This window comes from Bos indicus, chromosome 18 (assembly GCF_029378745.1).
Source record: "Bos indicus isolate NIAB-ARS_2022 breed Sahiwal x Tharparkar chromosome 18, NIAB-ARS_B.indTharparkar_mat_pri_1.0, whole genome shotgun sequence".
Lineage (NCBI taxonomy): Eukaryota > Metazoa > Chordata > Mammalia > Artiodactyla > Bovidae > Bos > Bos indicus.
Window position 1 is genome coordinate 51,260,817 of NC_091777.1, and position 121,896 is coordinate 51,382,712.

At 45.4% G+C, this 121,896-nt stretch overlaps 1 protein-coding gene and 4 long non-coding RNA genes across 34 annotated transcripts; 4 read left to right on the forward strand and 1 right to left on the reverse strand.

The window, feature by feature from the left end:
• Nucleotides 1-7,633: 7,633 nt before the first annotated feature.
• Nucleotides 7,634-12,583, forward strand: LOC139177124 (uncharacterized). Its single transcript, XR_011561567.1, has 2 exons — nt 7,634-7,726; nt 9,684-12,583. It is a non-coding gene; the product is annotated as an uncharacterized lncRNA (long non-coding RNA).
• Nucleotides 12,584-39,923: 27,340 nt separating this feature from the next.
• On the reverse strand, nt 39,924-47,421 carry LOC109572850 (uncharacterized). Of its 5 annotated transcripts, none has more exons than XR_011561570.1 (7): nt 45,586-45,979; nt 44,821-44,972; nt 43,836-44,114; nt 43,277-43,319; nt 42,482-42,517; nt 41,113-41,614; nt 39,924-40,356 (listed from the first exon to the last, which is right to left on the reverse strand). It is a non-coding gene; the product is annotated as an uncharacterized lncRNA (long non-coding RNA). The 5 variants fall into 5 exon arrangements; XR_011561569.1 differs by lacking the exon at nt 39,924-40,356 and adding an exon at nt 45,986-47,421 and having other exon boundaries at nt 41,373-41,614; nt 45,586-45,887; XR_011561571.1 differs by lacking the exon at nt 39,924-40,356 and having other exon boundaries at nt 41,373-41,614; nt 43,778-44,114.
• Nucleotides 47,422-52,038: 4,617 nt separating this feature from the next.
• On the forward strand, nt 52,039-59,937 carry LOC109572851 (uncharacterized). Of its 8 annotated transcripts, none has more exons than XR_011561575.1 (6): nt 52,039-53,873; nt 53,970-54,271; nt 54,889-55,040; nt 55,746-56,583; nt 57,337-57,372; nt 58,240-59,937. It is a non-coding gene; the product is annotated as an uncharacterized lncRNA (long non-coding RNA). The 8 variants fall into 8 exon arrangements; XR_011561577.1 differs by lacking the exon at nt 52,039-53,873 and having other exon boundaries at nt 53,880-54,271; nt 58,240-58,746; nt 59,498-59,937; XR_011561574.1 differs by lacking the exon at nt 52,039-53,873 and having other exon boundaries at nt 53,880-54,271; nt 58,240-58,741; nt 59,429-59,937.
• An 815-nt stretch (nt 59,938-60,752) lies between these two features.
• Nucleotides 60,753-94,040, forward strand: LOC139177126 (uncharacterized). 11 transcript variants are annotated; one of them, XR_011561593.1, is made up of 4 exons: nt 60,760-64,805; nt 69,421-69,470; nt 70,578-70,614; nt 71,564-74,754. It is a non-coding gene; the product is annotated as an uncharacterized lncRNA (long non-coding RNA). The 11 variants fall into 11 exon arrangements; XR_011561594.1 differs by having other exon boundaries at nt 72,360-74,754; XR_011561599.1 differs by having other exon boundaries at nt 72,420-74,754.
• A 2,595-nt stretch (nt 94,041-96,635) lies between these two features.
• CEACAM1 (CEA cell adhesion molecule 1) lies at nt 96,636-116,506 on the forward strand. Of its 9 annotated transcripts, none has more exons than XR_011561589.1 (9): nt 96,636-96,822; nt 97,733-98,092; nt 102,680-102,958; nt 104,252-104,530; nt 111,956-112,085; nt 112,800-112,852; nt 113,519-113,550; nt 113,654-113,823; nt 114,652-116,506. XR_011561589.1 is itself a non-coding variant. In XM_070771083.1 (8 exons), the coding sequence occupies exons 1-8, from the start codon at nt 96,759-96,761 to the stop codon at nt 114,772-114,774; spliced, it is 1,320 nt and encodes a 439-aa protein (XP_070627184.1). In that variant the 5' UTR covers nt 96,637-96,758; the 3' UTR covers nt 114,775-116,506. The 9 variants fall into 9 exon arrangements, 7 of the variants coding, with proteins under 7 accessions (XP_070627190.1, XP_070627184.1, XP_070627185.1 ...); XR_011561590.1 differs by having other exon boundaries at nt 111,956-112,064; XM_070771083.1 differs by lacking the exon at nt 113,654-113,823 and having other exon boundaries at nt 96,637-96,822.
• The last annotated feature ends 5,390 nt before the right edge of the window (nt 116,507-121,896 follow it).

Below are 121,896 nucleotides of genomic sequence, written 5' to 3' on the forward strand. Positions count from 1 at the left end.
AAATCCCAGGGCTGATCTCCTTCCCAATGGACTGGTTGAAACTCCTTGCAGTCCAAAGGACTCTCAAGAGTCTTCTCCATCACAGTTCAAAAGCATCAATTCTTTGGCGCTCAGCCTTCTTCACAGTCCAACTCTCACATCCATACATGACCACAGGAAAAACCATAGCCTTGACTAGACGGACCTTTGTTGGCAAAGTAATGTCTCTGCTTTTGAATATGCTATCTAGGTTGGCCATAACCTCAAGGAGTAAGCGCCTTTTAATTTCATGGCTGCAGTCACCATCTGTAGTGATTTTGGAGCCCAGAAAAATAAAGTCTGACACTGTTTCCACTGTTTCCTCATCTATCTCTCATGAAGTGATGGGACCGGATGCCATGATCTTCGTTTTCTGAATGTTGAGTTTTAAGCCAACTTTTTCACTCTCCACTTTCACTTTCATCAAGAGGCTTTTGAGTTCCTCTTCACTTTTTGCCATAAGGGTGGTGTCATCTGCATAGCTGAGGTTATTGATATTTCTCCCGGCAATCTTGATTCCAGCTTGTGTTTCTTCCAGTCCAGCATTTCTCATGATGTGCTCTGCATAGAAGTTAAATAAACAGGGTGAAAATATACAGCCTTGACGAACTCCTTTTCCTATTTGGAACCAGTCTGTTGTTCCATGTCCAGTTCTAACTGTTGCTTCCTGACCTGCATACAGATTTCTCAAGAGGCAGATCAGGTGTTCTGGTATTCCCATCTCTTTCAGAATTTTCCACAGTTTATTGTGATCCACACAGTCAAAGGCTTTGGTGCCGGGGTCCAGTCCCGGTGGATCCAGGGAATTCGAAGCGGGGACGGCGTTGGCAAGGATCAGGAAACAACTGCTTAATTAAACGTTAATTAAGGATATAAAGAGTAATAGAATAAGGATAGCTCAGTGAGGAAATTCAGTGGAGAAAAGAGGCTGAATAATTCAGCCAGAAGGTAAGAGAAAGAACGACATGGTGAGACCAAGTTTCGGTGAACAAGGCCCGCACTTTATTTTCCAAAGTAGTTTTTATACCTTAAGTTATGCATAGAGGATAATGGGGGAAGGGGTAGAGTCATGCAGTAAGCCAGGCTTTCTTCCTGCAAACATATCATATGCAAAAGTTTAGGTGATTTGCATCATCTTCTGGCCCGGAGGCCTTTTCCTCTAAAGGTGATTATTCTAAAGTCAGGCGCCAGCCTCCAAAAAGTATTAGATAAAGTTGCATTCCTACAGAGCAAAGGTGTGATGGGCTATAACAAGAAAAAGAATTAACTCAAGGGTCCCAGGTTACAAACATTAAAGCTACTATTTACACCAATTATATTAATCAATACACTGCCAGGGACACAGCAGGTAAGGGATATGGAGACTTAGCAGCAAATATTGGCCCAACAAGTGAAAATCCCTTCACCAATACAATTTCTAATCAATCTTTTGACTGCTCAAAGGAATCTGTATTTAGACAGTTTAGAACATCTCATGCCTCTCACAGTTTGGAGGCTCTGAGCAATCACATGTGGCCGGAAAAAACCTATTCAGGCAGGCTAGAGGACTTCCAAGGGAGTTTGTAGGTTGAAACACTGTCACACCCAGGAATTATTAACTGGAGCTGTAAGCTAACTCTTTTTTCAGAGAGAGGTAGTGGGGGACAGGTGAAAGCACAAAGCAGAAAGTAGGCAGACTCTGGTTTTGGGGGTAGATTGCTCGAGAATTTCCAGGGAGACTCCTGAGGCTTGATCCCGCCTTTGCGTATGCCAAGCCTCCTTCCTCATGACCTTTGCCAGGGGCGGAGCTCGCTCCCCGCACTTTGGCATAGTCAATAAAGCAGAAATAGATGCTTTTCTGGAACTCTCTAGCTTTTTCCATGATCCAGTGGATGTTGGCAATTTGATCTCTGGTTCCTCGGCCTTTTCTAAAACCAGCTTGAACATCAGGAAGTTCACGGTTCATATATTGCTGAAGCCTGGCTTGGAGAATTTTGAGCATTTCTTTACTAGCATGTGAGATGAGTGCAATTGTGCGGTAGTTTGAGCACTCTTTGGCATTGCCTTTCTTTGGGATTAGAATGAAAACTGACCTCTTCCAGTCCTGTGGCCACTTGAGTTTTCCAAATTTTCTGGCATATTGAGTGCAGCACTTTTACAGCATCATCTTTCAGGATTTGGAATAGCTCAACTGGAATTCCATCACCTCCACTAGCTTTGTTCGTAGTGATGCTTTGTAAGGCCCACTTGACTTCACATTCCAGGATGTCTGGCTCTAGGGCAGTGATCACACCATCGTGATTATCTGGGTCGTGAAGATCTTTTTTGTACAGTTCTTCTGTGTATTCTTGCCACCTCTTCTTAACATCTTCTGCTTCTGTTAGGTCCATACCATTTCTGTCCTTTATTGAGCCCATCTTTGCATGACATGTTCCTTTGGTATCTCTGATTTTCTTGAAGAGATCCCTAGTCTTTCCCATTCTATTGTTTTCCTCTATTTCTTTGCATTGATCGCTGAGGAAGGCTTTCTTATCTCTTCTTGCTATTCTTTGAAACTCTGCATTCAGATATTTATATCTTTCCTTTTCTCCTTTGCTTTTCGCGTCTCTTCTTTTCACAGCTATTTTAAGGCCTCCCCAGACAGCCATTTTGCTTTTTTGCATTTGTTTTCCATGGGGATGATCTTGATCCCTGTCTCCTGTACAATGTCACGAACCTCATTCCATAGCTCATCAGGTACTCTATCTATCAGATCTAGGCCCTTAAATCTATTTCTCACTTCCACTGTATAATCATAAGGGATTTGATTTAGGTCATAACTGAATGGTCTAGTGGTTTTCCCTACTTTCTTCAATTTAAGTCTGAATTTGGCAATAAGGAATTCATAGTCGGAGCCACAGTCAGCTCCTGGTCTTGTTTTTGCTGACTGTATAGAGCTTCTCCATCTTTGGCTGCAAAGAATATAATCAATCTGATTTCGGTGTTGACCGTCTGGTGATGTCCATGTGTAGAGTCTTCTCTTGTGTTGTTGGAAGAGGGTGTTTGTTATGACCAGAGCATTTTCTTGGCAAAACTCTATCAGTTTTTGCCCTGCTTCATTCCGTATTCCAAGGCCAAATTTGCCTGTTACTTCAGGTGTTTCCTGACTTCCTACTTTTGCATTCCAGTCCCCTATAATGAAAAGGACATCTTTTTTGGGTGTTAGTTCTAAAAGGTCTTGTAGGTCTTCATAGAACCGTTCAACTTCAGCTTCTTCTGTGTTACTGGTTGGGGCATAGACTTGGATTACTGTGATATTGAATGGTTTGCCTTGGAAACGAACAGAGATCATTCTGTCTTTTTGAGATTGCATCCAAGTACTGCATTTCAGACTCTTTTGTTGACCATGATGGCCACTCCATTTCTTCTGAGGGATTCCTGCCCACAGTAGTAGATATAATGGTCATCTGAGTTAAATTAACCCGTTCCAGACCATTTGAGTTCACTGATTCCTAGAATGTCGACATTCACTCTTGCCATCTCTTATTTGACCACTTCCAATTTGCCTTGATTCATGGACCTGACATTCCAGGTTCCTATGCAATATTGCTCTTTACAACATCGGACCTTGCTTCTATCACCAGTCACATCCACAGCTGGGTATTCTTTATGCTTTGGCTCCATCTCTTCCTTCTTTTTGGAGTTATTTCTTCACTGATCTCCAGTAACATATTGGGCACCTACTGACCTGAGGAGTTTCTCTTTCAGTATCCTATCATTTTGCCTTTTCGTACTGTTCATGGGGTTCTCAAGGCAAGAATACTGAAGGCCATTCCCTTCTCCAGTGGACCACATTCTGTCAGATCTCTCCACCATGACCTGCCCATCTTGGGTTGCCCCACGGGCATGGCTTAGTTTCATTGAGTTAGCCAAGGCTGTGGTCCTAGTGTGATTAGATTGACTAGTTTTCTGTGAGTATGGTTTCAGTGTGTTTGCCCTCTGATGCCTTCTTGCAACACCTACCGTCTTACTTGGGTTTCTCTTACCTTGGGCATGGGGTATCTCTTCACAGCTGCTCCAGCAAAGCGCAGCCATTGCTCCTTACCTTGGACATGTTTAATAAAAATTAGGGTAATGGTAGAAAAAAATTTGTCTCACTGAATATTAAATCCTAGTTTTGTTAATTAAGGTTAGTGTTTATTAAGATTCACTTCTGAAATAATTATTTGTTGTTATAAAATTTAATTAAGTTAATAAGAGGACATTCTAAGTTTGTTTCTGAAGACTAACTTCATAATCAACCTTTGGATAAAGAGCAGATGCTCCATGATCTACAACCAGAGGATTAACACCAGCTTATGGTCATTCAACAAACTAAGTCAGACGACAAGGTAAATACTGGGCTACCCCTAATAGAAGCTCTTAAATTCTTCCTTGTGACGTTACTATTACTGCTAGCTATATTGCTTTCTATATTGCCTATCTTACAGAATTGTTGTCTTTTCCATTACCAATTGTGTGACTGAGTCTCTAATAAAAGGATGATCTATCTTTTGATATGAGATCAATGATTATAATAATGTAACTCTAAGTATGAGAAGAAGCCAAAAGAAGGAATATTTTCATGCACTATAAGAGACTACTAGTAAGGCAGATATGATCCAGGACTTTTGCTACTTTCGTAGCCTAATCCAGTAACAGCACATTGAGTGGACAATCAAAACATCTTCGCTAGACCTGGGAATGAGCATTCCTAATATACCTTTACTAGACAAACATTCCTAACATCATGGGACAAAATGATCACAATATGGCCCCAAAACCGTGCTCAAATCTATGGCCATGAAGGGAGTCTGAGGCTGGAAGCTGGCACTTGCCATCTGCCTCTACAAAGATGAAATCAGGAGCCACTACAGCTGCTGACCTTCTACACCCACAGAAAGGAATTCAGGGTAGAAATCATGAATGAGGCGTTTTGTGCTCTAAGAAAAACTGGCAGGACAGGTCTTCAGACAGTTAGATGTTTTCAAGTAAAGATTTCATGAACCCCAATTCTTGCATATTCTCTTACCTAGAGAAGCCCCAACATCACAGACCAATGTCTGGCCTTGGTTCTCCTGACTAGCCTCTCTTTTAGGCCCCTCGGCAGGTTTTCTACTTCTATTAATCTTCAGGCCGTGTATCTCTAACCTTCTTGTTAAGTTTATTTCTTCTAGAATACAAATAAAATCTCCAGATGCTGATGCAACAAGGATACCAGCTGGTTGACACGCGGACTACGCTAGAACAAGCAGCTTTCTCATTCCACAGACTCTCATCTCCCTCCAAAAATGCACCCTGACAGTGTGGGCATTGGGACCAGGACCCCACAACCCTCCTGTCCAGCAGGAAGAAGCCAGAGCAGTTTCTGCCCCTTTCCCCAATGACTCGGGTCCCCACGTCGCAAGAGAGGATAGGCAGGTAGAAAGATTTGGCCCATTAATAAGAGGGGGGAACACTGAATCCTGCCCCAGGGCACAGGTGTGAGGTCTTGCACCAAGGCCACAGAAGCAGAGCCCAGAACCAAAGTCACCTCGAAAGCTGACTGTCCCACTTTATAACTGTTGCCAAAAACACCCTGCTGCTGCTGCTGCTAAGTCACTTCAGTCGTGTTTGACTCTGTGCGACCCAATGGACGGCAGCCCACCAGGCTCCCCCGTCCCTGGGATCCTCCGGGCAAGAACACTCGAGTGGGTTGCCATTTCCTTCTCCAATGCATGAAAGTGAAAAGTGAAAGGGAAGTCGCTCAGTCGTGTCCGACTCTTAGTGACCCCATGGGCTGCAGCCCACCAGGCTCCTCTGTCCATGGGATTTTCCAGGCAAGAGTACTGGAGTGCGGTGCCATTGCCTTCTCCGAAAAACCCCCTAATACTAACTAAAAAGCTGCCTGACTCCCAATTAGGCAGATGCCCACTCCATTAAACACCCTATAGCGTCCCAACCACTCACCTAATGCCAACCTTTCAGCACGAATTTTCTTTGTTTTAAGGCTATAAAAGGTGGTTATTAACTCATGCACGCTGTCAACTCTCCCTGGTCTGTCAGCAGTTGTCAGCCAGCTGCGCTCGCGGTGCCCACTCTCTCTCTCTGCTCTTTGTTTTTAATAAACTCACTCCCTTCTGAAATGCCCTGTGTCTGGAAATTCTTTTCCAACCCGCGCTCAGACTGCCTGAACAGTGTCGACTTGGGAGCTTGGGAGGCAGGCTCCCCATATGAGCAGAGGGCCCAGAGGCGCCAGGGCGGCCTTGAGAGGAGGGTTGGGGGCACAGGGCCCGGGAGCCAGTCTTCAAGGGATAGAATAGGGTCAGAACAGAAGGAAGGAGGAGCTCTGCACCACAGAGGAACCCTCCCAGTGGAAGGACCGTCCCCACAAGAGAAGCATGTGGATGGTGTGGACTCCAACAAGCTCTGAGCTTCCCAAGGGAGGCTGGCGGTTCCAAAGGGCAGGATGCGCCTGAGGCCTCTTTTTGCCTGAAAAACAGAAACTACACAAGTAATCTCATCTCTGCAGAGTCATTCCTCACCCCGACTTTCCCCTCCCATCCCCCAGGACAGCAACTTTCTCTTCTTTCCCTGCCCCCTAAACTCGTCCCCCTTCCCCCGCTCTTCTAGATCATTCTGGGCTCTGCACACTCCTAGGCCTGCCCCATCCTCCATTTTCTCCCCTTCCCACTTCTTGTATTCTAGATTCTTCTGCCCACTATACCCTTCGCTCCCTGGGTCCTGGATCCTTTTCAGCCTCCATGTGGCCTCAGTTTCACCTACTCTCAAACTCCATTTCACCTACTCTCAAACTCATTTCACCATCTCTCAAACTCCATGGAAGGACGTTTGGCGCCCCCACGTGGACATTCATTTTCCTGCAGGGCTTCCCCCAGAAGCTGGAGGCCCCAACCAGAGCCCCTCTGAGAGCAACCCTGCCCTTCTCAGCCTGGTTCCAGCTGGAACCTGGAAACCCTGCCCTCTTGTCCTACATTCTAGGCCCTACCCCAAGCCGTTCCCTCACTTCCCCAGGGCTGGAGTCCAGGAACCGTATTCTGGCCCCCATCCCCACTGCTCATGCCCTTCAGTTTTTGAATCGCCTGCACCCTCAGCTCAAGACTTCTGTCTCCTCCAGGGTCCTGACATCCCCCAACTCCTGCGCAAAGTCTGCCTTTCTAGCCCCAAAGGATTCCAATCTTCCTTCTCCACCTGGTTACCTGGACCCTTTCTCCACCCACTCCTCTTCCCTGGGACTCCTTTGTGCCAGGAGATTTGTGCCAGCGTGTCGCTAACTCCCTTCACAAACAGATGCAAAACACATAGAAACATACACACACACACAAATAGATATAAACACACAATACACAGACATACACACACACCCGTGTACACACACGTATGTAGGCACATAGCTACATACATACACACAAATAGACATATATGGATACATATTCACACACACACACACACATACACTCAACCCAGAGATCTCCCGCACCAAGGCCTTGACTGATTGGCATGGAGCTCTTCTCTGAAAACCCCGCCCCCTGGGCTTCCTCTGTGAAGCGGGCACCTCCCACGACGTCTCCCAGAGGACGTAAATTCAGGGTGTGTTCTGAGAGGAACACCCACAACTCGAGCTTGCGCCATGTTGTCACTTCTTTCGGTGATCGCAGACAAGGTCTTGGAAGTCCGAGAGTGGGTGCGGGCTAAATTTCTCACACAGAAGGTAAAAAAATTTTCCGTGATGTCCTGGACTGGATGCTCTTACCCAGCAGGGTCCCCCAGTCTGCTGGGGAAGGGCACCTGGCTGGCCAGGAAGTTGCCCACTCTATCTGGGGATCTGGTCAACAGAGGGTGTCTGCCAGATGAACCTTTAATGGTTTTCTGCCCTGTGGGTGCCAACTTGGGAGTTTGGGGCGGGCTGATCCCGACCTGTTGGGAGGGCGAGGAGCCATGGGGCCTTGAGAGGAGTCAGGGGTGCACTGGGGCCCGGGCAAGGGAGAGAATTGGGTGAGAACAGAGGGAAGGAGAAGCTCCACGCTACCGAGAAGCCCTCAAAGTGTAAGGACCGTTCTGGGAAGGAAAGTGTGGACGGTGTGGACCCCAACAAGCTCTGTGCTTCCCAAGGGGGGCCTGGAGGCTGGCAGTTCCAACAGCGGGAGATGTGACTGAGGCTTCTTTTTGCCTCAAGAACTGAAAGTGCACAAGCAGCCCCGCCCTCACACCCGCTTTCCATTTCCTTCCCCGAGGGCAGAAACCCGCTCTTCTTTCCCTGCCCCCTAAACTCGTCCCCGCTTCCCGGCTTTTCTAGCTCCTTCTGGGCTCTGCCTACCACAGTCTTCCTCATTCTTACTCATCCTGTGCCCTCGTGTTCTAGATTCTTCTGCCGCGCTCCCCTCCCTTCTCTTGGCTCTGGCTCCTCTTCAGCCTCCGCTGTGGTCTCACAGCGGTCTTCACTTGCTCACACATCTCAGCCTCACACAAGCTCAGCGGAAGCACATTTGAAGCCCAGAGATGGACATTCCCTTTTTTGTTACATATAATAGTTTGTGGTATTTTGTTAGATTCCTCATGTAAGTGATATCATATAGTATTTGCCACTGTTTTCTCCCACTTATAGATTATGTTTACTCTTTTATCTAACCAAAAGCATCTAAAGCACACCAACTGAGAAATGAAAAAGGGATACAAATGAACTTATCTACAAAACAAATAAAATTATAGATGTAGAAAGCAATCTGATGGTTACCTGGGGTAAGGAGGGGAGGGATATACTGGAAGACTGAGGTTGACATGTACACACGACTATATATAAAATAGATGAGGAATAACGACCTTCTGTATAGCACAGGGAACTCTACTCAGTACTCTGTAATGACTTATATGGAAAAAGAATCTGGAAAAGAGTGGATATATGTATGACTCACTTTGCTGTATAACTGAAACTAACACAACACTGTAAATCACCTATACCCCTAGAAAAAAAGATTTTTAAGGTAGGAAAAGAACAAAACTCTTAATGGAAAAGAAAATGAAAGTCAAAGCAATGTACATGTACCAGATACATACCAGTGTCTGGTATATATTATAATAATACGTATACTAAAAATATATATACATAATATATATATGGGGCTTCCCAGGTGACACAGTAGTAAAGAATCTGCCTGCCAACACAGGAGATGCAAGAGATGCCGGTTCAATCTCTGGGTCACAAAGATCCCCTGACATAGGAAATGACAACCCACTCCAGTATTCTTGCCTGGAAAATTCCATGGACAGAGGAACCTAACCGGCTATATAGTCTATGGGGTCACAGTTGAACACGACTGAGTGTGCGCACACACACGTATATAACATACATGATATATATCATATTATATAATATATAATGCATAATACAATATATAGTAGATATATATACTATGTTTGTATGCATAATGTATATTTTCTGTGGGTTTCTCATAGATAAATTAATGATATATGGAACAGAACAAGCCCTGAAACCCTTGAACTGTTGGGTTGCCCAGTCCAAGGGATGCTGATATTTGTACTACATAAGATAGCAACTCGTTAAACATGAATCGTTCATAAAACAATATCATATATATCTCTAAACAGATGTTTGGTCGCCAAATAGCAGAAGCCATTACGGTTTAATTTCTTTTTATATATTTTTTCAGAATCTATGCTATCTTTGCAAAATCTTAGAAGACAACGTCGTTTATTATTGTTAAAGAAGCCGCATCGTTGAAGGAAGTTAACAGTAGAGATTTGGATATCCTTATTAATTATAAATACTGACTCCTCTGTCTAAGAGAGAGGACTGATTTAAAACTGGGGAGACATCCCTAACATGATAACAGGTTTCAGGAGACACAGATTACCAGCTTGGCTTCCTGTGGTGGCCACTAAACTGTGATTTCCTCCAACACTGGCAAACATTTAGAAATCGAACTTTTGCTGTTTTAAGCAAGACACCAACTGTGCCTGGCAATGAATAGACTTGACCATGGAGATAAAGGATTACCAAACTGTCATGTCGTCTTCTGCCTGGTTCTGTGCTGACCGAGACTTCAACCAGGCGCAGAGTAGGGGAAGGGCCAGATGGTGACCGGGCCGGACCCTAGGAGGCTTTCCCAGAATAAAGCCCCAGCCGAGTCTTCCGCCTGCCTTCTGTCTGTAGAAAATCTTTCGTCAAAGAATAAACTTGGGGACTTCCTTGGGGGTCCAGTGGGTGAAGACTCTGAACTTCCACTGCAGGGAACGCAGGTTTGATCTTGGTTGGGGAACGAGAATCCTACTTGCTTGCAACGCGGCCAGAAAATAAAAAGTAAAAATTTTTTTAAAAGAATAAATTTAATCACAGAAGTGAAAAAAATGCAGAAAGCAAAGGAAAACAGTCAAACAAGCCAAAATAATAATACTTCAGCCATTAGACAAAGTCAAGGACCTTTATTTAGTTCTTCCTCAAGATCTATAGATATTGTTCTGTGCCTTATATGGGAACTGTTTAGCAGATACTCAAACCCCTACCAAGTGGAGGAAGTTAACTGTATGTTGCCCACAAGCAAGTCAACCCCAGACCACTTGGAAGCAGAAGGTTGATGACGCTGCCTCTTCATTACCTCACCACCGACCATGGGTCGGTAAACAGTGTGAGACTCCTCACTACCACCACCAGGCTGGGACACACAGTCTTAAGGCATTGCCTGCTGTGGCCCTCTTTGCCTGGCCAAACAGTAAAGCTAATTTCTTTCTACTTCACCCAACACTTCCTTAAAGGTTTCATCCTGCACCACTGTACAGAGGCCAGATTTTGGCAACAAATTGGCTGGTCGGTATGGGGTTGACTTAGGGGCAGCCCCACGGGGGTCCCCTTGCTTGCTCAGACTCTCCGAGGTCATTCCTCCACGCCAGGCTCTTTTGAGAAGGCAGAGGGTTGGAAGATTCCTTCAAAGGCCAGGTGGCCTGGGACTCTTGTCAAGAAGGCTGAGCTCCAGTCCTACCAGGTACTGCATCCAGGCAGTGGGGGCTCTGAGTCAGAAGTGGAGGGTGAAGAAGGACCACCCTAGAAGCTGGGGAGGCCACCTTCACCTTAAAGAAGTTTCTCCAGCCTATGTCAGCCTGAATGTTTCTGCTCCAAAGAATTATTTGGAGGAAGGAGAAAGAATCAGGGACATGGAGACACCTTGGCCAGCATCTGGGTAAGGCCCCAGGTGAATATTCTGAGGCTCCTTTGAAACAGGAGGGGAAAGGGCAGGGCACAACCTTTGACATATCCCGAGGGCACAACATAAATGAATTAAAATCAAACGAGTCCAAGATGGCCGACAAGTCAACTTGACTAGACCTTGATCCTTGGTATAACTCATTGTAACACATCAGCAAGCTAAATGGCACACTCAAGGTGCCGTGACAGTTCCGAGGTGGAAATCCCCTCCCCTTCCTCAAAACTTTTGGAATAATCCTCCCACTTAGTAGTCTATGAAATGATCCAGCCCATAGAAACTACCACACCACATTTCCAGGCCGTTGTGCTCACCCTCTGTAATGGCTCACACTCTGTCTGTGGGGAGTGTTTCTCTATGAATAAATCTACTTCTTACCTATCACTTTGTCTATCACTGGATTCTTTCTGTGATGAGACATCAAGAACCTGAGTCACGCCATGGAAAAAAACAGAAGAGGGCACTCAATACACCTGTGAGCCCCTGGGAGATCTCAGATACCTATTCAGGACTACCAATGAGTGCCATTCTAATGAACACCCCCAAAATCTGGTTTCTGGGGATAAGATTTCTCAGGATAGCTCTAAAGAGCCAACACAGCTTGGTAGAGACTGTACTCCAAAACAGACAGGAGATAGATCTTCTGATCCCTAAACAAGGAGGGACTTGAGCCATCCTGGCCATGTGAATTTAAAACTGACTGATGCCCCTACTCGTCCATGTTATGCCATATTGATGATGCTTATGATTGTTCCATGTACTGTCAATTGTCTAACCTGTTTTTTCTCTTCCCAAGTCAACCAGCTACAACATGCAGTGCCAGTTCAACAAAGGTGTAAAACTACAGCCGACCACGGAAAATATCACTCACCCTGAGATGGACACTGCTGTAAGGACTCTGAGGCTTGAGACTAGCAAGAGGGGGAGGCCCAATACCCCTCGCCGTCCCAGTTCAGCAGGAAGTAGCCAGAAAGATCTTGACACCCCTATTCCCAAAGAACTGGGCCTTCCATCTCTTGAGGGGGTAATGTTAGGTAGTTAGAATAGGGAAAAGGAGTCCAGAATGGTGGTGTCTAAAAGATGAGGAACAGAAAAGCCCACGAAAATAGAACAAAAGAAGGTCTGAGGACCGGAGTGAGGACCTCAGGTAAAACAAACACCACTCCTGACTGGCCCAATTGACATAGGACAGGCCCAGGAAAAAAATGTATAAAAAGAAGAGCCAAAGCTAGCTTGCTAGCTCTCTCCTGCATGCTGGGGTCCTCATCTCTTCGTGTCTTTGGATCAACGTGCCTTCACGCCTCAAAGATGGATTTTCCTGCTATCTTCTAAATAAAATGGAGCTGTAATACTGAGCTGTAACACTGATTTGTGTAAGAGCTATAACACGGTCCGTTCGAGACCTGAGGGCTATAACACGGTGTCTCCGAGACCCGAGAGCTGTGACACGCTGAGGGGGCTTTAATGTCCATCACTCCAAATCTTCGTTGTGACGAGACAGAACCGAGGAGCATACACTCGCCTGATAAAACCAACTGAGGCCAAGATGGCAGAGTCGACTTCCACTAGACCCTGAGCCTCAGTATATGCTCATTGTAACATATCAGCAAGCTAAGTGACCATCCACCACAGTTGGCAAAGTGAATAACCATTGTTTCACACTGATCTATGACTCTATCTGATTTAGTGTTTTAACCCCTTTTGATATTTTCAACAAAACTTCCTAAATCAAATTCTAATGAAGTCTTCTTGACCCCTAGCTAACTCTGGGATGCTTCAAAGGGCCCCTGAAACAGGACAAAGAGAGATATTAAGCTAATTAGGTTCATTTCGTAGGTTAAATTACATGGGCAGTATTATCAAATGAGTAATATGTTAAGGTCCTTTAATGAACCAGAACCTGGTGGTCCGGAGTTGATGATAAGAAAGTAAAAGAGAGAAAGAGAAAGAGGCTGATATTCCTTGGTTTATGCAGAAAACCAATAAAGTCCTTTGACACAGGGCTTGTGTCGCTCACGAAGGCACCTGGCGCCCTCTCGAGGCAGGTGAAGGGACAGGGCGCCTTCTTGAGAGGGTCTTAGAAGCCCAGAAAGGAGAGTGAGCACGACGGGTCTCTGCGCTCCACAGAATTAGCCTGAGAGAGAGAGAAAGAAAGACATGGGGACCAAAGCTTTGGTGGAGCAAAGGTGTTTTATTCAACATTGTGTGGGTATTTATACTGTCTTACAAGATAGCTATTTTCAGCAGAGATAAAATCAAAACTTACAAGTTCTCAAGGAAACATGAAGTCATCCATATGAAAGAGAGAGGGTTGTAAATAATCACTCTTACTGTATGGTTCATAAAAAGGAAGAGGGTCGTAATAGTTACTTATCACCGTATGGAAAAACTAACGACGGAAATGCATGCATTCTTAAGCCCCCGGGAGTAGTTTGCTACTCCATTTAATTCCTGAATATTCAGGAATTAATAAGGGGCAGAGAATTCATGACAGACCCAAAACAGCACACAGGAAGCCTCCTTTTAAATGCTTCCTGACAATTCTCCCTATTTTATTATGTTTGTAAAATGAAATTTGATTTGTTCCCAGTTGTAGGCACTATGATTAAAATGAACAGGAGTAACACAAAATTAAAGTAATCTGGAAACAAGTCCAGCCATGGGCCCTTCTTCCCAGGGTTGTTGGAGATTTACTGGTAACCACAAACTACGTCGAGATGGAAGAATCAAAAGGGAATCATGTCTTAAAGAGATAGAGGAGTTAAGACAAGTATATAGTTTGCAATTAATACAAGTTACAGAATATGAAGTCTTATTAAATTGTAAATTTCCTATGGCTATAACAAAAGGAAGTGGGACACAGGCCTGTATAAATATGACTGATTATAGCGAAAGAAATAGTTACTATGACCACGACTGGTCCCTGGGAAATGTCCGGTCCAAGTTCCAAGTTCTTCTGTGCTCGAAGCAAGTTTCCAAATGTGTCATTGTTCAGGCCCACTCTGTTTATCGAGGACTATCCTAGGATGAAGTGGGGCTAATCCACCGTCAAGCCACCCAAGAAGTCCTTTGCCAAGGTAATGGTCCATCGTAGTGTCAGTGACCTTCCATGTCACTTGTGAAACATAGTCACACACCGTGCTATTAACCTCTTCTGAGCAGTTAGAGAACCACATACCATGGGGTCCCCAATCAAGAATTATGTGATTAGCCACAAACATTAATTTTACTGATTTGGCTTGACATTAGTCCCAACGAACAGGAGTATATGTAAAGTTCTTATAAGTAAACCCTTTGCATAACGTTCTTTGTTCTTTACCTAACTCTTTCCCTAACACTTTCCCTAAAGTCTCAGTAGTATAAACGTGGTTCATAGACAAAGAAAGGGCAGTAAATAACCCAAGCAGTGTCCGAAAATTCTTTTTGGGAGGCAGGGCGAAAGCCCAAGTTTGTCGGCTAATGTTTATGCACAATTCTGCTGGGCCCACGCACAAGGGAAGGACTTCAGAGCCTAAAGAGATGTTAATTAGTTTTCCCTACTCCCCAGGGTGTGAGAGCCCTTTCAGGTTCTAGGAAGGGGGCATATGGGTGGAGTCATTGGTTGATAAGATCGGTCTTTTCTCTGTCCATTCTATGACCTGCAATAGAGGGGGGAGGGCCTAGAGGAGCTATCCCACGTTGAAGGTCAGGAAGGGCGGCGGTGAGAGATACCCCTCGTCCAAGGTAAGGAGCAATGGCTGCGCTTTGCTGGATCAGCCGTGAAGAGATACTCCACGCCCAAGGTAAGAGAAACCCAAGTAAGACGGTAGGTGTTGCAAGAGGGCATCAGAGGGCAGACACACTGAACCCATGCTCACAGAAAACTAGTCAATCTAATCACACTAGGACCACAGCCTTGTCTAACTCAGTGAAACTAAGCCATGCCCGTGGGGCAACCCAAGACGGGCAGATCATGGTGGAGAGATGTGACAGAATGTGGTCCACTGGAGAAGGGCATGGCAAACCACTTCAGTATTCTTGCCTTGAGAACCCCATGAACAGTATGAAAAGGCAAAATGATAGGATACTGAAAGAGAAACTCCTCAGGTCAGTAGGTGCCCAACATGCTACTGGAGATCAGTGGAGAAATAACTCCAAAAAGAAGGAAGGGATGGAGCCAAAGCAAAAAGAATACCCAGCTGTGGATGTGACTGGTGATAGAAGCAAGGTCCGATGTTGTAAAGAGCAATATTGCATAAGAACCTGGAATGTCAGGTCCATGAATCAAGGCAAACTGGAAGTGGTCAAATAAGAGATGGCAAGCGTGAATGTCAACATTCTAGGAATCAGTGAACTCAAATGGACTGGAATGGGTGAATTTAACTCAGATGAGCATTATATCTACTACTGTGGGCAGGAATCCCTCAGAAGAAATGGAGGGGCCTTCAGGGTCAACAAAACAGTCCGAAATGCAGTACTCGGATGCAGTCTCAAAAACGACAGAATGATCTCTGTTCGTTTCCAAGGCAAACCATTCAATATCACAGTAATCCCAGTCTATGCCCCAACCAGTAATGCTAAAGAAGCTGAAGTTGAACGGTTCTATGAAGACCTACAATACCTTTTAGAACTAACATCCAAAAAAGATGTCCTTCTCATTATACGGGACTGGAATGCAAAAGTAGGAAGTCAAGAAACACCTGGAGTAACAGGCAAATTTGGCCTTGGAATTCAGAATGAAGCAGGGCAAAGACTAATAGAGTTTTGCCAAGAAAATGCACTGGTCATAACAAACACCCTCTTCCAACAACACAAGAGAAGACTCTATACATGGACATCACCAGATGGTCAACACCGAAATCAGATTGATTATATTCTTTGCAGCCAACGATGGAGAAGGAGCTGGAACGAAGACCAGGAGCTGACTGTGGCTCAGACCATGAATTCCTTATTGCCAAATTCAGACTGAAATTGAAGAAAGTAGGGAAAACCACTAGACCGTTGAGGTATGACCTAAATCAAATCCCTTATGAATATATAGTGGAAGTGAGAAATAGATTTAAGGGCATAGATCTGATAGATAGAGTGCCTGGTGAACTATGGACTGAGGTTCGTGGCATTGTACAGGAGACAGAGATCAAGACCATCCCCATGGAAAAGAAATGCAAAAAAGCAAAATGGCTGTCTGGGGAGGCCTTACAAATAGCTGTGAAAAGAAGAGAAGAGAAAAGCAAAGCAGAAAAGGAAAGACATAAACATATAAATGTAGAGTTCCAAAGAATAGCAAGAAGAGATAAGAAAGCCTTCTTCAGCGATCAATGCAAAGAAATAGAGGAAAACAACACAATGGGAAAGACTAGGGATCTCTTCAAGAAAATCAGAGATACCAAAGGAATATTTCATGCAAAGATGAGCTCGATAAAGGACAGAAATGGTATGGATCTAACAGAAGTAGAAGTTATTAAGAAGAGATGGCAAGAATACACAGAAAAACTGTACAAAAAAGATCTTCACGACCCAGATAATCATGATGGTGTGATCACTGCCCTAGAGCCAGTCATCCTGGAATGTGAAGTCAAGTGGGCCTTAGAAAGCAGCACTACGAACAAAGCTAGTGGAGGTGATGGAATTCCAGTTGAGCTATTCCAAATCCTGAAAGATGATGCTGTGAAAGTGCTGCACTCAATATGCCAGCAAATTTGGAAAACTCAGCAGTGGCCACAGGACTGAAAGAGGTCAGTTTTCATCCAATCCCAAAGAAAGGCAATGCCAAAGAATGGTCAAACTACCACACAATTGCACTCATCTCACACGCTAGTAAAGGAATGCTCAAAATTCTCCAAGCCAGGCTTCAGCAGTATGTAAACCATGAACTTCCTGATGTTCAAGCTGGTTTTAGGAAAGGCCGAGGAACCAGAGATCAAATTGCCAACATCCCCTGGATCATGGAAAAAGCAAGAGAGTTCCAGAAAAACATTGATTTCTGCTTTATTGACTATGCCAAAGCCTTTGACTGTGTGGCTCACAATAAACTGTGGAAAATTCTGAAAGACATGGGAATACCAGACCACCTGATCTGCCTCTTGAGAAATCTGTATGCAGGTCAGGAAGAAACAGTTAGAACTGGACATGGAACAACAGACTGGTTCCAAATAGGAAAAAGAGTTCGTCAAGGCTATATATTGTCACCCTGTTCATTTAACTTCTATGCAGAGTACACCATGAGAAACGCTGAAGTGGAAGAAACACAAGCTGGAATCAAGATTGCCGGGACAAATATCAATAGCCTCAGATATGCAGATGACACCACCCTTATGGCAGGAAGTGAAGAGGAACTCAAAAGCCTCTTGATGAAAGTGAAAGTGGAGAGTGAAAAAATTGGATTAAAGCTCAACATTCACAAAACTAAGATCATGGCATCTGGTCCCACCACTTCATGGGAAATAGATGGGGAAACAGTGGAAACAGTGTCAGATTTTATTTTTCTGGGCTCCAAAATCACTGCAGATGGTGACTGCAGCCGTGAAATTAAAAGAGTCTTACTCCGTGGAAGGAAAGTTATGACCAAGCTAGATAGCATATTCAAAAGCAGAGACATTACTTTGCCAACAAAGGTCCGTCTAGTCAAGGCTATGGTTTTTCCTGTGGTCATGTATGGATGTGAGAGTTGGACTGTGAAGAAGGCTGAGGGCTGAAGAATTGATGCTTTTGAACTGTGGTGTTGGAGAAGACTCTTGAGAGTCCCTTGGCCTGCAAGGAGATCCAACCAGTCCATTCTGAAGGAGATCAGCCCTGGGATTTCTTTGGAAGGAATGATGCTAAACTGAAACTCCAGTACTTTGGCCACCTCATGCGAAGAGTTGACTCATTGGAAAAGACTCTGATGCTGGGAGGGATTGGGGGCAGAAGGAGAAGGGGACAACAGAGGATGAGATGGCTCGATGACATCACTGACTCAATGGACATGAGTCAGAGTGAACTCCAGGAGTTGTTAATGGACAGGGAGGCCTGGCGTGCTGCGATTCATGGAGTCGCAAAGAGTCGGATAGGACTGAGCGACTGATCTGATCTGGGTATGTAAACTTGGTTAGTCAGAGCTCGAGCAAGGGGAGATACAGGCCAAAAGACTGAGCATTGCCAGGACAATCTATTCAGGACTCCAAGGCATTCCCTGTTGAGAGGCCAAATTTTCAGCTCGATTAGTAAGAGTTTTTATTTGTCCCCAAGTGGGGAGATCATAAAGGTGATGCCGCCGAAGACGGTGCTTCCTGGTGATCTTTAGACCCGCCATGGCCCGTATTGGAATTTCTTTCTCCTGGGGTCCTTGTTGTTCCGTCTCCATTTTGAAGGCCGGGGGCCCCCTTGGGTCGAGTCTTCTGAAGAGGAAGCCATGTGAGTTCCTTGGATCCAACTGGGGAAATACAAGCCTACCCTTTTCCCTGTAAGATTAGTTCCCCGATTTCCATTTTTTCGTTAACCCATCTTGGTACCAAATGGGCAGAGGAAGAGAAGTGTCCTTCAATTCCTTGAAATGCTTTTCTGCATATTTCCCTGTGGTAAGTTTAAAAAATTTAAAACAAAGCTGTATTAACAGTAGTTATAGGTTTAGAAAATGTCTTTTGTTGGAATCTAGTAAAGTCTGCTTTAAATAAGGAAGATAGTAGTGTTGCTGTGTATACCCCTTTTTTAACTTTTGTATTTGCAGCTTTAGCGTGTGATGTGCTTGTTCGACTATGCCTTGTGCCTGTGGATTATAAGGAACACCTGTAATATGTTTAATAGAAAAAGATTGTAAAAATTGTTTAAAGTGTCTAGAAATATAGGCAGGACCATTGTCTGTTTTTAGAGAACTAGGAGCTCCCGTTCCAGCAAAACCAGCTAATAAGTGAGTTATATTCACTTTTCACTTTCATGCATTGGAGAAGGAAATGGCAACCCACTCCAGTATTCTTGCCTGGAGAATCCCAGGGATGGCGGAGCCTGGTGGGCTGCCGTCTATAGAGTCGCCCAGATTCGGACACGACTGAAGGGACTTAGCAGCAGCAGCAGCAGGAGTTTCCATTCCAGCAAAACAAGCTAATAAATGAGTTATAACGTGTTGTGTAGCCTCACCGTGAAGAGGTGTGGCCCAAATAAAAGAATTAGTGTCGATACAGACATGCAAGAAAGAACATGGAGAAAGTCCAGGGCAATGAGTTACATCCATTTGCCATAGTTCATTAGGTTGAAAACCACGAGGATTAATACCTTGTGCAATGGGTCGAAGATGTAGAGATCTACAAGTAGAGCAATTACTAACAATTTCTTTAGCCTGGCGGTATGGGATTTTCCATAGCTGGTGTAGGGAGCCAGCATTGTTATGCAACAGAGCATGCTGTTCCTCTGGAGTAGCAAAGGAAACCATTTCCTCAGCTTGCTCATTACCATAAGTCATGGGGCCAGGAAGACAAGAATGTGCTCGAATATGTGTAATATAAATGGGAGAATTGCGGTTTCTAACAACAGATTTAGTTCGAAAAAGAGTTGCTGAATAATAGGTTGATTGGAGTTTATGGTAGAGGTTTCTATATTTTTTAATACAAAAACAATATATAGAGTCAGAGACTATATTAATGGGGTAAGGATGTAGGCAAATAACTTGAATAAGAGCATATAATTCATTTTGTTGAGCAGAATGAAATTCAGTATAAAAGATTTTATATTCTGTAAGAGACCAGAATGAAGCTTTGGCGTTTTTCAGTTCAGTCGCTCAGTCGTGTCCGACTCTTTGCGACCCCATGAGTCGCAGCATGCCAGGCCTCCCTGTCCATCACCAACTCCCGGAGTTCACTCAGACTCACGTCCATCGAGTCAGCGATGCCATCCAGCCATCTCATCCTCTGTCGTCCCCTTCTCCTCCGGCCCCCAATCCCTCCCAGCATCAGAGTCTTTTCCAATGAGTCAACTCTTCACATGAGGTGGCCAAAGTACTGCTTTAGCATCATTCCGTTTTTAGTCCCATCTATAGAGAAAAACCTCGGCCTGTGGTATAGGCTGTGAGCTGATAATGTGAGAAATAATAAACTCCGTATTTTTGAAGAAATTTCACAGCTTACCAGAAGGATAATGAAATGAAATTTCTCCAAAATATTCCAGAAAAGCTATTTGGAAATTGGTAGCAGTTTGTAATGAGTTCTCAAATTGAGATTTATTGATAGGTATTATAATTTTATGAGGATCAGAGCCAATTAGAGTTTTAGTCCTATTTCTTCCATTGATAATGATTAGAGCAATTAAATCAAGGTAGGGTGTAAGTGACTTTATTCCCCTAAAACGGGTGTAGATCCAGTCTACTGGGTGTTCTTGTTGGGCAAGAAGTCCTGTGGGAGAATGAGGAGAGGGGAGTATAAACAATTCTAGAGGTACATCTAGTTTGATGCGAGTAGGAAATTGTTTTTGTAATTTATTTTGCACCAAATAGAGTTCCTCTCGTGCCTCTTGAGAAAGTGAACGAGGGCTATTTAAATCAGGATCTCCTTTTAAAGTATTAAATAGGTTATTCAGTTGATAATTAGCAATGCCTGAAGAAAGTCTAATCCAATTTATATCACCTAAGAGCTTTTGAAAATCATTTACTGTTGATAATTTATCAGTACGGATCTGAGTTAGTTGGGGAGTAATACATTGTCTATTAACAACAAACCCCAAGTAATGGTAAGGTGTAGAGGTTTGAATTTTTTCAGCGGCAATGATTAATCCAGAGTTTCTTAAGCATACTTGAGCTGTATTAAACATGTGTTGAGTTTCTAAGCTAGATGGAGCTGAAAACAATATATCATCCATATAGTGAATAACAAGAAAGTTAGGAAATTGCTTTCTCACAGACTCAAGGGCTTTGGCTACGTAGTACTGACACATGGTGGGAGAATTCATCATTCCTCGTGGCAGTACATTCCATTGGTACCGTTTATGAGGTCCAATATGATTAGGATAAGGGAGAGAGAAAGCGAATCTTTCTCAGTCTAAAGGGTGTAAAGGTATATTAAAAAAGCAATCTTGTAAATCAATAATAATAATATGTCAATTTTGAGGAATAGTGGTAGGTGATGGGATTCCTGGTTGTAATGCACCCATAGGTTTCATAGATGCATTAACTTTTCTAAGGTCTGTTAGGAGATGCCATTTGTTAGATTTCTTTTTTATAGCAAAAATTGGAGAGTTCCAAGGAGAACAAGATTCCTCAATATGCTTTAATTCTACTTGCGTATCTATAAGTCCCTTAGCCGCCTGTAATTTCTCTTTCATGAAGGGCCACTGCTCTGTCCAAATAGGCTCGTCGTTCTTCCAAGTTATTTTAATAATTGTATTGTTTGTTAATGAGCAGTGGCCCCTAGGAAAAATGTGAAATGTATATCTGAGTTTGCCATTGCATAAGTAAGTCCCTTCCTATTAGATTCAGGGGTTGGCCTTCTGGTTCCTCACATGGATAAATTTGAGTACTCTGATAAACCTCTTGTACTTTGGTTTGAGAAATCCTTGCAATCTGGCAAGAAATTTTTTGTACAGGCCAGGATTTGGGGCCATAAATGTTTGGAAATAATAGTAATATCAGATCCAGTGTCGAGAAGAACAGAAAATCTTTTACCATTAATTTTGATATTTATAGTCAGTCGGGCAAATTCAGATACTAATGATGTCCAAGAGGACTGTTTTTGATCTGTACTGCCAAATCCGCCCATCCGTACATCATTAGAGGAGTTAATAGAAATAGAAGTTAATAGAAATGTAAGGTAAAAGGAGTAATTGAGCAATTTTATCCCCCCCTTTTGATTTGCCATAAAATCTGATGGCATCCTAATTTGAATTTCTGCTTTATAATCTGAATCAATTACTCCAGGGTGAACAGTAATTCCTTTAGAAGTCAAACTAGATTGGCCAAGTAAAAGGCTGAAGGTTTGTGTTTTCCAGAAGACTCACCCTTAGAGAATAAAGATACTCTTAGGAGAAAAGTTGATGTTAAGTCTCACCATGTCCCTGAAGTATTAATACAAACACAGGCCACATTGCCTGCGTTTCAGCCTTGGCTTACTTAGGATTGAAACTGAGCAGGGGGAGAGGGGTGGAAGGAGGGAAGAAAAAGAAGCCTTTGACCTCAAGTGTGTACATTTGTTATTCTCTCTCTTTTTCATAAACCGACAAGCTTAAATGCAGTGCCTGATTCATGAAATGTAAAATGATGAAACAGATCTCTGCTCGTGTGTGTGTCTCAGTGAGTGTCTTTATCTTTAGAAAATATTCCTGAGATTAACTTCTAAATGAGCTCTATTCCATTGACTTAAAGAAAAATAAGTGCTTACAAATTTCTAAGACTCACAAAATCTGAGAAATGTTCAATATTAAGTCTCTGTCTGGTACTGATGTCAGTTTTGCTTGTTTAATTGTGTCTGATTACTAGAGGCACGAGACACCAACATTTAGCCTCAGCACCGACTTTCCTTGTACCTGGTTCTACTGCTAGTCAGTAGGTCACAGCTGTTGCAAAATTTGTCAGCACAAAAGTTGACCCATAGGGATATATTGTCATAAATAACTGAGATAAATGGTAGAAAAGCATTTATGTAAGGTCTTTAAAAGAATTATATTTTGTTTTTCTGGATTCTTGGGAATTTAAACCATTTGAGTTTTGTTAAATTAGTTTCCATGATGAGAATTCATTGAAGAGTTAAATCAATTTTAGATAAAATACTGAAACATTGACTGGTGAACAAGTCTATATTTACTTACCTTAGCCTTTTATGAAAAAAACACTAAATATATTTCAGTTTACTAAGTACATATATTGTACCACATAAAGAAAAATTAGCCATAAAATTTGTATGTCTTATAGGTTATAAAATTTAATGTTGTTAAAGAAAATCAATTGCTTGTTACTTGGTTTTAGTTTTAAGGCAATTAAAAATGCATTAAGTTTTAATATATGCTAAAAATCTATAATAATAAATATATATAAATAAAATATTGCACATAAAATGATATAATACATAGCATAATAATATATAGTAAAAGTTTATATAACAGAGTTATAGAGTATATATTATTACATACATTATATTGATATTAATGTATAGTATAATACATCAATATATAATATATAAATTATATGCTTTAGATATAATGTAAAATGTATATTTATAATATATATTATATAGGGTATATATTCTTATTATGTATAATATAACATATACTGCAAAATATTATATATAACACATTATCTATAATTTTTTATACATTACTAAAATATATCATGATATATATGTCATTATATGAAATATTATATTTTATATATAATACATTCTATAGAATAGTATGTTATCCTACCTTACAATATATATAATTTTATATATAATTTATATATTATATAATATAATACTATCTACTATATAATTATATTTTAATATATAACATATAATTAAAACATTATATATAATATATATTTATATAATATATATTATAGTAATAAATATATCTTACTTATTATCATTAATAACATTAATTCAATGATAATAAAAATAAAATTTATATTATATATAAAATTTAAAATTCATGTAAAATTTTAAAATATAAATTATATAAATTTAAATTTATATTACTATTTAATTACTATAGTATCATGATATTACACTAATATATATTATACTATATATATTATACTAATACATATATACTAATATATATTATACTATACTAATATAATGTTAATATAATAGTACAATATTCAGAAAGCCATGACAATATATTAAGAAACGCCAGATCTGGGTCCTTGTGTCCCAGGGACAAAAACGTTCACATCAGGAAGCCTGTGGGAGGTTTCTATGCCCCTTTCATTCCCCCACTTTATCCTCTGGGCTCCATTGGTATACATCGTGATTGGGGTGTGATTTGATTTCAGAGATTGCCTTCTCAAACCATCCAGTGCCACCACAGCCTCTCCAAATATTCGGCTACTGAGACAGGGTTTTCTCAAAACTGGCCTAGTCTCAAGTCCACAATTTGAGTAGGTGGACCTCCACTTGCCTTCCCGTTTCTCTGAACCACATCTGCACCCCAGCCCCCTGGCCTCCACCCCCCACAGAGGGCTCCTGTCGATTCCTACCCCCACCCCTGCACTTTCTCCTGCTGGAGACCCACTCCCACTCTAGGGTCCTCGTGAGAGACCCTGGGCTGGACATCAGGCAAATCACACCAAAGAAACAGACCATCCACTGCACTGCATTTACTTATATCTTTATTTTACTCAGGTATCAGGTTTCGATTTTCTTTTTTTTTTAAGTTGTAGATGGAGGGCACCACGGGTCGGGGGAGTGGGGCGTGGACAGGGTGTTTTGGGATGCGAGGAGAAGGAGTCTCATCGGTTGGATTCAGAAATAAGAATGTGAAGCAGAGAACGTGGCAATGTAACAACCATCTGCAGCCCTCGGGGAGCATTCTCAAGGGACGAGGCTTCCCATTTCAATGAAAACTCAAGATTCAGCAAACTTCCAAGATATTGCTCTGGAGGGAAAAGAAGGCTCAAACCTCAGGCAAATCCCAGTGCAGAGATCAGTACCCTTGTTGCAGGAAGGGGGACCCCTTCCAGGGCCCGAACCTGGGCTCTTGTCTAACACTCGGAAATGAATTGTCGGAGGAGACACATGTGCTGACAAAGCAAGAGATTTTCTTGGGAAAAGGCACCCGGGTAGAGAGCCATAGGGTAATGGAACCCAGGAGAACAGCTCTGTCACATGGCTTGTGGTCTCGGGTTTTATGGTGATGGGATTAGTTTCCGGGTTGTCTGTAGCCAATCATTCTGACTCGGAGTCCTTCCTGGTGGTGCACGCCTTCTTCAGGCCAGATGTTTGCCAGAGAGAAGGATTCTGGGAGGTGGGCGGACATGCGATGTCTCCTTTGGACCTCTCCCAAACTCTTCCGGTTGGTGGAGGCTTAGTAGTTCCGTGTTCCTTGCCAGAAGCTCCTGTCGTAAAACGACTCATGCAGATGGTTACTGTGGTGCCTGGCCAGGGTGGGCGGTTTCAATCAGTGCGCTTGCCCTAACACCCTGATCACCGGAACCATCTCTACTTAGCTGGAGAGGAAAGACTCAGCAAGCAGCTGAGAAAAGCTGACCAATCCTGGTTAGAACAAGGTGAGCAGTCTTTGCCAGAAAACCAGGGTACCCCTGACCTTGCTTTGTCTGAAGGACACTGTAGCACTGAACGGCTTCTGCCAGAAGGGCACTGCAGCACGAGAATATACTCTATGGAACATTCCAAAGCAAAAGAAAACGTCAAACCAAAAGGCACAGGCAGAATATGAGCAAGCTACGCGTGCTGTGAAGAAACAAGAATTTGAGAGGCAAAAACAAGAGAGAGGAGAAGCTCCAAGGCTCTACCAACACAAGAAAATGCAAGTGTTCAAGATGCGGAGCCAAAAGACTCTCAAAATGGCAAGCCAAACACGGATTTACAAATGGAGTGTTTTCTAAGAAAATACTGGAAAAGAATTAAGGGTAAAAACTTAGGGTAAAAATATCTACTTGCCATTGAGTAGGTTTGTATAGGGGCTGTCCCTCCTAACATGTAACAATTTTTCAACATAAATTGCATTCCGAAGGAAAACAGTGGCAACTTATGGCCTGGGTGCAGTCTGGCCATCATGTAATTAACATCTCCACTTGGTGCTTCAGTATCTGTAATGTGGCTCACAGGATAAGGCTCAGAATATTATCTATAGCCCTTCAGAAACAGCTATGCTTAATGACTATGTTATTATTAGTCTCCTTTGACTCTTTTCCTTTGCTTTCCCATCTCTCACTTCTTTGATTGCAGTCATTCTTTGACTAAAGTTCTCCTCAGATAGAAGAAAGGCAGGCACATGGCAGGGCATGGGGCGCAAGGACCATAGGGTTCTGCTCCTGTTTCAATACCTGTGTTCCTGGAGAAAGGGGGATGCAGCTAAAACATTGTCTGCCCAGAGGGTGTGCAATGGAGATGCCGAGCCCTTGGGGTACCTGTGGGAAGCCTGGAAAGAGGGAATTGTGTCCCTTTTGGAGTGCAGGCTATCTTAGATGAGAGACCGTTGACGCAGGCACTGAACAAAACAAAATATGTGCCAGTTGTTGATTGAACAGAATTAGTGGTTTTGACAATATTGGATGTTGGGTCTGGGGGCTCTAATCAATGAAGCCACAGTATTATTAGTAGTCATCCAGTATGGAATGACCTAAAATTTCCCCCAAATCTTAGGCCAGGTAAGGTTCGTGTGTCAAATGGAGAAGTGGGGATAATCACCCACTAGGTGATTATCTCTTTTAATAATTAATATATATTAATATCAATCAATTAATTTAATAATATATTGATAATTTAAAAATTAAAAGAGACACTGTAACATATATTAAAATTAAACCAATTTTCTTGTGATTGTGAATTGGTTTCATAAAACAGCATCCTAGGGACCGCTCCCCGCCCAGTTAAAACAGTTAATATGCTCCAAAGTAAATGAAAACATAGTCTTCAAAGATGAAAATTTTGTAAAACCCTAATTACTAAAGATGCTTACTCCTTGGAAGGAAAGTTATGTCCAACCTGGATAGCATATTCAAAAGCAGAGACATTACTTTGCCAACAAAGGTCCGTCTAGTCAAGTCTATGGTTTTTCCTGTGGTCATGTATGGATGTGAGAGTTGGACTGTGGAGAAGGCTGAGCGCCGAAGAATTGATGCTTTTGAACTGTGGAGTTGGAGAAGACTCTTGAGAGTCTCTTGGACTGCAAGGAGATCCAACCAGTCCATTCTGAAGGAGATCAGCCCTGGGATTTCTTTGGAAGGAATGATGTTAAAGCTGAAACACCAATAGTTTGGCCACCTCATGCGAAGAGTTGACTCACTGGAAAAGATTCTGATGCTGGGAGGGATTGGGGGCCGGAGGAGAAGGGGATGACAGGATGAGATGGCTGGATGGCATCACTGACTCGATGAACATGAGTCTGAGTGAACTCTGGGAGTTGGTGATGGACAGGGAGGCCTGGCATGCTGCGATTCATGGGGTCTCAAAGAGTCGGACACGACTGAGCGACTCAATTGACTGACTGACTGACAGTGTCTCTGCCCATAAGCGATATTTTAAAACAATGGCTAGTATGACTGGAAATTTAGGCCAGGCATCAGTTAAAGTGAAACATTATATTCTTCTATTTTATATGTAGATGGGCTTCCCTGGTGGCTCAGATGGTAAAGATTCTGCCTGCAATGCAGTAGATGGGGTTCCATCCCTGGGTCGGGCAGATCCCTGGAGAAGGGAATGGCCACCCACTCCAGTGTTCTTCCCTGGAGAATTCCATGGACAAAGGAGCCTGGAGGGCTACAGTCTGTGAAGTTGCACAGCGTCGGACACACATGAGCAACTAACACTTTAACTTTTCATATATACTTACCTGCATTGCCAGCCAGATTCTTAACCACTTAGTCCACTAGGGAATCCCCAGATGTCTGGGTAGATTCTCGGGAGAAAGGGCTTGTCTCTGCTGAGGCTGGTGTCCCTTCCCAAGTCCTCAGCATCCCCTTTCTCACCTACAGCTTCCTGGTCTCTGTCTCCAATCCCTGCCCACAGTATGCCCTCCTGGGGTCCATGTTGAAGCTGGGGGTGTCAAGGACCCAGATGCCAGTCTTCAAGGGACTGAATAGTGTCAGAGCAGAGGGGAGGAGCAGCTCTTGTGAAGTCTTAAGAAAATGCACTATTGTGTTAGAGGACTTATCACTGTGGGATGTTTATGACCAAGATTTCAGTTTGCTTATGATTTACACATCCCAACTCTGCCTGCCTAACCAACAAGACTGATTTGAACCTGGAGAGACATCACTAACATGATGGTAACAGTGTTCAGGAGACAAAGATTCCCAGCTTGCCTTCCTGTACTGGTTCCTCCACTGCAGGAACCAGGACAAAATATAGAAATGGAATATTTGCTGTTACCGGCACCACACGAATGTTACCTTCCTGCCTGTGTGCCTCTTCGGTGGTTCTTTGTGACCCTTTGGACTGTGGCCCCCCAGGCTCCAATGTCCATGGCATTTCCCAGGCAAAAATGCTGTAGTGGCGTGCCATTTGCTACTCCAGGGGATCTTACGCATCCAGAGACCAGACTCAAGTCCCCGGCGTGTCCTGCATTGCAGGCATATTCTTTACCCCTCAGCCATCCTGATAACGTGTACACTTCACCCTAAAGAAATAAAGAGCATCTGAACTCTCCTGTGGCCTCCTGCCTGTTTCTGTGCTGACTTCCTTCTCCTGGAGGGCTGAGACACCAGGAGGGGCAGACCAGGGAAGGGCCAGATTGTAACCCAGCAGGACCCACTGAGGCTTTCCCAGAAGAAACCCCCAGTCAAGTCCTCCACCAGCCTTTTGTCTGTAGAAAATCTTTCACCAAATAATCCATTTAGGGGCTTCCCTGGTGGTCTGGTGGCTGAGACTCCACCAGTGAAATTCATGGGCTGAAGGTAGGATCCAGGTCGGGGAACAAAGATCCCTCATGCCTTCTGGCACAGATGGGGGAAAACAAAGAATAAATTTCATCAGAGCAGTGAGAGGATCCTGAAGGGGAAAATGTCAAACAAGACAAAATAACAAACAAGCCATCAAACAAAGTCAAGGACTTTTCTTCCTCAAGGTCTCTTGATAATATTTGTGCCTTATGCGTGAGCTATTTTGCAGTTACCAAAACCCCCACCAGGCTGAACAAGTGAACTGCTGCCCACAGCAGGTAGACCCCAGACTGGCTGGAACAAGAAGGCTGATGCTGCGGCCTCCCCACTGCCTCAACACCAGCCATGGCTCCATAAACACTAAAGACTCCACATATCTGCTCCAGGCTGGCACTCACGGTCTTGGGGGCACTAGGCCAATGTGGGCCAATTTTCCTAGCAAAGCAGTAAAGCTCTTTCTTTCTACCTCACCCAAACTTCTTTCTTACAAACTTCACTTTGCCTTGGTGTGCAGAGGCTGAATTTGGGTAACAAATTTGGAGACCAGTGTGGGGTTGGCTTAGGGGTGACCCCCTGGGTGTCCCCTGGCTCCAGCACACTCTCTAGATTTTTCCTCCACGCAGCCTCTTTCCAGAAGGTTGGAATGCTGGGAAGATTCCTTCAGAGGCCTGAATTCTGAGGACCCGTGTCAAGAAGGCTGAGCCCCAGTCATACTCGGTCCACCAAGCAGGCAGTGGGGACACCAAGGCGGTAGAGGAGGGAAGAGGAAGGGCCGCTCCAGAGGGTGGGAAGGCCACCTTCGCCTCAAGGATGTTCCTGTCTTCCTCCAGCTTGAATTTTGCTGCTCCAAGCAATTATTTTGAGGAAGGAGAAAGACAGCATCTTGGACATTGAGACATCTCAGCCAGCATCTGGGTGAATCCCCCACTGTGTATCCGAGGCTCCTTCAACGTGTCCATCTGAGGAACATTTGTTTCCATCTGGGGAACGTTGAGTGCCTGTCTGTTTAGTTTTCATGTTGGAAATTCCACCTGTGAGGTCTAAGGACTAAGGTCATGGACTTGGCAGGAATTGGAAACAGCCACTCTGAGCTTTATGCTTTCTGGTGTCCTCCGCCTCATATAAGATTTCCATCAGCTAATGAGATCTGGTTTGCATTTTGCTCATGGGTGTCTGATCAAAAATGGGAAATGCTCCTTTGATTTCCTCTGATAACCTCCTAGGACACATTTTGGATGACTGGTGCAAAATGACCTACACGTTTAAACATATCAATAAAGACAAAATAGTTTAACACCATGTAGTCGCAATATTAGACTTTAGAGAAAATGGTTGAGACGAAACTCTTTTGAAATTTTAGAACTGGTTCTTTTTGCATGTGCAGTTGGAGAGAGATGGCTTGATGACACCCTTTAGTTTTCTAGAACACTCACCCTGAGAGAACAAAGATATTCTTAGGAGAAGTTGATGTTAAGCCTCACCATGTCCCTAAGTATTAATACAAACACAGCCCACATTGCCTGCGTTTCAGCCTTGGCTTATTTAGAAGAACTGAAACCGAGCCGGGAGATGGGTGGAAGGAGGAAAGAAAAAGACGCCTTTGGCCTCAAGTGTGAACATTTGACGGTTCTCTCTGTTTTTCATCAGCTGACAAGTTTAATTGCAGGGCCTGATTCATGAAATGTAAAATGATGAAACAGATCTCTGCTCATGTGTTTGTCTCCATGAGTGTCTTTGTCTTTAGAAAACATTCCTGAGGTTAACTTCTAAATGAGCTCTATTCCATTGACTCAAAGTACAATAAGTGCTTACAAATGGAGTATTTCTGAGTCACAAAATCTGGCAAATGTCCAATATTAAGTCTCTGTGTGGTACTGACATCAGTTTAGCTTGTTAACTGTGTCTGATTACTGGAGACACGAGACACCAACATTCTTTTCTGTACTTAGCTCTACTGCTAGTCACTAGGTCATACCTGTGGCAAAAGTTGTCAGCAAGAAAGTTCACTCACACTGATAACTGTCATAAATAACTGAGATAAATGGTATAGAAGCTTTTAGGTAAGCTCTTGAAAAGAATTACACTTTGTATTTTGGACGCTCAGGAATTTAAACCATTATAGTTTTGTTAAATTAAATTCAATGATGAGAATTCATTGAAAATGTAAATCAATTTTAGAGAAAACAGTGAAACATTGAGTGCTGAACAAGTCTATGTTTACTTACCTTTTCCTTTTATGAAAAAACACTAAACATTTTTGAATTTACTAAGTACATATGTCGTACGACAGAAAGAAAAATTGTACCCTAAGATATGCATGTCTTATATGTTATAAAATATACTGTTGATACAAAAATTAAATTGCCTATTTCTTGATCTTCAGTTTTAAGGGATTTTGCTAATGTGATATGATTTAACATCTACTAAAAACAAATTGGAGTTTCAGACTCAGCACCAGTCCTTCCAATGAACACACAAGACTGGTCTCCTTTAGGATGGACTGGTTGGATCTCCTTGCAGTCCAAGGAGCTCTCAAGAGTCTTCTCCAACATCACAGTTCAAAAGCATCAATTCTTCAGCACTCAGCTTTCTTCACAGTCCAACTCTCACATCCATACATGACCACTGGTAAACCATAGCCTTGATTAGATGAACCTTTGTTGGCAAAGTACTGTCTCTGCTTTTTAATATGCTATCTAGGTTCGTCATAACTTTCCTTCCAAGGAGTAAGCATCTTTTGATTTCATGGCTGCAGTCACCATCTGCAGTGATTCTTAGCCCCCCAAAATAAAGTCTCTCACTGCTTCCACTGTTTCCACATCTGTTTCCCATGAAGTGATGGAACCTGATGCCATGATCTTAGTTTTTGAATATTGCACTTTAAGCCAACTTTTTCACTCTCCTCTTTAACTTTCATCAAGAGGCTCTTTAGTTTTTCTTTGCTTTCTGCCATAAGGGTGGTGTCATCTGCATATCTGAGGTTATTGATATTTCTCCCGGCAATCTTGATTCCAGCTTCTGCTTCTTCCAGCCCAGCATTTCTCATGATGTGACTTTAGCAAGAATTGTGTACATTTCAGGATTGATTATGATTAAATATAAGTTAATTAAGTAAATAACTTTTATTATTAATAGTAAGCTGCAACAATTCTGGAATTTGGTTTTCTCTCTCTGTTAACAGAACAAACTTTTTCTGGAATATGAGCTGCCTTGGAGAACAGATGGTAAGTCTCTTTCTTAGCTAACTCCGAGTGTTCCAGAGGAACTGTGAGGCATCTCAGAGGGAAATATTAGATTAACTAGCATCACTGGTATGTTAAACACCATGGGGAGCATTATCAAGTGAATGAGAAGCCTTCTCAGGTTATACTGGGATGGATATTATTAATAGAGATTTGCCACACACACACAAAAAAAATGGAATTCCTACGAACCTGGTAGGTCCCAATGTCATAATTAGGACATACCAGGGCATACCAAGTTCTGCTACCAAGTCATAATTCTGGTTATTGTAACCAAGTTTCTTAACCCATTACATTGTGCTCAGTTGTATCACTATATCTTTCAGTCTTTAAGTCAGTCACACATAGTTATTATATATATATATATTATATATATATAAGTACATAGTTATTGTACTTGGATGGTTTTGCAAAAGGTCTTCATCTCCAAGAAGATTCATAGCAGAGACCATTTTGATGAGCACTGATGTCTGATCAGTTTCACACTATACCAGGCAACTAAGTGGATAAGATATTTTAAAATCCCAATTAAAAAACCCTGCTGGTATTATAAAAGTGTTTAACAAAAGATGAAATACTGAGTCAACTTGTAAATATAGTTTTAAAGTTTATGGGGGTTTTTTTGCTCTGAAATATTATTGATCTGTTGGCTTTCTAGATAAAGCCCAGCCCTTCCCCTCAAGCTACTAATGATTGACAGCAATTGAATAAATGCCCTCTGTGAGTAAAACAGAAATATGTTACTTTTCTCTTGCTTGGTTTCTCAGAAGTTAGAGATGCTTAACTCTGAGCAGCCTTATCAGGTAAATAAAAATGACCGTCTCATGACATTTGCAATAATCTTCATATGTCGGGGCCCTTATGAAGAGAGAAATCGGCAAGCAAAATCAAATGACAGGATTTGGGCCTGGACTTCCTGAGGTTAGAATGGTGTTGGTTCCTTGTCTTCTGGAATTCAGTCTGAGACTCTTTTTTGTACCTATGGTTTTATGATTTACTTATTTAGGCATTCTTGGAGGCTGGTCTTTGATGTAGCACATAGGCTCTTCATTGCTAGTAAGGCTTTCTCTGGTTGCAACACTAATTCTGAGCGAGACAATTCAAGCTCTAGCCTCACAGCAAGGACCACTGGGACATGACATATTTATCAGATGGAAACACTCGAAAACTCATCTTGCTTGTGGCCCTCTATAATAGGAGGACTCTTGAAAAATATCACAAATCATTAATCATTATTCTCATTGTAATATGCTTTCATATTTTGCAAATGTTTGTCCAGGGGCTAGGATAAAGTGATCAAAGAGAGAAATAATATTTCCTTAACACAAACTGTTGATGCTAACAAAGCTTGGAACTTGAGATTATTTCCAGCTCTTGTGTCCTTTCCTCAAATCAGATAGGTTGACTCCCCTTGGAATTGTAGCCCAGAAGGAACTTACGAGGCCTTCGTAGATCCCCACCCACGTGCACCTGCCTTTGATCTATGAAAAACAACTTTAGTCAAGAATGTCTTTAATCATAGCAGTGAGAAAATACAGAAATAAAGGAAACTGTCAAAGAAGTCAAAATAATAATATCGTAGCAATTAAACAAACTCATGGACTGCTAGTTCTTCCTCAAGGGCTATCGATAATATTCGGAGCCAGGACCTTTGACCCCTTTTACAGAATCTGAAACCTCTGCCAGATGGAAGAAGCCCACAAGCAGGAAGACCTGAGACCGCCTGGAACCACAAGGGTGATGCTGCTGCTCCCCGAGACCTCATCACAGACCCAACAGAAGACCATCCTCGAGTTGATCAGGCTCTGCTCCTTGAACAATGTAAGACTCCTCAAACCCCTCCAGGACCAGACACATGGCCTTTCCTTTATTTTAATATTTTATTTATTTATCTATTTATTTGGCTGCCTTGGTTCTGATTTGCAGATGTAGGATAGTCCCTACCTCTGATGGGATCTTGCTTGTAGCGCAAAGACTCACCAGCTGTGGGGCGAGGGCTCAGCTGCTCCTGGACTGTGAGATCTTAGATTCCCCACCAGGGATCGAACCCACGTCCACTGCATTTCAAGGTGGACTCTAAACCACTGGACCACCACGGAAGTCCCAGGACACAGTCTTGAGGGCAATTTGCCTGTTTGGTCCCCCTGGTGTGGCAAAGCAGTAAAGCTAGTTTTTCCATTTCACTTAAAACTCTCTCTCTCAGATGTAACCTGGCCCCAGTACACGGAGGCCCAATTTTGGCAAGGAGATCTGGAGGGAAACCAGAAGCAATTGGAAGAACAGGGTCTTGGGGGCAGGAGGGCTGAGGGACCTGAATCCCAGCGGGGTGGAAGGCTGCGAGGTGCCAAATGGGACATTCCGGAGGGGAGCCCTGAGGAGGTGTCCTGTGGGCAGCAGGGGCGGCGCCCGCACAGACGGGCTCCTGATCTCAGCGGAGGGGCCAGAGGAACTCGGGCGGCCCGGAGAGGAGTCAGGGGCACAGGGCTCGGGCGCCAGTCTTCTAGGCACAGAACAGGGTCAGAACAGAGGGAAGGAGAAGCTCTGCGCCACGGAGGAGCCCCCGGAGTGTGAGGACTGCCCTGGAGGGGAAGCGTGTGGACGACGGTGTGGACTCCAAGAAGCTCCGTGCTTCCCAAGGCGGGGCCCAGGAGGCTGGCAGTTCCAACAGTGCCAGATGCACCTGAGGCCTCTATTTGCCTCAAGGAGGGAAACTGGGAATGCAGCCCCGTCCCTCCCCCACCAGAGTTACTCCTCACCCTGACTTTCCCCCCGATCCTTCAGGGCAGTGCCCCTCTCTTCACCCCCTGCCCCCTAAACTCGTCTGCCATCACCGGCATTTCTAGATTCTTCTGGGCTCTGCACACTACTAGGCCTGCCCCATCCTCGATTCTCTGCCCCTCCCCGCTCTCCAGGTTCTAGATTTCAGACACGCTGGGACCTGGGCTGCAGTGCTTCCACGTGGACACACATCTTGAGCCACAGACAAGAAGGAAACGACAACGGACTAAAAATAACTCTACATACATGAACAGCTGGGGCAAATGATGCACGAGATAAAAAAAGGAAAAAGATCAAAACTCCAGTCACCCCTTCAGAGCTGGAGAACTAAAGAGGGACCTGGACGTGATGCCTGCACAGAGCACCACCAAGGGGCTGGGCAGACCTGGCAGTCAGCCCTCCAGCCCAATGCTGGACCCAGCCTGCCCTCACCCCACTTAATGGACCAGATTTCCCACACGCACCCCTACACCCCCTCACCCCCCAGGAGCAAACAAGGCAACTTGTCACTTGACTCCCTTCCTGATGCACCCAGAGCCCCAATAAAACCTTGTCTGAATTTCCTGTCTGGCCTCTTATCAATGTCTATTGACTGAGGATTCCAAGAACCCTGGTGGGTAACATCCCCTTCCGGCTCTGCACACTCCTAAGTCAACACACTCCTCCCTTTCCTCCCTCCCCGCTCCCTGTGTTCTAGACTCTTCTGTCCTCGGTGCCATCCCCTCCCTGGACTCTGAATCTGTTTTGCCTCCACTGTGGTCTCAGTTTGGTTCACCTACTCACACATCTCAGCATCTCTCAAACTTGGCTGATGCATGACTTTGACTTCAAGGTGGGCATTCACTTTCCTACAGAGCTTCTCCAGATGCTGCAGGCCCCACCCAGACTCCCTCTAAGAGAAATCCTGCCCTTCTCAGCCTGGTCCCAGCTGGAGCCTGGAAAGCCTGCCCTCTGTCCCACACTCTAGATCCCACCCCAAGACCTCTCACCATTGGCCTCCCTCACTTCCCCTGGGCTCGAGTCCAGCAACCCTTTACTCACACACCCAGGCTCAACTCAGTTCGTATTAAATTCTAAAATTATTTCATTGACAATTTTGAAAGGCACTTTCCATTTACAGCTCTTACAACATATTGCCTATATTCCCGTGTTGTACGCTCCATCCTTGAAGCTGTCTTAGGGCTTCTCAGGTGGCACTAATGTTCAGGAATCTGCCTGCCAATGCAGGACACATAGGAGACACGGGATCGATCCCTGGGTAGGGGAGATCGCCTGCAGAAGGAAATGGCAACCCAATCCCAGTATTCTTGCCTGGAAAAGTCCATGGACAGGGGAGCCTGTCTTCCTCCCAGCAGTTGGTACCTCCCCCTCCCCATATTTAAGCTCCTGCCCTCTCACCAGAAACCACTAGTTTCAAAATATCCTTCTGCTGCTTTTTTTGTTATATCCACTACTGGCCAGGAAAGTAGTGTATACAACAATTTTTTTTTTGTTATATCCACTACAAGAAAACAGTATAAAAGTATAAAAACTTTTTTCTTATATCCACTTCATGTACCGTCAAGAAAGTTCTGTATATAGAAACAAAGTGTTACTTTGTGCCACTTTGTTGGATACTGTGCTGTAATCCAACAGCACAGTAAGGAGTAGCCAAAACACAGCCTCTAGGAGATGGAGACTTCCCATATGTCTGTCAGAGCAAGTAAATTCAGGACCTAGACTAAAAGCAACAGAAACACTCACTTTTTCGGCATGGAGACACTGATTTATTTAACCTCCAAGACAGACCATCCACCAAAATGTCCATCAATAAAGAAATAAAGGGTAACTGGTCCATCTATATACTGGAATACACTAAGCCATCAAAAAAACCGAAGGAAAGAAGGCCATTGGCAGCAGCTGAAATGGACCCACAGATGATCATAAGTAAGTGAAAGACAAATATCCTAAGCTATCACTTCTAGATGGAATCTCAACATGGATACAATAAACTTCTTGACAAAACATAAACAGCCTCCCAGACTTAGAAACAGTCCTTATGGTTACCAAAAAATGAAAGTTTGGGGGCAGGGAGAAATTAGGAACATGAAAATAACAGATACACTACTGTTTATAAAATAACCTACAAGGACCCACTGCAAAGCACAAGGAACCCTACTCAACATTCTGTAATGACCTACATGGGGAACGAAACTGAAAAAGAACATATAAGGCATGTGTGAATTATTCAAGTTGCTGTACACCTAAAAAAAAACACCCACCACAGTGTAAACTATCTATATATTCCAATTCAAAATAAGTGGCAAAAATAGAAAGACCAAAAAAAAAAAAAACAAAACAAAACTGAAGAGTCTATTCTGCTCAGGCCTTGGGACCTGGGCTGATGTCACATCCCTGGAGCCTGAGTAGACTTGGGTCCCCAGACTGGACTGTCGTGGAGCTGAGGGTCTGGTGAGGGTGCACCAGGCAATGAGCCCCGCACTGTGACAGACATGAACTTCCTTTTCCCCTCTGTATGAGCCCACAGTCTCCAGATCCAGGCGGGTCCTCCTGCAGCAGAACCAGCCATAGTGCCCCCAAAGGATGGTGGAGCCTCTGGACTGGAAGAATTTTGCAAAGTCCCCTGGGCTCTGCGTCTCCTGGTGGTGGGGTTGGGGTTCCCACCTCCAGCTTCCTTCCTTAGCGTCACCCCACCTGTGGATGACACCCCCTTCTGCAGAGTGGTGTTGCGACTTGGATCTGTCTTGGGAATGGAGGGTAAGGGGGAGGAAGTAAGGAGACACAAGTCTTAAGCATAGCCGCTCTCACTGACAACCCAGAAACAGGACTTGTCCTAAGGCTCTGGTTGCCCAGGTACCCAGAGTTGGGCATGAAGAAATGCTGCCACCTTGTGGCCATTTCCCACAACAACCGCTTGAAAGCCGGGGCTGATGGCTATTCACAAGCCTGCCCTTAAGAAATGCCCTGGGGTAAATCACCGGAAAAGAATTCAAAACAGGGCGGATCTTCAAAAAGCTAATTGCAAGAGGTAAGTTGTACTCACAGTGTAGAAGATAAACAGGGACCTGGAGAGATACTCAACATCACAAATTATAAAGAACTGCAAATCAGTACTCGAATAAGGTTTCACCCTACACTGGTCAGAATGACCATCATCAAAATGTCTATTCTCCCAGTGTTTATTGCAGCACATGGAAGCAACCTAGATGTCCACGGATAAAGAAGTTGTGGTATGTATATACAATGGAATAATAATAAGCTATAAAAAGGAAAAAAGTTGAGTCAGTTCTAGTGAGGTAGCTGAACGTGCTGCTGCTGCTGCTAAGTCGCTTCAGTCATGTCCAAATCTGTGTGACCCCATAGACGGCAGCCCACCAGGCTCCCCCGTCCCTAGGATTCTCCGGGCAAGAACACTGGAGTGGGTTGCCATTTCCTTCTCCAATGCGTGAAAGTGAAAAGTGAAAGTGAAGTCCCTCAGTCGAACCTAGAGCCTGTCATACAGAGTGAAGAGAACAACAAATATTGTATATTAATGATATATATGGAATCTAGAAAAACGGTATTGATGAACCTGTTTTCAGGAAGGAATGCAGACACAGATATAGAGAAGGGACTGGGGGACTAGGGAAGGAAAGAGTGGGGTGGATGGAGAAAATTGCATCGACATAGATACACAGCCGAGTCTCAGACAGACAGCCTGAGAAGGTGCTAGACAGTACAGGGAGCCTGCCTGGCGCTCTGTGATGAGCCAGAGGGTTGGGATGGGGTGGGGGGAGAGTCTCGAGGGATGGGATACATGGATATAACTATAATTATGACTGATTGACATTGTTGCATGGCAGAAACCAACATGACATTGTTAAGCAATTTTCCTCCAATTAAAAAATAAAAAATTTTTAAAAAGATTTTATGCTAAGTCACTTCAGTCATGTCCAACTCTTTGTAACCCCATGGACTACACAGTCCATGGAATTCTCCAGGCCAGAGTACTGGAGTGGGTAACCTTTCCCTTCTGCAGGGGATCTTTGCAAGCCAGGGATCAAACCCACGTCTCCAGCATTGCAGACGGATTCTTTAGTAGCTGAGCCACAAGGAAAGCCCAAGAATACTGGAGTGGGTAGCCTATCTATTCGCCAGTGGATCTTCCTGGACCTAATTAAGCTGAAAAATTTTGCACAACAAAGGAAAACACCGACTAGAGGGCAATGACATATGAATGGGAGAAAATAGGTACAGATCATGTAGGAGTCACTGATATGAGGACCTGACAAAATAAGCAAGGTGGCGTGTGCAACCAAAAGCAGCAGACTCACTGATAGTTTGAATGACTAGTGGTTTCTAGTGTGAGGGCAGGGGCTTCAGTATGGGGGAGGAGGAGTGGGAGGTACAAACTGTTGGAAGGAAGACAGGCTCCCCTGTCCATGGAATTTTCCAGGCAAGAATACTGGGATTGGGTTGCCATTTCCTTCTGCAGGCGATCTCCCCTACCCAGGGATCGATCCCGTGTCTCCTGTGTGTCCTGCATTGGCAGGCGGATTCCTGAACATTAGTGCCACCTGAGAAGCCCTAAGAAAACTTCAAGGATGGAGCATACAACATGGGAATATAGGCAATATGTTGTAAGAGCTGTAAATGGACAGTGCCTTTCAAAATTGTCAATGAAATAACTTACTTTTAGAATTTAAAACAAAAGAAGTGAGTTGAGCCTGGGTGTGTGAGTAAAGGGTCACTGGACTCGAGCCCAGGGGAAGTGAGGGAGGCCAATGATGAGAGGTCTTGGGGTGGGGTCTAGAGTGTGGGACAGAGGGCAGGCTTTCCAGGCTCCAGCTGGGACCAGGCTGAGAAGGGCAGGATTTCTCTTAGAGGGGGTCTAGGTGGGGGCTGCAGCATCTGGAGAAGCTCTGTAGGAAAGCGAATGCCCACCTTGGAAGTCGAAGTCATGCTTCAACCGAGTTTGAGAGATGCTGAGATGTGTGAGTAGGTGAACCAAACTGAGACCAGAGTGGAGGCAAAACAGATCCAGGGTCCAGGGAAGGGATGTCACGAGGACAGAAGCATCTAGAACACAGGGAGCGGGGAGGGAGGAAAAGGAGGAGGGTGTTGACCTAGGAGTGTGCAGAGCCCGAAGGGTATGGTACCCACCAGGGTTCTAGGAATCCTAAGTCAATAGACACTGATAAGAGGCCAGACAGGAAATTCAGACAAGGTTTTATTGGAGCTCTGGCTGCATCAGGAAGGGAGTCAAACAAGTGACAAGTTGCCTTGTCTGCTTCTGGGGGATAAGGAGGTGTCGGGGCGCGTGTGGGAAATCTGGTACATTAAGTGGGGTGAGGGCAGGCTGGGTCCAGCATTGGGCTGGAGGACTGACTGCCAGGTCTGCCCAGCCTCTTGGTGATGCTCTGTGTAGGCATCACGTCCAAGACCCCATCTTTGCTCTCCAGCTCTGAAGGGGTGACTGGAGTTTTGATCTTTTTTCTTTTTTTATCTCGTGCATCGTTTGCCCAAGCTGTTCAGGTATGTAGAAGTATATTGAGTCCCTTGTCGTTTCCTTGTTGTCTGTGGCTCGGGAAGATGTGTGTCCACGCGGAAGCACTGCAGCCCAGGTCCCAGCGTGTCTGAAATCTAGAACCTGGAGAGCGGGGAGGGGCAGAGAATCGAGGATGGGGCAGGCCTAGGACTGTGCAGAGCCCAGCGGAATCTAGAAAAGCCGGGGATGGGGGATGAGTTTAGGGGGCAGGGGGTGGAGAGAGGGGCACTGCCCTGAGGGATGGGAGGGGAAAGTCAGGGTGAGGAATAACTCTGGTGGGGGAGGGGCGGGGCTGCATTCCCAGTTTCCCTCCTTGAGGCAAATAGAGGCCTCAGGTGCATCTGGCACTGTTGGAACCGCCAGCCTCCTGAGGAGCCCCGCCTTGCGAAGCACAGAGCTTCTTGGAGTCCACACCATGGTCCACAAGCTTCCCCTCGGGGTGATCCTTAAACTCCGGGGACTCCTCCGTGGCACAGAGCTTCTCCTTCCCTCTGTTCTGACCCTATTCTGTCCCTTGAAGATTGGCGCCCGGGCCCTGTGCCCCTGACTCCTCTCGCGGCCGCCCGGGTTCCTCTGGCCCCTCTGCTGAGATCAGGAGCCCGTCTGTGCGGGCGCCGCCCCTGCTGCCCACAGGACACCTCCTCAGGGCTCCCCTCCGGAATGTCCCGTTTGGTACCTCGCAGCCTTCCACCCCGCTGGGACTCAGGTCCCTCAGCCCTCCTACCCCCAGGACCCTGTTCTTCTAATTGCTCCTGGCTTCCCTGCAGATCTCCTTGCCAAAACTGGGCCTCTGTGTACTGGGGCCAGATTTCATCTGAGAGAGAGAGTTTTTAAGTGAAATGGAAAAACTAACTTAACTGCTTTGCCACACACGGGGGACCAAGCAGGCTAATGCCCTCAAGACTGTGTCCTGGGACTTCCGTGGTGGTCCAGTGGTTTAGAGTCCACCTTGAAATGCAGTGGACGTGGGTTTGATTCCTGGTGGGGAATCTAAGATCTCACAGCCCAGGAGCAGCTGAGCCCTCGCCCCACAGCTGGTGAGGCTTTGCGCTACAAGCAAGATCCCATCAGAGGTAGGGGCTATCCCGCATCTGCAAATGAGAACCAAGGCAGCCAAATAAATAGATAAATAAAATAAAATATTAAAATAAATAAAAGGCCGTGTGTCTGGTGGAGGGTTTTGAGGAGTCTTATAGTGTTCAAGGAGCAGATCCTGATCAACTCGAGGACGCTCTTCTCTTGGGTCCGTGATGAGGTCTCGGGGGGCAGCACAATCACCCTTGTGGTTCCAGCCGGTCTCAGGTCTTCCTGCTTGTGGGCGGCATCGTTCACTTCTTCCATCTGGCAGAGGTTTCAGATTCTGTAAAAGGGGTCAAAGGTCCTGGCTCTGAATATTATCGATAGCCCTTGAGGCAGAACTAACAGTCCATGAGTTTGTTTAATTGCTATGATATTATTATTTTGACTTCTTTGACAGTTTCCTTTATTTCTGCATTTTCTCACTTCTATGAGTAAAGGCATTCTTGACTAAAGTTGTTGTTCATAGAAGAAAGGCAGGTGCACATGGGTGGGGATCTACAAAGGCCTCCTAAGTTCCTTCTGGGCTACAATTCCAAGGGGAGTCAACCTATCTGATTTGAGGAAAGGACACAAGAGCTGGAAATAATCTCAAGTACCAAGCTTTGTTAGCATCAACAGTTTGTGTTAAGGAAATATTATTTGTCTCTTTGATCACCTTGTCCTAGCCCCCGGACAAACATTTGCAAAATATGAAAGCATATTACAATGAGAATAATGATTAAGGATTTGCGATATTTTTCAAAAGGGTCCTCTTATTTTAGAGGACAACAAGCAAGATGAGTTTTCGCGTGTTTCCATCTGATAAATATGCGGTGTCCCAGTGGTCCTTGCTGTGAGGCTAGAGCTTGAATGGCCTCACTCACAATTAGTGTTGCAACTAGAGAAAGCCCGCACTAGCAATGAAGAGCCTGCGTGCTACGTCAAAGACCAGCCTCCAAGAATGAGTAAATAAGTAAATCATAAAACCACATGTACAAAAAAGAGTCTCAGACTGAATTCCAGAAGACAAGGAACCAACACCATTCTAACCTCAGGAAGTCCAGGCCCAAATCCTGTCATTTGATTTTGCTTGCCGATTTCTCTCTTCATAAGGGCCCCCAAATATGAAGATTATTGCAAATGTCAGGAGACAGTCATTTTTATTTACCTGATAAGGCTGCTCAGAGTTAAGCATCTCTAACTTCTGGGGAAACCAAACGAGAGAAAAGTAACATTTTCGTTTTACTCACAGAGGGCATTTATTCAATTGCTGTCAATCATTAGTAGCTTGAGGGGAAGGGCTGGGCTTTATCTAGAAAGCTAACGCATCAATGATATTTCAGAGCAAAAAAAAAAAAATAATAATAATAACCCATAAACTTTAAAACTATATTTACAAGTTGACTCAGTATTTCATCTTTTGTTAAATACTTTTATAATAGCAGCAGGTTTTTTAAATTGGGATTTTAAAATATCTTATCCAGTTAGCTGCCTGGTATAATGTAAACTGATCAGACATCACTGCTTGTCAGAATGCTCTCTCCTATGAATCTTGTTGGAGATGAAGACCTTTTGCAAAACCATCAGAGTACAATAACTATGTGTGACTGACTTAAAGACTGAAAGATATAGTGATACAACTGAGCAGAATGTAATGGGTTAAGAAACTTGGTTACAATAACCAGATTTATGACTTGGTAGTAAAACTTGGCATGCCCTGGTATGTCCTAATTATGACATTGGGACCTACCAGGTTTGTAGGAATTTCTTTTTTTTTTTTTTTTTTAGCAAATCTCTATTAATAATATCCATCCCAGTATAATCTGAGAAGGCTTCTCATTCACTTGATAATGCTTCCCATGGTGTTTAACATACCAGTGATGCTAGTTAATCTAATATTCCCCTCTGAGATGCCTCACAGTTCCTCTGGAACACTCGGAGTTAGCTAGAGAAAGAGACTTACCATCTGTTCTCCAAGGCAGCTCATATTCCAGGAAAATTGTGTTCTGTTAACAGAGAGAGAAAACCAAATTCCAGAATTGTTGCAGCTTACTATTAATAATAAAAGTCATTTACTCAATTAACTTATATTTAATCTTCATCAATCCTGAAATGTACGCAATTCTTGCTAAAGTCACATCATGAGAAAGCTGGGCTGGAAGAAGCAGAAGCTGGAATCAAGATTGCCGGGAGAAATATCAATAACCTCAGATATGCAGATGACACCACCCTTATGGCAGAAAGTGAAGAAAAACTAAAGAGCCTCTTGATGAAAGTGAAAGAAGAGAGTGAAAAAGTTGGCTTAAAACTCAACATTCAGAAAACTAAGATCATGACATCAGGTCCCATCACTTCATGGCAAATAGGTGGTGAAACAGTGGAAACAGTGGCTGACTTTATTTTTGGGGGGGCTCCAGAATCACTGCAGATGGTGACTGCAGCCATGAAATTAAAAGATGCTTACCCCTTGGAAGGAAAGTTATGACCAACCTAGACAGCATATTAAAAAGCAGAGACATTACTTTGCCAACAGAGGTCCGTCTAGTCAAGCCTATGGTTTTTCCAGTGGTCATGTATGGATGTGAGAGTTGGACTGTGAAGAAGGCTGAGTGCCGAAGAATTGGTGCTTTTGAACTGTGGTGTTGGAGAAGACTCTTGAGAGTCCCTTGGACTGCAAGGAGATCCAACCAGTCCATCCTAAAGGAGACCAGTCCTGGGTGTTCATTGGAGGGACTGATGCTGAGGCTGAAACTTCCATTTATTTTTAGTAGATATTGAATCATATCACAGTAGCACAATCCCTTAAAACCGAAAATCAAGAAATAGGCAATTTAATTTTTTTATCAACAGTATATTTTATAACGTATAAGACATGCATATCTTAGGGCACAGTTTTTCTTTTTGTCATACGAGATATATACTTAATAAATTCAAAAATGTTTAGTGTTTTTTCATAAAAGGAAAGGTAAGTAAACATAGACTTGTTCAGAACTCAATGTTTCACTGTTTTCTCTAAAATTGATTTACATTTTCAATGAATTCTCATCATTAAATTTAATTTAACAAAACTATAATGGTTTAAATTCCTGAGCGTCCAAAATACAAAGTGTAATTCTTTTCAAGAGCTTACCTAAAAGCTTATACACCATTTATCTCAGTTATTTATGACAGTTATCAGTGTGAGTGAACTTTCTTGCTGACAACTTTTGCCACAGGTATGACCTAGTGACTAGCGGTAGAACTAAGTACAGAAAAGAATGTTGGTGTCTCGTGTCTCCAGTAATCAGACACAGTTAACAAGCTAAACTGATGTCAGTACCACACAGAGACTTAATACTGGACATTTGCCAGATTTTGTGACTCAGAAATACTCCATTTGTAAGTGCTTATTGTACTTTGAGTCAATGGAATAGAGCTCATTTAGAAGTTAACCTCAGGAATGTTTTCTAAAGACAAAGACACACACGGAGACATACACACGAGCAGAGATCTGTTTCATCATTTTACTTTTCATGAATCAGGCACTGCAATTAAACTTGTCAGTTGATGAAAAACAGAGAGAACCGTCAAATGTTCACACTTGAGGCCAAAGGCTTCTTTTTCTTTCCTCCTTCCACCCGTCTCCCGGCTCGGTTTCAGTTCTTCGAAATAAGCCAAGGCTGAAACGCAGGCAATGTGGGCTGTGTTTGTATTAATACTTAGGGACATGGTGAGGCTTAACATCAACTTTTCTCCTAAGAATATCTTTGTTCTCTCAGGGTGAGTGTTCTAGAAAACTAAAGTGTGTCATCAAGCCACTCTCTCCATCTGCACATGCAAAAAGAACCAGTTCTGAAATTTCAAGAGTTTCATCTCAACCATTTTCCCCAAAGTCTAAAGAATATTGTGACTACATACTGTTAAATTCTTTTGTCCTTATTGATAGGTTTAAACGTGTAGGTTGACCAGTCATCTAAAATGTGTCCTACGAGGTTATCAGAGGGAATCAAAGGAGCATTTCCCATTTTTGATCAGACACCTATGAGCCAAATGCAAACCAGACCTCATTAGCTGGTGGAAACCTTATATGAGGGGGAAGACACCAGAAAGCATAAAGCTCAGAGTGGCTGTTTCCAATTCCCGCCAAGTCCATGACCTTAGTCCTTAGACCTCACAGGTGGGATTTCCAACATGAAAACTAATCAGACAGGCACTCAGTTTTCCCCAGATGGAAACAAATGTTCCTCAGATGGACATGTTGAAGGAGCCTTGGATACACAGCGGGGGACTCACCCAGATGCTGGTCGAGATGTCTCGATGTCCCAGACGTTGTCTTTCTCCTTCCTCAAAATAATTCCTTGGGGCAGCAAAATTCAAGCTGGTATGGGCTGGAAGAAGACAGGAACATCCTTGAGGCGAAGGTGGCCTCCCCACCCTCTAGGGCGGCCCTTCCTCTTCCCTCCTCTACCGCCTTGGTGTCCCCACTGCCTGCTTGGTGGACCGAGTATGACTGGGGCTCAGCCTTCTTGACACGGGTCCTCGGGGATCAGGCCTCTGAAGGAATCTTCCCAGCGTTCCAACCTTCTGGAAAGAGGCTGCGTGGAGGAAAAATCTAGAGAGTGTGATGGAGCCAGGGGACACCCAGGGGGGGTTACCCCTAAGCCAACCCCACACGGGACTCCAAATTTGTTACCCAAATTCGGCCTCTGCACACCAAGGCAGAGTGGAGTCTGTAAGAAAGAAGTTTGGGTGAAGTAGAAAGAAAGAGCTTTACTGCTTTGCTAGGAAAAATGGGCCACATTGGCCTAGTGCCCCCAGAGCCGTGAGTGCCAGCCTGGAGTGGGTATGTGGAGTCTTTAGTGTTTATGGAGCCCTGGCTGGTGTTGAGGCAGTGGGGAGGCCGCAGCATCAACCTTCTTGTTCCAGCCAGTCTGGGGTCTACCTGCTGTGGACAGCAGTTCACTTGTTCAGCCTGGTGGGGGTTTCGGTAACTGCAAAATAGCTCACACATAAGGCACAGAACATTACCAAGAGACCTTGAGGAAGAAAAGTCCTTGACTTTGTGTGATGGCTCCAGTATTATTATTTTGTCTTGTTTGACATTTTCCCCTTCAGGATTTTCTCACTGCTCTGATGAAATTTATTCTTTGTTTTCCCCCATCCTCGCCAGAACGCATGAGGGATCTTTGTTCCCCGACCTGGATCCTACCTTCAGCCCATGAATTTGACTGGTGGAGTCTTAGCCACCAGACCACCATGGAAGCCCCTAAATGGATTATTTGGTGAAAGATTTCCTACAGACAAAAGGCTGGTGGAGGACTTGACTGGGGTTTCTTCTGGGAAAGCCTCAGTGGGTCCTGCTTGGTTACAATCTGGCCCTTCCCTGGTCTGCCCCTGCCTGGCGTCTCAGCCCTCCAGGAGAAGGAAGTCGGCACAGAAACAGGCAGGAGGCCACAGGAGAGTTCAGATGCTCTTTATTTCTTTAGGGAGAAGTGTACACGTTGTCAGGGTGGCTGAGCGGTAAAGAATATGCCTGCAGTGCAGCACATGACGGGCACTTGAGTCTGGTCTCTGGATGCGTAAGATCCCCTGGAGTAGGAAATGGCACGCCACTACAGTATTTTTGCCTGGAAACCCCATGGGCATTGGAGCCTGGGGGGCCACAGTCCAAAGGGTCGCAAAGAACCACTGAACAGGCACACAGGCAGGAAGGTAACATTCGTGCGGTGCCGGTAACAGCAAACTTTCGGTTTCTATATTTGTCCTGGTTCTTACAGTGGAGGAACCAATACAGGAAGGCAAGCTGGTAATCTTTGTCTCCTGAACACTGTTACCATCATATCAGTGATGTCTCTCCAGGTTCAAATCAGTCTTGTTGGTTAGGCAGGCACATTTGGAATGTGTAAATCATAAATCTTGATCACAAAGATCCCACAAAAATAAATCTTTTAACATAAAAAGGTGTAAGATTTCGCAAAAATAGCATAGATACTGAAGGGGTAGATAAATAGAGATTAAACCGTAAAGACTTCAGGTCGTTTGTGACCAAACATTGCCTTAAATATATACAAGGTCTTCTTCTGTAAAGAACTCAGGCCCAGCTGGTTCCATGCCACGGAACCTATCTTTTGTAGGGCCCATCCCACCAAACATTTGACTAGGTGTTTAAGCAGCCATTTGAAGGGCGTCCGGGCCTGCTCCATTCTATATAATTGTAATTTATCTTCTACAAATTTACTTATTTTCTCTGTGAGAACATCAGCAAGTGTATTTTGAAGAGTTTCCATTAGCTCGGTCTTGGTGAAAGAAATCAATGTCTCCATGCCAAAACACTGAGCTTCTCTGAGTGTGTCTGTTCCCCTTAGTCCAAGTCCTCTATTTATTTGCTCTCAAATCCTGCACTTTTTATCAGACAAACTAGGCTACTTTTGTAGCTCTTTTTAGCAGGCAAAAAAAAGGCTCTAAAGGGCAGCTGGAAATCCCCACTTCAGCAAGTCCCCAGTTCAGGAAGTCCTCAGTTAGAGTGCATTTCTCACTGTGCTCTTAAATATGTTCACCAAGATTTAAATGTTCAACCATCTGTTGAGTGTTACTACAACTACCCTAGCTTTACTTCCCTGTGACTCATTGTGGTCACTGTGACTCATTGTGGTCCTTGTCCTAAGGGTGTTTATTGCAGACGTAAGTTTAGAGCCTCATATGTGCCTCCTCTTGTCTCTTGTCTGTCATAGGCCTTTTTTAGTCCCTGTGTTACTTCTTGTGCCCAGTCTCATTTTCTCTTCATTGTCCTGCCAGGAGTTTGCTTTAATGCAACCATCTCTGACTTTGTTCATTCTTTCTAATACATATTAATGAGACACTGAGTAATTTGATTTGGCTTTTCTTTCTTTTTTCCCTTAAAGTGTTCTTCTTTTCCCCCTATTCTTCTTCTTCTTTTTTTTTTAATTGTGTCTGAGTACAGTATTCTTGCCTGGAGAATTTCATGGACAGAGGAGCCTGGTGGGCTACAGTCCATGGGGTCACAAACAGTCCAACATGACTTAGAGACAAAATGAACAAAAACACTATAGACACGTTTTACTCTTTAGAATGGAAAATTATATTAATCAACAAACAATTTAGAGAGTAGTTCTGATAAGGAGATGTCAGTTGTCAGACTTAAATGAAAAACTTTCAACCTCTTAGTTTCTTATATAGGGATTAAGGAGAATAACTTTATTCCTTTGGGATTTTACTTATAATGGTTTCTAAATTTCTTCCAAAATTATGGCATATTACAGTGCATCTTACTGGTCTTTTATTTTTTTTCCTATTATGCATTTTACTGGTCTTTATGATTCATAAATACCGTCTCCAAAATTTTTGGGTGGCTACTGTTTTATAGTTAGCTTTACAGAAAATCATATGGCTGGTCTGTTCTCTTCAGAAATTCATAATAGGGATGGCTTTTCTTCCTCCAGCTGTTTGCTTTTCTATCAGTTCTATTCAGTCACTCAGTCGTGTCTGACTCTGCGACCCCTGGATTGCAGCACACCAGGCCTCCCTGTCCATCACCAACTCCCAGAGCTTGCTCAAACTCATGTCCATCGAGTCAGTGATGCCATCCAAACGTCTCATCCTCTGTCATCCCCTTCTCCTCCTGCCCTCAATCTTTCCCATAATCAGGGTCTTTTCCAATGAGTTAGTTCTTCACATCAGGTGGCCAAAGTATTACAGCTTCAGCTTCAGCATCAGTCCCTCTGATGAATATTCTGGGTTGATTTCCTTTAGGATTGACTGATTTTGATCTCTTGGCTGTTCAAGGGACTCTCAAGAGTCTTCTCTAACACCACAGTTGAAAAGCATCAATTCTTCAGCGCTCAGCTTTCTTTATGGTCCAACTCTCACATCCATACGTGACTACTGGAAAAACCATAGCTTTGACTAGATGGACCTTTGTCTGCGTAATGTCTCTGCTTTTTAATATGCTGTCTACGTTTGTCATAGCTTTTCTTCCAAAGAGCTGCTGCTGCGGCTGCTGCTAAGTCGCTTCAGTCGTGTTCGACTCTGTGCAACCCCATAGATGGCAGCCCACCAGGCTCCCCTGTCCCTGGGATTCTCCAAAGAGCAAGCATCTTTTAATATCATGAGTTTTCTCTAGACTTGGAGAAAAAAATATTAAGAAAAAATAATCAGAGATCTAGGCAGTGATTTTCTATCGGATGCATAGCTATGGAAGTGACTTCATTAAGACAGAAAATATTGAACACATATGATTATGTCAGTGATTATGTCATATGATTATGTCAGGTGTTATCATAGAGGTGACAGTGACTGGAATGCATGTGTGTGTGTGTGTGTGTATACTTATAAGCACACAGTAAATTTAGAGGAAGATAGATGAAAATTTGGAATTATTTCTTTAAAAAAAATTCTTGTAAATCGTGCCGCTACTTAAATATTCAAGGAATTCAAAAAATTAGGTAGTTATCATAAAGTGTTCCTTCTCATTTGTTCTACTGCAACTGGCAACAAAAGAGAGAATATTAAGCCTTCAGTTCAGTTCAGTTCAGTTCAGTCGCTCAGTCGTGTCCGACTCTTTGCGACCCCACTGTGATTCAATGAATACTTGTATGCCTCTCTCCCAAAAAATTTTTAAAGTTGAGGTAGTATCAGACTTAATAAATATGTGTAAATAATTTTTATTAGTATTCTCATTTTAATGAAAAGTGAAAGTCGCTCAGTCCTGTCTGACTCTTTGCGACCCCATATAGTCTATGGAATTCTCCAGGCCAAAATACTGGAGTGGATAGCCTTTCGCTTCTCCAGGGGATCTTCCCGACCCATGGATCTAACCCAGGTCTCCTGCATTGTAGGCAGATTCTTTACCAGTTGAGCCACAAGGGAAGCCCAAGAATATTGGAGTGGGTAGCCTGTCCCTTCTCCAGTGGATCTTCCTGACTCAGGAATTGAACCGGGGTCTCCTGCATTGCAGGTGGATTCTCTACCAACTGAGCTATGAGGGATGCCTATTTTAATGGAGGTACTGTTCATCTGGTGCAATCCATTCTTCTCTTTCTCATCCTTTTAAAATTGCATATATAAGATGTATGTTTTGTTCTGATGCATTGAATGCTGTTTTAAACATTTTTAGTGTGTGTATATGAGCTAATGTTTGATTTGTTTCTGTGTAGCATGATTGAAGATAATAATGGGAAAATCCACATTTTTTTCGTCCTTTGGAAATGTGTATTCTAACAGTTTTTAAGAATATGCATTTATTTTGTATATAATAAATTAGCTTTGTATATGAAAATGGGTTTGAATCAAATAAAAAACGATGTTACTTTCTTCAGCTCAAAAAAATAAAGAAGTAAGAAAAATAACAAAAATTTAAAGGACAAAGAAAATAAAGGTCAAAGGAAAACATTCAGTGTCTGTGAAAATGCCCTAAAGAATCAACGTCAGGGATAGTTCTGTAAGGGCAAACTTCGGCCAGGATGATAAAGAGACAATGAGACTGGTCACGATAAGCAGTGCTAGGAACAAAAAGGGAAACGATGACAGACAACAGAATAGGAGGGTATTGTGAGCATGTTTATTGCAAGTACTTGTCAAGGAAGATATGAAGTCACACCAACAAATGTGAACTGAAGGCAAACTGAGTCACAAAAAAACAAAAGTAGGGCAGGTGTTTCTGAACTTCAAAAGTTAATGCTAAGCCTCATCGGACGCACAGAAGATAAAGCTGACCATCAACTTTTCTCCTAAGAATATTTTTGTTCTCTCAGGGTCAGTGTTCTTAAAAAAAAAAAGTGTGTTTCAAGCCTCCTTTCTCTAATAGCACATGGAAAAAGAGCCACTTTTGCAATTTCAAAGGAGTTTCACCCACAAAAGAGATGAGGTTCTTCTTTTTACGGAATCTCACTTTAAACAGAATATTTTTAAAAATGTATTTAAAGAATACGCCAAACCTTGTTTGACAGAGGTGCTTTACAATTTCTCAAGGCACTAAAACATGTTCATTTGGACATTGCAAAATGGGAACAGATGAACTCATCTGCAATACAGAAAGAGTTACAGATGTGAAAAACAAATCTTATGGTTACAAAAGGGAGGTGGGGAAGGAGAAAGTAATGGGAAGATTGGGGCCGACAAGTGCACACTACTGTATATAAAATAGATAATGAATAAGGACCTGCTGTATAGCACAAGGAACTCTATTCCATGCTGCATAATCAGCTATGTGGGAAAAGAATCTCAAAAGAGTGTATATATGTAAAACTGATTCCCTTTACTTTACCCCTCAAACTAAGACAAACTTGTAAATCAACAGTACTCAAATACAATTAAAAAAAAAAAAAAGAAGAAGAATAGGGGGAAAAGAAGAACACTTTAAGGGAAAAAAGAAAGAAAAGCCAAATCAAATTACTCAGTGTCTCATTAATATGTATTAGAAAGAATGAACAAAGTCAGAGATGGTTGCATTAAAGCAAACTCCTGGCAGGACAATGAAGAGAAAATGAGACTGGGCACAAGAAGTAACACAGGGACTAAAAAAGGCCTATGACAGACAAGAGACAAGAGGAGGCACATATGAGGCTCTAAACTTACGTCTGCAATAAACACCCTTAGGGCAAGGACCACAATGAGTCACAGTGACCACAATGAGTCACAGGGAAGTAAAGCTAGGGTAGTTGTAGTAACACTCAACAGATGGTTGAACATTTAAATCTTGGTGAACATATTTAAGAGCACAGTGAGAAATGCACTCTAACTGAGGACTTCCTGAACTGGGGACTTGCTGAAGTGGGGATTTCCAGCTGCCCTTTAGAGCCTTTTTTTTGCCTGCTAAAAAGAGCTACAAAAGTAGCCTAGTTTGTCTGATAAAAAGTGCAGGATTTGAGAGCAAATAAATAGAGGACTTGGACTAAGGGGAACAGACACACTCAGAGAAGCTCAGTGTTTTGGCATGGAGACATTGATTTCTTTCACCAAGACCGAGCTAATGGAAACTCTTCAAAATACACTTGCTGATGTTCTCACAGAGAAAATAAGTAAATTTGTAGAAGATAAATTACAATTATATAGAATGGAGCAGGCCCGGACGCCCTTCAAACGGCTGCTTAAACACCTAGTCAAATGTTTGGTGGGATGGGCCCTACAAAAGATAGGTTCCGTGGCATGGAACCAGCTGGGCCTGAGTTCTTTACAGAAGAAGACCTTGTATATATTTAAGGCAATGTTTGGTCACAAACGACCTGAAGTCTTTACGGTTTAATCTCTATTTATCTACCACTTCAGTATCTATGCTATTTTTGCGAAATCTTACACGTTTTTATGTTAAAAGATTTATTTTTGTGGGATCTTTGTGATCAAGATTTATGATTTACACATTCCAAATGTGCCTGCCTAACCAACAAGACTGATTTGAACCTGGAGAGACATCACTGATATGATGGTAACAGTGTTCAGGAGACAAAGATTACCAGCTTGCCTTCCTGTATTGGTTCCTCCACTGTAAGAACCAGGACAAATATAGAAACCGAAAGTTTGCTGTTACCGGCACCGCACGAATGTTACCTTCCTGCCTGTGTGCCTGTTCAGTGGTTCTTTGCGACCCTTTGGACTGTGGCCCCCCAGGCTCCAATGCCCATGGGGTTTCCAGGCAAAAATACTGTAGTGGCGTGCCATTTCCTACTCCAGGGGATCTTACGCATCCAGAGACCAGACTCAAGTGCCCGTCATGTGCTGCACTGCAGGCATATTCTTTACCGCTCAGCCACCCTGACAACGTGTACACTTCTCCCTAAAGAAATAAAGAGCATCTGAACTCTCCTGTGGCCTCCTGCCTGTTTCTGTGCCGACTTCCTTCTCCTGGAGGGCTGAGACGCCAGGCAGGGGCAGACCAGGGAAGGGCCAGATTGTAACCAAGCAGGACCCACTGAGGCTTTCCCAGAAGAAACCCCAGTCAAGTCCTCCACCAGCCTTTTGTCTGTAGGAAATCTTTCACCAAATAATCCATTTAGGGGCTTCCATGGTGGTCTGGTGGCTAAGACTCCACCAGTCAAATTCATGGGCTGAAGGTAGGATCCAGGTCGGGGAACAAAGATCCCTCATGCGTTCTGGCGAGGATGGGGGAAAACAAAGAATAAATTTCATCAGAGCAGTGAGAAAATCCTGAAGGGGAAAATGTCAAACAAGACAAAATAATAATACTGGAGCCATCACACAAAGTCAAGGACTTTTCTTCCTCAAGGTCTCTTGGTAATGTTCTGTGCCTTATGTGTGAGCTATTTTGCAGTTACCGAAACCCCCACCAGGCTGAACAAGTGAACTGCTGTCCACAGCAGGTAGACCCCAGACTGGCTGGAACAAGAAGGTTGATGCTGCGGCCTCCCCACTGCCTCAACACCAGCCAGGGCTCCATAAACACTAAAGACTCCACATACCCACTCCAGGCTGGCACTCACGGCTCTGGGGGCACTAGGCCAATGTGGCCCATTTTTCCTAGCAAAGCAGTAAAGCTCTTTCTTTCTACTTCACCCAAACTTCTTTCTTACAGACTCCACTCTGCCTTGGTGTGCAGAGGCCGAATTTGGGTAACAAATTTGGAGTCCCGTGTGGGGTTGGCTTAGGGGTAACCCCCTGGGTGTCCCCTGGCTCCATCACACTCTCTAGATTTTTCCTCCACGCAGCCTCTTTCCAGAAGGTTGGAACGCTGGGAAGATTCCTTCAGAGGCCTGATCCCCGAGGACCCGTGTCAAGAAGGCTGAGCCCCAGTCATACTCGGTCCACCAAGCAGGCAGTGGGGACACCAAGGCGGTAGAGGAGGGAAGAGGAAGGGCCGCCCTAGAGGGTGGGGAGGCCACCTTCGCCTCAAGGATGTTCCTGTCTTCTTCCAGCCCATACCAGCTTGAATTTTGCTGCCCCAAGGAATTATTTTGAGGAAGGAGAAAGACAACGTCTGGGACATCGAGACATCTCGACCAGCATCTGGGTGAGTCCCCCGCTGTGTATCCAAGGCTCCTTCAACATGTCCATCTGAGGAACATTTGTTTCCATCTGGGGAACAGTGAGTGTTTGTCTGGTTAGCTTTCATGTTGGAAATCCCACCTGTGAGATCTAAGGACTAAGGTCATGGACTTGGCGGGTATTGGAAACAGCCACTCTGAGCTTTATGCTTTCTGGTGTCTTCCCCCTCATATAAGGTTTCCACCAGCTAATGAGGTCTGGTTTGCATTTGGCTCATAGGTGTCTGATCAAAAATGGGAAATGCTCCTTTGATTCCCTCTGATAACCTCGTAGGACACATTTTAGATGACTGGTCAACCTACATACACGTTTAAACCTATCAATAAGGACAAAAGAATTTAACACTATGTAGTCACAATATTCTTTAGACTTTGGGGAAAATGGTTGAGATGAAACTCTTGAAATTTCAGAACTGGTTCTTTTTGCATGTGCAGATGGAGAGAGTGGCTTGATGACACACTTTAGTTTTCTAGAACACTCACCCTGAGAGAACAAAGATATTCTTAGGAGAAAAGTTGATGTTAAGCCTCACCATGTCCCTAAGTATTAATACAAACACAGCCCACATTGCCTGCGTTTCAGCCTTGGCTTATTTCGAAGAACTGAAACCGAGCCGGGAGACGGGTGGAAGGAGGAAAGAAAAAGAAGCCTTTGGCCTCAAGTGTGAACATTTGACGGTTCTCTCTGTTTTTCATCAACTGACAAGTTTAATTGCAGTGCCTGATTCATGAAAAGTAAATGATGAAACAGATCTCTGCTCGTGTGTATGTCTCCGTGTGTGTCTTTGTCTTTAGAAAACATTCCTGAGGTTAACTTCTAAATGAGCTCTATTCCATTGACTCAAAGTACAATAAGCACTTACAAATGGAGTATTTCTGAGTCACAAAATCTGGCAAATGTCCAGTATTAAGTCTCTGTGTGGTACTGACATCAGTTTAGCTTGTTAACTGTGTCTGATTACTGGAGACACGAGACACCAACATTCTTTTCTGTACTTAGTTCTACCGCTAGTCACTAGGTCATACCTGTGGCAAAAGTTGTCAGCAAGAAAGTTCACTCACACTGATAACTGTCATAAATAACTGAGATAAATGGTGTATAAGCTTTTAGGTAAGCTCTTGAAAAGAATTACACTTTGTATTTTGGACGCTCAGGAATTTAAACCATTATAGTTTTGTTAAATTAAATTTAATGATGAGAATTCATTGAAAATGTAAATCAATTTTAGAGAAAACAGTGAAACATTGAGTTCTGAACAAGTCTATGTTTACTTACCTTTCCTTTTATGAAAAAACACTAAACATTTTTGAATTTATTAAGTATATATCTCGTATGACAAAAAGAAAAACTGTGCCCTAAGATATGCATGTCTTATACGTTATAAAATATACTGTTGGTAAAAAAATTAAATTGCCTATTTCTTGATTTTCGGTTTTAAGGGATTGTGCTAATGTGATATGATTCAATATCTACTAAAAATAAATGGAAGTTTCAGCCTCAGCATCAGTCCCTCCAATGAACACCCAGGACTGGTCTCCTTTAGGATGGACTGGTTGGATCTCCTTGCAGTCCAAGGGACTCTCAAGAGTCTTCTCCAACACCACAGTTCAAAAGCATCAATTCTTCGGCGCTCAGCCTTCTTCACAGTCCAACTCTCACATCCATACATGACCACTGGAAAAACCATAGGCTTGACTAGACGGACCTCTGTTGGCAAAGTAATGTCTCTGCTTTTTAATATGCTGTCTAGGTTGGTCATAACTTTCCTTCCAAGGGGTAAGCATCTTTTAATTTCATGGCTGCAGTCACCATCTGCAGTGATTCTGGAGCCCCCCAAAAAATAAAGTCAGCCACTGTTTCCACTGTTTCACCACCTATTTGCCATGAAGTGATGGGACCTGATGTCATGATCTTAGTTTTCTGAATGTTGAGTTTTAAGCCAACTTTTTCACTCTCTTCTTTCACTTTCATCAAGAGGCTCTTTAGTTTTTCTTCACTTTCTGCCATAAGGGTGGTGTCATCTGCATATCTGAGGTTATTGATATTTCTCCCGGCAATCTTGATTCCAGCTTCTGCTTCTTCCAGCCCAGCTTTCTCATGATGTGACTTTAGCAAGAATTGCGTACATTTCAGGATTGATGAAGATTAAATATAAGTTAATTGAGTAAATGACTTTTATTATTAATAGTAAGCTGCAACAATTCTGGAATTTGGTTTTCTCTCTCTGTTAACAGAACACAATTTTCCTGGAATATGAGCTGCCTTGGAGAACAGATGGTAAGTCTCTTTCTCTAGCTAACTCCGAGTGTTCCAGAGGAACTGTGAGGCATCTCAGAGGGAAATATTAGATTAACTAGCATCACTGGTATGTTAAACACCATGGGAAGCATTATCAAGTGAATGAGAAGCCTTCTCAGATTATACTGGGATGGATATTATTAATAGAGATTTGCTAAAAAAAAAAAAAAAAGAAATTCCTACAAACCTGGTAGGTCCCAATGTCATAATTAGGACATACCAGGGCATGCCAAGTTTTACTACCAAGTCATAAATCTGGTTATTGTAACCAAGTTTCTTAACCCATTACATTCTGCTCAGTTGTATCACTATATCTTTCAGTCTTTAAGTCAGTTACACATAGTTATTGTACTCTGATGGTTTTGCAAAAGGTCTTCATCTCCAACAAGATTCATAGGAGAGAGCATTTTGACAAGCAGTGATGTCTGGTCAGTTTACATTATACCAGGCAGCTAACTGGATAAGATATTTTAAAATCCCAATTTAAAAAACCTGCTGCTATTATAAAAGTATTTAACAAAAGATGAAATACTGAGTCAACTTGTAAATATAGTTTTAAAGTTTATGGGTTATTATTATTATTTTTTTGCTCTGAAATATCATTGATCCGTTAGCTTTCTAGATAAAGCCCAGCCCTTCCCCTCAAGCTACTAATGATTGACAGCAATTGAATAAATGCCCTCTGTGAGTAAAATGAAAATATGTTACTTTTCTCTCGTTTGGTTTCCCCAGAAGTTAGAGATGCTTAACTCTGAGCAGCCTTATCAGGTAAATAAAAATGACTGTCTCCTGACATTTGCAATAATCTTCATATTTGGGGGCCCTTATGAAGAGAGAAATCGGCAAGCAAAATCAAATGACAGGATTTGGGCCTGGACTTCCTGAGGTTAGAATGGTGTTGGTTCCTTGTCTTCTGGAATTCAGTCTGAGACTCTTTTTTGTACATGTGGTTTTATGATTTACGTATTTACTCATTCTTGGAGGCTGGTCTTTGACGTAGCACGCAGGCTCTTCATTGCTAGTGCGGGCTTTCTCTAGTTGCAACACTAATTGTGAGTGAGGCCATTCAAGCTCTAGCCTCACAGCAAGGACCACTGGGACACCGCATATTTATCAGATGGAAACACTCGAAAACTCATCTTGCTTGTTGTCCTCTAAAATAAGAGGACCCTTTTGAAAAATATCGCAAATCCTTAATCATTATTCTCATTGTAATATGCTTTCATATTTTGCAAATGTTTGTCCAGGGGCTAGGACAAGGTGATCAAAGAGACAAATAATATTTCCTTAACACAAACTGTTGATGCTAACAAAGCTTGGTACTTGAGATTATTTCCAGCTCTTGTGTCCTTTCCTCAAATCAGATAGGTTGACTCCCCTTGGAATTGTAGCCCAGAAGGAACTTATGAGGCCTTTGTAGATCTCCACCCATGTGCACCTGCCTTTCTTCTATGAACAACAACTTTAGTCAAGAATGCCTTTACTCATAGAAGTGAGAAAATGCAGAAATAAAGGAAACTGTCAAAGAAGTCAAAATAATAATATCATAGCTATTAAACAAACTCATGGACTGTTAGTTCTGCCTCAAGGGCTATCGACAGTATTCAGAGCCAGGACCTTTGACCCCTTTCACAGAATCTGAAACCTCTGCCAGATGGAAGAAGTGAACGATGCCGCCCACAAGCAGGAAGACCTGAGACCGGCTGGAACCACAAGGGTGATTGTGCTGCCCCCCGAGACCTCATCACGGACCCAACAGAACAGCGTCCTCGAGTTGATCAGGATCTGCTCCTTGAACACTATAAGATTCCTCAAAACCCTCCACCAGACACACGGCCTTTTATTTATTTTAATATTTTATTTTATTTATCTATTTATTTGGCTGCCTTGGTTCTCATTTGCAGATGCGGGATAGCCCCTACCTCTGATGGGATCTTGCTTGTAGCGCAAAGCCTCACCAGCTGTGGGGCGAAGGCTCAGCTGCTCCTGGGCTGTGAGATCTTAGATTCCCCACCAGGAATCGAACCCACGTCCACTGCATTTCAAGGTGGACTCTAAACCACTGGACCACCACGGAAGTCCCAGGACACAGTCTTGAGGGCATTAGCCTGCTTGGTCCCCCGTGTGTGGCAAAGCAGTTAAGTTAGTTTTTCCATTTCACTTAAACACTCTCTCTCTCAGATGAAATCTGGCCCCAGTACACAGAGGCCCAGTTTTGGCAAGGAGATCTGCAGGGAAGCCAGGAGCACTTAGAAGAACAGGGTCCTGGGGGTAGGAGGGCTGAGGGACCTGAATCCCAGCGGGGTGGAAGGCTGCGAGGTGCCAAACGGGACATTCCGGAGGGGAGCCCTGAGGAGGTGTCCTGTGGGCAGCAGGGGCGGCGCCCGCACAGACGGGCTCCTGATCTCAGCAGAGGGGCCAGAGGAACCCGGGCGGCCGCGAGAGGAGTCAGGGGCACAGGGCCCGGGCGCCAGTCTTCAAGGGACAGAATAGGGTCAGAACAGAGGGAAGGAGAAGCTCTGTGCCACGGAGGAGTCCCCGGAGTTTAAGGATCACCCCGAGGGGAAGCTTGTGGACCATGGTGTGGACTCCAAGAAGCTCTGTGCTTCGCAAGGCGGGGCTCCTCAGGAGGCTGGCGGTTCCAACAGTGCCAGATGCACCTGAGGCCTCTATTTGCCTCAAGGAGGGAAACTGGGAATGCAGCCCCGCCCCTCCCCCACCAGAGTTATTCCTCACCCTGACTTTCCCCTCCCATCCCTCAGGGCAGTGCCCCTCTCTCCACCCCCTGCCCCCTAAACTCATCCCCCATCCCTGGCTTTTCTAGATTCCGCTGGGCTCTGCACAGTCCTAGGCCTGCCCCATCCTCGATTCTCTGCCCCTCCCCGCTCTCCAGGTTCTAGATTTCAGACACGCTGGGACCTGGGCTGCAGTGCTTCCGCGTGGACACACATCTTCCTGAGCCACAGACAACAAGGAAACGACAAGGGACTCAATATACTTCTACATACCTGAACAGCTTGGGCAAACGATGCACGAGATAAAAAAAGAAAAAAGATCAAAACTCCAGTCACCCCTTCAGAGCTGGAGAGCAAAGATGGGGTCTTGGACGTGATGCCTGCACAGAGCATCACCAAGAGGCTGGGCAGACCTGGCAGTCAGTCCTCCAGCCCAATGCTGGACCCAGCCTGCCCTCACCCCACTTAATGGACCAGATTTCCCACACGCGCCCCGACACCTCCTTATCCCCCAGAAGCAGACAAGGCAACTTGTCACCTGTTTGACTCCCTTCCTGATGCAGCCAGAGCTCCAATAAAACCTTGTCTGAATATCCTGTCTGGCCTCTTATCAGTGTCTATTGACTTAGGATTCCTAGAACCCTGGTGGGTATCATACCCTTCAGGCTCTGCACACTCCTAGGTCAACACCCTCCTCCTTTTCCTCCCTCCCCGCTCCCTGTGTTCTAGATGCTTCTGTCCTCGTGCCATCCCTTCCCTGGACCCTGGATCTGTTTTGCCTCCACTCTGGTCTCAGTTTGGTTCACCTACTCACACATCTCAGCATCTCTCAAACTCGGTTGAAGCATGACTTCGACTTCCAAGGTGGGCATTCGCTTTCCTACAGAGCTTCTCCAGATGCTGCAGCCCCCACCCAGACCCCCTCTAAGAGAAATCCTGCCCTTCTCAGCCTGGTCCCAGCTGGAGCCTGGAAAGCCTGCCCTCTGTCCCACACTCTAGACCCCACCCCAAGACCTCTCACCATTGGCCTCCCTCCTCGGCTCGAGTCTAGCAACCCTTTACTCACACACCCAGGCTCAACTCACTTCCTTTGTTTTAAATTCTACAATTATTTTGTTGACAATTTTGAAAGCCACTTTCCATTTACAGCTCTTACAAAGTATTGCCTATATCCCCATGTTGTACGCTCCATCCTTGAAGCTGTCTTAGGGCTTCTCAGGTGGCACTAGTGTTCAGGAATCCACCTGCCAATGCAGGACACACAGGAGACACGGGATCGATCCCTGGGTAGGGGAGATCGCCTGCAGAAGGAAATGGCAACCCAATCCCAGTATTCTTGCCTGGAAAATCCCAGGGGCAGAGGAGCCTTGTAGGCTGCAGTCCATGGGGTCGCTAAGAGTCTGACACGACTGAGCGACTTGACTTTCAATTTTCACTTTCATGCATTGGAGAAGGAAATGGCAACCCACTCCAGTGTTCTTGCCTGGAGAATCCCAGGGACAGGGGAGCCTGGTTGGCTGCCATCTATGGGGTCACACAGAGTCAGACACGACTAAAGCGACTTAGCAGCAGCAGCAGCATGACTGGTGTGTTAAATACCATGGGGAGCGTTATCAAATATAAGTCTTCTAGAGTTCTTCTGTGGATGGTTGCTATTAATAGACATGTGTTAAAAATTATGGAATTCCTACAAACCTGGAATGTCCTGATGTTACCAAGTCATAATTCTGGTTATTGTAATCCAGTTTCTAACCCATTACATTGTGCTCATGCGTGTCACCATATCTTTAAGTCACTCACAGATAGTTCTTGTACTCTGATGGTTTTGCAAAAGTGCTTCCTAGAGGGAAGACCATTTTGAGAAGCACTGGTCTCTGATCAATTTCACATTAGGAAATTTAAAATGAAGTGAAAGTTGCTCAGTCGTGTCCGACTCTTTGCGACCCCATGGATTACACTCCGTGGAATTCTCCAGGTCAGAATACTGGAGAGTAGCCACTCCTCCAGGGGAACTTCCCAACCCAGGGGGCTTCCCTTGTGGCTCAGCTGGTAAAGGAAATTTTAAAATCCTAATGTAAAACAGCTGATGATATCCTAAAAGTGTTTAACAAAAAAGATGAGTTACTGAAATAACTTATAAATATAGTTTTCAAGTTGATGGATTCTGTGCGCTGAAATATTATTGGGTTTGATCTGTGATTTCCAGACAAAGCAAAGCCCTTGCCCTCAAGCTACTAATGACTGACAGCAATTGAGTAAATTCCCTCTGTGAGTAAAATGGAAATATGTTTCTTTTCTCTCTTCTTTGCTCCTCCAGAAATCAGTGATTCTTACCTTCTGAGCAGCCTTATAAGGTAAATAAGAAAGACAGTCTCCTGACATATGAGCAGAAATCTTCATATTTTGCTCGAGTGCACTGGGGCTGGGGGGACCCCCTGTAGTGTCTACAAGCAGCACAGGACACGGGGGTTTACGCCGCAGCCACTGGGGACAGGGACACTGACGGCAGCCGAGGGGAGGAGTTAGGAAGAGAAACCAGTGTCCAAATACTACATGCTGCAGGGCTTGTGGAGAACAGGTGGTGGGGATGTAAACTGGTGCAGCCACTTGGAAGCAATATGAAGGTTCCTCAAAAAATCTAAAAATATAGTTGCCATATATCTTGCAATCCTAATTCTGGGCATGTACTGAGACATATGTGTAATTCAAAACGATAGATGGACCCCAGTGTTCAAACTAGCCAAGACTACTGACAATAGCCAAGACATGGAAACTACTAAATGTCCATCAACAGATGCACGGATACAGAAGATGTGGTATATGTACATACATATATATACATTATACGTACATAATGGAGTATCACTCGGCCATTCAAAATAATGAAATAATGTCATTTGCAGCAACATGGACGGCCCTAGGGTTTATCATACTGAGTGAGTTAAATCAGAAAGAGAAGGACAAATACCATATATCACTTGTACGTGGAATCTAAAATAAGACATAAACAAACTTGTCCTTGAAGCAAAAACAGACTCACAGACATAGAGAACAACTTCTGGTTGCCAAGGGGAAGGTGGTTGGGAGAGGGAACGATTGCAAGTTTGGGACTGGCAGATGGAAGCTGCTAGATACAGGGTGAGTAAACACCAAGGTCCTACAGTATAGCACTCATTACCCTGTGATGAACCATAATGAAAAAATATGAAAAAGACTAGATAGATATGTAAATAAATCACTTTGCAGTGTAGCAGAAATCAAACACAACACTGTAAATCAACTATACTTTAAATTAATAAACAGGATGGCAATCTGCTCCCACTGTCAGAAGTTCCGCAGAAGAGGATAAAAGGAAAACGGCTCTGAACTGACACCTGTTTAGTACCGTGTCCCCCTGGGTCCACTCTGCACAGGATCATTCTCAGTTACCAGGTGCTAAGGGCCGCCAACGGCAATAGTGCTAGAGGGAGAGGCCCACTGCATGTCAATCTTTCCCCCGACTTTTTAAATTGTTAGTCTTCATTCATTTTTCTCTCTTTTATTTTTTAATTATGAAAGTATGCAAACACATTTACAGGAGACTTGAAAAATAGAGAACAAGGCTACATGTATTTCCACTCTATATTGTAATTATATTTTGAATAGATAACTTAAGGTTTGTAATTGGAGTTTCAATATCAAACTCTCAAAAATGTATAGAACAAATATTCAGAGAGGTAGAGGATAGAGTAGACCTGAAAAGCACAAGGAACCAATTCAACATAATTAAGACTTACATAATTTTCACACAACAGTAGGATACAAATTCTCTTCAAGTTCCCATAAACTAGGAGACACTGGAACACATCCAGGGACATAAAACAAGGTACAAAAATGTCATGGTCTAAAGGTATTAAAATCATACACAGTCTATTCTCTTATCACTGTTGAATTAGTCAGAACTCAGTATCAAAAGATGTTTTAAAATAAGCAATACATTTTCAAGTGCAATGTGACATACACTATGGACTTTGACTTATACACTGAATCCTCCCCGAAGTTTTATGATTAGTCATCATGCTGGCAAACAAGTGGGCGTGAACTAACCTCTTCCCTCAAGTGGCGCCCTGTTCCTGTCACACACTCACTGGCCAGTGACTTCATCCCGTGACTTCTGTCAGAGAAAACAAATTCTGGACGGGGACCGAAAGGAGCAGACGCACTTGCAGTTTTCCTCATGGCTTTACTTATTTCACTGAAGGAGCACAAGACCATGGAACTTCTAGCGGCTATGGTTGCTGAATTCCTCACAGAGAAGGTAAGGAAATTCATAAATAATAAAGTAATGATACATGGAACGGAGCAAGTCCTAAAAGCCTTAAACTGGTTGGTTGCATACCTGATTAAAAGGATATTGATATTTGTACTACAGAAGATAACATTCGGGACATACAACCAGTTATACCTGAATTGTTTAAAAAATAAGCTCATGTACGTCTTTAAAAGCTTAAAACATCAACCAGCAAAAGTGACTGATTTAATTTCTATTTATATATCCGTTCGCTATCTATACTATCTTCAGAAAATCTTAAAGGACGTCATATACTATTGTATAAGAACAGGCATCATTGTGGGAAGTTTAAAACAGAGATTTAAGTTTCCTTGCTAATTATAAATACCAGTTGCACCTGCCTAACGAAGAGTGATTAGAAACTGAAGAAATGTCACTAACGTTATGATAACGAGTTTGGAAAAACACATCGGATTTGAATTAATATATTGGCTCCTAAATTGCCAATTCCGCAAACACTGGGAGAAAATTGGAAAGCAAACTTTGGCTGTTACCGTCTACATACCAACTCTGCCTTTCGGACAATAAATACACCTGACCCTGGAGAAATAAAACGGTAACTGTGGTCTCCTGCCTGCTCGTGTGCTGACTTTCTTCTCCTGCTGGGGTGAGGGTCCCGCAGGCGGGCGCAGAGCAGGGGAAGGGCCGCGTCTGGAGGAGCGAGGAGGCAGGAGGGCCGAGGGCAGAAGAGGTTTCCAAGGGAAAACTCCGGAGGGGAGCCCTGAGGAGAGGTCGGCGTGGGGAGCAGGGCAGCGCTGGGCGCGGAGCTGGGAGGCCGGTTCCCGACCTGAGGGAACCTGAGGACCGGAGGAGCCCTGGGGACCTTGAGAGGAGTCGGGGGGCACAGGGCCCGGGCGCCGGTCTTGAAGGGACAGAACAGGGGGAGAACAGGGGGAAGGAGAAGCTGCGCCACCGAGGCGCCCTCGGAGTGGAAGGACCGCCCCGAAGGGGAAGCGTGCGTACGGTGTGGACTCACAAGCGCTGAGCTCCCCAAGGCGGCCCAGGAGGCTGGCGGCCCGGGAGGCTCGCGGATCCAGCAGCCCGGGGGTGACTCAGGCCTCATTTAGCCTCAAGAACTGAGGCTTCGCTGGTAGTCTGGTGGCTAAGACTCCACCAGTGAAATTCATGGGCTGAAGGTAGGATCCAGGTCGGGGAACAAAGATCCCTCATGCCTTCTGGTGAGGTTGGGAGAAAATCTAGCCCAGTACACAGAGGCCCAGTTTTGGCAAGGAGATCTGGAGAGAAGCCAGGAGCAATTGGAAGAACAGGGTCCTGGGGGCAGGAGGGCTGAGGGACCTGAGTCCCAGCGGGGTGGAAGGCTGCGAGGTGCCAAACCGGACGTTCCGGAGGGGAGCCCTGAGGAGGAGGCGTCCTGTGGGCAGCAGGGGCGGCGCCCGCGCAGACGGGCTCCTGATCTCAGCGGAGGGGCCAGAGGAACCCGGGCGGCCCCGGGGCACAGGCCCCGGGCCCCAGTCCTCAAGGGACAGAATAGGGTCAGAACAGAGGGAAGGAGGAGTCCCCGGAGTGTAAGGACCGCCCCGGAGGGGAAGCGTGTGGACGACGACGGTGTGGACTCCAAGAAGCTCCGTGCTTCCCAAGGCGGGGCCCAGGAGGCTGGCGGTTCCAACGGTGCCGGATGCACCTGAGGCCTCTATTTGCCTCAAGGAGGGAAACTGGGAATGCAGCCCCGCCCCTCCCCCATCAGAGTTATTCCTCACTATGACGTTCCCCTCCCATCCTTCAGGGCAGTGCCCCTCTCCTCACCCCCTGCCCCCTAAACTCATCCCCCATCCCCGGCTTTTCTAGATTCTTCTGGGCTCTGCACACTCCTAGGCCTGCCCCATCCTTGATTCTCTCCCCCTCCCTCTCTCCAGTTGCTAGATTCTTCAGGCCCTGCTCACCACAGTCTGACTCGTCCTCCATTTCCTCCCCTACCCAATCTCGTGTTCTAGATTCTTCTGTCCTCGATCCCCTCCCCTTCCTCGGCTCTGGCTCCATTTCAGCCTCCGCTAGGGTCTGAGTCGGTTTCATCTACTCACGGGTCTCAGCGTCTGGCGAACTCTGTGGAAGGACGTTTGGCGCCCCCGGGTGACCACTCCCTCTCCTGCAGGTCTTCCTCCCCACCCAGACACCCCCACTCCGCATTGGCTTTCCTACAGAGCTTCTCCAGATGCTGCAGCCCCCACCCAGACCCCCTCTAAGAGAAATCCTGCCCTTCTCAGCCTGGTCCCAGCGGAGCCTGGAAAGCCTGCCCTCTGTCCCACACTCTAGACCCCACCCCAAGACCTCTCACCATTGGCCTCCCTCACTTCCCCTGGGCTCGAGTCCAGCGACCCTTTACTCACACACCCAGGCTCAACTCACTTTCTTTGTTTTAAATTCTACAATTATTTTGTTGACAATTTTGAAAGGCACTTTCCACTTACAGCTCTTACAAAGTATTGCCTATATTCCCATGTTGTACGCTCCATCCTTGAAGCTGTCTTAGGGCTTCTCAGGTGGCACTAGTGTTCAGGAATCCGCCTGCCAATGCAGGACACACAGGAGACACAGGATCGATCCCTGAGTAGGGGAGATCGCCTGCAGAAGGAAATGGCAACCCAATGCCACTATTCCTGCCTGGAAAACTCCATGGACAGGGGAGCCTGTCTTCCTCCCAGCAGCTGGTACCTCCACCTCCCCATATTTAAGCTCCTGCCCTCCCACTAGAAACCACTAGTTCAAAATATCTCTCTTGTGCTTTTTTTGTTATATCCACTCCTGGCCAGGAAAGTTGTGTATATAACAATTTTGTTTTGTTATATCCACTACAAGAAAACAGTATAAAAGTATAAAAACTTCTTTCTTATATCCATTTCATATACAGTCAAGAAAGTACTGTATATAGCAATAAAGTGTTAATTTGTGCCACTTTGTTGGATACTGTGCTGTATCCAACAGCGCAGTAAGGAGTAGCCAAAACACAGCCTCTAGGAGATGGAGACTTCCCATATGTCTGTCAGAGCAAGTAAATTCAGGACCTAGACTAAAAGCAACAGAAATGCTCACTTTTTTGGCATGGAGACACTGATTCATTTAGCCAAGAACAAGGTCAAAGAATCTCTTGAAAATATAGTTGCTGACCTTCTCACAGAGATGTTATGGACCTTTGTAGAAGATAAATTACAAGTCTATGAATTAGGGCCGGCCCAGAGGCCCTTCAGTGAGTGGCTTAAACACCTAGTCCAGTGGTTGCTGCTATCTGTCCTACACAAGATAGCTTTGGTGACATGGAAACAGTTAGGCATGAGTTGCTTAAGCAGTAAGATCATATATGTCTTTAAGAAGTTTGGTCACCAACCAGCTGAAGTCATCATGGTTTAATTTCTATTTATGTATCAGTTCAGTATCTACGCTATCTTTGTGAAGTCTTAACAAGACAGCATGGAGAAGGAAATGGCAACCCACTGCAGTATTCTTGCCTGGAGAATCCCAGGGACAGACGAGCCTGTTGGGCTGCCGTCTCTGGGGTCACACAGAGTCGGACACGACTGATGTGACTTAGCAGCAGCAGCAGCGACAAGACAGCATCGTGCATTATTGGGTAAAAGGACTCATCATTGTGGGATGTTTACGGCTAAGATTTCAGTTTCCTTCTGATTTATACATCCCAACTCTGCCTGCCTAACCAACAAGACTGATTTGAACCTGGGGAAACATCCCTAAGATTATGATAATAGTATTCAGAAGACACAGATTACCAGCTTGCCTTCCTTTATTGCTTCCTCAACAGCAGTTTGCTCTAACACTTGACAAAAATTTAGAAACAGAATTTTTGCTGTTACCAGCAACACACCACCTCTACCCTCCTGACAACGGATGACCTGTGTGCCTTTTCAGTTGCTGTTTGTGACTCTTTGGACTGTAGTCCACCAGGCTCCTATGTTCATGGGGTTTCCCAAGCAAGAATACTGCAGTGGGGTGCCATTTCCTATTCCAGGGGATCTAATGGACCCAGAGATCAGATGCATGTTCCCTGCATGTCCTGCATTGCAGGCATATTCTTTATCACTGAGCCCCATAACAGTGTATGCTGTACCCCAACAGGCTCTGCCGTCCCTGGGATTCTCCAGACAAGAACACTGGAGTGGGTTGCCATTTCCTTCTCTAATACATGAAAGTGAAACGTGAAAGTGAAGTCGCTCAGTCGTGTCCGACTCTTAGCCACCCCATGGACTGCAGCCCACCAGGCTCCTCCGTCCACGGGATTTTCCAGGCCAGAGTACTGGAGTGGAGTGCCATTGTCTTCTGTATAGACTTCACTCTAAGGATATAAAGGATATCTGAACTCTCATGTGGTCTCCTGCCCGGTTCTGTGCTGACTTCTTTCTCCTGGAGGGCTGAGACTCCAGCCAGGGGCAGACCAGGGAAGGGACAGATTGTAACCAAGCAGGAGCCTCTGAGGCTTTCCCGGAATAAATCCCCAGCCAAGTCCTCTGCCTGCCTTTTGTCTGTAAAGAAAACTTTCACCAAAGAATAAATGTAGAGACTTAACTCCTGGTCTAGTGGTTAAGACTCCACCAGTCAAATTCAGGGGCTGAAGGTTGAATACTTGGTTGGGGTACGAATATCCACATGCCTTGCAGCGAGATTAGAAAAAAAAAAAAAAAAAAAAGAATAAATTTAACCAGAGAAATGAGAAAATGTTTAAAGGAAAACAGTCACATAAGACTGATGAAAAAATGAGATCTAGTCTTAGCTGAATATATGTATGACTCAGCGTGTGTCTTTGTCTTTAGATAAAATTCCTGAGATTCATTTCTAAATGAGGTCCATTTAATTGACTTAAAGAAAAGTAAGCCCTTACAAATAAAGTATTTCTAAGGTTCACATAATCTGGGAAATGTTCAATATTAAGTCCGTATCTGGTACTGACCTCAGGTTAGGTTGTTCTTTAACTGTGTGTGAATTAATGCAGACATGAGTCACCAACATTGTCATCCACTTTCATTGCACCTAGTTCCACTGCCAGTCAAAAAGTCCTATCTGTTGCCAACTTTGACTGCAAGAAAATTAACCATGATGATACTGTCATAGATAATAAGAGATAAACGGTAGAGAAGTTTTTAGGTAAACTCTTTAAAAGAATTATAGTTTGTGTTTCCGGATTTGGGGGAATTTAGAACTTTGGGGTTTTGCTAAATTCAGTCAAATGATGAGAATGCATTGAAGACTGAAATCAATTTTAGATTAAATACTGAAACATTGACTATTGAACAAGTCAATGTTTATTTATCTTTACCTTCTTATAAATAAAAACACTAAATGTGTTTATTAAACACACATCTTCACCACCTAAAGAAAAATTCTGCTATGAAATATGTATGTCATATACTTTATGAAATCTAATATTCGTAAAAAGAAATACAATTCAATTGCTTGTTTCTTGGTTTTAAGTTTTAAGGGATTTAAAAAATGCAATGTATTTACACTTACTAAAAATGGTACGAGAATGGAATGCAAGTAGGATATATGCTTGTTGTCAAAAGAAGATATAGAAAATAACAGTAGTTTTTCTTGAAATCTAACAAGAGGATAATTTTGCTGATTTGGATAGGGAAAAGCAAGAGACACGTCATATGGATACAAAAAATGAGAAACGTTTTTAAAAAAAGGAGGATTGATTAAGGTTAAATTAAATTTAATTAGGTAAAGAACTTTCTTTTTAATAGTAAGCTGGTACAAGACTGGAATTTGGTTTTCTCTCTCTAGTAACAGAACAAACTTTTCCTGGAATAATGAGCTGCCTTGGAGAACAGATGGTAAGTCTCTTTCTCTAACTAACTTGGAGTGTTCGAGAGGAAGTGGGAGGCAGCTCAGAGGCAAATATTAGATTAACTAGCATGACTGGTCGGAGAAGGCGATGGCACCCCACTCCAGTACTCTTGCCTGGAAAATCCCATGGGCAAGGAGCCTTTGTAGGCTGCAGTCCATGGGGTCGCTAAGAGTCGGACACGACTGAGCGACTTGACTTTCACTTTTCACTTTCACGCATTGGAGAAGGAAATGGCAACCCACTCCAGTGTTCTTGCCTGGAGAATCCCAGGGACAGGGGAGCCTCGTTGGCTGCCATCTATGGGGTCACACAGAGTCAGACACGACTAAAGCGACTTAGCAGCAGCAGCAGCATGACTGGTGTGTTAAATACCATGGGGAGCGTTATCAAATATAAGTCTTCTAGAGTTCTTCTGTGGATGGTTGCTATTAATAGACATGTGTTAAAAATTATGGAATTCCTACAAACCTGGAATGTCCTGATGTTACCAAGTCATAATTCTGGTTATTGTAATCCAGTTTCTAACCCATTACATTGTGCTCATGCGTGTCACCATATCTTTAAGTCACTCACAGATAGTTCTTGTACTCTGATGGTTTTGCAAAAGTGCTTCCTAGAGGGAAGACCATTTTGAGAAGCACTGGTCTCTGATCAATTTCACATTAGGAAATTTAAAATGAAGTGAAAGTTGCTCAGTCGTGTCCGACTCTTTGCGACCCCATGGATTACACTCCGTGGAATTCTCCAGGTCAGAATACTGGAGAGTAGCCACTCCTTCTCCAGGGGAACTTCCCAACACAGGGGGCTTCCCTTGTGGCTCAGCTGGTAAAGGAAATTTTAAAATCCTAATGTAAAACAGCTGATGATATCCTAAAAGTGTTTAACAAAAAAGATGAGTTACTGAAATAACTTATAAATATAGTTTTCAAGTTGATGGATTCTGTGCGCTGAAATATTATTGGGTTTGATCTGTGATTTCCAGACAAAGCAAAGCCCTTGCCCTCAAGCTACTAATGACTGACAGCAATTGAGTAAATTCCCTCTGTGAGTAAAATGGAAATATGTTTCTTTTCTCTCTTCTTTGCTCCTCCAGAAATCAGTGATTCTTACCTTCTGAGCAGCCTTATAAGGTAAATAAGAAAGACAGTCTCCTGACATATGAGCAGAAATCTTCATATTTTGCTCGAGTGCACTGGGGCTGGGGGGACCCCCTGTAGTGTCTACAAGCAGCACAGGACGCGGGGGTTTACGCCGCAGCCACTGGGGACAGGGACACTGACGGCAGCCGAGGGGAGGAGTTAGGAAGAGAAACCAGTGTCCAAATACTACATGCTGCAGGGCTTGTGGAGAACAGGTGGTGGGGATGTAAACTGGTGCAGCCACTTGGAAGCAATATGAAGGTTCCTCAAAAAATCTAAAAATATAGTTGCCATATATCTTGCAATCCTAATTCTGGGCATGTACTGAGACATATGTGTAATTCAAAACGATAGATGGACCCCAGTGTTCAAACTAGCCAAGACTACTGACAATAGCCAAGACATGGAAACTACTAAATGTCCATCAACAGATGCACGGATACAGAAGATGTGGTATATGTACATACATATATATACATTATACGTACATAATGGAGTATCACTCGGCCATTCAAAGTAATGAAATAATGTGATTTGCAGCAACATGGACAGCCCTAGGGTTTATCATACTGAGTGAGTTAAATCAGAAAGAGAAAGACAAATACCATATATCACTTGTACGTGGAATCTAAAATAAGACATAAACAAACTTGTCTTTGAAGCAAAAACAGACTCACAGACATAGAGAACAACTTCTGGTTGCCAAGGGGAAGGTGGTTGGGAGAGGCAAGGATTGCAAGTTTGGGACTGGCAGATGGAAGCTGCTAGATACAGGGTGAGTAAACACCAAGGTCCTACAGTATAGCACTCATTACCCTGTGATGAACCATAATGAAAAAATATGAAAAAGACTAGATAGATATGTAAATAAATCACTTTGCAGTGTAGCAGAAATCAAACACAACACTGTAAATCAACTATACTTTAAATTAATAAACAGGATGGCAATCTGCTCCCACTGTCAGAAGTTCCGCAGAAGAGGGTAAAAGGAAAACGGCTCTGAACTGACACCTGTTTAGTACCGTGTCCCCCTGGGTCCACTCTGCACAGGATCATTCTCAGTTACCAGGTGCTAAGGGCCGCCAACGGCAATAGTGCTAGAGGGAGAGGCCCACTGCATGTCAATCTTTCCCCCGACTTTTTAAATTGTTAGTCTTCATTCATTTTTCTCTCTTTTATTTTTTAATTATGAAAGTATGCGAACACATTTACAGGAGACTTGAAAAATAGAGAACAAGGCTACATGTATTTCCACTCTATATTGTAATTATATTTTGAATAGATAACTTAAGGTTTGTAATTGGAGTTTCAATATCAAACTCTCAAAAATGTATAGAACAAATATTCAGAGAGGTAGAGGATAGAGTAGACCTGAAAAGCACAAGGAACCAATTCAACATAATTAAGACTTACATAATTTTCACACAACAGTAGGATACAAATTCTCTTCAAGTTCCCATAAACTAGGAGACACTGGAACACATCCAGGGACATAAAACAAGGTACAAAAATGTCATGGTCTAAAGGTATTAAAATCATACACAGTCTATTCTCTTAACACTGTTGAATTAGTCAGAACTCAGTATCAAAAGATGTTTTAAAATAAGCAATACATTTTCAAGTGCAATGTGACATACACTATGGACTTTGACTTATACACTGAATCCTCCCCGAAGTTTTATGATTAGTCATCATGCTGGCAAACAAATGGGCGTGAACTAACCTCTTCCCTCAAGTGGCGCCCTGTTCCTGTCAACACTCACTGGCCAGTGACTTCATCCCGTGACTTCTGTCAGAGAAAACAAATTCTGGACGGGGACTGAAAGGAGCAGACGCACTTGCAGTTTTCCTCATGGCTTTACTTATTTCACTGAAGGAGCACAAGACCATGGAACTTCTAGCGGCTATGGTTGCTGAATTCCTCACAGAGAAGGTAAGGAAATTCATAAATAATAAAGTAATGATACATGGAACGGAGCAAGTCCTAAAAGCCTTAAACTGGTTGGTTGCATACCTGATTAAAAGGATATTGATATTTGTACTACAGACGATAACATCTGGGACATACAACCAGTTATACCTGAATTGTTTAAAAAATAAGCTCATTGTGAAATTATTTGTTCTAGCTCTGTGAAGAATACCATTGGTAGCTTGATAGGGATTGCATTGAATCTATAAATTGCTTTGGGTAGTATACTCATTTTCACTATATTGATTCTTCCAATCCATGAACATGGTATATTCCTCCATCTATTAGTGTCCTCTTTGATTTCTTTCACCAGTGTTTTATAGTTTTCTATATCTAGGTCTTTAGTTTCTTTAGGTAGATATATTCCTAAGTATTTTATTCTTTCTGTTGCAATGGTGAATGGAATTGTTTCCTTAATTTCTCTGTTTTCTCATTATTAGTGTATAGGAATGCAAGGGATTTCTGTGTGTTGATTTTATATCCTGCAACTTTACTATAATCATTGGTTAGTTCTAGTAATTTTCTGGTGGAGTCTTTAGGGTTTTCTCTGTAGAGGATCATGTCATCTGCAAACAGTGAGAGTTTTACTTCTTCTTTTCCAATTTGGATTCCTTTTATTTCTTTTTCTGCTCTGATTGCTGTGGCCAAAACTTCCAAAACTATGTTGAATAGTAATGGTGAAAGTGGGCACCCTTGTCTTGTTCCTGACTTTAGAGGAAATGCTTTCAATTTTTCACCATTGAGGATAATGTTTGCTGTGGGTTTGTCATATATAGCTTTTATTATGTTGAGGTATGTTCCTTCTATTCTTGCTTTCTGGAGAGCTCTTATCATAAATGAATGTTGAATTTTGTCAAAGGCTTTCTCTGCATCTGTTGAGATAATCACATGGTTTTTATTTTTCAATTTGTTAATGTGGTGTATTACATTGATTGATTTGCGGATATTGAAGAATCCTTGCATCCCTGGGATAAAGCCCACTTGGTCATGGTGTATGATCTTTTTAATGTGTTGTTGGATTCTGATTGCTAGAATTTTGTTAAGGATTTTTGCATCTATGTTCATCAGTGATATTGGCCTGTAGTTTTCTTTTTTGTGGGATCTTTGTCAGGTTTTGGTATTAGGGTGATGGTGGTCTCATAGAATGAGTTTGGAAGTTTACCTTCCTCTGCAATTTTCTGGAAGAGTTTGAGCAGGATAGGTGTTAGCTCTTCTCTAAATTTTTGGTAGAATTCAGCTGTGAAGCCGTCTGGACCTGGGCTTTTGTTTGCTGGAAGATTTTTGATTACAGTTTCAATTTCCGTGCTTGTGATGGGTCTGTTAAGATTTTCTATTTCTTCCTGGTCCAGTTTTGGAAAGTTGTACTTTTCTAAGAATTTGTCCATTTCTTCCACGTTGTCCATTTTATTGGCATATAATTGTCGATAGTAGTCTCTTATGATCCTTTGTATTTCTGTGTTGTCTGTTGTGATCTCTCCACTTTCATTTCTAATTTTATTGATTTGATTTTTCTCCCTTTGTTTCTTGATGAGTCTGGCTAATGGTTTGTCAATTTTATTTATCCTTTCAAAGAACCAGCTTTTGGCTTTGTTGATTTTTGCTATGGTCTCTTTTGTTTCTTTTGCATTTATTTCTGCCCTAATTTTTAAGATTTCTTTCCTTCTACTAACCCTGGGGTTCTTCATTTCTTCCTTTTCTAGTTGCTTTAGGTGTAGGGTTAGGTTATTTATTTGACTTTTTTCTTGTTTCTTGAGGTATGCCTGTATTGCTATGAACTTTCCCCTTAGGACTGCTTTTAAAGTGTCCCACAGGTTTTGGGTTGTTGTGTTTTCATTTTCATTAGTTTCTATGCAAATCTTGATTTCTTTTTTGATTTCTTCTGTGATTTGTTGGATATTCAGCAGCGTGTTGTTCAGCCTCCATATGTTGGAATTTTTAATAGTTTTTCTCCTGTAATTGAGATCTAATCTTACTGCATTGTGGTCAGAAAAGATGCTTGGAATGATTTCTATTTTTTTGAATTTACCAAGGCTAGATTTATGGCCCAGGATGTGATCTATCCTGGAGAAGGTTCCATGTGCGCTTGAGAAAAAGGTGAAATTCATTGTTTTGGGATGAAATGTCCTATAGATATCAATTAGGTCTAACTGGTCTATTGTATTGTTTAAAGTTTGTGTTTCCACAAGACAAGGGTGCCCACTTTCACCATTACTATTCAACATAGTTTTGGAAGTTTTGGCCACAGCAATCAGAGCAGAAAAAGAAATAAAAGGAATCCAAATAGGAAAAGAAGAAGTAAAACTCTCACTATTTGCAGATGACATGATCCTCTACAGAGAAAACCCTAAAGACTCCACCAGAAAATTACTAGAACTAACCAATGATTATAGTAAAGTTGCAGGATATAAAATCAACACACAGAAATCCCTTGCATTCCTATACACTAACAATGAGAAAACAGAGAGAGAAATTAAGGAAACAATTCCATTCACCATTGCAACGGAAAGAATAAAATACTTAGGAATATATCTACCTAAAGAAACTAAAGACCTATATATAGAAAACTATAAAACACTGATGAAAGAAATCAAAGAGGACACTAATAGATGGAGAAATATACATGTTCATGGATTGGAAGAATCAATATAATGAAAATGAGTATACTACCCAAAGCAATTTATAGATTCAATGCAATCCCTATCAAGCTACCAATGGTATTCTTCACAGACCTAGAACAAATAATTTCACAATTTGTATGGAAATACAAAAAACCTTGAATAGCCAAAGCTATCTTGAGAAAGAAGAATGGAACTGGAGGAATCAACCTACCTGACTTCAGGCTCTATTACAAAGCCAGTTATCAAGACAGTATGGTACTGGCACAAAGACAGAAATATTGATCAATGGAACAAAATAGAAAGCCCAGAGATAAATCCACGCATATATGGACACCTCATCTTTGACAAAGGAGGCAAGAATATACAATAGATTAAAGACAATCTCTTTAACAAGTGGTGCTGGGAAAACTGGTCAACCACTTGTAAAAGAATGAAACTAGAACACTTTCTGACACCATACACAAAAATAAACTCAAAATGGATTAAAGATCTCAACGTAAGACCAGAAACTATAAAACTCCTAGAGGAGAACATAGGCAAAACTCTCCGACATACATCACAGCAGGATCCTCTATGACCCACCTCCCAGAATATTGGAAATAAAAGCAAAAATAAACAAATGGGACCTAATTAAACTTAAAAGCTTCTGCACAACAAAGGAAACTATTAGCAAGGTGAAAAGGCAGCCTTCAGAATGGGAGAAAATAATAACAAATGAAGCAACTGACAAACAACTAATCTCAAAAATATACAAGCAACTCCTACAGCTCAACTCCAGAAAAATAAATGACCCAATCAAAAAATGGGCCAAAGAACTAAATAGACATTTCTCCAAAGAAGACATACAGAGGGCTAACAAACACATGAAAAGATGCTCAACATCACTCATTATCAGAGAAATGCAAATCAAAACCACTATGAGGTACCATTTCACGCCAGTCAGAATGGCTGTGATCCAAAAGTCTACAAGCAATAAATGCTGGAGAGGGTGTGGAGAAAAGGGAACTCTCTTACACTGTTGGTGGGAATGGAAACTAGTACAGCCACTATGGAGAACAGTGTGGAGATTCCTTAAAAAACTGGAAATAGAACTGCCTTATGATCCAGCAATCCCACTGCTGGGCATACACACTGAGGAAGCCAGAAGGGAAAGAGACACGTGTACCCCAATGTTCATCGCAGCACTGTTTATAATTGCCAGGACATGGAAGCAACCTAGATGCCCATCAGCAGATGAATGGATAGGAAAGCTGTGGTACATATACACAATGGAGTATTACTCAGCCATTAAAAAGAATACATTTGAATCAGTTCTAATGAGATGGATGAAACTGGAACCTATTATACAGAGTGAAGTAAGCCAGAAAGAAAAACACCAATACAGTATACTAACGCATATATATGGAATTTAGAAAGATGGTAACAATAACCCTGTGTATGAGACAGCAAAAGAGACACTGATGTATAGATCAGTCTTATGGACTCTGTGGGAGAGGGAGAGGGTGGGGAGATTTGGGAGAATGGCATTGAAACACATATAATATCATGTATGAAACGAGTCGCCAGTCCAGGTTCGATGCACGATACTGGATGCTTGGGGCTGGTGCACTGGGATGACCCAGAGGGAGGGTATGGGGAGGGAGGAGGGAGGAGGGTTCAGGATGGGGAACACAGGTATACCTGTGGCGGATTCATTTCGATATTTGGCAAAACTAATACAATATTGTAAAGTTTAAAAATAAAATTAAAAAAAAAATAAGCTCATGTACGTCTTTAAAAGCTTAAAACATCAACCAGCAAAAGTGACTGATTTAATTTCTATTTATATATCCATTTGCTATCTATACTATCTTCAGAAAATCTTAAAGGACGTCATATACTATTGTATAAGAACAGGCATCATTGTGGGAAGTTTAAAACAGAGATTTAAGTTTCCTTGCTAATTATAAATACCAGTTGCACCTGCCTAACGAAGAGTGATTAGAAACGGAAGAAATGTCACTAACGTTATGATAACGAGTTTGGAAAAACACATTGGATTTGAATCAGTATACTGGCTCCTAAACTGCCAATTCCGCAAACACTGGGAGAAAATTGGAAAGCAAAGTTTGGCTGTTACCGTCTACATACCAACTCTGCCTTTCAGACAATAAATACACCTGACCCTGGAGAAATAAAACGGTAACTGTGGTCTCCTGCCTGTTCGTGTGCTGACTTTCTTCTCCTGCTGGGGTGAGGGTACCGCAGGAGGGCGCAGAGCAGGGGAAGGGCCGCGTCTGGAGGAGCGAGGAGGCAGGAGGGCCGAGGGCAGAAGAGGTTTCCAAGGGAAAACTCCGGAGGGGAGCCCTGAGGAGAGGTCGGCGTGGGGAGCAGGGCAGCGCTGGGCGCGGGGCTGGGAGGCCGGTTCCCGACCTGAGGGAACCTGAGGACCGGAGGAGCCCTGGGGACCTTGAGAGGAGTCGGGGGGCACAGGGCCCGGGCGCCGGTCTTGAAGGGACAGAACAGGGGGAGAACAGGGGGAAGGAGAAGCTGCGCCACCGAGGCGCCCTCGGAGTGGAAGGACCGCCCCGAAGGGGAAGCGTACAGTGTGAACTCCAACAAGCGCTGAGCTCCCCAAGGCGGCCCGGGAGGCTGGCGGCTCCAGCAGCCCTGGGGGTGACTCAGGCCTCTTTTAGCCTCAAGAACTGAAACCGCGCAAGTAGCCCCCCCCCCTTCCCCCGCAACCCCCCACTCCCCGCCGCCGAGTTATTCCTCACCCCGACTTTCCCCTCGCGTCCGTCAGGGCCGTGACCCTGTGTTTATCCCAGGCCCCCTCAATTCGTCTCCTCTCCCTGGCTTTTCTAGACCTTTCTGGGCTCTGCACACTCCTGGGCCTGCCCCATCCTTGATTCTCTCCCCCTCCCTCTCTCCAGTTGCTAGATTCTTCTGGCTCTGCTCACCACGGTCTCACTCGTCCTCCTCCATTTCCTCCCCTACCCCATCTCGTGTTCTAGATTCTTCTGTCCTCGATCCCCTCCCCTTCCTCGGCTCTGGCTCCTTTTCAGCCTCCGCTAGGGTCTGAGTCGGTTTCATCTACTCAGGGGTCTCAGCGTCTGGCGAACTCTGTGGAAGGACGTTGGGCGCCCCCGGGTGGCCATTCCCTCTCCTGCAGGTCTTCCTCCCCACCCCGCACCCCAGAGCAACCCTGCCCTTCTATGCCTGGTCCCAGCTGGAGCCTGGAAACCCTGCCCTCCGGTCCTACAGTCTAGTCCCCGCCCCAAGGCCTCAAGTCCTTTCCTTTTTTGAACCGCCACAGTCTCAGCTCAAGCTTTTTCTTTCCTCCCATTCCTCCTAGGTCCTGACATCCTCTACTCCCTGCTCATTCTCTGCCCGGAACTCCTGTGTGTCAGCTGATTTGTGCCTGTGTGTCCCTAACCTCCTTCACAGGCAGATGCACAGCACACAGAAACATACACACACACACACACACACACACACAGATACCTATAATCATATGAATACACATACATATACCCACACCTGCATGTCCGTACAGATTACATAGACACATATAAACACACACAAATATACACGTACATATAAACACACACAAACATTACCCTATGTCCAAACACACACACACACACATATATATAGGCACACACACACAAATATACACATACACATACTTATTCACACACAAACACACAGGTGCACACACATAAACACACAGAGATATAATGAACACCCCTCCCCCTGTGCTGGGTCTGGAGAGCGTCCTTTCTCTTAGTGACTCTAGCCCTGATTGTGCTTTGGAGGGGCTTCCCTGGTGGCTCAACTGGTAAAGAATCCACCTGCAATGTGGGAGACCTGGGTTCGATCCCTGGGTTGAGAAGATCCCCTGGAGAAAGGAAAGGCTACCCACTCCAGTATCCTGGCCTGGAGAATTCCATGGACTATACAGTCCATGGGGTTGCAAAGAGTCAGACACGACTGAGCAACTTTCACTTTCACTTCCTTTCATGTGCTTTGGAGTCTTATAATCTCTCAATCTCTCATCTCATCCTGGATCAGAATCCTAATTGCCACCTCTGTTTCCAAAGCATCTGATGTTGTTTCCCAGAGAGTCTGATCTTTTCCTCTAAAAATATTTATACGATATAGTGCATGCCGTGGGTGCACAGTGTGGTGCCTGTACCCAGGCTGCTCAGTGGTCTCACAGAGGCCCTCACTCTGTTGCAGAGACTGCCCTCAGCTGAGCCACAGTCCCTTCTTCAGACAGTTGCCCCCCACCCATTCCTGGGAGCAGCCAGCAGCCAGGACTGCCTGGTGCAGGGCTCTGGAGCCCCAGGTGAGGCTGGCCGTGGGCTGAAGTGTGTGCTCAGAGCCCCGCGGTCAGGCTGCAGCACGTCCCCCCTCAGACCTGACCCTGGCTAGCTCCTGGCTCTGTGCTGCCCGGGTTCCCTCCAGTGACCCCTCCAGGAAACTCTGGAATCTTCTCTCTTGCTCTGCTTCCAGAAAGCCTGACTGGAGACCATCCACTCCAGCAGTGGCTCTTTCTCAGAAGCCAGCCCTGCAAGTTGTTTCCGGATTGGATCACTCACCACAGGACTGGGAAGTAGGGCACCGGTATCCTGGACATTTTATCTGAGGGGAGCAGTGGGGATAAGAACAGGGGTGCACAGCTGGCATGCTGTCTCAGGGTTGAGACGTGGGGGCTGGTAGAGAGAAGGCATGTGGAATCAGGAGCTGGTAACCTGAGCCTGGACCAGAGACAAGGACGGGCTCACTCCTGTCACTCAGTAGTGACAGCCAAGTGTGAGAGGCCAGGGGGCCCTCACCGCCTGCAGCCAAAGGCTGAGACCTGGCACCGGCCTTAAGTGTAAAGAGCAAAACTTAAAAATGGAGCTCTTGGCTTCAGCAAACACTTGTGCCTACACTGGGGAAGGAAGGCACCCTGAGACGAGGTCGGGGGGACCTGCTCCAGAATAGAGCCCCTTGTGGTCTTGACCCCACAATACCCTGAGTCCTCTGCATGGAAGAAGGAAGAGAGAAGTCCCCTGAGGTAGACAGAGTAACGGTCCTCCAAAGATGCCCATGCCCTAACCCCAGACCCTGTAAATCCCTCCTTTTACACAACAAATGAGGAGATTTTGCAGACATGATGAAGTTAAGGATGGTGAGGTGGGGGGACTCTTTTTTTGGATTCTCCACATGGTTCATTGTTATCATCTTGGTCCTCATGAAGTAGGGGCAAGAGAGTGAAAGACAGAGGAAGTGTGAGAGCAGAAGCAGAGGCAGGAGTGATGAGCTGTGAAGACACAGGAAGGGGCCGTGAGACCTGGATGCAGGCAGCCCCCAGAATCCAGGAAGAGGGAGAGAAACACATCCTGCCCTGAAGACTCCAGACGGGGTACAGCCCCACTGACCCTGGATTTGAGCCCCGTCAGGTTCACTGCAGACTTGGAGGACAGGACTGTGCTGTGTGTGTGCTGGGTGGTTACGGCAGCCATAGGAAGCAAAGACACCCCTTCTTGAGAGATTGCGCAGATTTCAAAGGACACACAACAGCCTCAGAAATTCCCTGGATGTCCAGCTGTTAGGACTCAGCGCTTTCACTTCCCTGAGCCCAGGCCCTAGCCTGGTTGGGGAACTGAGATCCTGCAAACTGCAGTGTGGCCAAAAGAAAAAAAAAAACCTACAGTTCCTCAAGTTATGGATCTAGTGTCTTTTCTTGACTAGATCCTAAATTCCTGTAGTGAATTTAGGAACTGAGCGTTGTTTGGATTGGAATCCCAGGCATGGGGCAAACCGGTGATGGTTTATGAACCCGAGTTTATCCTTGAGGGGCTTTAGGATGTGAACCCTCCAAGAGAAATGAGGGGCGCGTTTCTGGTTAAGGGAGGGGCGTGAGCCCAGGCCCAGAGTTGGAAATGGGTGGAAGGCATGCTCGAGTGCACTGGGGGTGGGGGGACCCCGTGTAGTGTCTGCAGAACCGCCACAGGACGTGGGGGTTTTATGCTGCAGCCACTGGGGACGCGGACACTGATGGCAGCCGAGGGGAGGAGTTAGGAAGAGAAACTAGTGGGCTGCTATCTGCTTCCACTCTTAGGAGCTCAGCTGAAGACAGCGACAGGAGAATCCATCTTAGCTGACACCTGTTCAGAAACAAGTGTCCTGCAAGGTCCTCTTCCACACAGGGCCCTTCTCAGGTGTCACATTGAGGGAGGTGTTAGGACCAGGGAGGGTTCACAGCTTATTTGGTTTCAGGGAGGTTGAAAGCACTGATGACGGAATTTGAGCCCACATCTGCCTGACTGCAAAGTCCTTGTTCTTTTCACTGCAACACATGCCTCTGTCAGCACTGTTAACAGTCCAGGCTTCTGAGAACCAAGAGAAAGTGTAAATAAGTCTGTTGTAATGGGATTTAAGGGTGAAACAAAAGACTAGGGAGATAACAGGCTTGAAAGACTGAAAGAAACTCCCCATCTTTATGGGCAGAGCAAGTAAGGCCTCCACAGGACAAGTGACCAGAATGTGTCTAATAGGCATCTTCAGGTTTTATGTCCAAATGAGGCGCTTGGGTTCTTTTTGGTTTCCACAGTGATTTTCCTGAGAGTTCCCCACATCGTGTAATGGAACCACTATCCCTCTGTTGATTCAGTCAAAAGCTTGATTAAAGTTAGGGCCTTGCATTGTTTAAAATTAATTAATTAATTATTCTTTGGTTGCCCTGGGTGCTGGTTGCTGCATGCAGGCTTTCTCTAGCTGTGGCGAGCAGGGGCTACTCGTTGTGATGCCCGGGCTTCTCATTGCTTTCCTTGGTGTGGAGTATGGGCTCTAGGGCACATGGGCTTCAGTAGTTGCAGTGCCCGAGCTCAGTAGTTGTGGCACACGGGCTTAGTTGCTCTGCAGCATGTGGTATCTTCCCAGACCAGGGATCGAACCCGTGTCCCATGCGTTGGCAGGTGGATTCTTATCTGCTGGACCACCAGGGAATTCCCTGGCCTAATGGTTTAGAAAGCTGAGCCCAGCAAGGTTTCCCATATGGCCACCAGAGAGAAGTGAGGATGTTTCCTTGGGCAGTGGCAGCCCTCAGACAAGCAAGTCTCCCATCATTACTTTCCTTTACGTCAGGACGGGACCTGCACGTGCGGCTGAGTGTTCCCTGGGACATAGCTGCTCGCGGGCCCACCACGTGCTGCAGAGCGTCGACTCCGTCAGCTGGAAGTGTACCTGCTGTGAGGTGCGCCGTCACAGGCTCTCAAGAAACCCTTGTGTATTTCAGCAGTTCCTGTTATTGGTCCTGACTATGAGGGAAGAAATGTGTTTGAGGAGGAAAAAAAGGGTGTTGGCATCTGCCAGTACCCTGGTGGTGGAGATTTTTTTTTTAAATTATATTCATGGTGCACAAGGAAGAAGAAAGATGCTCAGAACAAATTGCCCCTTGAAGTTTGGGGAAGAATGGATATATGTATAAATATGGCTGAGTCCCTTTGCCGTCCACCTGAAACTATCACAGCATTGTTAATCAGCTATACACCAATACAAAATAAGATGTTTTAATAAAAATTAAATTTTAAGGAGGGCTTCCCTGGTGGCTCAGTGGTAAGGAATCTGCCTGCCAATGCAGGAGACATGGGTTCGGTCCTTGATCCGGGCAGATCCCACATGCTGCAGAGCAACTAAGCCCGTGTGCCATAACTGATGAGCCTGTGCCCGAGAACCTGGAAGCCGTAATCACCGAGCCCACGTGCCACAACTACTGAAGCCCAAATGCTCTGGAGCCCGTGCTCCATAAGAGGAGAAGCCACCGCAATGAGAAGTCGGCACGAAGACCCAGCACAGCCGAAAATAATAAAATAAAAACAAATTGCCCTTGGAATTACTTTCACTTTGGGGCCACCAAAGTACACGTATGCAGCTAGTCACAATTTAACAAGGAAAACAAGGACGATGAGGGCATGTGGTGGTCGATAATGGCCTGACCAGCGTCTCTACGACTCCTTAGCTGTCACGTACAGGACAGAGCTGGCCACCAGCAGGGCAGCCAGGAAACTGTGATAGGCTGGCACAGGAAGTCCCTGGTGGAGGCCGGATCTCGAGTCTGTGTGCCCTGTTAGCTGTTCCACTGCCCACTCGATTTCGTCCACACCTTGGAAGCCTGAAGACCTCAATCCAGGTCCACACTGTCAGATCGTATCACTCTGGCTGCACTTGCGCCCATCACTCCTCGCTGGCCTCTCATCTAAGCTGGGCCCATACTTCACCAGTCAGACCCTTCACTCTCAGCCACCTTCTCTGCACACAATTAAAAAGTTTCTTTCTGGTCTCCACACAGGCTCCCTCCTCATACATCTCGTCCTGTTCTTTCCATCCACCCGCTTGTTCAATTAAGGGTCATGGGATCGGACTTCCCTGGTGGTCTAGGGGTTAAGAATCCACCTGCCCGTGCAGGGGACACAAGTTCGATCCCTGGTCTGGGAAGATCCCGCTTGTCATGGGGCAACTAAGCCATGCAGCAACTGCTAAAAACCACACACCCTGGAGCCTGTGCTCTGCAACAAGAGAAGTCATTGCAACGAGAAGCTTGCACACTGCAACTAGAGAGTAGCCCTCTCTCGCCGTAACTAGAGAAAGCCTGTGCATGGCAATGAAGACCCAGTGCAGCCAAAAGTAGGTATAAAATAAATACCTACTTAAAAAAAAACAAGAGTGATCCAGTCTCCAAGACAGACCCTGGTTGATTCCACGTAGAAGTCCTTTTTTTTTTCTTTTTTTTCCTCATTTTTTCCACGTAGAAGTCCTAATCGTGAATTCTTGCATTTAAAATAAACATTTCAAAATGACTGTCAAATTCCTTCAGCTTGAAATATTATCCATGTGCAGGGGCCAATCACATACAGACACCCTTCAGGGCACCTACAGGACCCTGCACAGCACCAGGCAGGCATCGGGAGAAAACTGAAGAGAGGGAACGAGCCATGTGATGTCCCAGAGACAGTCGCTGGGAGTCTGCTGTGAGAGTTGAGATGGGATTGTGAAGGGCAGATGGCCTGGGGACTGCAGGGAGGGGGAGGGAGCTGGGTACTGATGTCCAGGGAGGAAGCATTGCTATTCCCAAAAGAGACCACGTCTCTGCAGCAGCTGCCCCTACAGAGGGTCGCCCTGGTGAGCCTGGCAGTGCCTTGGCCCCCACACCAACCTTTCCCTGGGGTGAGAAATTTTCAGTCTGTGCCCCAAATGGGTAGGATTGTTGTTGATGGTGACACCCAACAGAAACCTATGATTCCATACTCAAAATCTTGTGTCTGCAAAACAGGACAACACCCATGTGTTCCATGTTAAATTTCCCAGGCAGCGCTTCTTCTTCTTCTTCTAAGTCGCTTCAGTCATGTCCAACTCTGTGCGACCCCAGAGATGGCAGCCCACCAGGCTCTGCCGTCCCTGGGATTCTCCGGGCAAGAACTCTGGAGTGGGTTGCCATTTCCTTCTCCAATGCATGAAAGTGAAAAGTGAAAGTGAAGTCGCTCAGTCGTGTCCGACTCTAGCGATCCCATGGACTGCAGCCTACCAGGCTCTTCCATCCATGGGATTTTCCAGGCAAAAGTACTGGAGGGGGGGTGCCATTGCCTTCTCCAAGGCAGCACTACCACATCCAAATGACAGGAAGTTCAGTCATTTCCTGGCTTCCTCCCCCACAGGTCTTGCAGACACAAGGGATGGATAACAATTGTCCCTGCCTCTTTCCTCTGCTCAGTTGCTGCAATCATCCTGGGAGATGGTTGATAAGCAGGATATGGAGGCTGAGAGCCTGGTCGCACAGCCCACCAGGAGGGCAAGACTCAGCCTCCATCCTGGTGGGGTCAGAGGTGGCAATGACCATTCTGATGACCTGGGTGTATCTGGAAAACTGAGACCGTCAAACTGAGTTGCCCAAGTGTGGTCAGGACACAGACTTGAGGCAGGACTGGGTGGGGGGAACAGAGTTAAGGCACCTCAGCTAGAAGCAATGAAGTGTGGTTGTTTAGTTGCTCTGTCATGTCCGACTCTTGGCGACCTGATGGACTGTGTAGCTCGCCAGGCTCCTCAGTCCATGGAATTCTCCAGGCTAGAATACTGGAGTGGGTTGCCATTTCCTTCTCCAGGGGATCTTCCTGACCCAGGGATTGAACCCTCGACTCCTGTATTGGCAGGTGGATTCTTTACCATCTGAGTCACCAGGGAAGCACAGGAATGAAGTGAGAAGTTCTCAGATGTTTGCCAGGACACGGCTGGAGTCTCCGAGGAAAACCGCCCACCCACTGGTTCAGCGGCAGCAGTTGGGCAGACAGTGCACGGGTGTCTGTCCATCATCTAACTGCTCCCCCTCCAGGAATACCAGCCTCTCCTCATGTCCACCTGCTGAATCTCACCTGTGCACCTACATTGTCCGATCTACTTGAAGGGACTCTGGGATCTCTTTTCCTGCACTGCAGGGAGTGGGAAGGGATGTCAAGCGCAGGAATGGTCCTGAGAGACGGGGTGGCAGGATCTCCCCGTCCCAGCACCCTGGGTCCTGATCTGGGGTTGATGGTGAACCTGGGACCCCCACCTGCCCCCTCAGGCCCCGGGAGAACCTGTGCTGCAGTGACGGACACATCTCCCCTGACTCTTCCTGGCACAGGGCTCCTGAAGTGCCCAGGAGGACTTGTCTCCTGCTGTGGAGAGTCCATTCTGGAAGGTTCCTCAGCAGCCCAGCCAAGGGCACATACACAGATCCTGAGTGACGGGGCCGCAGGTTCACAGCTGTTTCCCCCAGTGCCCACGCTGGTGGCCTAGGTGTCTGGGTACCCGTGTCCAGCCCCACACTGCCCTCTGTGCCTGGAGCCGTCCCCCTCAGCAGTGATTTGGGTCCTGGGGTGGGTTCCAGGTCATCAGTCCATCCTGCCACCTCCTCCATGTGAGGTTCTTCCCGGGGGACCCTAATGTCTGTCCCAGGAGCTTCGCCCAGAGCAAATCTAGAGAGTGTTTGAGGGCTGGTGGTTGTGGCAATGAACACACGGGCATTTGTCTCAGGTGATGGAAAAAGAGGAGCGTGAGTGCCCTCTAGTGGACTGATCGTGCTAGAAGAGGAGCAAAGAGGATTCTGGGGAGTTGAGAGTCTGGGGTTGATCTTGGACAAAGGGCACATTTGGGTTCAGGAGGCATACTGAGGGGGAAAACTTTTGGCTGCCTGTAGCTCCCAAGTGGGAAGACTAGTTTTCCAAAGGGGGTAACCACAAGACAGATTGTCACCCACTGGGTTATACTGAGAGTACAATGAGGGTGATTCTGTAGACATTGGAAAGAAACGATATATAACAAATCCATACGCATTGTCAGTAGACAGGCTATTCTGATATTACCATCTGAAGAGAGGTCTTAGCAATGAATACAAGACCCCTTATCGTTTGAAAGAAGTATCCTACTAAGAAGAAGATTATATCATAGGGATTTCTTTCTTTTTTTTTTTTCTGCAAGGTATTTGCTTTACAATATTGTGCTGGTTTCTGCCATACATCAACATGAATCAGCCACATGTGTCCCCACCCTCTTGAACCTCCCTCGCATCGCCCAATGTTCATTGCAGCATTTTTCACAATAGCTAGGACATGGAAGCAGCCTAGAGGTCCAGTGACATGAATGGATACAGAAATTGTGGTACATATATACAACGGAATGTTACTTAGCTTTAAAAAAGAATGTATTTGAGTCAGTCTTAATGAGGTGGAAGAACCTAGAGCATATTGTACAGAAAGAAGTAAGTCAGGAAGAGAAGGAATTTCTTTTGATTTTCAGTCATGTACCTTGGCATCATTCCTTAAGGATGAATCTGTCCCCCATGATGGTGTGATCACTTACCTAGAGCCAGACATCCTGGAATGCAAAGTCAAGTGGGCCTTAGGAAGAAATCAGTAGGAACAAAGCTACTGGAGGTGATGGAATTTCAGTTGAGCTATTTCAAATCCTAAAAGATGATGCTGTGAAAATGCTGCACTCAATATGCCAGCAAATTTGGAAAACTCAGCAGTGGCCACAGGACTGAAAAAGGCTCCTCTTTGGCATTCCAATCCCAAAGAAAGGCAATGCCAAAGAATGCTCAAACTACAGCACAATTGCACTCATCTCACACGCTAACAAAGGAATGCTCAAAATTCTCCAAGCCAGGCTTCAGCAATACATGAACCGTGAACTTCCAGATGTTCAAGCTGGATTTAGAAAAGGCAGAGGAACCAGAGATCAAATTGCCAGCATCCACTGGACCACTGAAAAAGCAAGAGAGTTCCAGAAAAACATCGACTTCTGCTTTATTGACTTTGCCAAAGCCTTTGACTGTGTGGATCACAACAAACTGTGGAACATTCTTCAAGAGATGGGAATACCAGACCACCTGACCTGCGTCCTGAGAAATCTGTATGCAGGTCAAGAAGCAACAGTTAGGACTGGACATGGAACAACAGACTGGTTCCAAATTGGGAAAGAAGTCTGTCAAGGCTGTATATTGTCACCCTGCTTATTTAACTTCTATGCAGAGTACATCATGAGAAATGCCGGACTGGATAAAGCACAAGCTGGAATCAAGATTGCCGGGAGAAATATCAATAACCTCAAATATGCAGATGACACCACCCTTATGGCAGAAAGCAAAGAACTAAAGAGCCTCTTGATGAAAGTCAAAGAAGAAAGTGAAAAAGTTTGCTTAAAGCTCAACATTCAGAAAACTAAGATCATGGCATCTGGTCCCATCACTTCATGGCAAATAGATGGGGAAATAGTGGAAACAGTGACAGACTGTATTTGGGGGGGCTCCTAAATCACTGCAGATGGTGACTGTAGCCATGAAATTAAAAGACACTTGCTCCTTGGAAGAAAAGTTATGACCAACGTAGACAGCATATTAAAGAGCAGAGACATTACTTTGCCAACAAAGTTCTGTCTAGTTAAAGCTGTGGTTTTTCCAGTAGTCACATATGGATGTGAGAGTCGGATCATAAAGAAAGCTGAGCGCCGAAGAATTGATGCTTTTGAACTGTGGTGTTGGAGAAGACTCTTGAGAGTCCCTTGGACTGCAAGGAGATCCAACCAGTCCATCCTAAAGGAAATCAGTCCTGAATATTCATTGGAAGGACTGATGCTGAATCTGAAACTCCAATACTTTGGCCATCTGATACGAAGAACTGACTCACTGGAAAAGACCCTGATGCTAGGAAAGATTGAGGGCAGGGAGGAGAAGGGGATGACAGAGGATGAGATGGTTGGATGGCATCACTGACTCTATGGACATGAGTTTGAGTAAACTCTGGGAGTTGGTGATGCACATGGAGGCCTGGTGTGCTGCAGTCCATGGGGTCGCAAAGAGTCGGACACGACTGAGCGACTGAACTGAACTGAACTGAAACTCCTCGGGGATTCGTCTGATGTGCCCGGTGGCCCGTGCCCGTCTTTTCCCTCGGGGTCTGCAGGTAAGGCCACACTCCTCCGCACATCAGCAGACTCTGCTGCCACTTGTTCCTCCTCACTGATGTCACTATCGCCATCTTCAAGATGTCTCATCATCTTCATTTCTATCTCATCCATAACACTGTCATCTTTCTCCTCCTCCTCATCTTCCTTGGAAACATTCTTTAATGTGGTGAGTGATCGATGGTAACCAGACACTTGTTCTGGTTCACTCTCTGCTTCACTTTCAGAACCTGAAGTATCTGAACTCTCTGACAGTTGACAAATCTGTGGTTTTGCTTCCTTTCTGGAATCCTTGTCATAGAAGGGATGCTTCTCACCAAAATCTCAAGGATGCTTCTTCTGCTTTTTAGTCAGGGAGCCGAGCAGCTGGCTCCAGCTCTAGTTCCCATGTATGCCCATGGCAAGCACCTCAAATCTGCCCACCCCTAAAAATTAGCTTTTTTCACCTGGAAATAGTCTGGTCAACCCATTCACATGGGACCACCGACGGGGCTTTATGGTGGAAGGCCCTCATTTGTCCGTATTTTGCTTGGGGGAATGGTCTCGTAGCAGAAATTCACCCATAACTCTGAGTCCACTCTGTCCTGGGGGCACAGGGGTACACAGAAAAATATTATATCTAAAGTATCCTAACCTCCATCACTGTTTCCTGGGAGAGAGAAGTTCTGGTGGCAGAACGTGGTGGGTATGATATTAACAGGAAAGGATGACATTCACAAGAATCTTTACCCTGGGACTCTCCCTGGTGGTCCAGTAACTAAAACGCCTCGCTCCCAGTGCAGGGGACCTGGGTTCCAACCTTGGTCAGGGAACCAGATCCCTCACATTGCAGCTAAGAGTTTGCGTGCTGCAGCTAAAGATCCTGAAAGCCGCAGTGAAGATGGAAGATGCCGGTGCTGCACCTAAGACTTGGCACAGCCAAATTAAATAAGTAAAATTTTAAGAGTAGAATATTACAGGAGAGCTTTAAAAAAGAGGGGGTGGAAAGCCCTTGTCCAACCAAGATGGCTCTGGGCTACGCTCCTGCTGCCCTGAGGACCGAGGGATCATGGCTAGCTCTCAAACTTTTTTCCTTTGCAAACACAGGAAGGGACGCGGGGAAATGGGGCTGGCTGATGTCCACACAAATATGAGCAGCAAGAAGCAACCGCAGGTGGTAGACATGTCATGAACAGTTACTTCTTGTTCCCTTCCAGTGCCCTGAGCCCTCCTGGCCTCTTCAGTCCAGGCTCTGGGGGGAAAGACGCCATGTGTGTCTGTGCATGAGTACTAAGTCGCTTCAGCTGTGTCTGACTCTTTGTAACTCCATGGACTGTAGCCTGCCAGGCTCCTCTGTCCATGGGAATTCTCCAGGCAAGAATACCGAGTGGATTGCCATGCCCTCCTCCAGGGGATCTTCCCCACCTAGGGATCGAACCTGCATCTCTTATGTCTCCTGCATTGGCAGATGGGTTCTTTACCACGAGCACCACCTGGGAACCCCAAAAGGTACCACAGAACACACCAACTCTTCAGAAAAGCTACCATCTCTTTCGTCTCACCTTCCCCCAAGAGCTCCCTCTCCCCTGCTCCTTGTTGTCTCATTTCCACATGTTCTGTCCCCTCATCACTCCTGGTCCACTGGGACTTGCTCACCTCCCTGTATCTGCCTATGCAGTCCCTGCATGGGATGGCCTCGTCCCCTTTCCCCATGAACTTGCTCCGTCCCCTCTTAGAGCCAGACTCCCTGGCCATCTGCCACAGTCCATCCCAACCTCCGCAGGTGAACCCCAGGGTCCCCCTCTGAAGCCCCACCCCTGACTCTCTCCTCCTTCGTGCTGTAACCACATGCTCAGGACCAGTTCCTTTGCTCACGTCATGTATCCTGTGGATCCCTGAGTACCTGACAGGCAGGCAGGATGGGTCTAGCTGGGCTTGTCAGTGGTGCCGCCACTCCTCGAGGAATTGGCACTGAAAGTGCTCAGAGTAGGAATAAAGGAAAGAACAATGGGTAGATGGGTGGACGCCTGCTTCGGCCCCTGTATAATTACTACGGGAATGCTTAGGGCATGAAGAAATGGACATTCATGTACACTCCCAGGGGTGCTTTGGTGCCAGCTTTACACAAGGTAAGGGGTAGGATCCTCTCCTAAACTTTTTGTTTTTGAGATAAAATTCACATAAGCTGACATTCACTGTTTTAACCCTTTGGAAGTGTGGGACCAAGGGGAATGTGGCCCATCCCGTCCTCCCAGAGTTCTCCTGGGCTGCAGGCATCCTGCACTGACTGCCCAGCAGGCACGTCAGAGCCCATCTTTGCCTAGGAGTTGGTGTCCATAGCACTAATCTGAGCCAGATGGTGACATCAGGACACATAAAGGTGTCTCTCACACCACACTACACCCCCACTGTGGGAGCTGCTAGACTCCCTCTGCCCAAAAATGTCCTCAAGGACCCTGAGAGGGGGCGGCTTCCCTGGTGGCTCAGCGGTAAAGAATCTGCCTGCCATGCAGGAGACACAGGAGATGGGGCTTCAATCCCTGGGTCAGGAAGATCCCCTGGAGAAGGAAATGGGAACCTACTCCAGTGTTCTTGCCTGGAGAATCCCAGGGACAGGGGAGCCTGGTGAGCCACAGTCCATGGGGTCACAAAGAGTCAAACAGGACTGAAGTGACTTAGAGGCAGGAGCACCGTGAGCATGGTGTGCTCAGTCGCTTGGTCATGTCCGATTCTCTGTGATCCCATGGATCATCCACCACGGAGTTTTCCAGGCGTGGAGACAGAATGATTTGGGGAGGAGAGTAACCACCATCCTTAGAGAAAATGATAGACGTGCCTTTGCTTTAAAATGATCCTGGGCTTCCTTGATGGTTCAGTCGTAAAGAATCCACCTGCCATTGCAGGAGACATGGGTTTGATCCCTGATCAGGATAGATCCCACATGCTGCGGGGCAACCAAGCATACGCTGCACAACTATTGAGCCTGTGCTCTAGAGCCCGGGAGTCACAACTACTGAGCCCAAGTGCCCCAGAGCCCATGGTCTGCACCAAGAGGAGTCACTGCAGTGAGAAGCCCAAGTGCCGCAACTAGAGAAAAACCTGAGCAACGAAGACCCAGCATAGCCAAAAATGAATAAATGAATAAAACATACTTGGTTTAAAACACACACACACAAGACCTCATGGCTTAGGCTATTCCTAAGGAAAACAGACACCCCAGAGGGGGACCCTCCAGACCGACTGTGTCAGGCCTGACCAGAAGTCCAGGAGCATCTCCTTATCTGGCTTACTCCCCACAGTTATTCCAGGAGCACCTAGGACTCTGTGTGAGGTATTTTCTCCCTCCCCTGGGGCTCCACAGGTTGAGACACCTGAAGGCCTTCTCAGAGAAGAATACCTCTGAGTTGTTCCCACTCCGCTCACTAGGTCACTGCTAAGTTTTCCACCTATCTGTGTTTATCTCAACAGAAACACAAGGAGCTCTCTGCACCAGAGAAGAGACCATTTACTCACAGAAAGGGATTCAAAGACTTATGTTGGAATGCTGTATGGATTTATTATTTGAGACCTGCTCACCAATACCCTGGGAGAGTTCAGAACACACAGCTTTCACCACGACTGTGAGATACGACTTTGTAAGGAAGCCCCAGCAGACTTGAAGAGCTAGCTCTGCGATGGTTCTTCTCTGGAGCTCGGAAATTACAATGGGAACCGCTGCCACAGAAGTGGGAAACCTCAATGCAATGGGGGTGACTGGATCAAGAGGCAGCAGGCCTAAGAGGCTTTTGTCGTTCAGTTGCTAAGTCGTGTCCAAGTCTTTGTGACCCCATGGACTGCAGCACGCCTGGCTCCTCTGTCCTCCACTACTTCCCGAAGTTTGCTCAAATTCATGTCTATTGAGTCGGAACTTAATCACCAAAGGCAAGGTGGGCCATGCTCACCACAACGGACAGTAAAGTCAATGCTGCAGTCAGAACAGTCTGACTCAACAGAGAACAATGGCACTGGCTAATTGATCGTGGTGTTCCTAGGAATGAAAGAAACGGGAAGTCTGACAAATTCTTACTTGATCCGTATACATGAAAGAGTTCTAAATCAAGTAAACAAAAGTCTAATAAAATCAAGGAAAAAAAGAGTCAGTCTCCCTCAGTCAATTCCTAGCTTAAAGACCCAGAATCCTTGGGGTGTATGTATCTTTTTCAGCACTGCTTACAATAGCCAGGACATGGAAGCAACCTCAGTGTCCATCAACAGCAGAATGGATAAAGAAGATGTAGAACATATATAGAATGGAATATTTTTGTTGTTTAGTCACTAAGTCATCTCTGACTTTTCCCCATACTCATCCTCTTGTCCCCATACCTCTTTCCATATGGCTGTTCCCAAGTTATGCAGGCATGCATGCAAAGTCACTTCAGTTGTGTATGACTCTTTCTGACCCTACAGACTGTGGCCCGCTGGGTTCCTCTGTCCATAGGATTCTCCAGGCAAGAATACTGGGATGGGTTGCCATGCCCTCCTCCAGGGGATCTTCCTGACCCAGGGATCGAACCTGCATCTCTTAATGTCTCCTGTATTGGCAGGTGGATTCTTTACCACTAGTACCACCTGGAAAGCCTGTTCCTGAGTTATATCTTTTAATATGAATCCCAAGAGTTCCCTGGTGGTCCAGTGGTTAAGAATGAGTTGACCATGAGTTCAATCCCTGATATGAGAAGATCCCACATGCCTCAGAGCAATTAGACCTGTGTGCCTCAAGTACCGAAGCCTGAGTGCCTGGAGCCTGTACTCCAAAACGAGAAGCCGCCACACAATGAGAAGCCCGCGCACCACAACTAGAGGAAGGCCGTGTACAGCGACAAAGACCCAGCACAGCCAAAAATTAATTAACAGAGAAGTAGTAGCCCAGATACCACTGAGCCCTCTCCTGTTGCATGGCCTCTCTCTCTGAGCCACACCTGTGGCCCCCCCGGGGAATTCCCGCTGATCAATAAATGGAAAAAGAGAAAACTTGCGGCTAGTTTACAGAGAGTTCTGCTTGATATCCATATACCATGTGAAAGGGAAAAATTGCAGCACGCTAGACCCTTCCTGAAACTTCCCTGAAAGCCAGAGTGAAGAGAAATCCTCTAGGGGGGCGGGGGCAGGGAAAGGAACTTCAGGCAGGGCACCTGACTGTCCATTTCACTTGCAAAGAGAAATGGCCAGAGGTGTGATTATACACTGATTCACGGGCTGTGGCCAATGGCTTTGGCTGGGCAGTCAGGGATTTGGTTGAAAACATGATTGGAAAATTGGTGTCAAGGAGATCTGGGGTAGAAATATATGGATAAGATAAACCTCTCTGAATGCTCACCGTTCACCTCAGCAGAAGGAGATTTAAATAATCAAGTGGATTGAATGACCTGTTCTGTGGACAGCCGTCAGCCTCTTTTTTTTAACGTTTATTTACTTATTTTGGCCGCGCTGGGTCCTCATTGCCGTGCGCGGGCTTTCTCTAGTTGCAGTGAGTGGGGGCTACTCTTCACTGCAGTGGCTTCTCTTATTGCAGAGCATAAGCTCTAGGGTGCGCGGTCTCCAGCAGTTGCAGCCCGTGGGCTCTAGAGCCCAGGGTCAGTAGTTGTGGCACACGGGCTTAGTTGCCCCTGTGACATGTGGGATCTCCCCAGACCAGGGATCGAACCCACATCCCCTGCGCTGGCAGGCGGATTTTCAATGGCAGGACCACCAGGGAAGCCCCAGTCAGCCTCTTCCCCCAGCTACCCCTGCCTTCGACTGGTGGGCTCACGAATGTAGTGGCCACGGCGGCGAGGATGAGAGTCATACGTGGACTCAGCAACACGGACTTCCACTCACCAAGGCTGACCTGGCTACAGCCACCGCTGAGGGCCCAGTCTGCCAGCCCCCAGACCCGCCAGGCCTCAGGTAGGGCACTACTCCCCAGGGTGATCAGCCAGTTACCTGGTGGCAGGCTGATTACAGTGAACCATCTCCGTGATAAAAGGGCAGCATTCTGTTCTTACTGGGACAGGCAGGTACTCTGGATACAGATCTGCCTTCTCTGCAAGCAAATGTCTCGGCCCAAACTACCATCCATGGCTGCCTTGGTGGTGCAGAGGTTGGGAATCCACCCACCAATGCAGGAGACACGGGTTTGATCCCTGGCCCTGGAAAGCTCCCACACGCCTCAGAGCATCTAAGCTTATGTGTTACAGCTACTGAGCCCTAGAGCCACAACTACGGAAGCCCGCATGCCCTAGAGCCTGTTCTCCACAACAAGAGAAACCACCGCAATGTGCACCGCACCGAAGAGCAGCCCCTGCTCACGGCAACTAGAGAAAACCTGAGTGCGGCCACAAAGACCCAGCGCAACCAGAAGTAGAAAAAAAATATCATTTTTTAATAATAATAAGGAACTTCAGGCACGGAACTCCGCAACAAGAGAAGCCACCACAATGAGAAGCCTACGCGCCACAACTAGAGAAAGGCCGTGCACAGGATGTTAGGCAGAACAGCGTGGTGTGGGGACTGCTGCATTTCCTCCCTTGTCCACCAGAGGGCAGCAGAGTTACTCCACAGCCTCGAGTCTCCCCAAGGTCCTCAGATCTCCCTCGGCCCAGCAGAGTCGGACCCTCACCGGTGTCACCTCAGTTCACAGTCCTCCTCGCCCCCCGACACTGGACTCCATCACCTCCTCCATCCAGCCAGGAGTGGGCCCACTTCACACCATTAGGAACTACTATTCCTTCAGGTCTTCAGTGTGTGTCCCTGGAAGCGGCGGCCCCACTAGACCCCCAAGGAGAAAGAAGGAGGATCCCTCTCACCAGGTGTTACTCACACCCTCTTTCCAGCCCCTCAGTCCTTTTCTGGAGCCTTCCGGTGGGAATAGAACACAACCTTCTCACAGCCTTTGAGAACCCTGGGAAGACCCTCAACATGACAGTCGTGTCTGACTCTTTGCGACCCCATGGCCTGTGGCCCGCCAGGCTCCTCTGTCCATGGGATTCTCCAGGCAAGAATACTGGACTGGGTTGCTATGCCCTCCTCCAGGGAATCTTCCCCACCCAGGGATTGAACCCTGGTCTCCTGCATTGCAAATGGATTCTTTACCAGCTGAGCCATCAGGGAAGCCCCCAATATTACAAAGGGAAATAATATCCTGGTTTGGAGACCCCAGGGTCTCTGTGTCATGCTGACAGACCCCAGACTAGAACACAGCAGAGGCGGACACTGGGCAGGGGGTGGGCCTCTCAGTTGACTTGTCACCATCAGCCTTGCTATTGAAAGTGTGCCCCACAGTCCAGTATGGTCAGCATCACCTGAGAGCTTGTTAGATGCAGACTCCCATGTCCACCCCACACCTGCTGAGTCAGGCTCTGAATTTTAATAGGATCTGCAGACCCTCCCTGTGCATAGATGTTTGGGAGAGGCTGCTCCTAACCCACATTCTGGAGTCTCAGCCACACTGGACAACCATGTAACCTCTTCGGCTGTTGAAGCAGCTTTTCTTAGGTGCCTCCTGGGGGTTCAAAGTCTTCATGAAGCTCCACAGGTGATTCCCATGCACCGTGGGGATAATGTCCCTGTGACAAGAGTTTCTGATGCACCTCCTCCCCACCCCTCAGGCTCCTGCTCTGAAAGGGAAAGCCAGAAGGGGAAGATGAGAGTGGAGACTGTGGAAGCGGGGAGGTTGACTGTGCACCCCCCAAATGAGACCTATGGGGGAACGCCCAGGACACTGAGCCCCAGGCTGGTGCTCTCTCCACCAATGGGGGAAATTGTGTACGTGTGTGCGTGTTTAGGGTGAGAAGTCAAACTGCAAAAGGCAGAAACAGCAGCGGTTCGCAGGCAAATGAAATGTAACAGAAAGGGAAGAACGAAGAAGAGAGAAGGCAGGAGGGAATGAGAGGGGAGGGGAGAGTGTGGGCTCTGGGCAGAGACCCCGCCCCGTGGGACTGGCCACGTGACTCAGCGAAGTGCTCCTGCCCCGGGGCAGGCCCAGCACAGAGGGGGAAGGACAGCTGAGCTCACACAACAGACTACAGAGCTTGTGAGCTTGGAGCAGAAGTTCTCCTCACAGAGGGACACAGCAGACAGCAGGCACCATGGGGACCCCCTCAGGCCCTTCCCGCAGACGGTGCATCCCCTGGAACAGGCTCCTGCTGGCAGGTGAGACAGGACAATTTTCAGGGAGTGGGCAGAGACAGTTTTCAGGGAGAACAAGAGACTGGGTGGGGTCTCTGGGGGAGACAGGGCTCTGAGAGGGGACAGAGGGCTTCTGTTCAGATCTGAGGGCAGAGGACAGGGTAGCAGGGGAGGGTGGGGGGCTCAGCCACAGGAGACTCTCCATGAACTAGAGCTGGTGAGGGGCGGGAAGACTCAACTGCTGTAGGTTTTATCAGTTATTCTTCACTGAGCAGTAATTGTTGAAGACTGATGACGATAATAATAATTTATGTCGGGGTGTCACTACAGAAAAACACTGAACTGGAACACTAAACACTGTCCTTACCTGGCACCCTTAGAAACTGACAAAGAAAAACCAGGCTGTGGAATTCCTGGGAACTCTCCTTCCTTCATCCCCAGGTACTAATGTCTGGAGCCTGGTCCTGGCCCTGGGTTTCAAGCAGCATCAGACAAGCCCCTCCCCTCACGGAGCCCACGCTCTGTGGGGAGGAAGACAGACAAGCAGAGAGATTGAGAGTGTGCTGGCAGGTGCTACAGGCGTCACGCAGGAAAGGGAGCAGGGAAGGGTCAGCAAGTGAGCACGGAGGGTCTTTACAGCAGCTGGTCAGGGGGAGGGGCATCTCCCAAGAGGCCCTGAATGTGAGCAGGCGTGTGAGGGCAGCAAGGGAGTGAGCCAGGCAGACAGCTGGGGAAACAGAGGAAAAAACGAGCCCAGAGGGGCTGAAGTGATGGGGCTGATGCTGCTGACCTTGAACCACACACACACATACATGCACACACACACCCACACCAAGGCTGAGGGATGAAGAGACCTGCTCAGGACCCGGGGCACCATTTTCCCATCCCCCACACAGGTCACAATATTAACTGGTTTCTCTCTCTTCCCTCCTAGTCTCACTCTTAACTTTCTGGACCCCGCCCACCACTGCCCAGCCCACTATTGAAATGGTGCCCCCCCTTGCTGCAGAAGGTTCGGATGTTCTTCTGCTTGCCCACAACGTGACAGAGAATCCTCTAGGCTATGCCTGGTACAGAGGAGAAAAGGTAGACAACAGCCAGTTAATCGCATCATATAGGGTAGCCACTAATTTAACTACCAAAGGGCTTGCACACAGTGGACGGGAGACACTTTACCCCAACGGAACCCTGCTGATCCAGAGCGTCACCCAGAAAGACACAGGATCCTACATGCTGCTCGTTACAAAGGATGATTTACAGACAGAAAGACCAACTGGACACCTCCACGTACTCCGTGAGTGCTTCCTCTGACCTCGGGGTGTTGGGGCGGGGGGGTGAATTCTGTTCACACTCGCAGGACTGACCGACCCGGATGGCGCCTCCGTCTCCCTCTGCACTATGTCCCGTGTTGGGGTTTGAACATTTAGTGCAGAGCACACACTATCGAGACAAACTCCAAAGGGTCCGAATTCCACTCAGGGGATCTGGACCCTGCAGACACTGCAGAGAGGAGGACGGTCTGATGGGAGGGACTCTGCAGAGGGAGAGCACTCTCAGTCCAGCCCCCCTGGCTCCCTCCCTGCGACCATGACCCCGAGGAAGACCCTACAGGACCAGCAGGGCCCTGGCCTGAGGGATCCTCACAGAGAAGCTCAGGCCCACGGGGAAGCCCCTCCCAGACCCCGTCCCAGGGTCCCGGCTCCAGCGACCATGGGGAACCTGTGCCGCTGGTGGGTGCTGGCCTCCCAGGCGGGGCTGACTGGGGCGGATGATTCCCCAAATCCCTGAGGCCAAGGTTTCTCAGCAGGTCACCAGCCAGGGCTCTGCCCCAGGAGCCGCATCTGAGCAGGGGTAGAGTCCAGTCCTTCCCCTGAGACTCAGCATGGAGAGCAGGCTAGGCTGGGTCCCCACGCCGTTAGCTGACCCCCTGGGGGTCAGAGGAGACTCCAGAGGAAGGTCAGCATCCCCAAGAAGGACCAGAGGAGAGAAGACGCTCCCGGCAGCTCCTCACCCCGCAGCGGGCAGCCCAGGGAGCCCTCTCCTGTGGACGCAAATAATAGTAGAGGCAGGGTTTTCTTTAAAAAAAAAAAAAATTATTTATTTATTTATTAGGCTGCATCAGGTCTTCATTACATCATACAGGATCTTTCATTGTGGTTTGTGGGCTTTGTTGCTCCACTTAGTTACTCTGAGGCCTTTGGGATCTTAGTTCCGAAACCAGTGGAACCCACATCTCTAGCATGGCAGGGCAGATTCTTAACCACTGGACTACCAGGAAGTCCCTAGACACAGTTTCTATGTCCAGCTTTAGACCAGCTAATAATTAATGACTTAAGGTTAATACACAGACAACATGGTGCTCCTGACACCATTTACCATTTATTCTGTTTTACTGAAGACAAGCTCAGTAAAATACAGGGAGCTATAGTCAATGAATCAGAGTCACACAGACCATGAGAGGCCAGTCGGGGGAAATATGTGTGGAAGGGTCAGGCCAACATCACAGCCCCACCCTCTTCTCCCTCCCAGGGGCCTTATTCTAGGAACCCAGAAACCAAGTGTTGGTTCAGATCCTTTCTTCTTGGGCATCCTCAACTAGAGGGAGATTCTAGTGTGAAAAGTCAAGGGAAATGGACAATTAATCCCGTTTACTCTGGAACTAGAGCTTCCCAGGCGGCCTCTAGTGGTAAAGAACCCACCTGCCCATACAGGAGATGTAAGAGACACAGGTTCAATCACGGGGTCAGGAAAATGCCTGAGGAGGGTATGGCAACCCAGTCCAGTATTCTTGCAAATTACCTGCATCAACAATCAAATCAGTGACAGGAATGTCCAGGCCTCCCCTCCTTAGGTAGCCGATGGACAAGCTCCTTGCGCTGAGTGAAGCAGAGATCATTTACTTGCTGGTTACTGGAGGTGCTGGGCGTCACTTCCACTGGAGTGAAATGGAAAGGACTCAGTTCCTCACTCTCCAGTCTATACCTGCAGCCAGCACAGGACCTGACAGGCAACAGGCTCTCAGTGTCTCTTTGGGGAAGGAAGAGTGGAAGGAATAAGGACGGATGAATGATCTGTGATCTCTTCAGGCGCTGGAATCTGGATGCAGAGTCCTAGGAGGCTCTGGCCACGCCTGCGCCTGTCTCTCCAGGGAGGGGACCCGTTTCATCCTCTGACCACCTGCCCCTGAAGTGCACTGGGAGCCGAGTCTCATGGTGACTGTGGGGCTGCTCCGCCGTGGGAGGGTTTCCAGGGGTTGGGAGCAGGAGTCCTGCTTCTGGGCAGTGGTGGGGCTCTTGGACCTCTGGATGTTTGAAGCCACTTGAAACCCCTGCTTTGAAGTCGCTTGTAAACGGACATTTCTCACTCTCTGCTCTTTCCATGTCTCTCACCTTCCTCCTTCATTTCAGCCGGGACTGGCCCTGCTCTGCACAGCACCCCGCCCTTAGATTCATGCGTGCACTCTCAGTCACGTTTGACTGTTTGCTCCTCTGTCCATGGAATTTTCCAGATAAGAACACTGGAGCCAGTTGCCATTTCCTTCAGGGAATCTTCCCAACTCGAGGGTCAAACTCACGTCTCTTGCATCTCCTGCATTGGCAGGCAGGTTCTTTCCCAGCTGAGCCGCTGAGGAAGCCCCTGAACCCCATGCTTGTTCATTCACTTAGTCATGTCTGACTCTTTGCAACCTTATGGCCTGTGGAAGCTCACAAGGCTCTTCTGTCCATAGAATTTTTTCAGGCAAGAATACTGGCAAGTGAAAGTGAAAGTGTTAGTTGCTCAGGCATATCTGACTCTTGTGACCCGATGGACTGTAGCCTGCCAGGTTCCTCTGTCCGTGGAACTCTCCAGGCAAGAATACTGGAGCAGGTTGCCATTTCCTTCTCCAGGGAATCTTTCCGAACTCATGTTTCTCACGTTTCCTGCATTGGCAGACAGGTTCTTTACCAGCTGAGCCACTGGGGAAGCACCCCCACCCCAAACCCTTAAGCCTTCCACAGATATTTCCCCAAATAACTGACTGCCCTGTTTCCACTTGTGGCCAGGCGCACCCTCCCAGGTGATAGTAAAGAACTCAGAAATCTGGGAGCAGCAGCCTCTGTGGGGCTCCAACACAAGCCACTTTCCCCAGGTCACCAGGAGAATGAGCTTCAGCTTTGCCTTGGTCCAGGGGTCTTTCCCCCCATGGTGCCAGCCAGTGGAATCACACCACGTGACAAGGATATGTAGCCCCCCTCACTGATGTATTCCCTAACATGACTCAAGCAGGAAGCCAAAGGCAGAAAGACAGGTCTGCAGTCCCCAGGGGCTCACGGGCTCACTTCACCTCTTTGACTTGTGACTCACAACCTTGTCCTGATGTGACCCTCCCGTTCCTCTCAGGGGTTCCCGAGACCTTCCCAGGATGGGACTGACACACCTGTGCCGTCTGGTTGCTTTACTGCCTACTTCATCGCCCATGTGTCCTCAGGATGTCACCTTTATCATAGGGTGGGATGTCCTCCGACGATGAGGGGCCCGAGCCACTGTCTTTTCACTTAGCCTTTGCCCAGTTCAGACAAATTTGATCAAACACTTAGTTGTGTTTTCTGAGGCAGAAAAAAAAAAAAAAAAGCATGCCACACGCCTGTGGTGGGCCCCCTTCCCATTTGCCTAATTTGCTGTGGAAACTGGTGAGAGGGACCTCTTCCTCTAACTTTATTAATAGAACACGTATCATTTCTGGGCTTCCTTGCTGGCTCCGACAGTAAAGAATCTGCCTACGATACAGGAGACCTGGGTTCAGCCCCCCGGTTGGGAAGGTCCCCTGGAGGAGGGCATGGCAACCCACTCCAGTGTTTTTGCCTAGAGAATCCCATGGACAGAGGAGCCTGGGGGGCTGCAGTCCATGGGATCGCAAAGAGTCGGACAAGACTGAACAACTGAGCACATTATCATTTCTGCTCATTTAGATCATTCCTCCCTTTTATAAAACAGAGACTCAGACTTGCCCTCTGATTCATTCTGTCCTCTTTTTCTTTAAACTTTAATGTCCATTTATTTATGTATTTGTGGCTCTGCTGGGTCTTCACTGCTGCACACGAGCTTTCTCTAGCTGCAGGGAGTGGGGGCTATGCTTCGTTGCAGTACACAGGCTTCTCACTGTGGCGGCTTCTCTTGTTGCGGGGCATGGGCTCTAGGGTGCATGGGCCTCAGTGGTTGCAGCACCCAGGTACTAGAGGCCAGGCTCAGTAGTTGTGGAGCACGGGCTTAGTTGCCCCATGGCACGTGGGATCTTCCCGTATCAGGGATCAAACCCATGTCTCCTGCACTGGCAGGTGGATTCTTTACCACTGAGCCACCAGGGACATCCCCGTGTGTTATTTCTGCTCCAACACCCAGTTCCAGGCTGTGCTGCCCAGTCTTCTTGGGGTTTAAGGACTAGGGGAAGGCCCATTGTTACCCATCTCTAGGAAACCTTGGGAATTGAGGAGACGGTGAAGACATGTCTCCATCAGGCAATGTAGGTCTGTGCAGCTTGAAGGGACTCAGGACCTGCACAGTCCAGGTGAGCACCCCAGGGCCAGGCAGGCAGTCACCTGGTCAGTGAAAAACTAAAAGAGGAAGCAAGTGGTCCCAGACTCGCAGGCCTGGGACTCTGCTATCAAACTCTAATACTTGACTGATATTTGGGGAAGTCTGTGCTTCTTCCAGACATAAGAGCAGATGGCCTCACACTCTCTGAGCTCAGATGTTCATGCATTTGTCTCGTGATACACAGACCTGCCTTATTCTTTAAGGGCTCAGTCTGGCTGAGAGGAGAAAGATGGCAACCCTGATTGAAAATGCTTTTAGAGGAACCCAGTATATAAAAGGGCCAATGTTCTCTCTGTTATCTGCACAGCGATGCTACCCAGACCCGTCATCACCAGCAACAACTCCAACCCCTGGGAGCACCAGGACACTGTGGTGTTAACATGTGGACCTGAGACCCAGAACACCTCCTACATGTGGTGGATCAACAATCAGAGCCTCCCCAACAGCACCAGGCTGGAACTGTCCGAGGACAAAAGGACTCTCACTGTGTTCAATGTGACAAGGAATGACACAGGACCCTATGTGTGCGAAGCCTGGAACCCAGTGAGTGTCAGCCGCAGTGACCCATTCACCCTGAATGTCCTCTGTGAGTAACCTCTCTTCCTACGTGGTCCAGGCCTCCTGGCTGAATCTACAGTGCCAGAAGCCAGGCCATACCCATCCCTCTCAGGTCCAAGTGCATGGACCCTCACCTTTGGACACCCAGGCTGGCCATGACTTCCTGTCCCAGGCAAGCCCAGGCAGGCCCAGCCTTGAGCCAAGACTGGGAGGGGATGGACTGCTCTGTCTTGAGAGGCTCAGGGTCACCAGCCTGTGATGGGAGAAACAGGTTAATGTCTCAGATTCAGGATGAGTGAAAATGAAGGGGTAGTTATTGTTGGGAAACTGTAAAACAAGACTGTCCCTGGCTGAGAGATATTTAACTCTTCTACACAGTCCAGGAAGACTGAGTTGGGCCATTAGAAATTATGTAACAGAAAGTGAATGCCTCCCCCACTTTATGGAAAGTCCCCTTGGCCCCAGAGATACACAGAGCTGGCGGGCCTGCCTTCACGGAAGTGTAAATAAAGAATGGGACTTGATTTTTTTTTTTAACTGGAGGATAATTGCTTTACAATGTTGTGCCGGTTTCTGCCATACAACGATGTGCATCGGCCGTTAGTATACATAAGGTCCCCTCTTTCTTCGGTCTCCCTACCAACCCCCATCCCCCACCCAGGTTGTCACAGAGCACCAGGCTGAGCTCCCTGTTTTATACAGCAACTTCCCACTAGCTAGCTATTTTACATATTGGGGACTGAATTTTTTTCAATTTATGTATTTTTATTTACTTATTTGGCTGCACTGGGTCTTAGTTGCAGCATGTGAGATCTTCTAGTTGTGGCACGAAAACTCTTAGTTTCAGGATGTGGGATCTAGTTCCCGGACCAAGGATCAAACCCGGGCCCCTTGCATTGGGAGTGTGATGTCTTAGCCACTGGACCACCAGGGAAGTCCCTGAATTTTTTTATAGTCAAAGAAAACTGTGGGAAAATGTCAAGGAAAGTTAATTAAAAAAAAAAAAAAAAACTCCACTTGATGATGAGGATGTTAGACATATGGGCTGAGAAGAGGGTCCCGGTGCTGATCCTACAGAGATGTCCAGGGAGACCGGTCAGGGGTCGTCCCATGGTACCTGGGAGTCAGAGAGGAGGCACAGTCCTCTCCTTACAGATCATCAATGAAGAGCGACTCCATACCTTGATCACAGACTCAGGGCCATCCTCTGGGTCACCTTTACAGAGGTCACTGGGGCCCGGGGCTGGCTGAGATCTCTGAGAGGGAGCAAGGCCCAGGCCCCTGACCCACTCTCAGCAGTCACCCCTCTGTCTCTCCACAGACCCAGTGGCACAGCCCTCCCTCCAAGCCAGCAACACCACAGTCATAGAACATGAGGGCCCCGTGGTCTTGACCTGCCTCACAGATGAGACTGGGATTTCCATACGCTGGTTCTTCAAAGGCCGGAGTCTCCTCCTTGCACAGAGGATGACACTGTCCTCAGACAACAGCACCCTCACCATAGACCCCGTCAGCAGACAGGACGCCGGGGATTATCAGTGTGAGGTCTCCAACAGGGGCAACTCCAGCAGAAGCGACCCCCTCAGCCTGCATGTGAAAAGTAAGTGACCATTTGCCTTATGCTATATCTTTCTGGGCAGATCATTCTAACAATCATGTGCAAAATGGAGAGAGGTCACGGTGGGCAGAATATCAAATGAGACCACTACAGGTCTTCTGAGATGGCTCAGTGGTAAAGAATCCGCCTGCAATGCAGGAGATGAAGGTTCGATCCCTGGGTCGGGAAGATCCCCTGGAGGAGGAAATGGCAACCCACTCCAGTATTCTTGCCTGGGAAATCCCATGGACAGAGGAGCCTGCCGGACTACAGCCCATGGGGTTGCAAAGGGTCAGACACAACTGAGCAACTGAATACACGCACATAGTAAACAGGTGGCAGAATGAATAACAGCTCAATCTCTAAATCAAATACAGTTTCTTCTCCTGGGTTTAGCATTTTAGTGTAACTTTCACAAGATTCGTTGTATTTTTTTTCTCCTGTTACCATTTTTTTAACATGCTGCTACTGCTGCTAAGTCGCTTCAGTCGTGTCCGACTCTGTGCGACCCCATAGATGGCAGCCCACCAGGCTCCTCCATCCCTGGGATTCTCCAGGCAAGAACACTGGAGTGGGTTGCCATTTCCTTCTCCATTTTTAATGTTAAGAGTACATAAAATATATAATTTTAGCCATTTTTAAGACTGCAGCTCAGTAGCATTAAGTACATTCACATTGCCACTATCCATTTAGAACTTTTTCATCTTATTAAAAACTCTGTACTCCTTAAACAATAACTTCTAGAAGTCCCCCACCTCAAACCCTGGCCAACACCATTCTACTTTCTTTGTCTCTATGAATTTGATTATGATACTTATTTTGTATAAGTGGAATCATGTTATAGCTCAGTTGCTCAGTCATGTCCAGCTCTTTGCAACCTCGTGGACTGTAGCATACCAGGCTTCCCTGTCCTTCACCATCTCCCAGAGATTGCTTAAACTTATGTCCATTGAGTTCGATGATGCCATCCATCCATTTCATCCTCTGTCATCCCCTTCTCCTCCTGCCCTCCTCCCAGCATCAGGGTCTTTTCCAATGAGTTGGCTCTTTGCATCAGATGGCCAAAGTAGTGGAACCATATATTATAATTATCTCTTTGCATCTGATTTATTTCACTTATTAGCATTATGTCTTCAAGGTCCCATCCATATTATAGCATATATCTGAATGTCATTCCTTTGAAAGGCTGAAGTATATTCCCTTGTATGTATATACAACATTTTATCATTCATAAGTTGATTGTCTTTTAAACTGCTTCCCCCTTTTGGCTGTTGTGAATATGCTACCATGAATGGGTGTATAAGTATCTGTTCAGTCACTGCTTTTGCTCTTTTTTATTTTGGCTGCACTGGGTCTTAATTGCAGCATGCGGGCTCTTCTTTGTGGTGTGCAGGCTTTCTTTAGTTGCAGCGCGATGGCCTCTCTTGCTGTGGCACATGGATTCTCCTGTTGTGGCACACGGGCTTAGCTGCTCTGAAGCATCTGGGACCTTAGTTCCCTGACCAAGGATTGAACCCATGTCCCCTGCATTAGAAGGTAGATTCTTAACCACTGGAGCACTAGGGAAGTTCCTGCTTTCAGTCTTTTGGGCACACAACCAGAAGTGGAATCACTGGATCAAATGGCAGTTGTTTGTCCAACTGTTTGATCAACGGCCATGTAGTTTTCCACGGTGGTTGTACCATTTGCATTCTCACCAGCAATGCACAAGTTTCCATTTTTACACATCCTTGCAAACACTTCTTGTTTCTGTTTGCTTTTTTTTTTTTTTCCATAACCATTCTAAAGGGTAAGAAGTGATATCTCACTGTGGTTTCGATTTGCATTCCCCTAATTACTGGTGGTTAGGGTTAGACCAGGAGCTGACTGTGGCTCAGATCATGAACTCCTTATTGCCAAATTCAGACTTAAATTGAAGAAAGTAGGGAAAACCACTAGATCATTCAGGTATGACCTAAATCAAATCCCTTATGATTATACAGTGGAAGGGAGAAATAGATTTAAGGGCCTAGATCTGATAGACAGAGTGCCTGATGAACTATGGACTGAGGTTCGTGACATTGTACAGGAGAAAGGGATCAAGACCATCCCCATGCAAAAGAAATGCAAAAAAGCAAAATGGCTGTCTGGGGAGGCCTTACAAATAGCTGTGAAAAGAAGAGAAGCAAAAAGCAAAGGAGAAAAGGAAAGATATAAGCATCTGAATGCAGAGTTTCAAAGAATAGCAAGAAGAGATAAGAAAGCCTCCCTCAGCGATCAATGCAAAGAAATAGAGGAAAACAACAGAATGGGAAAGACTAGAAATCTCTTCAAGAAAATTAGAGATACCAAGGGAACACTTCATGCAAAGATGGGCTGGATAAAGGACAGAAATGGTATGGACCTAACAGAAGCAGAAGATATTAAGAAGAGATGGTAAGAATACACAGAAGAACTGTACAAAAAAGATCTTCATGACCCAGATAATCACGATGGTGTGATCACTGACCTAGAGCCAGACATCCTGGAATGTGAAGTCAAGTGGGCCTTAGAAAGCATCACTACGAACAAAGCTAGTGGAGGTGATGGAATTCCAGTTGAGCCATTTCAAATCCTGAAAGATGCTGCTGCTAAAGTGCTGCACTCAATATGCCAGCAAATCTGGAAAACTCAGCAGTGGCCACAGGACTGGAAAAGGTCAATTTTCATTCCAATCCCAAAGAAAGGCAATGCCAAAGAATGCTCAAACTACCACACAATTGCACTCATCTCACACGCTAGTAAAAGTAATGCTCAAAATTCTCCAAGCCAGGCTTCAGCAATATGTGAACCATGAACTTCCAGATGTTCAAGCTGGTTTTAGAAAAGGCCAAGGAACCAGAGATCAAATTGCCAACATCTGCTGGATCATGTAAAAAGCAAGAGAGTTCCAGAAAAACATCTATTTCTGCTTTATTGACTATGCCAAAGCCTTTGACTGTGTGGATCACAATAAACTGTGGAAAATTCTGAAAGAGATGGGAATACCAAATCACCTGATCTGCCTCTTGAGAAATTTGTATGCAGATCAGGAAGACAGTTAGAAGTGGACATGGAACAACAGACTGGTTCCAAATAGGAAAAGAAGTACGTCAAGGCTGTATATTGTCACCCTGCTTATTTAACTTATATGCAGAGTACATCATGAGAAACGCTGGAGTGGAAGAAACACAAGCTGGAATCAAGATTGCCGGGAGAAATATCAATAACCTCAGATATGCAGATGACACCACCCTTATGGCAGAAAGTGAAGAGGAACTCAAAAGCCTCTTGATGAAAGTGAAAGTGGAGAGTGAAAAAGTTGGCTTAAAGCTCAACATTCAGAAAACGAAGATCATGGCATCCGGTCCCATCACTTCATGGGAAATAGATGGGGAAACAGTGGAAACAGTGTCAGACTTTACTTTTCTGGGCTCCAAAATCACTACAGATGGTGACTGCAGCCATGAAATTAAAAGACACTTACTCCTTGGAAGGAAAGTTATGACCAACCTAGATAACATATTCAAAAGCAGAGACATTACCTTGCCAACAAAGGTTTGTCTAGTCAAGGCTATGGTTTTTCCTGTGGTCATGTATGGATGTGAGAGTTGGACTGTGAAGAAACCTGAGCATTGAAGAATTGGTGCTTTTGAATTGTGGTGTTGGAGAAGACTCTTGAGAGTCCCTTGGACTGCAAGGAGATCCAACCAGTCCATCCTAAAGGAGATCAGTCCTGGGTGTTCATTGGAAGGACTGATGTTGAAGCTGAAACTCCAGTACTTTGGCCACCTCATGCGAAGAGTTGACTCATTGGAAAAGACTGATGGTGGGAGAGATTGGGGGCAGGAGGAGAAGGGGATGACAGAGGATGAGATGGCTGGATGGCATCACTGACTTGATGGATGTGAGTGGGTGAACTCCGGGAGTTGGTAATGGACAGGGAGGCCTGGCGTGCTGGGATTCATGGGGTCGCAAAAAGTCGGACACAACTGAGCGACTGAACTGAACTGAACTGAATTACTGGTGGGGCTTCCCTGGTGGTTCACAGGGTAAAGCGTCTACCTGCAATGCGGGAGACCCGATTTCAATCCCTGGGTCGGGAAGATCCCCTGGAGAAGGAAATGGCAACCCACTCCAGTATTCTTGCCTGGAGAATCCCATGGACAGAGGATCCTGGTAGGCTACAGTCTATGGGGTCGCAAAGAGTCGGTGTTGAGCATCTTTTCATGTGCTTATTGGCCATTTGTCTGTTTTTGTTTTTTTTAATTTATTGGAGTATATTTTACAATGCCGTGTCAGTTTCAGGTGTATAATAAAGTGATTCAGTTTTACATATACATATATACATTCTTTTTCAGACTCTTTAGCCATATAGATTATTACAGAATATTGAGTAGAGCTCCGCATGCTATAGAGTAGGTCCTTGTTGGTTATCTATTTTATATATAGTAGTATGTATAGTGTTCTTGCCTGGAGAATCCCAGGGACGGGGGAGCCTGGTGGGCTGCCATCTATGGGGTCACACAGAGTCGGACACGACTGAAGCAACTTAGCAGTAGCAGCAGCAGTATCTATATGTTAACCCCATGCTCCTCATTTATTCCCACACACACACATTTCCCCTTTGGTAACTATAAGTTTGTCTTCTAAATATGTTGAGTCTGTTTGAGTTTTGTAAATTAGTTCATTTGTATCACTTTTTACAATTAGATTCCATTTATGAGTGATCAGATCAGATCAGTCGCTCAGTCGTGTCCGACTCTTTGCGACCCCATGAATCACAGCACGCCAGGCCTCCCTGTCCATCACCAACTCCTGGAGTTTTTGAATATTTTATTGTATGTAAAAGCAACTGATCTTTACATGTTAATTTAGTATCCTTCAACTTGGATGAATTTGTTTATTAGTTCTAACAGTTTTCTGGGAAATCTTTATCATTTTCTACATATAAGGTCATGTCATCGCCAAACAGAAATAATTTTATTCTTCTTTTGCAATTTGGATGTCTTTTAGTTCTTTTTCTTGCCTAATTGCTCTGGCTAGTATGTCCAATACTATTTTGAATAGAATTGGAAAAAGCAGGCATTGTTGTCATGCTCCTGATCTCAGAAAATAAATTTTCACTCTTTCACCATTTAGGATGATGTTAGCTGTGGGGTTTTTATATATGGCCTTTGTTACGTTGAGTTGGTTTCCTTTTTTTCCCAGTTTTGAGTGTTGTATCATAAAAGGTTAGTTTTTTGTCAAATGATTTTATTTATTTAACCTCCTTACTTTATATGTCTAGTCATATATTCTATTTCTTTATGATTACATCTTGGTAGCTCTCATGTTTCCAGGAATTTGTTCATTTCACAGAAGTTATCCAATGTGTTGGCATAGGATTATTCCTAGTACTCTTATACTTTATATTATTTTTGTATTATTTTTGTAGAATTAGTAGTAATGATTCCACATTCATTTCTGATTTTAAAAATTTGAATCTTCTCTTTTTTTCTTAGTCAATCTAGTTAAAGATGTCAATTTTGTTAATCTTTTTGAAGAACAAAATACTGGTTTTACTGATTCTATCTACTGTTTCTCCATCCTCTAATTTATTTATCTCCATTCTAATTATAATTATTTCCTTCCTTCTGCTAGCTTTGGGTTTAGCTTTTTTTCTTATCCCTTAAGTTGTAAATTTAGGTTGTTGATTTGAGATCTTTTTTTTAATATAAGCATTTACAATGATAAATTCTTGCACAAGATTCTTAACTTCTCTGAGCCTCAGATTCCTCAAGTGAGAACTGCAATAAAAGAACCTTCTTTATGGCATTTTTCCACAGATTTAATGTAATATTCAACTAAACCCTTAGCAAAATACCCACACAGGGAAAATTTTCCAAAAACTTTAGCTGCTATAATTATTACTATTATCATTGTTGTTGCTGCTGTTTAGTTACTAAGTCCTGTCCAACTCTTTGAGGCCCCATGGACTATAGCTCGCCAGGCTCCACTGTCCGTGGGATTTCCCAGGCAAGAATACTGGAGTGGGTTGCCATTTCCTTCTCCAGGGGATCTTCTCGACTTCATTAGGCTATATAAAGTCAGGTATTTCTAGGACTACTTGACTTTAGATCCACATCTCATTAGCCATATGGCTTTAAGTTTTCCACCATTGTAAACCTCAGATTTACCATCTATAAAATGGAAATAATGTCTATCTGACAGGGTTATTATATGAATTAAATGAGATATTTGGGAAATATATAGCACAGAGCCTGGCACAGAGTATGTACATCATAACAATAGCTAACAATGGCATTAATCTTCAGTCTTGAGTTGAACGGTGAGGACCACTGAAGTAAAAAAGAAGAAAGAGACAAAAAGTGTTATATATTTGGGGAAGGAAAGCATAAAGATCCACAGGAACATGTTACTTACTAAATATGGAAGAGATGAAACAGGGGGGCTGAGTACAAGGTTTCATGTCTAGTATGATAGTTTTCATTCCGTGAGATGCAGCCAAGATAGGATTAGACATCTAAAACATTCACTGCGGCACATGCCTGTGAAGGAAAGTGAGGCAAGAGTGGAGGAGCCTGGGAGGGTCCTCAGACCAGGATGCACGTTGGATCCTTAGGAAGGAGGAAGTTTCAGGCTGCAGTGCAGTTCTAAGAGAATATCTGCAAAGCTGGCAAGGAGCCCTTGAATTATAAGTCATCTATCACACAAAAAATTTATTTCTCACAGAATTGGGATTGAGTTCATATTCCTGCTGGAAACCTGTGTGAAGGATGGTCTCTGTGCAAAGGGGTAGTGAATTCAGAGGGCCTTCCATCAATTAAGTCCCCACCATAAGACACCTCCTATGGCTCAGATGGTAAAGTATCCGCCTGCAATGTAGGAGACCTGGGTTCAATCCCTGGGTCGGGAAGATCCCCAGGAGAAAGAAATGGCAACCCACTCCAGTATTCTTGCCTGGGAAATCCCGTGGACAGAGGAGCCTGGCAGGCTACATGGGGTCACAATGAGTCAGACATGACTGAGGAACTAACACTTTCATAAGACACCTAACAGGTGCATATTCATGGCAGCCATACCTGGTACCCAGATAAAGATGTAACCATGAAAAGATGGGAATTTATAACATACAAAAATAACCATCATCAGTCCTTCTTACATTTCCAAAGACTTCAAAGATATGAGTGCAGAAAAGCCAGGTTGGAATTGAGGAACATGGTCACTAACCTAGAAATACAATCAGAGAGGAAAAAAAATCACAAGGATATAGTCGGTTAGTCACCTCACAGCAACCTTCCACAGAAAGTTTATACCTTGAAGGAACAAGTAGAGACTATTTCATATTGAGTTATTTCCCAGAGCCTCTCCCACTGTAAAATAATGTCGCCTTCATTTGTTCATTCTTCTCTTTTCTTTCCACAACAGATAAATTGACACCAGAAAGCTCCTCTGACCTCTCAGCTGGTGCCATTGTCGGTATCGTGATTGGAGCCATGGCTGGGGTGGCGCTGATAGGAGCCCTGGTGTATTTTGTGTACGTCATAAGTACTAGAGGGTATGCCGCCTTTCCTCTTGTTCCACTTTCTCTGAGGCTGACTGCCCTGCTTGGGAGAGGGAAGGAGACTTCGTCTCTGTCTCTGGCCTAGGTCTGCTTCTCAGTCTTCCTGCTTCTCGGCACTGATTCTTATGGGTCTCCTCTTCCCTGGTCTTCATGTTTCCTGTACCCCCCTCTCTCTTGGACATGGCTATTCCCACCTCCATCTGGTTTAGAGGGGGCAGAGCCAATTGTGTTCCTCTGTCCCAGGCAGGGAAACCAAGGTCCAAGAAGGAAAACTAATGAGGACATGAAAGGAGGAGCAGGAGGAAGGGAGTCCTGTGCTCTGTCGACCACAAGAGCAGGAGGAGGGAGGGATAGGACTGGAAGAGAACCTAAGAAAAGCAGGAAAAACCCAAGGCCTCCGGGCAATAAATAAAGTGAGAAATAACCAGCATCTACCTACAAAAGGGAAAAGATGTCTGGGTAGAAATAGAAGCAGTTGAGATGAATGGCCGTAAATGTTCTGAAGAGCCAGTAAACCAGAGAGGAGTAAACATGAGAAGGGGCAATGGGTAGATCGAAGACAGAGGTCCTAGGAGGAAAGAGGACCAACCAAGGTAAAAATGAACATGGAGGAGCCCCAGGGAATCATGCCGACGTTGCGCTTCCTAATTCAAGGAGCAAAGATCCTGTGCCTGGGAATAGTAGTCACTGTGTCTGATATTTATTTAGGGCAAGTGACCAGCGCGATCTCACAGAGCACAAATCCTCAGATCACAACCACAGTAAGTAGAGCCACTCACTCAGTGAGAGCTGGTTTGTTCCACCACGTGCCCTGACCGACCAGGGAATCCCTACCTTCTGAAATATGAGAGGTGATCTCAGTCCCCACCCTCAGTCTGGCACAGGTCCTCACATCCTTCCTAGTCATGTAAGAGTCCCTGGAGACATGGCCCCTCCAAGGCCACAGAAGCCAGGCAGCCGTGAGATGGCCGAGCTTCCAGGAGCCCTTTCCTCATCCTGCCTCCTTCCCCCTCCTGCCTCTGTTATGGATGCGGGCATCTCCTATGGTGAGACTTTCCCTGTCTCTGCTGCTCTGGGTGCTGTGGGCTTCAGCCCCTCCTGCCTCTGGAGCCTGCTGCCGAGACACACACCTGTGAGACACACCTGGGCAAAACTCAGGCCTTGTGAACTGGCAGAAATCTTCAGAAGTGCACTGAGGCCTCCCCTCAACTCCCCCACCCTGCCCCACCACCACCTAGGTCTAATGCACTGGGGTCTGGACCACAGACTGAGGGCGAAATCCTTAAGTCTTAACCATGGGCCCCCAACCCGCCCACCACCTGCCACCTCCTTCACTAGAAGTCACATCAGCTTAGGAACAGCCTGTTCTGAGGCCATAAGGCAACTCTGCATTTTCATGGGTTGATGACTCTCTTTCATTTCCCCAGGTCAAGGTCACTCTGACAGTTCACCTGAAAAGGTAAGCACAGCCAGTTTCACTGGCTCCTTTTCTCATGGAAATATCTCTGAGTAGAATGGGTTAGTCTCGTAGACACAAATGTGAAATCAAGTTTGGATCAAAGTTCCTCACTGCAGCAACAAAGAAGCATTACTCCCACAAGTCCACCTCACTGGACTCCATCCCGGCTGGGACCATGGACTCAACCTCGTACAGCGTCAGCTGAGTCCTCTGTAAAATGGGTGTGCTGCCTACTTCACAGAGGAGGTCAAGGAATTAAATGACATAACAAAGGTAAAGCACTTAGCACAGTGGCCAGAGTAAGAAAGGCACTAGATCATTCTCCCTCTTCTGCCTCCAGTCTGACTCTGCTCTTACTGACAAATGATCATTTCCAATCTTAGAGACCTGAGGTCTTGATTCCTTTACCTTCTAATACTTTACTGAATTTTTCTCATCTTAATCTTCAACAGAATATACATATAAACTGAAAAATGCTTCAATCATAAGTATTAGGTTGACCAAAGTTTGTTCGAGTTTTTTCGTGAGATCTTATGGAAAAACCTGAATGAGCTTCTTGACCAACTTAATAATTTTAACAGTAAGTTTCCACAAGTTGTTCATATCTATGTAAACAGTATGTAAACTATGTAAAACTATGTAAACATTTTTTAAAAATCAACCCCCCTCAACACACACACACACACACACACACACACACACAACGCTCCAGTTACTTCCCTCCGAAGAGTAAGGACTATCTTCACTTCCAAGGCATTAGATTACTTTTACCTGATTATGAAAAACACACTGTGTACATGGGTCTGGCTTCTTTCATTCAAAATTGTTTTGCAAGATTCATTCATATGGTTGTGTGCCTTTATTGTCTATTTATTCTTATTGCGATGCCATCATATTCCATTGTAGAATTCCATAATCATAATGTTCTAATGATTATTCAATAGGATGTTACTAAGCAGAGAAAATAGGTAATAAAAGCCCTTTTCTGAAGCTAAAAGTTTCAAAGTGGTAAGAGCATGGGGTGCTGAGTCACCCTGGACAAGGTGAGGGTCTGGCCTATGATGGATGCTGATTTAACTGACTGCTGCTCATGCCTTTCAGGTTGATGAAGTTGAATATTCCTCCCTGAACTTCAATGCCCAGGAATTAAAAAATAAAGCAACTTCAGCCTCCCCATCTCCAACAAATACAGAAACAATTTATTCAGAAGTGAAAAAACAGTAAAGGAACCTGTCCTGCTTGTTGCACTGTTGACTTATTCCAAGCTTGTCATCCCCATCGCCAGGAGATCCCTCTGCCCTCAGGGAAAATGAGAAGAGAGTCTTCCCCCGGCCCCTTTGACCCTTAATGAGGCTCCTCCAGGCTGCCTGGTCACAGCCCCTTCCTTCAGTGTCAGCAGCTGAAAAGGCACATCCATGAGGAGGTCTGTAGGAAACCAAAACTTCTTGGTCATTGAAATCTAGCAAAGCGGACCTTGGGAGAAAGTTGCCAGAACCTCTGCCCCTCCCCATTTGCTGACCTAGACCAGTTGTAAATTTGTGTATTCAGAACACGTTCATTCCTTCCCACCTCAGTCCTGTCCTACTGGAGTCTAACTTGAATTTGCCATAACCTGGAGAATTATGTCTTATCCACTGAAATGCCTGTGCCAGAAAAGAAGAGCAAGGAGAAGGAAAAGGAAGAGCTTCTGCACTCTCAAGCCCAGTGTGAACCCACCATTCACAGGAAGACACATACATGACCAGCTCTGAGCTGGGAAGTTCTACACCTTTGTCCACTTTCAGGGTTGTCTACCTGCAGGATCAGGGACTAAGCAACTTACTACTTAGCTAGAATACCATCTAAACCTTTGAAAGCATGCCTTCAGAGAACCCACTAGAAGTAACTAGAAAACAACTTCTCAGTGTTCATAAGTGTATCTTGATGGAAACTGCAAAAAAAAAAAAAATGCACATACTGTTTTAATAATGCTATGGGCTTTATTCAAGGCAATGCCCGGAGATTGAGGGGTCATCGGTTTATGGGGCAGTCAGCTCTTACCAGATACAATCTGCTGGGATTGGGGAAAGGACTCAGAAAATTACCCTGCAGAGATTATTTAAATAATGGTCAAAGAATGTACAATTTGGGGGTATTGGTTGTTTTTTCCCTTCCTTCTGATACATTCTGCCATTTTAATTTTTGTAACTGCTTGTTTATGTGCAAGAAAATTATGTTTAATTTTCTGCATAAGCCAATCTGACCACTTTAGGGGGAAGAACCTACCAAAGCCCCTCATGTCCCTCTGGCCATGAGCTCCCCAAGCCTTTCGTGTCAGGGGCACAGCCAGAAATGGGTCTCACTCCATTTCTAGACATCTCAGGCCAGTCATCAACCCCCTTCTCTTCCGTGTTCCAGCCTGTGCCTGTTCAGTCCGTCTGCCCCGCTTACCTTCTCAGGACGCCTTCTTGAGAAGCAGGAGCGCCCTGAAGGGAGCACGGCCCCTTGCACTGTTAGCATTGTTTACAGTCCAGGAAGCCGCAGTGGTGCACATGCTCCTTAGGATATAAGGTGCAGATTATGATTCAGCCCTGGGTTTCTTGAAGAGCCTCTGGAATTCTTCTCCCATGGGGTGCATGGGACGCATAGAAAGGGAGGACAGGAGGAGGAGAGGTGCGCCTGCTCCCCACCAGCCTTCTGCACAGACGGGGCCTCCTTGGGCTGCCAAGAGAAAGGCTTTATTCCACCTTCATGATGGACCTCCTGCTGTGTGGAACTGGCCCGCCAGAGAGGGGTGGCTGGGAGCGCTCTGTACTCAGGTAACTCTTTCAGGGTTTTCTCACCTGACACAGACTGTGTACACCTCCCCTCATGCAAGCACTTCTGTGTAATTTAATTTTGCCTGGCTAAGGCCACTTCTGAATGATTTGTAAAAATTGCTCTATATTTATAATAAATATTGTATATCAGGTATCAACATGCTGCCTCGCAGTTGGTACTGCTTTCTGTATTGCCTTCTTTACAGGCAGAAGAAATAGAATTGCTCAACAGGGAGTCAGAGTGAGCCTGTTTCTAAGTCCAGAGGTATTTGATCCTGGGATCCGAGAGCTCGATAAATTCATGTGCACACCTGCTGAGAAAGTGCGTCCACCTAGAGCCACAGGTCACTGCTGCAACCTGCCTGGAAGGACCTGCCTGTCCTCCTCTGAGGGGAGAAGGAGAGAAGATGATTTCATGAGTAAAAGGTCTGCTGGGCTCTTCACTAAGGACACACCGCACTGCCCACGCAGATGGCTCCAGTGTGTCCCACGCCTGATCCAGCGTTCACTCCCACAGTCTCCATGGGCTCAGGTGTATAGGAATCTCTCCAGCACGTCCCACCTTCTTGTTCCCTGTCCCTTTTTCTGCCCCTCAGAGAATCAGAGCTCTTCCAATCAGGATAACCTTCCTTTATTAATTCCACCAAGAATTAGCCTGTCTTCTCATTTCTCCTTCACTTCCAAGCAATTGGAACATGTGCTGTCTTTCCCCTCCTCACCCCCTGATTTCCCCTGGCTCTCTGCTGTGGTGCCTTGTTCCCAAGACCACTGGAAGCAGCACTAAAATCAGTACCCAAGGGGCTTCCCTGGCGGTAAAGAATCCACCTTCCACTGCAGGGGCCACTGGTTGATTCTCTGGTCCAAGAAGATCCCACATGCCATGGAGCAACTAAGTCCATCTGCCTCAACTACTGAGCCTGTGCTCTGCAACAAGAGAAGCGACCGCAATGAGAAGCCCACCCACCACAACTAGAGAGACAGCCCTCACTCTCCGCAACTAGAGAAAAGCCCGTGAAGCAATGAAGATCAGCCAAAAATAAGTAAATAAATACTTTATTATTTTTTTAATTGGCAGTCGTAATTGATGGCCTTGGACTTCCCAGGTGGTGCTAGTGGTATAAAGAACCCAACCACCAATGCAGGACATGTAAGAGACAAGGGTTCGATCCCTGGGTCAGGAAGATCCCCTGGAGGAGGACATGACAACCCACTCCGGTGTTCTTGCCTAGAGAATCCCATGGACAGAGGAGCCTGGTGGGCTACTGTTCATAGGGTCCCAAAGAGGCAGACACGACTGAAGCGACTTGGTGCATATGCATGCATGCATTCAATGGTGTGAGAATTCGCCTTAGAGGGTAGAATCAACTACAAAGGTGCACATGAGGGCTCTTGGGGGTAATGGAAACATTCTACATCTCAATTCAGGTGATGATCACATGGGCGTGTACAGTTACCAAAAATCAAATTATATACTTAAGATCTGTGTGCTTTCTCATGGATTTTAATTTTATTTGAATTTTAAAAAATAAACAAAGGAGCAGTTTATTCAACCTATCAGGTACAAAGCATCTGTATTCATTTTCTACTTTTGCCACACTATGACAAATTTAGTGACTTAAAACAACACCCATTCTCTAGCTCACAAAATTCAGGTCCTTGAAGTTATAAGCCTGAGGTCCCCATCGCCCTAGTACAAACACTCTCAGCTCCTAGAGGACGGTCTCAGGTCCTAGGCATGAGGCTCCCTCTATCTCAGCAATGGAGAATATCCCTTAAATTCAATTCCTCTTTTTAAAAAGTTTATATTTATCTGGCTGCACTGGGTCTTCATTGCTGTGGAGGCTTCTCTCTAGTTGCGGCAAGGGGGGCTACTCTCCAGTTGCAGTCCAGCTTCTCTTTTTGCAGAGCGCAGGCTCTAGAGCATTGGGGCCTCAGCAGTTGAGGTGCATAGGCTCAGTAGTTGCAGTTTCCTGGCTCTAGAGCACAGGTTCAACACTTGTGGCACACGGGTTTAGCTGCCCCACATGTGGGCATGTGGGATTTTCCCAGACCAGGGGTCAAACACGTGTCTCCTGGATTGGCAGGCAGATTCTTTAGCACTGGGTCACTAGGGAAGACCTTCTAATCCCTGTTATATTTCCGATTCTGAGACCAGCTAGGAAAAAGTTGTTTTTCAAAGTGCTCCTGTGATTACATTAAGCCCACTTAGATCACATCTCTTTTTGTTAAAGTCAACTGATGAGTAACCATATTTACTGTATGTCTGCAAAATCCCTTTTGCCATGTAACGTAACAATCACCCACACGATTACGCATCACATATTCACAGTCCAGGGATTAGGAGTAAGTCTTGAGGTTCCATCCTAGAATGCTGCCTACAACAGCATCATACGGAAGCTGTTCTTGTTCTCAGGGAGCTCCTTCAGGGTCTCTGTTCTATAGAAACAACAAAAAAAGCCAAATGTGTTGGGTCCAAAGTCAAGTTGATATTATAAGACACTGAAGACAAAAAACAGAGATAAGAAAGCAAGGGCCCCTTCTCTACTGCTGCTGCTAAATCACTTCAGTCGTGTGCGACCCCATAGATGGCAGCCCACCAGGCTCCCCCGTCCCTGGCATTCTCCAGGCAAGAACACTGGAGTGGGTTGCCATTTCCTTCTCCAGTGCATGAAAGCGAAAAGTGAAAGTGAAGTCGCTCAGTCATGTCCGACTCCCAGCGACCCCATGGACTGCAGCCTATAAGGCTCCTCCGCCCATGGGATTTTCCAGGCAAGAGTACTGGAGTGGGTTGCCATTGCCTTCTCCGAGCACCAAAGTTAACTCTTAGCTAAACTTATCAGAAACCAAAAGCCACCTCGACAAACCAACCAAAAGCGACAGTAAGGCTGCACTATATTCAACCATGAGATGTTACAGACTTCCGATGATTCATTCATTCATCATCATTTATTGAGGATTTACTATATGACAAGCACTAAGTCACTTGTGGATCACAATAAACTGTGGGAAATTCTGAAAGAGATGGGAATACCAAATCACCTGATCTGCCTCTTGAGAAATTTGTATGCAGGTCAGGAAGCAACAGTTAGAACTGGACATGGAACAACAGACTGGTTCCAAATAGGAAAAGGAGTACGTCAAGGCTGTATACTGTCGCCCTGCTTATTTAACTTCTATGCAGAGTACATCATGAGAAACGCTGGGCTGGAAGAAGCACAAGCTGGAATCAAGATTGCTGGGAGAAATATCAATAACCTCAGCTATGCAGATGACACCACCCTTATGGCAGAAAGTGAAGAGGAACTAAAAAGCCTCTTGATGAAAGTGAAAGTGGAGAGTGAAAAAGTTGGCTTAAAGCTCCACATTCAGAAAACGAAGATCATGGCATCCGGTCCCATCACTTCATGGGAAATAGATTGGGAAGCAGTGGAAACAGTGTCAGACTTTATTTTTTTGGGCTCCAAAATCACTGCAGGTGGTGACTGCAGCCATGAAATTAAAAGGCGCTTACTCCTTGGAAGGAAAGTTATGACCAACCTAGATAGCATATTCAAAAGCAGAGACATTACTTTGCCAACAAAGGTTCGTCTAGTCAAGGCTATGGTTTTTCCTGTGGTCATGTATGGATGTGAGAGTTGGACTGTGAAGAAGGCTGAGCGCCGAAGAATTGATGCTTTTGAACTGTGGTGTTGGAGAAGACTCTTGAGAGTCCCCTGGACTGCAAGGAGATCCAACCAGTCCATTCTGAAGGAGATCAGCCCTGGGATTTCTTTGGAAGGAATGATGCTAAAGCTGAAACTCCAGTACTTTGGCCACCCCATGGGAAGAGCTGACTCATTGGAAAAGACTCTGATGGTGGGAGGGATCAGGGGCAGGAGGAGAAGGGGATGACAGAGGGGATGACAGAAGGGGATCCAGAGATGGCTGGATGGCATCACTGACTCGATGGACGTGAGGCTGAGTGAACTCCGGGAGTTGGTGATGGACAGGGAGGCCTGGCGTGCTGCCATTCATGGGGTCGCAAAGAGTCGGACACGACTGAGTGACTGAACTGAACTGAACTGAAGTCACTTGCTGAGAACAACGTGATGATTACAAAATAAAGCCCTTATTTGGATTGTTATTCAAAAAATTCTACTAAAAAAGAAAAAGAAAAAGCAGGGGAGACACAAAAACAAATGTAGGAGTAACAAAAATGGGCAAGGAATGAAAGGGGAAAATGAGGTAATTGCAGAAATTTGAATACTGAAAACTTTACGGCACTGAGGAAGCATGACTTCCTACTGTGACAATGGTATTGTGATTGTATTTTTCAAAGAGCCCTTACATTTTAGTAATACAACTGAAATATTTACAGAAGCAATGATTTGATATCTAGGATCTGCTTCAAAACAATCCAGACTTGGAAGCTAGTGGGAAGTTGCTGTATAACACAGGGAGCTTAGTCTGGTGCTCTTTGATGACCAAGAGGGGTGGGTGGGATGGGGGCAAGCTGGGAGAGAGGCTCAATAGGGAGGGGATATATGTATACTTAGGTGGCTCAGTGGTAAAGAATCCGACTGTCAATTCAGGAGCCACAAGAGATGCAGGTTCAAGTTCAGTCCCTGGGTTGGGAAGATGCCCTGGAGGAGGAAATAGCAAACTGCTTCAGGATTCTTGCTGGGATAATCCCATGGACAGAGGAGCCTGGTAAGCTACAGTGGATGGGGTCCCAAAACGACCGAGTGGCTAAGAGCACATACACACGCACGCACAGCTGATTCACGCTGTTGTGTGGCAGAAGCCAACATAACCGTGTAAAGCAATTACCCTCCAATTAAAAAAAATTTTAAAAATAAAGCATTCCAGGTTGGAGAGGGGAGTATAGAAGCAACAAGATTGGCCACGAAATAACTGCTGAAATTACGTGATGAGTACATGTAGATTCACTGTATTATTAGCTTTACTTTTGCATCTATTTGACATTTTTAAGACAAAAAAGCCCTTGCTCTCCAGAAGCTTATAACACAAGAGCAGATATTCCAACAAATATATTGCTAAGTAATTTAACAAAATATACAAAAAGTGCTAGTCCAGTTCTGAGGATACCCAGAACATGAACTCTTCAAACACAGTCTCATCACCGAGGAGACCCTGTAGACGGATTTGTACAATCAGCTCACATCTCACTGGGGTTTGGTGCTCAGAAACTTCTGGGGAGGAGAGGGAGTCACAATGGGCAGGGAGCCCAGCTTTAGGTTGTTATTTGCTGTGCAAACTGATTTCTTTTTCCTCCATTAGCAGACATCTTCATTTTCACCCCCCAAAAACAGTGAGGAAGAGAAGAAGAGACTGTGAACAGCCAGAGCCTGAGATCTGAGAAGATACAAGACCACAACGGACACAGACTCTAAGGTGAAGTGTGACGCTCACAGGCAGGTCTCTCTGGAGTCTAAGCTGTCTGGACAAAGTGCCCTCTGCCCTGAGCAGTGATGTGGGGCTAGAGCACAGTCCTGGTCCCCAACAAGTAGGAAGTGCTGGTAGGACATTAACTAACCACCCAGGGGCA

Coding starts and splice junctions, on each gene's coding strand:
- CEACAM1 (XM_070771083.1), top strand. CDS start 96,759: ATGGGGACCCCCTCAGGCCCTTCCCGCAGACGGTGCATCCCCTGGAAC. Junction 96,823..97,732: donor GAACAGGCTCCTGCTGGCAG/GTGAGACAGGAC, acceptor CTTCCCTCCTAG/TCTCACTCTTAACTTTCTGG. Junction 112,086..112,799: donor TACGTCATAAGTACTAGAGG/GTATGCCGCCTT, acceptor ATATTTATTTAG/GGCAAGTGACCAGCGCGATC.